Source organism: Prionailurus viverrinus, chromosome A1, assembly GCF_022837055.1.
Source record: "Prionailurus viverrinus isolate Anna chromosome A1, UM_Priviv_1.0, whole genome shotgun sequence".
Classification (NCBI taxonomy): domain Eukaryota; kingdom Metazoa; phylum Chordata; class Mammalia; order Carnivora; family Felidae; genus Prionailurus; species Prionailurus viverrinus.
Window position 1 is genome coordinate 123,514,372 of NC_062561.1, and position 144,179 is coordinate 123,658,550.

The following is a 144,179-nucleotide window of genomic DNA, read 5'->3' on the forward strand; positions in this document are numbered from 1 at the left end:
ATGCACTCCCATGTTTATAGCAGCACTATCGACAATAGCCAAAGTATGGAAAGACCCCAGATGCCCATTGACAGATGAATGGATAAAGAAGATGTGGTATATATATATATATATATATATATATATATATATATATATATATACAATGGAGTATTAGTTGGGATCCAAAAGAATGGAATCTTGCCATCTGCAACAATGTAGACAGAACTAGAGTGTATGGTGCTAAGTGAAATAAGACAGAGAAAGACAAATATATGTTTCACTCATATTTGCAATTTAAGAAACAAAACAGATGAACATAGGGGGAGGAATGTAAATATAAAATAAACACAGAGATGGAAGCAAACCATAAGAGAACCTTAAATAGAACAAACAGGGTTGCTGGAGGGGAGGTGGGTGAGGGATGAGCCAAATGGCTGATGGGCATTAAGGAGGGCACTTGTTGGGATGAGCCCTGGGTGTTATGTATAAATGATGAAATCACTGGGTTCTGCTCCTGAAATCATTATTGTACTATATGCTAACTAACTTGGATGCAAATTAAAAAAAGAAAGATAGGAGGAAAGAAAGAAAGAAGGAAAGGAAGGAAGGAAGGAAGGAAGGAAGGAAGGAAGGAAGGAAGGAACCAGCAGAACAACTAAGCTGGTTCATGAAAAGTTTGAAGAATGGGAAAAGATAGGCTGAATTGAAGACAGTAGGTTGGAAACTAGGCAGGTTAATTTGTATACAGGACAAAAACCTAATTTTTGGGTTTTTCTTCTTCTATAAAGCAGAAATAAAAAATATAGGTCACACCTTATCAACTTTCTCTAGGTCTGTGACTGTACATGTGTACTCTCATCAATTGTTGCATTTCCCTGAGGTCAAATAACTTTCTTTTTTTTTTTTAGTTTATTTATTTTTGAGAGAGAGCGTGAGTGGGGGAGGGACAGAGAGCCAGGGGGACAGAGGATCTGGGTCTGCGCAAGCCCAATGCGGGGCTCTCAAACTCACAAACTGTGAGATCATGACTTGAGCTGAAGTCAGACACACAACTGACCTAGCCACTCAGGCGCCCCAAATTACCTTCTAGCTAGCATGTTTGAAACCCCTCCAAGGTGAAATTATAAAGATACACACTCATAATTTTGTCTTATTCTTATTTAAGATATTTTTCTACATACTTTCCAATAGTAGCTCTTAGAATATTTAATGTGCATTTAAAAATTTTTCAATTTATATCCTGTGCTGTATAAAAATAGATTTGAGGTGGTATAAATTACAGGCTAAATTAAAGGCAAAACAATAAAATCAATAAAGTAAAAAAAACAGAAAGAATTGATAGGATGCCATAATTAAATTTTAGATTTGTTCGTGCATTTCTAGGTAGGGTAAAATAATTTGCACAGTAAATTATCTCTTTATAAAGGAATAAAAATTCTGTTCCTGAGGTGGTTCTTATTTAGTTTTGTTTTTCCTCCTCCTCCTCAATTCTAAAAAAAAACAAAGTGTCATATGGAGCTTCAGATGGATAACATACATGTAGTGGCCCTTGTTCTCAAAATTTTACAGTAATTACAGGCACAGATTACCAGTGACTATTTGTTACTGAACCTTTTGATCAAAAGGTTCTATATTCACATAGAATGTATTTGTCAAAAACAGATTTTTATTTGAAGTATCTTCAGTGAGCAAAAAACCCTTCATAATTCAACCTCACATTCCATATGTAACTACAAAGTTCCTTAAATAAAATAAGCATGCTCCCTCAGCCATTTGGCATAGATCTTTAGCCAGGAGGTAGGCAAGCATTTGTCTAAATATCTGCACTTGTGTGACTGTAATTGCTCACCTGGAGGTAAGAGGCAGCGCTGTATCCTCAGAGGGATCCCTCTGTGTAGATGTTAACTCATCTCCCAGGCACTGTAGTAGGAAGTGTCTCCCATCCCCTGCACTATCTCCAGGAGACAGTGGAGTACTCTCTTCATGAGCTAGGAGAAGTCAGTTGAGTTGCTGACATGATGGCATAGTTGAGTTATGTATCAGAATTAAAGTTCATCAAAACAGAGCTTTTCATTTATAAAATTAGATAGAATCCATAACAATAGCGGCCAATTTCCTAGAATATTGACATGCTTGGTACCTTTCTCAAAGAGGTTCAGTCAGTTGTAAGGCTTCATCAAATAATGCAGATTGTGATGTCTTGAGGGCTGGGGCTTTGTTTTAGTTTTCTCTGTTTTCATGGTTTGACACGGCACACAGATGGTTCCTAGAAAAGAGTAACAGAAGGTTGTAATGAACTGATGAGCAATGCTTTTTGCTTAAGCACTTAAGTCAACTAAAGTTTGCTGCAGTTAAAAATAACTGGATACAACTGAAAAAAGAAACTGTCTTGGCATAGGTTTTTGAAGCCCACCCCCAAATACCATTATTAGTTTTACTGGTTCTTAACAATGACCTACAAAATTGTACCTCATATTGTGCCATCTTGGTTCTTTGTTTGATGCATACATGGGTTGTTTCCCACATTAAACTATAAGCTCTTTGAGGGTAGACCCATACATACCAGGCCATAAGGATGCTCACATAATACATACTTGTTAACTTGCTACATTTAGTGACCCTGTACAATAGGGAACAAAGGCGGCGGATAAAGGGAAAGAAATATCTGGAATAAGGATGGCAAATACCCGTTAAGATTCTCTCCCAAGTTACACTCAGAGCAGGCATGCTGAATGATCATTGTTCCCTCCTCAGAAGTGTAAATTCTGCCTTCGATTCTTCACCACAGTGCTCCTGACAGGTGCAATAAAAATTCAGAGTGAACACATGAGGAGAAAAATGTTTCCTATCCTTGATCACTGTCATTATACCGATAGCTCTGATTTGCTTGAGCCTGTTTTTCAAAATACAGTTAAGCACAAGACAAAAACAAAAACCTATGAACGATGCAAGATAAAGTTTTAAAAAATGCAGCTTGTTTTATTTTTATATAAACTAAAACACCAGAGCTCATTGATTCCTATATTAAATACATAAATTATAAAATAACCATTCATAAAACTTTACATACAATAAATTGATTCCCATCTCTACGGTAATACATACATTACATGTACATGTTCAGTGTACTTCAGAGGGATCATCCTGGTGAAACTCAGTCAATTTATATTTCTCTCGCATTAATAAACAAGCACTGAACCAATATATGGAGTCATGCTAATGAGATGGAGATAAAGAACCCCAAATGAGGCAGTTGATTGGATGAAAGCTCTGAGAAATTGGTCCCCTGGCCACATTAGTACAGTAGGCATCTGGGGAATCATGTATTCAAATACACTGGCTCTCTACTTGAGTCGCCAAAGAATTATATCTTGAAGGTTAAAACACGCATAAACCCTTGTTGGAACGAGATTTTTAGCTGAAAAAATAATGGGACTGTGGGATAATATTAATGCTGTAGATCATACTGGACTTTCTGTTGCTCTTTCTAGAAAACCAGTGGCATCACTACAAGGCTGGTTCCCGGCCTGAGTAATTGGAAAACCAATCAGTAATTCTTTGCCTCAGTCAACAACAGGGAATCGTGGTAGTGAACTGAAGGTAGGGGAGGAAGGAGAAGAGGCAGGGAAGGAGGAGAGCACAGACACCAGATGCTAACCCAAAATATGAGTTACCTAGCAGCATCAGAAAAACCCCTTCCTGAAGTCCTCAGTCCTAGGACAGAAGTACACATCTAGTAAGTGCTCACACCATCATACTATGTACAGAATATATATGCGCATATATGTACATATTTATAAAAGTGTTTGGATTTTGATCTGTCTCATTGTAATAAGTTACTATAGTTAATGGGGGAAAATAGGCACATTTTGTGAGATGTCAATCAAAGGTAAGTGATTGCTGTTACTACTGGATGCTGAGGATGTGCTTTTGGGAAATTGCATCACCCACACTTTAGCAAGTTTGTAGAATCTTGATTGTAGGCAAAGTTGGACACAAACTTCTTTAGCTACACCACCTCCATCCTACAGAACTTTGACATAACAAGGATGGAAATACAAGCACGGATGCAAAGATCTCAATGAAAAAAACACAAATATAAAATCAGGGAACTTCACCGAGTCGGTCACCTGCATCTCTGAGTATGATACATTAGGTTGAATATAGCAAATTATAATCCTTCTATTTTTGTCACATTGCTCCTTGAAGTAGATCTTTAGTAACTTGATTAAACATTGGACTTGGACCTTCAACAAGAGGTTTCTTTAGGAAGAACTGAACTACCAAATTAAAGGCAACAAAGGAATGTGAATCTGCCCGGCCCAGTACTAAAATGAAATCACAGGATCAACTCCACCCTTCTGTTATGTCTGAATCCTCTTGCCAATACACCTGAAATTCAGTCTCAAGGTAATATATTATATAGAAGTGACAAGGCGGTTGAAGAGAATGGAAGCTTTTGTCCTTTAAGACCTTGTGGCCTACTGTTTTTCCTTTTAGAAAGGAGAAGTCCACTTAGGGAAAGGCTCGGGCCCATCCTGAAAGCATGAACTCATGACATAAATAATCGTCTAAGGTTTGCTTATTACTGATCTCTCAGATGTTATATTGAGCTTTTTCAATATAGTATATAATGTGTTGTATACATACACCATACGTATACTGTATATATGTGTATATATGTACATATATAGTGCCACTCTTTGACAGATCAAAAAAATGCAATATTTAGAAAATAAAATGGCTATGCTGTCCATCTATTTCGATGTAACATAACACACATGATCCAATTATTTAAACATCAACACAAATTATAAATATTATTTTTACAGCTCCCATGAAAACCTAGGCAGTTTTTAAAAAACACTTCATTTTGAAACAATGAACTTTCGAATTACATTGAAGACATTGAACATGTGAATCACACAGTGGGTTTACAGAAAAAGGTGACAATAAATATGCAAAAAGGAACAAGTTTATCAAAGATTTAAACAAAAATTAGTTGCAAAAAATACTGTAGCAAAAATTATTTGGCAAAATTGTATCATCTATATTACCAGAGAATGAATGTCCCCTTTCTACTCCAGCGATGACTGATGAGCCCTCTACATCATTTCTATCCTCCTGAAGAACCAGGCAACCTATGTGAACGCTTATTTGTGAATGGCAGAAAGATCAAAGCAAAATTTATTCTTCCACCTCTACAACCTCCCTATTGGCAATGATTTCATTTATATGACATAGGTTAAAAGGGATCTGATACTTATTTTCAGCACATTCTAGTGTTTCCTAAAATAAAATGTGGGTGACCAAAAAAAAAAGGTTAGACAGTCAAATTAGTAATAGATGCTTGTTAGTATAGCCAAATAATTTTTGATTTTGTTTTTCCTTCCTCATGAAAATTTTCCTGCCATGAATAACTGTGCCAGAGTGGGACTTTCATTTTAGGGCAAACTATTTTTTAATATTATAAGTTATGTTTAATTTTCCAAGAGATGAATACTTTGTTAAGAAAGATTAGGCAAATGAGCCCTGAAGAACGCTGTTCTGTTACTAACTCGTTGGCCAAATGTGTCAGGATAGTCAAGATGCAGAAATTAAAGATCAAAGTGGGGATTATGAACTCTCTGTAAGAAGTTCAGCCACAGTAAGCCTCTTCATTACTAATGAGACACTCTTTACTGTTGCTAAACATTATCTGCAAGGGAAGCATTCATTTAAATATAATTCATTTCTGTGGATCCATGAGTGAAACACACATTTACAGTTTTGTTAAATTTTTTGTAATTGTTGAGTAACAGAGAGATGTACCTACCAAAATATTCAGCCTCATTCAAAGATATGTTAATTATGAGGATCAGAAGTAAGACTTGGTAAAATATCACCATTTAGCCTAAAATCTAGAGAACTTTGCTCATCTCTTGAATGTTAAAGAATCTCTCCTTTTGCATTCACCCTAAAAACATCAAAAGCTGCTTAGATGGTCATCCTACCTGTATTGTTCTTGTATGATTTTCTGTGTGTGTGATACAATCAGATTTATAACAGATAAGGTACATGATCAAGCCACACTAGTTTACAAATGTTTCTGACCATTTAAACCAAAGTCAGTGTTTAGATATAAAATTTAATATAAAGTTTCTTGGTGGAAAAATCACGATGAAGAGAAGGAAAGTAGGTATGATATAGCAGATGGAGTATGAATTTGCTCAGATGGACCCTGGAATGACCAAGAAAGAGCAACGGAAGACAGAAGTCAAAGACAGGGAAGAATACTTTATCCTCCTCCATATATTCTGAGACTTGAAAGGGCTGGGTCACAGATGTAGTGGCACCTTCTTTTACATTGTCTGCACAATGAATGTGCTGTTCATATTTAGTGTAGAAACTACCTAGGTGAATACAGAATCCAGCAGAAGGATATTTTGTATATTCCCAGTAGGATATATTACTGTACATCTCCCCAAAATTAAAGGGATAATCAGACTAATTATGTGATAACTATCGGTTTACTCCAAGCCTTAATTTCATAGTTGGCTCTCCTAAGATAAAAGTGGAGTTTGGTATCATGGCATGCATATGCAATAGAGAGAGCTAGGAGATGCTTATCAGTGAGATGATATTCTTCTATCTTGTTCAAAAGCATGAGATGATCTATTTACTATAGGTTATCAGCGATCCTGGCTCTGGATCTCTCAACCTTTATTGCTAGCAATATCCCAGGTAGTTTGATGGGAAAGCTTCAGTGCTGCAGTGCTTAGATTTAACCAGATGGAAGCACTATTTTATGACACAGGGGACTCTTTCTCAACAATATAAGAAAGTCAAATAATACAGCAGTCATAATTTTACAAAGCACTTTGTGCTACTTTAAGCACCTCTTGTTCGAGAATTGCAAAAAAAAAAAACAACTTTATGAAAAAGCATTTAACCTCATTTTGCAGATGAGGAAACTGAGGCACAGAGAGGTTAAGTGACTGGGCCAAAGATACCTGGATCAGCAGTAAATATAAGGACAAAAAGTGGGACCCCAGCATTCTAGCCTTTCTTGCCTATTCTTCAGTTATTGTTCTGGCTTTGAAAATGCCAGTGCTAAAACCAAAGAATAAGATACTGAACTCATGTCTGGAAGGATTTGTGTAGCATTTCATAGAAAGAGTTTCTGGTTCCCTACACACATTCTTTAGGCATGGGAGATCTAGCCCTGTAAATAAAACCTTGACAATTTGAAAAATTGAGGCTGTTTTGTTATCTACAGTCAATGAGGTGTAAAATTAGGTTTCAGGAACATTTATTGGCTCTCAGAGCTGAATCCAAGACTAAGTATTACATAACTTAGGAAAAGTACCAGTCTTCTAATTGCCTCTGGTAGAAAACGACCTTATCATAACATATGTTGCTTCTGTATAAAAAAAGTAGAGCTGTCTTGCTGTGGTCAGCTCTCTGGGGGAAAAAGTGTTATCAGTCTAAATGACAAGAGGTCAGAATGCTCTAGGCATATCAGGATACTTTAAAAAATAATCATCATTTTATTTAATATTCACATCTCTGTGGCAAACTCAACTGTTGGTAGAAGTTTACTTATCGCCTCTATTGTGTGTTTTTACTCAAATCGTATAACATATTTATTTGCAGGCATTTTAAGCAGCCATTTGAAAACCGGTATTTTAGAAATGGATTCAAAGATGCTCTCTGGCCCGTGTTCCCTATAGACGTTGGCATTCGAAAACCAACTACGTCAGGGAGCTTGTGATTTAGAGCATCGTCTTCTTAATTTTCGATAGCAATGAGATCAGTCTGTTCGTGGAGGAACACAGATGTGACAGAAGGCCAGGGAAGCATCAAATCTGCTTTTATTTCTTATGTTACATTTGCCGAGGTCCTTTGCCTCGCCTCGTTGCCAGTTTAGTTGGGGCTCACTGTGATCCTCTGTCATCTGTGGAATGCATTCCACAAGCTTCACCTTTTGCAGAAAGACCAACGGGAGACTGCTTTTCTTCCCATTCACACTGTAGATGTCTCTGTTCCTGAGTTTTAAACAACAATAAAGACAAAAAGCAAATCCCTGTAGTAAGAAACCAGACTTTTCAAATGAAACATTTTATTGTAAATAGCTCCTCATAGGTATTCCTCGTGCTTCATTCCCCACCCTCCCTTGTTTTTTGTTTGTTTTGATTTTTTAAAATGTTTATTTCGGGACTAGAGTTTCCATGGGGTGTAGTGTTACATTAAAATGATCCCCCTGCACAGCAGGGGTAGAATGTTTCTTTGTAACTTTGGTTCCATGCCCAAGACACATCTTTCCTTGATCTGCTGAAACTGTTTCCATTGCTGATTTTTTTTCTTTATACAATATATGTTTATACTTCTTCTCTTCTGGTTTGACATATACATGTTTCATTAAATGCAGCATATATTGTAGATTTTCAACAGGGTCATGTAGGAACTGTCAAGTAAGAAACCTTGAATAATGGCTTTAAAATACACAGTTGTAGTCCTGGCTACAGGGTAGTTCTTAGCATTTGATCTCCCTCTCACTGTTGTAAACATTTCTGCCATCTTTGAAGGTTTAGAGGCATTTGCCTTTCTGGGGTCTTATCCATGTTTTCGGTTACTCTGTAAAACAGAGGGAAAATTCTTTAATCATCATTTCTGTCCATGGCTGAAACTGGAAAAAAGCTCTTTTTTTTTCTAAAGAAAAAAAAATTCTTTACCACCTCTTTGAGCTCTACGATCTTCTTTAAGTTACATCAATGAAGTTTCTAAGCTTAATTACTTTGATTTTAAGTGAGAAAACAGAATGATCTATTTTAAGGGTTATTGCAACATAATGCACATAAAGCAATTAACAGTTCTTGTTTCATAATAAGTGGCCTGACATATTAGCAATTATGATTGTTGCCTTTTCTTTTGTGGCCTTCTAAGACAATACCTTAAGAAGCTCTAATGAATTATATCCCCAAATATAAATGTAAGATTTTAAAAAGCAGGTCTGTCTATGCCCTTCAATGACTTACTTTTATGTCACACTTCCTCCTCAACAATTGTATCCAGTACCAGATGGTCTCCACCCTAAGGTCCTGACCTGGGAACTATGCCATACAGGGTTTCTTCATTGGCTCCAGTGATCTTCCTGAAAGAGGTACGTCCCTGGACTATGCCAGTTAGGATTCCTATCCCTATTCCTCTTTAAGTCTCTATGTCTGGGTTTTTAGTTGGTTAGAAGTTAAGGACATAATAACCTCTTCCCCCAAACAGGCAAAGACAGCACAGAGGACATGCTATCATGTACTATTTAAGAACCTGGCCTGTTTCTATATAATATATGTACAAATATACTATATGTATACAAATATATATACTATACGTATATAGTATATGTATGTGTGTGTATAAAATAAATATGTAAACATAGAAAGTCTTTTACTTACAAACTTTCAATTTACACATTCTCAGAGATAAATCCTAAATTCTGTTTCAAAACACACAGGCATCATTTCTGCCTGTCACAACTGAAGTAAAGCCCATCATTTGAATAAAACCATTTGGTTTAAAAAAAAAAGGGGGGGCTTGTAGTCTCCCAGAATATTAAATTTCTGTACAGTGAGTATCTGTAAAGGAACTAGGAGCAAAGCCACATTTATTCAAACGGGCATTCCGAATACGTGAAGCACTAGCCATTGATGACCAATTTTCAGTCAGCTAAAGGTCAGTACACTATAACTCAAACTGTATAGAATATAAATTCATCTTGGTTCTGAAAGCTGATATTACAGAACCTCAAGGATTCTTTTCAGTGGGTTCCTTAATTTCAATGAGCTTTAGTTTCCTCCTCTGTAAAATAGCGACTGCAGCTATCATTTCTGAGAATTTACTACCTGCCACCAGACTCTAAGTGAATGGGCACAGTGATGTCCCTTCTGACCTGAGACTCTAGTATCCAAGTACCCACCATGCCAGTTGATTCATAGATGACATTTAGCGAATATTAGTCGGGTCCAATCGGCAGACTACTTATGTTCACCATTCTTGAGGGTTTTCTAACTGCTAGAAGGTAGTTTAGATCCTAATTTATGGGCCACATATTTAGAGGCATATTGATTAACAAACTGTAGCCACATCCTGATCTCTAGTTATCACAAGTAACTGTAAATCCTGGACAGCAGTCACGCCCTCTTCCTGCTTCCTGTGTCCCTACAAAGGTCACCACGACCCAACCAACTGTACCATCCAGACCCCTAAGGGCCTTCATGACACCTTGCATTCCATCAGTCCTCATATACAGTTTATCATATGGTAGAATATTCAATAAAAGATAGCTCTTATTATTGCCTCCATTTTACAGATGAGGAAACTGCCCCATGAGAAAGGCAGGAAATATTGAATGAAATGTAACTGAAGTCAGAAGATCAGGGGAGGCTTCCCTGAGTCCCTGATTTTACACTGGGATGGGCAGTACAAACGGATATTAAATAGTTGACCATGGTGTGGGAAACATGTGGCCCGAGTAGATGCAAGAATGTCTCACAATGCATGATCTAGGACAGAATGCTTGCTATGTCCTAGGAAGTTGGCTTTTAATGAGTCTTTCTATGTGCCAGGTACTATATTGGTTGCTTTACTTATATAACATCAGTTAATCCTTAGGAAAATAGTAGATGCTAATACTTGCTAATTTTTTATATTAAGAAATTAATGTTTAGAGAAGTATAATAGTATTTATTTTGTAGAATCACTCTATTAAATACAATAAATATGAAATGTACTCTTTCAACCACACAAGAGATAACCTCTTCTTCTTCCTTACCATAATATCATCACTACCATTAAGAAGTATTTATTGATTGGGGCACCTGGTAGCACAGTTTGTTAAGCATCCAACTCTTGACCTCGGCTCAGGTCATGACCTCATGGTTTTTGAGTTCAAGCCCTGCATCGGGCTCTGTGCTGATGGCGAGGAGCCTGCTCGGGATTCTCACTCCCTCTGTCTCTCTGCCCCTCCCCTGCTTGTGTACCCCTTCTTTCTTTCTCTCAAAATAAGTATATAAACTCAAACAAATAAAAATAAAGATAAAAATAATAAAAAAGAAGTATTTATTGATGGCCAACTATAAGCTCGGCACTATCTGGGTACTGGGGTTACAAGGACGAAGAAAACACGTATGGTCCCTGCCTTCATGAACCTATATACAATGAGGGAGAGAGGCATTATTAATTAAAAACAGCAACAACAATAACAACAACCAAAATAAGCCAAATGCACGTGAAATGTTGCTGGGAGTGAAATCAAGGAAGATTTCCCTGCAGGAATCACAAGTGAGCTGAGTTCTGAAGGATGAGTGAGTAGGTGTTTACTAGATAAAGCAGGGTTGAAAGTACCATACACACAAAGACTGTGTGGGCAAACCCCTGTGGTAGGCAGAAGGGAGCAAGACTCATCAAGGGAGATCCTAGAGCAAGAAAAATCCCAAAGAGACCATCTGCAGTGAGATGACACAGGGCTCTCTTGGCCACATGAAGGGATTGGGATTTCCCCCTAATAATGATACTTTCCCAGGAATGGGGCATGATTAGATTTGTTTCCTAAAACGGACTCAGTGGCCGTGTGGAGAGTGAGTTATAAGAGTGTCTGGAGAAGCAATGAACTGAGTTAGGAGGGTATCCCCACTAGGAAGTTGGGGTATTTGTTCATGTATCCTTTCCTTTGTTCACTTATTCTTGAGGTTATTCTCCAATGACATATAAAGAACAAATCACACACTTATCTTTGTATTACACTACTATGCTATCAAGGGCTACAATCTAACATGTCATAAATCTGCTTTCAATTTACCCAACTATTTACTCATTCATCTGTCTACCCTTTTGTCCATATGTCAACGTAAAATGTATCTAGCACCTAGTATGTATAAGACACTGTTGTAGACATTGAAGATACAAAGATAAAGCATAAGCCCTACTCTACGCTTTCTTAATAGTATATGTAAGACAGATAGGGAAACATTCTTAATATGACTAGATGAAGGCTAATAGATACATCTACATAAAGAAAGACTGATTAACTGGCATACAATGATTCATCTTATAGACCTGTCCTACCAATATAAAAGAATAAGGAGCGAAATTCTTTATTTGAAACAATAGATATAGTAGAGTTCCTGTTGCCATCTGTTTTCCACAGGCCACCTGCAGGCCTTGGTGGGAGGAGAGACTGAAAATTATAAATAAGAAATGAACATTTGCATATTTTAATGGAGAATTTGTAACTAATGACCTGTAGCTGTTCTTATACTGCAGTATATATTTTTAAAGGTTTTTTTTTTTTTTTGGATCAGTACAATAATACAGTATTATGTGACTTTTAATATGTTTTATGTTACTAGACAGGAAGTGAAAATACACAGCTATCAGGTTCAAGAGTTCGTGGCTGACACAGGAATCATTAAAAAGGAACCATGGTACGGGTGCCTGGGTGGCTCAGTTGGTTACTCTTCCGACTTTGGCTCAGGTCATGATCTCGTGGTTCGCGAGTTTAAGCCCTGCGTTGAGCTCTGTGCTGACAGCTCAGACCCTGGAACCTGCTTCAGATTCTGTGTTTCCCTCTCTCTCTGCCACTCCTCCCCTGCTTGTGCTTTGTCTCTCTCTCTCTCTCTCTCTCTCTCTCTCTCTCTCTCAAAATAAATAAACATTAAAAAAAATTAAAAAGAGAAAAAAGGAACCAGAGTACGTAGACAAAGAATCATGATCACCTGTTTTCTGTCTGGTCTTCCAAACTTCATAATGAACAGAGCTGGTTCTATTATGTTCTTTATTAAACTGTCCCTCTTCAGAAGAACAGGGTTTTCAGTGGGTTATTGTAACCTGGATATAACAACCCAGTGATAGCTATTTCTGTACTCCTCTCATTTTCTTCTTTCCTTTGTCTCCTGAAATAACTAATATGAAAGAATTTGTGGTACCCTACTTATTTCGAGTAAATATACAGAATGCATGGACAGATGATATCTCCTAAAACTACCTGGGGTTCCCCTCCTTAAGATAAAAGTCCCAATATAATCCATGGACTTGCGTTACTTAGCAGCCACTGAGAGCAATAAGGCAATAAGGGTGCCTTCTTGGGAGCCTTCAGCAGCTTCTAGATCATCACTGACAAAAATGACTTAGGTAATTGTAATTGCTAAAAGGAAAAAAGCATGAGTCGCTTCACTTTAAGGAGGATATCTTTAAATATACTTTAAGTTAGTCTTGGGTTTAAGAGAAGAATATAAACCCTTAATTTAGTAGGAAAAATATTTTTATGATTATGTGTGTAGCATGCCTTTACTCTCTGCAGACAAGCCAAGCATTTTTCTCCCTGATTTTTTTCCCTATCTCTAGCTCATCTGCTATGGAGATAAAAGTGGCATTAATCAATTTCCAGGCATGTCTTATTTAAATCTAGATTACTCCCTGAAAAGAGGAGATGAAACGGCAACTACTTGTTCTGGTTTAGGTGGTAAACTACTTGATAATGCTAGAGGTTATAATTTCAAACTTATATATTGACAAATTCAGTAAACGTGATAGCCAGCTTTTAAAAATAATACCAGCTAAGAGTTGCTGATGATTGAACTATGTTCCAAGTGATGCAATTAGTCCTTTATATGCACAATCTCATTTAGTTCTCTCAATATAATACCATGGTGTGGGTAATACAACCACTTTACAGACAAGCAAACCTAATCTCAGGTGGATTAAAGCTACCACGCCATAGCTTGTAAATGGCAGGATCCAAACTTAACAGTATATCTAACTTCGAAGTTGTAACTCTAAACTACTCAGCCATTTTCCCATACGTATTTTAGACTCCCCAGATTCCCTGTCACATTGATCTGCTATATCCTTATTACTTATAATCATGATCTTTCATTCAACAGACAATTACTAAGTGTCAGTTATGTGCTACTCTGGAGGAAAAACAAATTAAGTCTTGTACAACCCTCAAAGAGTCACACAAAATGGGAAAAGGTAGAGGGATGAGCACAATGTAATTTCAAAACCCACTAGCCCAGCAGTACCACCCACATTTCAGAAGACGCCTCTGATTGCTTATATATACAAACAGAAATGGCGCTCACAAAGTGACAGCAATGCCCTCTCCTTTGGGAGGCAGCGTGGTGCTTAAAAGTGGCTAAAAGCCTTTAGAGTGAGGGTCTGAGTAAAAATACTGATCCTGCCAATTGTAGCTCTATGGCCTTGGAAGTTCCCGTGCTACTGTTTCTCCAACTGTAAAGAAAGGAATAAAAGCAGCCCTTACTTTACAGAGGGCATTTTGAGGATTACTGTATCTATAGCTCAGAACAGCCCCTGGCGTGTAAGGGTAAGCCATTAATGATGTGACTGTTCAAACCTACCCATTTTCTGACTAGTATTGATGAGTTTTGATTTTTCTCCCCTCAATTACCACATAGTACTTGTGTCCTGTTTCTTTATTATTCTTGGTGGGGGAGGGCTATTCGTTTTCTGATGCTCTGGCCATTCCTACCTCTTCCTAGAAAATCTCACCCATTTCACCTTACATTTTCATTCAATTTAAGAGACACAGTCTTTTCCCTATGTTCTGCAGGATTACCATCCTTCTTGGCAGACAAAGGACGGCTGGCAGGCTGAACAGAAACTCTTTCGGAAGAAAGCATAAAGCCAGAAGGTTGGTTATATGAGGACATAAACTTTCTGGGCATATATGCTTAACTGCTTCCTTGTATCAGGCCATGCTAATGTACTTTTGCTTGTCGGTTCCTCACTGGTACCTCCATAGGTACCTCCTATGGTCGGTACCTCCATAGGTAACAGGGTTGATACCCATGGAGAGAAAGTGTCTCTTCTCTATTTTTCAACTTGCTATAGAAAATGTTGAATAACATGAGGCCCAGGGAAGATCCCTGTGTAATGGAACTTAAGAGGAAAATCAAAGTGGACGCAGACCATGACGTATGGATTTAGAAGAGCACCTGGCCCTTGCTCATTTTTAAATAATGCTATTACGAGGTGCAGTTTCTGTACCCGGGGAGACATCAGACTCAGCTGGTATGCCTGCTAGAAACACAGACTGGTCTTTGCTTTCCACCTCTCTCACCCCTCCATCTCACCTCCACCTCCAGTAACCTGATCCACCGAGTCGGAGGTAAGGACTTGGAACCTGTATTTTTCATAGCTTTGGGAATCAGTGTCTAAGATTATTTATACATGTATTTGTGAGACACAGACTTGATCACTGAGAAGTAATAAAACTCTCATTTTTCTATATGGGCACTGAAAGTTAGCTTACTTGAAAAGAAGATCCAATTTCACTTAATAGCCTGCTTTCCTGAATTCTGATGAAATCAGACTGGGAGAAGGGGTTAAAAATAACCAGCCATTTTTAGCTTGTTAGGTTTACAGAATCAGAATTTTCAAGCTGGATGAGATACTAAAAATATACTGATATTTCTTCATTTTGCAGAGAGGGAAGCAAATCCTTCCATATATTAAAAGACTGATGAGAATACTAAGCCCCATAAACACCATGACTTCCCAAAGCAACACGGTTAACTAGAACAATATTCTTCATTTCCATATTTGGTGGTTGCTTTATTTTTTTTAATAATCACCCAAATGGGGGGCCCCTGGTTGGCTCAGTCGGTTCAGCATCCGACTTCAGCTCAGGTCATAACCTCACAGTCTGTGAGTTCGAGCCCCGCGTGGGGCTCTGTGCTGACAGCTCAGAGCCTGGAGCCTGCTTCGGATTCTGTGTCTCCCCCTCTCTCTGCCCCTCCCCTGCTCATGCTCTGTCTCTCTCTGTCTCAAAAACAAATAAAAACATTTAAAAAATTTTTAAAAAATCACCCAAATGGACTGGATCTGTTTCTCACTTTTTTTACTTTAATTTTTTTTTTTTTTAAATTTTTTTTTTCAAAGTTTTTTATTTATTTTTTGGGACAGAGAGAGACAGAGCATGAATGGGGGAGGGGCAGAGAGAGAGGGAGACACAGAATCGGAAACAGGCTCCAGGCTCCGAGCCATCAGCCCAGAGCCTGACGCGGGGCTCGAACTCACGGAGTGCGAGATCGTGACCTGGCTGAAGTCGGACGCTTAACCGACTGCGCCACCCAGGCGCCCCTTAATTTTTTTTTTAATTGAAGCACAGTTGATACACAATGTTACGTTAGTTCCAGGTGATCTGTTTCTCCTTTTATGGCATTTAAGCTAACCAAACCAAATGTATTTGTGTGTTTTTTTTAAACCAAACAAACATGGGCATTACTAGTAACTGTACACAGCATCCTTCTGATCAAATACCTCTTAGAACCACATTTTGAGAATTAAATGAAATCTTACCTGAAGAGGCACCTTGACATCAAGGCCATAGAATAAAGGCAAGAGAGAAGAACAAGAATAGAAACAGAAACTGCAGAAGAAAAAGAAGAAGATTACATAAATCTGAATTTCTGTAGTGTCAACAAAACCTCAAGCTTTTCCACTTTACTCAAGTCTGACCATTTGTCACATATACCAAGGACCTTTTGTTTAAAAAAACAAAACAAAACATGTTTTACTTATCTATTGGCAAAATAATGTGAGGACTAATTGGTGTCAACCAACATCAACTGATACATTTTACAACTGAGGTGGTCTAATAGATCATGGATCTAAGCTCCTAATTCTTTAAGTGAGAAAAGCAAGCACTGAACGGTTCATCAACAGTCTAATTGCATGTAATTTCATGTCATAGTAAAGCCTTGAATTTAGACCTCCTGGATCCTACTTTATTATATATTATTGTCTGTTTTTTAATGTGTGACAGGGTAAATCAAAACTACAAAAATATGATCAGAGTATCCACTTCATCACTTAATGCTGTCATTGTTTGGTTAATGTGAAGAAGGCATAGCAGAGAGAACATTAATACGTAAGGTAAACCTATGATGAATTATCTGCAGTGGGCTACTCCTGAGGTAGAAATGCAGACGCTATCAGTAATTACATCAGGACAGCAGGTGTATCCTGGGTCTACCCTGGATGAGCCAGGATGTGTGGTATGAAAGGTGCTTGTACATCAGAGGACGCCTTAGATAATGAATGAATGCATGCTGCTGTTCAAACCTCCATGCTTCGCAGATATTCTCTTTCTTTGACTCATAGAACTTAAATGGAGTCTGAATTGTGTCTCTTCGCTTAGAACTTTCTCCAGAAAAGCAGATACTTGGGTGGACAGACATGCTTGCATAGCAGTGGTGCATAACCAACTGCATACTAATTGTAGAAGGTCACAGGTCAGATCAGTGGTTTTCAAAAACCAATTTCCTTGGTGAGGTACTCCTAAAGAGTCAGACTTTGACCTTGTTATCACACTTCAGGACCATTTTGTCAGACACGACTTCCTTGAATAAGGGTGGTGTATGGCATTCTAATGTTGAGCATGTTATCCTCATGTGTCTTTTAAGGCCACTGTTTACAGGGCTCTGGCTTCACCATAGCAAACTTGTAGGGACAAGTTATAAACACGGTGCTAAGAGCCATGTGTTGGTGACCGTTCTAGGAGTCTGGAAAGCAGAAACTCTGTCCTTTTTCTTTTTTTGTTTTTTTTTTTTTCCCATTCTTCGAAGATGGAGAGTGGTAAAATGATGCCCGTAGTAGAAGATGGAGGGGAAAGGAGGCTTCCTCTACTCCTCTGAGGTCAGATATCAGCGCCGCCTCTCGGGGCATGAGGAGAGGCCCATCACCTCACTGGCAATGAGATTCTTTGTCCAGGCAGTGGGGTGAGCTGAACGTAGCACCTTGAGTCAGACACCCTGGCCTCTGGGTGTCTTGATATGGACTGGTTATATGGTCCTGGGAACGTTGTTTAATCTCTCTGACCTGTTGTTTTATTACCAGCAAAAAAGGGGATCCTGAGATCCGCTATGTCTGTCTCACAGAGTAACTGCAGGAGAGTCAATGAAGCCAATGAAGCCTGCTTTGCATTCTGTGTCTCCCTCTTTCTCTGCCCCTCCCCTGCTCACGCTCTCTTTCTTTCTAACATAAATAAACATTTAAAAAAGAAAATGCCTAGGGTAGTGACATTAATAGATATTTTAAAAATCCACTCACCCCCCCCCCACCCTTTTTAGTCTGGTTTACCTTACATGAATGGGGATGGAATCAAACTGAAGTTTGTGGTTTTAATTCTGACTTCCTCTTTGTCAGCCACAGAGCTGGTTAAGACTTTGCACAGAAAATTACTAGAACCAAGAGCTAGCCATTTGAAGCTGTGGAAAATGGAAGGCATCAGGCATGTGCGTTGACAACTGGAGAAGCTGGAAACAGTTCCCACCTTCTGTGGGTCTTCTTCAGACTCAGTCCTTGGCTTACTGCACTTCACCTTTGCCTCATTCAGTCCCACAGAGCTAGGCAGCACACTTCTGAAATGAGGACCATTCAAATTTAAAATTTTGCAGAGGATGTGTACTTTATGTCTGGAAATTTTAAAAATTATACTTTTTAATCGAACACTCTCAGTGTTTCGTAATTTTCACATAAGTGGCCCTGTTTGTTCCTTGCAGAACCCATGAGAGGAGATGAGGGCAAGCTCTATCATCCCCATTTTATCGATAAGGCTTAGACACAAGTCTGGGTCACATACCCAAGGTCAAGTAAGTATGTGAAGACCCAGCCGACGTAAGAATCCAGGCTGCTGATGGTCTGGCTCCTGGCCCCGACCAGCTCCCTCTGATCTCCCATGTATGGGCAGCTACAGAAGCAATTTGGGAGGAAGAAAATCCTGACCGTTGTCTCAGAAGCAGCAGATGGTTTGCTATTTTCTTCTTGGGTGCCCACGGAAGATGCTGCAAAATAGCCATATTCTTTGGCATCACAGGAATTCAGATTGGAACTCTAGGCAAAGCCTCTTGCGATCCTTGCTGTGTTCCTCAGCACGATGCTCCCGGGCATCACGGCAGGGTCACTGTTGTTGTGTTAAGATTGTTGGCCTCACTGCAGCTTGTTCAGCACTCCTGTGTGAGCCCTCTCCCGTCCCCCCACCGTGTACATTCCCAAATGCAGTCTTTCAGGACTATTACGCTTTCCCCTGAAAGTGTTGGCTGACTCTGAGGAGGCTTTCAGGCCACTGGGGGAAGTGACATGAGGGCTTCATCATCACGTGTCAACCTAAGTTTCTGGACTTACTGTGGAGGGGACACTGCAGCACAAGGAAGAAAGGGGTTTTTATCAATAGTAACAGGAATGATTTTTTTTTTTCAAAAAGGGACGAAAAATATTTTGAAAAGAAAGAGCAAAGTAGAGGCACAAAACTCATGAGAAATTTCTGGAAAGGAAATGAAGATAAGAAAGGGGAAGTGAGGAAAGAAAACACCCATAGCAAAAAATAGGAATCAACACAAAAGGCAAACATGTCCAGGTTAGGTTGCTGAAGACAGAACCTTTTCTGGAATGCTGGTGACTGACTGGAGGTGAAGTTTATATTGACTGTAACAACACCTGCCTCAGCAAGATACACAGTAACAGAAGAAACACAATGCGGTGAATGAAACTTCTATTATTTTCTGGTCTAAAAGTTAAAGACTGAAATTCACACTGAATTTAACACATACCTTTTCTTCTAAGTCCTTTATCTGTCTTTTCTGGATGTCTGTTTTATCTTCTAAGTCACGAATTCTCTGAACAAAGGAAAAAAGAGAAAGAGTTAGTGGGTGTTAACAAGAAGACTGTTCGCCAACCAAAACACGAAACTTGCTACGAAAACATTAACATTAGTACTCACAGCTGGAAGCATCACATATACGTTTTCCCACACCCAGAAGACGGTTGGATTACCCATACTTGTCATTCAAAAGCATGGCATTGATTACGTATGTGTTTTTAAATTTGCTACCCCTGTCTATGCACCTGTCTCTACAGACCTATCTCTGAGAGGGAGGTAATGTTCTCACCCCAGCGTCCTCGGGCTTGGCTGTGAGGCCTATTTGGCCAGTGGAACGTGAGTAGGAGACGCAGGAGTACCACCTGCTCATCGAGACAGCATTATGTCCTGGAACTAGCGAGCAAGAAACTGTGTTGGAGCCATTGGGATTGGGATTTTTGGTTGTTGATTACCACTGTAAAAAATGGCTAGTGGCGATATACATACACAAATGCAAACAGTCCCCTTGTTTTTTGCTACCCTTCCTTTCCAACCATGTTTCATCTCTGCTTCAGGGTAGAATTTCCTCATAAAACAGGATTTGCCAATTCTCATAAAACAAAGTAGAGACAAGACTTGGGCAAAAATTCCAAAGAGACAACCGATTAAGTTAGGGGAAAACTAAACATAGCAAAAAGCATAAGGAATCCTAAGGACAAAATAATTCCAGAACTATCTTTGAACTCACCTGTCAACTGTGTAACAAAATTCCAGTCATTTAAAAAGTGCAGATTTGAAATCAACATTACATAATTATTTGCAAGTGAAAAATAATCTTCAAATTTCTAGGCAACTAAAGGCCTTTTATGTTCATGGCACATGGTTATACAGTGTAAGTTTGTTATTTAATGCCTCTCTTGGGAATAATCAGAAAATGAGAACAGGAGTCTGAGAAGAAAACAGTGGAAGCTAAATGTGGTAATAATATAGAAAAAGAGGTTTTTATAATGCAATATGTGAAGAAGAGGAAGCTAGAACAAATACTTGAACTTGAAAATCATATCTCCCTACTCTGAAACAGTGGTTCTCAACAGAGGATGACTCTGCCCCCCAGGGAAGCTTTGGCAATGTCTGGATATCTCTTAAAGTTATTCAATTTAATCTGAGGTGTATAATTCAGTGGTTTTAGAATATTCACAAAGTTATGCAACCATCATCACTATCTGACTATCTGGACATTTTTTAATCACATGTGGTCAATAATCACACCTAGGGTGGGGGTTGTAATTAGCATCTAATAGGCAGAGCCCAGGATGATACACAGGACAGCCCCCTACCATAGAGAATCATCTGACCAGGGTGCCTGTGTGGTTCAGTTGGTTGAACATCCCACTCTTGATTTCGGCTTAGGTCATGATGTCATGGTTTGGGAATTTGAGCCCCACATCAGGCTCTATGTTGACAGTGTGGAGCCTGCTTGGGATTCTCTCTCTGCCCCTCTCCCGCTCACACACACATGTGCATGCTCTCTCTCACCCTCTCTTTCTCAAAATATATAAACAAAAACCAAAATATATAAAAAACAGAAAAAGAATCATCTGACCAAACGTAGGGAATGAGAAGACTGAGGAATGTGTTCTAAAGGGAAGGGACTGAGGTTTGTGCAGGAGAGGATGAGGTGTTTGGGTCAGAGAGACTATCAAGGCTGACCATGAATATAGGACAATGAATGATGGGTAAGAGAACGGGCCTGGAAGCTAATGGTGTGTGTACACGGGAGTGACGTGTGTGCTTGTGTATATTTCCACAGTGCTGCTCAGGCGCCAAAGCTACACAATAAAAGAATAAATTTGCTAGACATTTCCACCTTGAGTGTACACATAATTCCTTTTTATGTCTACTGAATGTGGAGGCAAGTGTTATCTCAACACAATTATGGACATGTGGGATTACTAGAGATTACTACAGTGTCTACTTGGCCACCAAGTGCATGTTTGTTGAGCAACTTCTTACAAAGGTCAGGACTATGCTGGATATAATGGAGAATACAGACACCAGTCCATTTTTGGTCCCAAAGAACCATTGGAATAAGATGGGGAGATGGAGTTTAAAACACAGGGAGAAACAAATTAAGTAGAAAAGGTAAACGATGGCAACGCCATTGTAACTTCATCACCAATCTCTAGTAAGTAGGACAGCGTTCAGCACAAGGAAGTTGCCTATGCTTGTTAATTACATGAGTTTATGCTACAGTCGTGTGCTGCATGCTCTATTTCTTTCCTTTCCCATTCACTTGCCACCCCATCCAAGGGGGAACCTTCTCAGGTCCAAAAGAGACCCCTTTTTATCTTACCTGTCCTGCTAATCAGTACACAAGTCACTGTTGTCCGCATCAGGACTGGGGTGAGAGCTTACTGCTAGTTCTGTTTCTAATTTAGTACATCCATCTACAGCAGCTGTGTGTACTCCTGACATGTGGAATAATCAGGGCAGGCCCTGAGTTTAAGGCGGAGAGGAACAAGCATAAGAATAAGGGAGAGGCAGCCAGGCTGCACTCAGAATAGAACCCAAACTCCTTCAAGGCCCAGTGTGATTTAGCCTTTTCTTCCCGCTCCAACTTCACTTCACATCCACTTCACCTTGGCTCTACGTGCTCCATTTTTATGGCCTTCTCTCTGTTCCTTGACTATTCCAAATGTTCCCACAATAGAGACTTAGACTCTGTTGTCCCTATCTTCTGGGGCACTTTGCCAAGATCTTTGTGTGGCTGGTCCCTTGGGTTTTAGACATCTTCAAAGATGCTTGATCTGCCTAGCCAGTCTAAAGTGGAGAATCCTATTCCCAAACACACACACACATCGTATACTTTTCTTCATAGCATTTATTGACACTCTCTGAAATTGCCTTGGTCATTGCTAATTTGTGTTGTTGCTTTGACCCTTTTCATGGGTAGGACAGACAAGAGCAGTGATCTTTATGTCTCTGTCCACCATAATATTCCTGGCACAAGCAGGCTTTCAAATATGGTTTTGAAACAATGTGTAACAAGATATGAAGTACAGATTTTTTTCAGTAGTATGTAGTCCATTATTATCAGGGGAACATCCTAAAGGAGGTGGATCTTAAGCTGGGACTGGAAAAATGAGAACATTTAGATAAATGCAGCAGACACGAGGGGCATTTTATGGTGAGTGGTCATGCCTACAAAGGCTTAGAGGAGGGAGTCATGACCCAAGCGGTACCAGGAAGAGTTCTGCATGAGTAGAGAGGACAGTATACTCTGGAGATTGTCTCAGATCAGGTTTTCAGAGAAGGGGTAGCCAGCTAATGAAGGACCTGGAGAGAGCTGCATAGGCCTAGACCCAACTGCAAATTGAGATCATAGAGGCTTTGAGGAAGAATGTACCATGAGGAAAGGTGAAAGAATGTGTAGTGATATGCATGATGAACTACAGAGAGGGCAGGAAGTCCTCTCCACCACTCAATCCCCGTGGCATCCTGCATATGACTTTTTTATGCCACTTGTCGAGAGATACCAAACGTAATTTTTTTTCTTTGTGTTAACCTCCTTTGTCTCCATCAATAAGTCCTATGCTTTGTAAAAGCAGAGTCCATGTGAGTTCTCTATGTCTGAAATGGTATCCAAAGACTGGGAAATGCATTTAAATATGTGACTGAATAAATGCCTAGATGACGGAGTCAGGTTATATCAGAGGACATCTGGCAGCATCTGGGAGCTGTTGCAGGATTGAAAGGTCCTGCCTCTGCCTCAAGTTACAAGTGTGGACAAAATAGACCAGCTTCAGAAACATTTTAGGAGAAATACTAATTGGATGTAGTGCTATATTAATGATTGGAGATAAAGGACAAAGAAGACTCCAGGGTTTCCAGCCTGAGTGCTTTGGGATATGGTAATTCTACTGATGAAAACAGGCAGATGGGGAGAGAAGGGGAAAGAATAAAAATGCACACTTAGATATGTTTCATATGAGTTCACTGTGAAACATTCAAACAGAAATGTCCAATAAATAGTTACTGATAGGCTCTAGGATTTAACTGGATCACATAGCTTATACATGACAAAACCTGGCCAATACCTTCTGGAATAATTCTCTTAAATCTACTGATTATAAAGGGAGACAAAGAGTAATAAATAATTAGAAAAGGCATTTTCTAATGAACATTTGTTTGGGAGATAGAAAATTTCAATGGAAATCTCTGAGGCTTAGAAATGTAATGTACTTCTCACTGGATAGCTTAAAACAAAGCAAACAAAACATGTCTTTCAGGTTTGGCTTGGTTAGAGACTCAAAAAAATGACAAGGTTTTAATCATAAATAAATTTAGATAACTCCTTGCTCATCTTAAAAATACTTTTGGAGCACCTGGGTGGCTCAATCAGTTAAACGTCCGACTTTGGCTCAGGGCATGATCTCACAATTCACGAGTAGGAGCCCCGCATCAGGCTCTGTGCTGACAGCTCAGACAGAGCCTGGAGACTGCTTCAGATTCTGTGTCTCCCTCTCTCTCTGCCTCTCTCTCTCTCTCTCAAAAATAAATAAACATTAAAATTTTTTTTAAAAAAATAAATACTTCTGTGGTTCCATAGCACAACTGCTGATTTGTTGAAATTAACTAAATGCCATTGCAGTATAAAAAAATTACGCAGAGGGCACTTTTATTCCCGCAACTAATGCGGCCATGGGGTCTATCATTAAAGGGCTGAAAAACATTCCGGGATCAAAACCCAGAACTTTATGATGGAATCTGAAAGCGCACTGAAACAAACATGCATGTGTTCACCATCTCTGGGACAAAAGGCTTCACCGCTCTTAGCTCCCTGTTAACTCAGATAATCTGTTCGATTATAAAGATTCACACAAGTCCTGGCTACGCAGGAAGTGTGCTAAGTGTCATGTTCCCCATAAACCGTTCTTATGGGTGTCATAAAATAACCTGTTCCTTTTCCACCCACCTTCATCTCTAAAGACCACACAACTCTTACTTCTTGTATTGTCCATCTGGATTGTGTATCAGTTGCTTATCCCAGCTTCTAAGTACCAAATCCTACTGGCACTATCAACTTTGTAATTCTTTTGTAATCTGCTTTTTGACCAGGGCCTTAGTCCTCACCTGTCAAGCTAAGACATGAACTAAGAGATGGAATTAAGAATTTTGGCTATAAATGAATATTGAGTGTCTCCAGAGCCTTCCTGGTCTAGATGGGTCACATCAATCAGAGAGGACTCAAGTTGCATAGGAGAGGGTAGCACAATGGTTATACACACTGGCCTTGAGTTATGCACACCTGAGTAGATACTGGCTCTGGTGCTCGCTATCTGTGTCACCTTGGGCAAATGACTTAAGCACTCATGTCTTCAGTATCATTATCTCCTCAATGGGATAATAAGAATACTTACCTTAGTGGGCTACTGTGAAGATTAAATGCAATGATGTAAGCAGAGCCCTTAGTTTAGTTCCTGACATAGCAAATGCCAGTAAGTAAGCGGCAGCTTCCAGGCTTTGTTGCTGTTTGTTCTGGGAATAAAGAAAAAGGCCCTTGTTCTCTTTTACCCTATTCAGATGATCTGATCAGGCTAGATTATGGACTGGGATGAGTAACAGGAGGAAGCAGTATTTCTGTCCTGGGGAGAGTCTTGCTTCCCCGCATAAGGGAGCTAATCAGGCTCCAGGAGACCCAAAGGGTATTTCATGACAAAACAGCTCCCCGAATAGTAGCAGTAGGCAATGCTTCTGGAATGCCAATTTTCTCAAGACTGAATCATTACCAAACTGTCATCCTGTCTCTGAGTCTAGGCGGCCAACAAGAGTTCTGCATCTTACTCTCCGAAGATGGCGTACAGCTCCTGGGCTTCTCTCACCCACACTCCATACCACGCACTTAGTACTAAGTCCCATTTGCTTAGTACCAACCCTACAGAGATGCAGTGGCTCCGTCCTCACCTGATGGGCTTGCTGTAAGAGCTCCATTCGCTCCTGAAGAATCTGACAGTCATACTCTCTGCTCTTCCTCAGCATCTGCCGCCGTAACTTTTCTACCGCGGTTCTCAGCTCTTCTTGCTGTTTTTCACTTAATAATTCACCAAACTTGATAACGGTTTCTTGCTGCAGAGCATTGTACAAAGTAGCTTCTAGTTCCTGGATTCTCTGGCAAACAGAATTAGAAAAGTCTAACTTTGGAACTTAGCATTTCTGGTGGAATGTGAATGGAGACACTTGCGTGTGGGGGAGAGGGGAGTTATGTATTACTGGAATCTTACGGGATCATAGCACTAAAATCAATCTCAAAGCTTATCCAGCCACACTACCGTTTTGATAATCCCCTTTGTAAGACTCCGTGAGTCATCGAGCTAACAATACCTGAACTTCTCTGATGATGGGGCATCTGTTCTTTTTCTTGGGATCCTGTCCATTTCACACACCTTTCATTTTTAGTAAGTCCTTACTTTGTTATAAAAATTGTATATTCTTCTATTCTCAAATGTAGCTGAGAACAGATTTGTGCTCTCTTCCATCTGACAGCCCTTCAGATATGTAGACATCTATCATGGTGGCTGTACGTTTAGAAATAAGCACTGAAAAGTGGTCTAAGTTGGAATACTAAGTTGGGGCTCTATTTCACACACAAAATGCCACCTCTCTTCCACATGACACACATACGAACTTGAAGATGGCTTTACAGTCTCCCTATCTTAAAATACAAATTAGGAGACATGATCTGAAAATGGCCTGGAGTCTTTGGAATTGGTTTGTTTTTTAATATTCTGACATTTAAAGCTGCTTTAGCTATAAAATGCCTCCTTGAGTCTTCTCTGTTTTGGATGAAGAATCCTTATATCCTTATATTCCAGTTTTGTTTTGTTTTGTTTTTTAAACATACTTCAGTTATAGTCACCAAAATCTACAATCTTACCTCCTGTGACTTTGACAGAGGTGAATGGTCATGCCTTGGTACAGAGTATTTTCCTAGCTCTTGTTTCCAAGTTCCTAGCTCTTGTACTCGACTGAACAGATCTCATCTTTTTAACATGACATGTGTCTGAATGAGTACTTGCTCATGGGACACATAAGCACCTGAACCTGACCATGTGTAGGTAAAGAAGGCAAGGATAAAAGGGTAGGAAGGGAGGGGAGAAAGTGCTTCCTTCTTTATTCTCTGGTGACCAACTCTCATTTTTCTCCTTTCCCCATCGAGCAGTGCTCAGAATTTCTTACTCATTTTGGAGAAGAATACTAATTCATCTCTGTTACAAGCAGGGGCTAAGTGCTTCATTCTTATCCCCAAAGTGACTCAGGCTGCTTCCAGGAAAGCATTATAAAAACCTCTACCAGCAACTCCTTGAAATGTTCCCCTTTTAAGTTTGGTCTTTTTCTCTTGAGTCATTACTGTGAATTAATGGTTGGGGGGGGGCAGTATATGGAGAGAAGAAATGCAAGCTGTTGTCCCGTATTAGGAATTATGTGTTATGAATCTGTCATGGGGAATGAATCAAATGGGGTCCTCAGTCCACACAGCCTTCTGTGGGGGAGAAAAGGCACAACCCATCTCCCGAACAGCCTCACTTACTGTGGCTGGATTACGGTAGAGAAGGCCACAGGGTCTGGAGTCAGAACTGAGCACTACGTGCTTGCTCTCTCGGGCAGAGTTCTTTCACTCTCCAAGCCTTCATTTCCTCATATGTAATACAGGAATGATCATATTACCTGCACCCCAGAGGGTTGTTGTGAGAAATATGTGAAGGAAAAATATACACAGCAGACATTAAATGCTCTACTCTTTTCTCACTACGTGAGGCTCCCAAACAGTTAGATTTAATAAAATTTCTCTTTCATCTACAGTACCATCCAACCTGTCTCTCATTAAAGTATTCTGTAACAGACACTTAATTTTTTTATATGAAGCATAATTAAGTATTCATTACATATTATAAGAGTAATCTAATGGGAAATAGGTAGGGATGTATTTATTCTACAACCAGAACTGGAAACCACTGAATAAATGAGCTTCCATGTTGTGGTCTATTCAAGTACATGGCGGGACAAGTGAACCATGATGCTTCACTCCACAGCACAGGACTGTGAACTCTGGGTGTCCTGAGTGCTTGCTGTACCTACCATATATGCTTGGTCGAGAGCTTGTTTTCTGTAATCTAGTTCTTCCTCCAAATAGCCTTTTATTTTGCAGAATTGTTCCTATAAAAAGGATAAAGAGAAAAGACAAAGCGATATGAGCTTACATAATAAAAGATGAAGAGAATGATAAAGAGAAAAGAACTTAGTTTACTAGAAAGCAGTATATAAATGGTATTGATGAATGTTTCCTCTAACTCCCCAATAAGACCAGTCACGAGCATTTATAGGGTCATAGATCCTGTTAGGAAAATAGTTCAACTTTCATAGTCTCACACAGAGAATGTGAAAATCAATGGAAAGAAGTATACAAGATATCATGAACAATCCACCACATGGAATGCTTTCAAGGATTTTTATGCCAGTCCAAGAGCGCGTGGTTAAGGACAGGGTTACTAATAACTATATCTGTGCAAATATACTGTGAGAGTCTATTTTTGTAAGAATGTTTTGAAATGTAATATGCACAGTTGCATAATAAAAAATGATTCAAAATTATCTCGCACAATTAGCAAACACAAAGATGGATAATGATGTGGGTGGATGGCAGCTATTCCACCCACAATGTCACTTCATGAATGGGCTTCTGCTTCTGCTACAAAACTAGTACGAGCTGGGACCGAAATCTGAAGTTCCCTTGCTTGTCCCCAGTGTCTGCATGCCTGGTCTCACATCGCAAGCATCTTTCCAACAGCATTTAAAAATATAACTTTGTGGGGCACTTGGGTGGCTCAGTCGGTTCAGGGTCCAACTTCGGGATCAAGGTTCATGAGCTCAAGCCCTGCGTCAGGCTCTGTGCTGATAGCCTGGAGCCTGTTTTGGCTTCTGTGTCTCCCTTTCTCTCTCTGGCCCTCCCCTACCTGCGCTCTATACTCTCTCAAAAATAAATAAACATTAAAAGTATATATATATCTCATGGGGCACCTGGGTGGCTCAGTCGGTTGAGCATCCAACTTCTGCTCAGATCAAGACCTCGTTTGTGAGTTCGACCCCCGCATCAGGCTCACTGCTGTCAGCCTGTCAGCATGGAGCCCGTTTTGGATCCTGTCTCCTCTCTCTGCCCCCCTTCCCACTTATGCTGTCTCTCTATTTTTTCTGTATTTGACTCCTCCTTTGGTTTCATAGCTAAAACTTTTAACTGTACTGTCCATTTTATATCTCTTAAGGCTACCAATACTGTAGTACAATATTAATGAAAAATAAGAAAAACATTTAATATTGGTGTTTTGTCACAGAATTCATTTTGCTCCATATTTCAATGAAATCATAAAATCATCTGACAGAGCAAACTTCATCACTCTGAAAGCTCTGCACACTTTTTACCTCCGTTGAATGTCATAGCAGCTCCATACAATACTCCAGGCTGATATTTTACCCCCACTTTACAAGTAGTGACAGTGAGGCTTTTTTTTTTAAGTTTATTTATTTTGAGAGAGACAGAGACAGTATGAGTGGGGGGAAGGACGGAGAAAGGGGGAGAATCCCAAGTAGGTTCAGCTGACCGTCTGGTCAGCACAGAGCCCAATGCGGGGCTCAAATTCACAAAATCGTGAGATCATGACTCAAGCCGAAATCAAGAGTCAGACGCTTAACCAACCGAGCCACACAGGCACCCTGCAAGTTATTCTTGTTATAGGATTCCCTAACCTGATAGGAATCACTACCTGTTTTTCAGTAGTAATAATAATAATGACAGTACAGTTATAAAATCCTATGTATTCCTGTAAGTTATAATGAACAATTCCTGTGCTTAGGGATTTAAAGAAATATTTAATTACGGTAAAACACACAAAATTACTCTTAACAATTTTTAATTGTACAATTCAGTAGGGTTAAGTATATTTACACAGTTAAGCAGCCAATCTCCAGAATGCTTTTCATTTTGCAAAACTGAAACCGTATCCATTAAATGACAACTCATTTTCTCTTCGTCTTCACTCCTAACGGCCATTGTTCCTACTTTCTATTAGTCTGACTACTCTAGATACTTACGTAAGTGGAATCATACATTATTTGTCTTTTTGCGATTGGCTTATTTCACTTTGCATAATATCCTCAAGGTTCATCCACGTTATATCATATATTAGAATTTCCTTCCTTTCTAAAAGTTTTTTTTATGTTTATTTTTGAGAGAGAGAGAGGAGAGAGAGAGAGGGAGTGAGTGAGTGAGAGACAGAGCAAGCAGGGGAGGGGCAGAGAGAGAGACACACAGAAGCTGAAGCAGCTCCAGGCTCTGAACTGTCAGCACAGACTCTGACGCGGGGCTCAAACCCTCAGACCGCGAGATCATGACCTGAGCCGAAGTCGGATGCTCAACCGACTGAGCCACCCAGGCGCCCCAAATTTCCTTCCTTTCTAAAGCTTTAATAATATTCATTGTATGTACAGACCACATTTTGCTATCCATTCATCCAGTGATAGACTCTTGAGTTGCTTCCACATTTAAGCTACGGTGAATAATGCTGCTGTGAGCATGGGTGTACAAACATTTCTTTGAAAACCTACCTTCAATTATCTTGGGCATATTCCCAAAAGTGGTATTGCTGGATTATATGATAATTCTATTTTGAATATTTTGAGCAACCACACCATACTATTTTCATTAGCAGCTACACATCATTTTATGTTCCTAACAACAACGCAAAGGTTCCAATTTCTCCATGTTCCCACCAACACTTGTTATTTTCTGTTTTGTTTTGTTTTGTTTTGTTTTGTTTTGTTTTGTTTTTGATAGTGGTCATCTTAATGGGCACAAACTGGCTTGGAGATTTTTAAAATCATAGTTATACTCATCATTTCTGTAATTTTTACTCTGACTATACATGGTGGAAAAATTATTTAGCTTAAGAAAGAAATCACCTAGTTGAATTTTATTCAGCATTAGTTTTAGAAATATTGTAAAAATACAACATATCTTTGAAGAATATAACTTGAAATTGTGGGATACTTTCAGGAATTTCATTCCCCAGTCTGTACACCAAATAATGCGAAGCTGCAAACTTTCATTGGTGCCAATGAAACTGGTAGGAAAGAGTTGTTTTCCATTTGCCTTGACTATTTTTCTTCATTTAAAAAAATTTTTTTTTTTGAGAGAGAGGGTGCAAGTGATTGAGGGTCAGAGAGAGAGAGAATCCCATGAGGGGCCGAGAGAGAAAGAACTGGGGCTCACCTGAGGTGGGGCTCAAGCTCACGTGAAGCAGGACATGAGCTCACCCTAAATGGGGCTCGTGCTCACCTGATTCAGGGTTCCAACTTACAAAGCGTGAGATCATGACCTGAACTAAAGTCCGGTGCTTAAGCACTGAGCCACCCAGGTGCCCTATTTTTTGTCATTTTTGTGATGCCTCATCTTTGGACTCACCATGTCACTTTCCAATTCCATCATTTTCTGGTGCAGGGCAGCCTCCGCTCCTTCGATTTGCTGGATCCACTAAGGAGTAAACAAGGAGTAAACAAAAATGTCTGACATCACTGCTTGACATGGTGTATATGGTGCAGTCTACTAAGTTGCTTTGTCTCTTCCTCTTTTTTCTCAGAGAACTGAAGTGGAAACTCGGTGCGTTTTATCTCTTAGTTCAGGAAATAGAGTTATTCATTCATTCGCTCATTCATTCACTCACTCAACAAACGCATTCACTGATGTCGACCATGTGTCAGGCACTGCACTAGGTACAAGGGCTTCTATGGTGAGTAAGACCAACATGTTTTTTGCGCTCATTAGAAAACACCATAGGAGGCTTTCTTGGAAAAGACAACTGCGCTAGAGTCTGACGATTTTGAGTCAAAGATGATTAGGCAAAAATGACGGGCAAGTTCCAAGCAGAAGAGATATCCAATTCTTCGTGGTTGGGGGAAACATAATGAAAGTAAGAAGGCCAGGTGAGACTGGAGAAATGGCCATTTTTCAGTGTATGAAACGGACTACAGCTAAGTGTTGAAGAATCATTTTTGTTAAGTGGAGGCATTTTAAATCACATTAAAAAACTTACCTTTCCTAACACTTAGAATATATCATCCTGTTATATGGCACTGACGTTAACATTGATCAACACCCTGAGTAAAATCAGATTTTGAATAAGATTTTGAATAATAAGATTGAATAATAAGATTTTGAGTAATAAGCTTACCACATATACTGCTTAATAGAACATATTATAACATGTCTCTCCCAAGTTAAACATCAGCTTATCTTGTAGGGAGGCAACTGGGCGTAATAATTGTGGGGGATCTACAGGCAGACTACCCTGGGTCTAATCCCAATCTAGGATTTTCATGGCTGTGTGGCCTTGAAAGGTTATCTGATTTCTCTAAGCTTTAACTTTCTTTTCTGTGAAATAGGGTTAATAATTTGAAGAATTACAGGATGTAATTAATGGAAGACACTATGCACAATGTACTGCATGTACTGGGTACACAATAATTCTAGTTCTTGGTTAACATTCATCCATTCATTTTAGAGAGAGAGATGAAAGCATGTGAGCAGGGGAGAAGGGCAGAAGGAGAAAGAGAATCTTTTTTTTTAATATAAATTTTTTTTTAACATTTATTCATTTTTGAGAGATAGAGACCGAGCATTGAGCAGGGGATGGGCAGAGAGAGAGAGGGAGACACAGAATCCACAGCAGGCTCCAGGCTCCGAGCTTTCAGCACAGAGCCTGACATGGGGCTTGAACTTGTGAACGGTGAGATCGTGACCTGAGCCGAAGTCGGATGCTCAACTGACTGAGCCACCCAGATGCCCCAAGGAGAAAGAGAATCTTAAGCAGTCTGTACCCTCAGCGCAGAGCCCGATTCGTGGCTTGATCCACCACCTTGGGATCATGACCTGAGCTGATATCGAGTCATATGCTCAAATGACTGAGCCACCCAGGCACCCCAACATTTATTTTTATACATCTACACTGTTAGGAATTTGCCTCCATACTAGTGATTTCATTTCAGTTTATCTGTGATAAATTATGTGGTGCACTGAGCATTTTTTAAAAATATTTATTTTTGAGAAAGAGAAACAGCATGAGCAGGGGAGGGACAGAGAGAGAGGGAGACACAGAATCCAAAGCAGGCTCCAGGAAAGAGCCTGATGCATGGCTTGAACTCACAAACCACGAGATCATGACCTGAGCCAAAGTCAGATGCTTAACCGACTGAGCCATCCAGGCGCCCCGTGCATTTTTTCTACGTACTAAAGCCTGACATTCACAAGGCGATACCATGTCCAACAGCCTCTTAGCTATAAGAAATGGGGGGAAAGAATAAATGCACAGGGAGACTGAGGACCTACTCTCTCAGTTCTTGTACATACACGTGGCCTCCCCTTGAAACAGATTTCCATCCGAAATCATGGGTAGTCTCTGCAAGTGCAGACTATCAAGCTTTATTAAAATGCTGCCTTTTACTTACTGCCCATTTATCATTGAGAAACTGTATTTTTAAGTATAGTAAATTAAAGCAGTTCAGTCATGGGCTTCAGATACAGACTCGTGTGTTGACTTGTAGCCCTTCTGACTTGTGAAGCTTGACACAAGTTACTGAATAGCCCACACCTCAGTTTCCTCATGTGTAGAATGAAAACAGTGGATAAATTTAGGATGGTTGGGAGAACAATGACATTTGTGCAGTACCTGGCCCATAACATGTTCTCACTTAAGATTACTGCTCTTACTCTTATTAACACAAAGTCACAATAGGATTTCCTTGTTGGAAATTTGTCTATGTTCAATCTCTGGTTATCAATTATACTCCTAGACAGCAGAATGCTATCCAAGGTTGTGGTATTCAAAAGTTCAAGGCTGACATTTAGAATTACTTGGAGATAGACATGTTCATCTGTAAATCCCAAAGGTAGGAGGCAACACTAACTTGTGAACTGCACAGACTATGAGCACTCTAAGGACAGGTTTGCATCTTGTGCATTTGGTTCTTCACTTATCCCTTCAGTGCTAAGCACACTGTCATCACTCTAAATGCTCAACTGAACCCCTCATACCGGTCTTGCAAAGGAGGTAAGTGGAGGCGTGAACTAATTTGCTGAAGGGCTAATAGATCAGCTCCTACAGGCTCTGTAAAGGGTGCTTCCTGCTTTCAATAGAATGCTTGAGGGGAATTGTGGTGCAGTGGAGAAGAAGATCATGGACTCCGGGAACAGACTGCTTGAGTGTGAATCCTGAGCCCATCGTTTTCTAGCTGTGTGACTAGGGCAGTTACCTGCTTTCTCTGTGCTTCAGATTCCTCATCTATAACAGCAGTATCAAGAGAAGTGCCAGGTACAAACAAAGCACTATGCAAGTGTTAATTATGGTTAAGTTCAAGTTGCATCGCATGCACACAGGGCAGGGAATGGAAGAAAATTTCCATCAATCTAAGTAAATGTGAGGCACATAGACCCATTTTTCTTTTACTTTTTCCTATTCCTACTTTCTTTTTTTTAACGTTTATTTATTTTTGAGAGAGAAAGAGTGCGCACGCGCATGAGTGGGGGAGGGGCAGAGAGAGGGAGACAGAATCCGAAGCAGGCTCCAGGGTCTGAGCTGTCAGCACAGAGCCCGACGTGGAGCTCAAACTTATGGACCTCGAAATCCTGACCTGAGCCGAAGTTGGATGCTTAACCAACTGAGCCACCCAGGCGCACCAGCCTATTCGTATTTTCTTTTCCATTTCCCTAATCTTTCCTTCACATCCTAGTCCTCGCCTTTTACAGAAATTGGCCCAAGTTTTCTTGATATCCCTAAATTAAGGTGACTTTTCTTTGAATAAAGAATTGTAGCCCTTCATGAGTCCAATAGAATGTGACACTGGCTATTGCTGCCAAATAAATGTAGCAGATATGGGAGTACAAACTGTATTTTCTTCATCAGCGTGGCATTGGAACACTGTCCTGTGGACATTCACAAAGTCACTTATTCACTCCCTCAGTAAATACTTGCTGATCACCTGTTGGATGTGCTGGACTGTTGTGAAGAACTAGGGAAACAAAGTGGAATAAACAGATACCATAGTTGCCCTCATGGAGTTTAACGTCTAGTGGTAGGTAGTTGTGGGGCATATAACAACAACAAAAAACAAGCAGCCACATTACAGTTGTTAAAAGCCATAGTAGCAGATGCACAGGTCACTGTAGAAATACAGAGAAAAAAATACCTAACAGGGCCTGGGCGAAGAAGAAGGGTACCCATGTATGGGGATGTCTAATGGTTAAGATTGAGCCACACAAAGGGAGAAAAGGAAGAAGAAAGTAACTTCTAGGCAAAGAGAACAGCCTAAGGACCAAGGGATGGAAATACTGATAGAGATGGAGAAAGAGAGAGAGAAAGAGAGACACAGAAGACTGGGACACCAAAAGGATTTGTATATGGCTGGCCCTCAGCTAGGGACCAAAGAAACAAGTGGGATCCTGGAGAAGCAGGCAAGAGCCAGACCTAGGGACCCTCTTGGCAAGTTCTAGATTCTGGACCTTATGTTTGGGACAATGCAAGGTTATTAATGTGTTGTGGATAGGGAAAGTGATGGGTCTGTAATTAAATTGCAAGGGAACTAAGTTTTTTAAAAAGCAAATACCAGGTACTATTTCACATGTATATAATTCCTTTTGTTATCTGATACCTGGTCCATACTAAAATCTCCCCAGGTGTCAGCAAAATGTTTCCCCCCCGCCTTGGTTTCCCTGAATCAGTATCCAAAAAAGGGATTATTTTAATAATTTTTAAGTAATCTTTTATTTTATAGCAGCCCTTCCCTCTTCAAGTATGTGCTGATTCTCAAGGCACCCTGAACACAGCCACTTCTCAGGCTTCTCCGATTGGCTCTTTCCTCCTCTCTTCCTGCCATTTACCAGGTTAAGACACAAGGGGGCCAGAGCACACACTCAGTGTTGCTCAGCTGACAGTCCCCAGGTTGGACTTTCTGAATTGTATAGCCATGAACCACCGCCAGGTTACAGAATCATCTGGGAACAACTGCTATATGCACACCCAGGGAAAAGCCCATAAAAAGAGCCAGGCTCTCTAGTTTACCATCTCTCAACAAAAACCTCTATTGGTTTCCCAGCTTGGGAGGGACTGTGTGGATAATATAATCCAGAAAGTTTTCCATTCTGTAAGAAATACATTTTTTTAAGAGACTACAAAGCAAGAATTATCCACCCACCCCAAATCACACTTTTCTTTAGTGTGTTCCCATTCTATTGGGGTTGCATCACCCTGAAAAAAAGACATTTATTAGGTATTCAATAACACAAAGTCATGTGCAAAGAGAATGTCCTTCAACCCTACCCTAGTCTTTAGGGGTTAAGCCAGACACTGAGATGATCTGAATGTTAGTATGATGTATTACCTTTTCTGCCAGGGACAGCACAGTGCTGGCCTGAATTATGGCCACTTGTTCTTCATTTCTTAAGTTCTGTCAAAAAGAAAAAGAGAAAGAGAGAGAGAGAGACAGAGAGAAAAGAGAAAATAAGCTGAAGACACAATATTTACACTATCAGAAAATACTGCCTAACTGCCTGTTATAGATACTCTTGCCTATGCATGCATGAAGGTTAACAACTGTTCTATTTCACTTGGTAACAATTCTTAACAAAATGTTCATTCAAAACGTGTAAAAAGTACATTAAATGTGATTTTTTATATCTCTAAAACGGACTTGATTTTGTTTCACAGTCGTTTGATGTGATTTAATTGATTCTGTTCTCTCCTTTGATAATTTTTCAAGGCAAAAAAAAAAAAAATGGTGTGACTCTTTCAACCTGCATATGCATCATTCACCTAGTATCTCAATGAACGGTCCTCCCACTGAATTAATATGCCTTGACCCTGCCTGGAAGGTGTTTTTTAGAAAGAAAAGAGATTATAGTTTCCTGGTCCATTTTTATGGGGCTGCCACCAACCCTAGTATTTAGCAACATTTGCAACTGCATGACTGATTAATTTCACGCCGGATGGCTCTAAGCAACAGTGAGAAGGTAATTAGCTTTAATCACTGCAGATGTGGTCGGCATTCAAACCTGAAACCAGCCCTCGAAGAAAAGGACTTTACCAGTTTCCATTTCTGCCACTACCTTCCAGAGATCCTTAGAACCCCTCAACTAACTTATTTGATAAACCATGACTGGTTCTCTCCCATGAGCCACATCCTTAAGAGAACATGGTATCTCACTTGCTATTATTTTACATGACTGGCAAATATTTCTTGCTTCTCATTGGGCAAATTCGTATCTTTACTGCCCTTAATCAATTCATTACTTACCCCATTATCACCCAAGATATCAAGCTGCTTTATGAGATCAGGGATGTTCACATCCTGCAATATCAAGGAGATACATTCAAGTTAAAGACACAAATGCGGTTTAACATTCTATCAGTGCCCGACCCTTAAGTCTGAGTAGACATTTTAAGACCTGTACTTCCTTGGGTTGTTTTCAATCAGGTACATGTGGCTTTATGTTTCCACTCTGCTTCTTGCAAGTTGCATGAACCTGGGAAAACTACTTAATGGCTCATTCTCAAATTCACCAGCTGCAAAATATCTCCTGATTTTGAGGATAAGAGATTCTATATCAAAGAGTCTAGTTTATAATAAGGACTTGGAATTCTTTCATTAATTTTTTTTCCTGATAATTGCCATTTTCTTTTCAATTGCAATAAATTTTAGGTATAAAGAAAACTAACAGGTAATAAATATAATCAACCAATTTCATTTAATTAATGGAATTCTAACCTGGTTGAGATTTTGACTGCCACATAGAAAAAAATACAGCACATTCCATCTTTTAGCATTAATTTCATGCTGTGAAAAACAGCTCATTTTGACTATATTTCTTGAGACAGTTTGAAGTAGCTGAACTCCATTTGAAAAAATTTCCCTGAATATAAATTACATCCACTGGATTAGCTTGTTTGTGATTTATCTAAGAAAAAGCATCTAAGGAAAAGACAAAGTAAAGTACTTTTCATTTAATTAGAGCTGAATAAAAAACAAAACAAAACAAAACAAAACAAAAACATGGCTCTGGTTTACAAATTTTTGTGCAGCCCAGGAAGGCCAGAAATTTAAACACCATGAAAGAGGTTCAGGATGAAAAACAAGGAAACACAATTTTACTGCCTAATTTTCCTCCCACTTTTTACTGTGTTAGTACCACTTTCTCCTCTTACTCACATTCAGATAGCGGTATATCCTTTCTTTCCACCAGGAAGGGGGAGGTCTAGCTCAATCTCATAGGTAGAGAGAAAGCAATGAAAGCAGGTATTATCTGGCAGCTTGGGGTGGGAGCAGGAAGGGCCATGCACAAGGTCAAGGAGAGACCAGGAATAGCGGGAGGCATCCCAGCTTTCCCTTTGGGATAGATATTCACCATGTGATTTCATTACATTGAAGGGATAATATATTTTCCAGGAGATGGAGCCACCTCCATTCAACCTGAATGTCTAAAATGTATTCTGATATCCCTAAAGATAAAATTACATTTTATCTAAATGAACAATGTTACAAATCATAAATCCTTCCAAAAGACAAATCTTCCCTAGATGAAACATATCAAAAGAGAGGGTGGACCAGATGATTTCAAGGTCCCTTCCAGCACCAAATTCCAAGATTATGAATCCCACAGCACTTAGGACAGCACAACAAAGGGACTCGACAAACACTTTTTTATCTGGTATCCTTGAAATGTGTTTCTTGAAGTATGGAATTTATTTAGTATCTCCCCTAGATAATGAAGGTTAATTATCTTAATATCTGAATTTGCATCATTCCTTATGCTATTGTGTTCTAAATAATCATGGTTTATTGTGTTCTCTATTAACCATTCATACATCTGTCACACATCTTTTTAATAAATAAAAAAAATTATTTTAAGTAAGCTGCACATGCAATGTGGGGCTCAGACTCATGACCCCGAAGATCAAGGGTAGCACACTCTACTGACTGAGTCAGCCAGGCACCCCTAGGTGCAGCTATTTTCAATATCTACATAGTTTGTATCAAAATGACATCCAGTGACTGAAAAACAAGTCATGAACAACCTCCCCTTTTCCAGTTCCCAGTTTTTCCACTTTCTACAAACATAAAAAATTGAGTGTCTGCCTACCTTGACACCTTCTTTCATACAGTAGATCTGTAGAGCACTCACACCATCTGAGAATGGGTGAATTTGTAGATTAAATGGAGGGGATCGTCTCTCTCTTTCCTTGAAATACAGTGAAAAGTATATGGGAATTAAAAAACAAAAAGCAACAACTGATCAAATGCTAAACCAGTTGTCTGTGTTCTCTCTTTATACTGTTTCAGTTTATCAATGTCATTGTGCAAAAAAAAAATTGAACTCAAGATGTTCATGCTTAAATTTAATGGAAAAGAAGAGATAAATCAACTAAGAAGTATGGTAGAAGAATTTATAGTGTCATTCAGTCTTGCAAGTTTTTTGATCAGAGAAATGTAGGAAGTGAAGTTCCAATTTAAACTACATGAATATTTAGAGCTTTCAGGTGTCACAGAGAATGGTCTTTTGACCATGAAGTTTTATGGCAGCTAACAGCCTTTTGCATATTCAATCTACTCAAGCTTTATGATTAAGATATGTGGGCTACCAAAGATGACTTAACACTTCTTCACGGAGGAGCACCAATCACTAACTCTATCCAAATCTAATTTGAAAAAATCTCAAAAAGAAGCTGCTGGCAAAATAACAGAGCTATCAAATGGGAAATTTCTTACCTTTTACATATCAACATACATTCAACCAGACCCTATGCCAGATTCTTTTTTTAAAAAAATATATATTTAAGTAATCTCTATCCCCAGTGTGGGGCTAGAGCTCATGACCTTGAGATCAAGAGTCACACGTTCTTCTGATGGAGCCACCCAGACACCCAAAAGAAGTCAGGTTTTGTGTGTGTGTGTGTGTGTGTGTGTGTGTGTTTGTTTCAGATTATTTTTATAAGTAATGTCTATACCCAACATGGGGCTTGAACTCATGCCCTGACATCAAGAGTCATGTGGTCTACTGACTGAACCAGACAGGCACCCCACTAGGCCAGATACTGTGTGATAAAATAAAAATCTGATTTTATTGATATGTTTTACTTAAAAAAAAATAAAAAAGACAGAAATTTGGCCAGGTTAGCCAAGGTATTTCCTTAAACAAGTTACCTTGCTTTTTGGCCTTTTTCATAAGTACGTTATAGATTTAAAAGTTTACTCACAAATTCAAGTGTCTAAAACAAAATATTTTTGTATATACCAGTCTGAAATACTGTTCTTGAGGTAACATTTTTATGAGTCAGAATTCAATGAAGGATGGAAATGATTATTGAGAAGCAATGAAATATTGATGAAGTTTGATATCTATTATTTAAATTATTTAAAAATTATTCATTAGTCTTGTTCTTAAAGGCAATAGTGTTGAAAAGTACAGTCTCTGAGCAGACAATTCTGACTTGCGTCAGTGTTTCACCACTTATAGTCACAGGTCTTGGGCAAGTTGTTTAACCTGGGTTGCCTCATCTATAAAATCCTGATTATGGTCGTTGAGGTCCAAGGAGAGTACGCATCAGAAATGCTTAATTCAGCACCTCCCACACAGAATGTGTTCAGTGCATGTTAACTGTTATGAGTATTTCTATTATCATTATTATCATCATTGCCTTACTTCTAGCTCTAGGTTTCGAAACTCCAGCAGCTCATTCTGGTCTCGGGCATCCTGTAGTTCTTGTTGCAACCGGTGATTTTCTGCCTCCTGTTTTTCTATCTAATAAAGTAAATCCTCAAGTTAGGTGAACATTGCAAACACCGTCTACAGCTTAGCAAAGCAAGCATGGAGAGCACTCGTTTATGTGGTGAATAAATCATCTAGACCATGAAAAAAAAAATCCCAATGAGATGTGAACAAAAGAAGTCTTAGGCTTTCCTCCTAGTTATCCTTTGGTTGAGTTTTTTGTGTCATGGAGGAAAATGAGACAAGATGACACACATTCACCGACAACGTCTGGGGACCCTGTGAGTAGTGAATCTGCGAGTACTCATTAGGCTCTTGCTGTGGGTCAGGGAGAGTGTCCTGAGACTAAATTTACTGGGGTAAATCATGGACACTGACATCTCTTGTTTCTGGAGTTACAAATGGTTGGAGAAATTTTACCTAAATAGCTCTGATCATATACAAAACTTTGAGGGGTTCCAGTTATCCATAAAATAAAGCCAAACTTATCAATGTGGAATACAAACACCTAGCTTTCCAGGCTTAAATATTCTGTCATCCCTACACACACACACACACACACACACACACACACACACACACACACACACACACTCTCTCTCTCTCTCTCTCTCTCTCTCTCTCTCTCTCTCTCTCACGTGTGATCACACATAAGAATCTAGAAATTCCTATCTACCCTATGGACTGATTATGCCAGGAGCTATATCTTTGCTCATCTCTCTGCCTAAAAGAGGCTCCCCCCATTTCCTTTCCTATGTGAGGAAATCCTATTCTTCCTTGAACACAGAACTCTAATATCCCCTACCAGAAGAGGCTTCTTTTGTTTACCCATTTAGAAGTTACACCTTTTCCCTCTGTTTTCCTATACGACGTCTATAACCTGATGAAGCATAGAATTAAGTTAGTTGTGTAAAATACGCCTCACCCTGTAAGGCCCATATCTACAAGGGCTCAGAAAATTTTCATGATCTGTAATAGGCTCGGGGCTGCCTTTGATTTTTAAGCTGTGTGGGTGGACCCTTAGGCACAGTAACTATTTAAAATCTTGAACTTAGAAACAAAAATCCAGGGGCTTTTTATCATAGGATGAATCTTACTTCCCCAAGTATACACACTTGAAATAGGATGTTTAGCTTTATTATCATTTTTGGTTTTCTTTTACTCTTAGAAGCTTGAGCCCGTCAAATTCTCCTTGTAGCCCAAGAAATCAAGACCGAATGGAATCAGACAGAAGACATAATGAGAATTATTTTTTAGGTGATAAAGAAGTGTAATAACACTTACTACCGGGCATCTCTGAGACTACTAGAAGTTGACTTAGATCACAAAAAGAGATTCTACAACCTAGAATCTTGAATTTGGATCAGAGATGGGTTATTTGAGGAGATGTTTGATTCTGGTGGATAGCACTAGCAATTAGGTCAGTGGATCTTGGGTTGCAATTCAGAGACCAGGGCCGATGTGTGATGAAGCTTCTTTACAGGGACCCCTCACCTCTCTGAGAGTACCAGTTCTCGATCCTGGAATACCCACCCGCCTTCTATCCATCTGCTCTGTTTCTCCTCATTCAGAAAGTGAGGTAGGGTAAGGACTGCTAGATCAGAGGGGAGGGAGGACAAGCATCTTCTTTCCCTTTGCATGCTTACAAGAGTGTTGTGGTTAATTTTCAACTTGCCACGGCTAGTGAATATTGGCAGAAAAAATCCTAAAGTAATTTCTACATAACCTTTGGATGAACCAACAGAATTATTTCCCTTATTTAAATGGGCTTTCAAATTCTGGTTTTTTTTTTTTTCAAGAATAATTTAAAGTTACTTTGTAATCTTTTCACTGGATTTATGGAAGGTGAATACTGATGGAAAGAACCACCTTTGAAGTTAAAATGATCTCTGTTGTATTTCACTGCCCCAATCAAAAGCCTGTGTTCAGATAATCGAATTAATTATATGTACTAGGCCTAAACCATGCTTTTGCATCTTGATTTGTTGAACAACTTCCTGGACATGCTGTTTTGTACCTTGGATGCATCTTTTAAAAAGTTCTTTATTTAAAAAAAGTATATATATATGCATATATATATATATATGCATATATATATGCATATATATATGTATATAAATAGCCAAGATTAGCAAAATGATTAAGAGTGAGAACACAGTCTATGCTAGGGTGCAGCATGTTCTTGGAGTTATATTCTGTCACTGCCTTGCACAAAATAACAGGTCCTAATCACAGTGTGTTTTTTGTAGATGGACAACCACATAGGATGTGTGCACGTGTGGGTGTGTGCATATATATACATATAGATGTACAGTACCTACACAGTATGTGTGTGTGTGTGTGTGTGTGTATATATATATATGTATATATATATATATATATATATACATATATATATATACACATATATATATACATATAGTTAAATCAATAGGCTTCAGGGATCACATCCTCTCAAGTTGGCACAACGCCAGCACAGAGCCATGCACACGTGCCACTAAGTGATGGCGATGGTGGTGACAGGGATGCAGTTGAGCACGCAGCGGAGGAGAGTGCAGCGCCGGGAAAGCCTCCCCTCCCCCGAGCCCCTGTGCCACTCCTGAGAGGACCCCCTGCTGCTCCTGGATCTCTCATCATTTTCTCCTCTGCCCCACTAGGGTGTTGCGCCCAACATACCTTTTCTAAAAGCTCCTGGTTTCTCTTAATGAAAAGTTGTTTATCTTCTACCCAGTGTGAATCCTGTTTGACAAAGAATACCGTGTAGTCAGCATTTCAGAGTGGCACGAAAGAGCCTGTGTCAAACCACTTTGCCAGAGCTGTCTTCTCTCACCCAGTTTGTTGGCCTGCTGATGGCTGGTAAATGACACCCACCCCCGTCAGCTCCTCATTCAAGAACATTGGGGCCAAAGTTGCCAGGAAAATTGAACCCCCTCTTCATTGTCACTCACTATCTCTAACTTATTCAGTCTGAATAATCCAGGACCAGCCTTCCGGGGACTCAGAAGTGACCACATAGGCAAAAAGTGAAAAGGGTCAGAATGCACACAGGCTAGATACATATGGATGGAAAACATTAAAATGCAGAACCATAAATGTAGCAGAGAGGCAAAGAATGCAGCTTGAGGGGCGGGTCTTTGTCTTAGCAGCTTATGACCACTCTAGGCTATTTGTACAGCGCTCCGCTTCCTCTGGCATTCCCTCTCTTGCCCAGCCTCATTTGTTGTTGTAGCTGGGCTCACACTCTGGCCAGAAAAACACCAGGGACAGAAACACAGAGCTGAACATTCTGACACAGTGTGAGAAAGGTCACTGTGGAGAGCCAAGCTGTGTCCTGGGTGCAGCCCATGCAAAGGGTGGTCTAGAGGAAGGTCAGATTGGATTGTCTGCATCTGCAGGCAGGAGTGCTAGCCATCAAATGCCTACCTGCCCTTTTTGAGCCAGAGTCGCTTCCAGATCTTCAATTTTGGCTTTATACCTTAGCACCTCTGCTTGAAGCTGTTCCTGAGCCTAGTGAAATCAAAATTCCAGAACTCAGTAAGTAAAATGGTTCAGTACTTTTCCTCCCCTGTTCCTTGATTAGCACTCAATAAGAAAGAAAAACAACTTTTTTCTATGACCAAAGATCCTTTTAAAACTATTTTTTTATGTTTTTTTTTGAGAGAGAGAGAGAGAGAAAGAGAGAGAGAAAGCACGAGAGGGACAGAGACACAGAATCTGAAGACAGGCTTCAGGCTCTGAGCTGTCAGCACAGAGCCTGATGAGGGGCTTGAACCCACGAACTGCAAGATCATGACCTGAGCTGAAGTTAGACACTTAACCGACTGAGCCACTCAGGTGCCCCTCCTTTTAAAACTATTTTTATGGTCGGGGCTCCTGGGCGGCTCAGTTGGTTAAACATCTGACTCTTGATTTCAGCTCAGATCATGATCTCGCAGTTCATGAGATGGGAACATCGCCTGGGGCTCTGTGCTGACAGCGCAGAGCCTGCTTGGGAGTCTTTCTCTCTACATCTCCCTCTGCCACTCCCCCACTCACCTTCTCTCCCTCTCTCTCTACATAAATAAATGAACTTTAAAAAACCCTATTTTTATGGTCTAAATTTTTGCTTAAAACTTTCAATGTTCTCTTTATTATCAGGTTAAAATTCAAACTTGTTAGCTGAGATTTGAGAACTCCCATTATATTTGCAGTCTTTTCCCCCTACTCATCAACAAAGTTCACCCCTGATTTACTGGTGATCTCCTTATATCCTAAATACGCCTTATAACCCTCCACTTCTCTGTTTATTTGAACAAATTCCCCTTCTGGGGAGCCTTCTCTCATGTTGCCTCTCCCAAAACTTACCATTCTTTCAGAACCAACTTTGTGCTTTAAATCTAAATCCAGATGTATGCATGCATGTATGTATTGTGTGTGTGTGTGTGTGTGTGTGTGCATGTGTGCGTGTGCGTGCGTGTGTGTGTGTGTGTGTGTGCATGTGTGTGTGTGTGTGTGTGTGCGCATCAGCAGTTTTGGATACTGATCAGCACAGAGCCCGATGCAGGGCTCGAACCCATGAATGGCAAGATCATGACCCGAGCTGTAGTTGCATGTTTAACTGACTGAGCCACCCAGGCACCCCTGGACACTGACCTTCTATGGAGCAATCGGACTTCATTTGTTTTCAGATTCCCTTGTATTCTTCCTACACAGGACCTTATTCTCCGTGAAAAATTAGTGGGTTTTTTGTTTGCTTTTTGCCCATACACATATTTTTATCTTGTCTTATCTGGATAGGTTTCTTATTACAATGTAGAATAAAGTCATCAATGGCAGGTATCCTTTCCTTTTTTCTTTCTTCCATTCTTCCTCCTTCCTTCCTTAAAAGTAATCTTTATGCCCAACATTGGGCCCAAACTCACAACCTTAAGATCAAGAGCTGCATTCCCTATTGACTGAGCCAGTCAGGAATCCCTCCTTTTCTTATTCTTCATGATGAGGAAGATGTATCTTTGGACAATGAAGATTGTATTTACCTTTATCAGGTTAAAAAAAATTCTAAGCTTAATTTTGCCAAGAATCATTTTAACTTCAAATGAGTGTTGAGTACAATTTTCTTTCGTGTATCAAAATGATTACATCTTTTGTTTCACTGATGCTCATTCATCTATATTTTTTATTTTTGCATTTCTACTTTGAACTTACTCTATTGCTTTATTTCTAACATTGATTTGTTTTACACTATTTTGCTGAGAATGATTAAGTTGTTTTGTTTTTGGCCAGAGATAATGCTAAACCTTTATTTGGAGAAGAGGGTGAGATGAGAGAAAGTTTCTACATCATTACCTCTTCAAAAACAAGACGTATGGTCTTATTTTAAATGACCAATCCTATGTTGGTGAGAATGCTTAGAACATACTGAAAATGAAAACCACAACTGATAGTAGAGCATAAACACAAAGGAACACACATACCTCCCTTTCTAATGATTGCCTGCCTGTCTATTCCAAATCACAGGTTTCTTTTTTAAAACATTTATTCAGTTACGTATAAACATGTGCATGTACATATATTTCCACTTAAAAATACATAATTATAATATCTATCCTGTCCCACTAAACAACTAACAGTAGTTCTTACAACATTCCTCAGCACACTACAGATCCTCTAAATTGAAAGTGAGACAAAATAACTGGGTGGTCATATTCCTTCTTGCCCCATGTAAATTAATCTATGAGGCAGTTATGGCATGGTGGTTATGACTGAACTCAGAAACACAAGGTTCATATCCTAGTTATCATCTAACTAAGCTACATATCCTGGTTTCAACCTAGCTAATCTACATTTAACTCCTACTAAGCTATTATCTCCTCTCCTATAAAAAGCACATAGTTAATAATAGCCTATAACTCATAGGGTTGTTTTAGGATTACGTGAGATAATGTACGTAAAGTGCTTAGAACAATGCCTGGAACACAGCAAGCACTCAATAAATTGTAAGCATTAGTACTGTATGCATATATGTATGTGTGTGGGGGGGGTGGGTGTCTTAAAATAACGGTTTTTAAAAAACCGTGAGGCAGTTGTAGTGTAATGAAAAGAACGTGTGACCCAGTTAGATTTTACCTGGAATCCAAGTTTTCTATTTATTAGCTGTGTGATCTTGGGCAGGTCAATTAACCTCTCAGAGCCTTAAACTCCTCTTTTATAAAATACCTGCCTTAGGGTGCTGTTATAAAAATCAAATGAGATACTGGCACTGAAAATTCTTTGTGAGCTTTCAGTTTCATGCTGTGCACTTATTAACTAAGAAAAGAAAATGATTAACCACTGAAGTATTTTTTTTCCCAAGAAAGAAGCTAAATAAAGTGGATTATCAAAATTCAATATTGTCTAGCTTTGAAAATATAAGTTTTCAAATAGCAAGCATAAAAACTACTATCTTTACAGGAACAAAAGCATCGATCTAAGTTGGTTCTAATGTCTCTAGATCCAAGGTTTGTTGACATAAAAGATGAAACAGTTCAAAAGCCACAGTGGAGAGAAGGATCCAGGGAAAGCTATCCTATTGATATTTTTACGTCCATAGTACTCTCATGTTGTGACTGCTGCAAGCCAATTCAGAGCATGCTCCCTGGATGGATACTGACCTTGGCTTCTCTTTCAGCATCGATGATGCCTCCAGTCTGCTCCTGTAGGAGGGCATATGCTCTCTGAAGGGCCTGGTATTCTTTTGTTAATTGTCGAAAGCGTAGCTCCGATTCTTCAGCCGCTAAACTCTTAAGGTGACAAAAAAAAAAGCCAAAAAATAATTATGTTATGTTCCGGTCCTGTGTTCAATATGAAATATTAACATTTTCCCACTTTATAAGGAGAAGTAAATGTTTGATACTGGATTTGGTGTGATTTTATTCTTAATTTTAAAATGCATACATAGACATGAATTATGTACTTTCAAGATGGACATTGCAGAAATACTCAATATTTGCTAATAAGAGGCATTTGTTTATTTACACATTTCTGATGATTGCTCATTTGGGCTTGCATTGCAGTCAATTTTGGACCCAAATGAGAACTTATATCTAGTCTGGATACGAATGTGAATCAATAATACTTAGAGTTTTAGTCTCAATTCTTTTCAATACATTCAAATCCAACAACTTCTTCCAGAGATAAATTATAAAAACATAGTTTTATAGTTTTACGTCTCAAACTTCAGAACATAATACAATCATCAGGGAGTTTTGGGAAAAATGCAGAGTTGAGGGTTCTACCCACAGGATCCTAAGTCAGGAGTTGTGCAGTAGAATCCAGGAATTTTCAATGTGATCAAATCCCCCTAGATGATTTTGATAAAGGTAGTCTACAGGGCACATTCTGCTAAACCCTGTCTTTAACTGTATCGAGAAGCTTGTTCTTCTAAGCTTGTTTCTTGGTTTACACCTTCCCTAGATGAAGAATTTTGGAAACTTTCTTTTTTTAAGTAGGGGCTTGAACTTATGACCCTGAGATCAAAAGTTGCATGCTCTACTGACTGAGCTATCCAGGCAGTCCAGAAAAGGGACTTTTATTTTGAAAAAAAAAAAAAAAAAAAAGTCTTCAAGTTACAGAAGTTTACACAAGTTGTTAAAAAGGCTACGTGACACAGGTGAAGCTATTTTCCAAGAGGTAAAAAAGTCAAAAGGGTTCACTATTATGTGATCATGTTGTGCAGCTCATACAGGATATTAGAAGTGCAAGGCTTCTTTCCCACCGTAAAGGAAAGATTTGGTGACAATATCACAAAAGACTAGAGAAGCGGAAAAGCTTACTTCATCCAAGTCGTCATCAGGAGTAGCTGGTGTTCGGTCTGTTCTAAATGATGCCATAGATGACGTCTCTGAATCCATGGAGTCCTCATCGTAGCCAATAAATGGGTCCAAAACAGGCCTCTAGGGTAGGGAAAGTACATATTTACTGACACGACTAGAAGTGGAGAAAGTCAACATATTATGAAGGCACCATCGGCTGGCATATGTGTAAATGGACACAGAAGACAGGGGTCCTTTAGTGCTTCTCAGATGAAAGAAAAGCTTTGGGCATGAACACTATAATTCCAATAGAAGTTTGTCCCACATTATTTCACACTTCTGAAGTTTTGGGGGGAATATTCATTAACATTTGGCTCCATTCATTGAATAGTCTTTTCAGTATTTAAAATATGATCAAGAAACCTAAATAGAAACCTAAATCTATGTCAGATTCTCAAATCTTAAGTCTTATCATCCAATCCCATATCCAAATCAAATGATGTACTTGATAAACACAAAATCAAGTAGACAAATTAAATAAAAAAAATTCTGTGGATTGTAAGAGGCTATATAAATATTGGTGGATTGGGAGTACCATTATTTTTTAATGATAATTTTTCTAAGTTTATTTGAGAGAGAAGAGAGAGAGTGCAAGCATGAGCAGAGGAGGGGCACAGAGAAAGAGTGAGAGAGAGAATCTCAAGCAGGCTCCACACTCAGCACAGAGCCCAATGCGAGGCTCAATCTCACAACCACGAGATCATGATCTGAGCCAAAATCAAGAGTTGGACACTTAACCGAATGAGCTACCCAGGCACCCCTGAGAGTACCATTATTAATAATCATTATCAATAATATTATCCAAGTGAATAATGGAATAATAAAAATCAAACCCTTATCAGTAATATTGTCCAACTGAATAACAAAAATATACTAACGAATTATAGGGTGGGTATGAGACACTAATAATATTTTTCACTGGGAGGCATTAAATCATATGTATCTCTTGCATGTTCTTGGAGTTTGACTCTCCAGCTTGTCAGATACTGCTTTCTACATCAAACCCAGTGCTTTCTTTCACTCAGATAGTCTCATATTAAAGCAAACTTTAAAGGTTAAAATCCATAACACAATCATTTGGGGACTTCTAAGAACTGTCAGGAGAAGAGATTTTCTTCTAGCAAATAAAGCCCAAGGTTTGCTTCAGTATAGGAACATCTGATTTATCACATCTTTGCAGGAAGATTCCTTGGCAAGCCTCACTTCCCTGGCAGTGTTTGTGGCAAAAGCCTGATAACCTAGTTTTCCCATTACCTTAATTGGCTTGGAACTTCTTCTATGTTTTCTCCTACGGATGAGCTTTTCTCGGTCCTGGAAAACAGATGAAGCTTTTCAGGTGTTGAGTTGGTACATATTTTCCTATAGGTGTTTTTTTTTTAATTTTTTAATGTTTATTTATTTTAGAAAGAGAGACAGAGTGTGTGAGTGGGGGAGGGGCAGAGAGAGAGGGAGACACAGAATCCAAAGCAGGCTCCAAGCTCTGAGCTGTCAGCACAGAGCCCGACGTGGGGCTCAAACTCACAGACTGCGAGATCATGAGCCGAGCCAAAGTTGGATGCTTCACTGACTGAGCCACACAGGTGCCCTAGGTTGTTTTTTTTTTTTTTTTTAATGACAGAGTTTGTTTTTGCCTGAGTCATTACATATTTCTATTTAAAGTAAAATTGTGTTTTGTAATTTTGGCAACTTTTAGGTTTGATACTTATATATTTTTTTAAAGTTTTTATTTATTTAAGTAATCTCTACATTCAAGGTGGGGCTCAAACGCAGGATCCTCAGCTCAAGAGTCACAAGCTCCTCTGGTGGAGCCAGCCAGGTATCCCATATATACTTACATATTTTTATAGTAAAAATACTCTACAACTTTTCTTGATCATCTATGTGGATCTGAGAGCCTCCCAATCAGGAAGGGCACAGTCTTCTTCATCAGAATCCTTTGTTATACCTAAAGATTAAGTAGCTCTGAAAAGAGTCACTCCTATTTTCCCAAAGCACAATTTTTCAGTTTCTTTCAGTAATTTTTCAAATTACTTTATATTTAGGTACTGAAAAAAACTACTGTACAAAAACTTTATTCTTTGCATTTAATCAGTTGAAGGCACAGAAAACTGCCCTTTGACTATTCTTAGACCCTTGTTCTCACTTGCAGCCTCTGAAGATGGAAACAGGAGTATCTACTGAATTGGAATCATCTGGTGTGTGAAGGGACAGTGGTTCTTGTTGGAATGTTCTGGGAAACTCAAAGAATATCTAGAAATAATGATTGATTTCCTGATTCATTCTTGTTATGGATGGAGATATCCTGGGAATTGGGCATTCATCTATGAAGTACTCTATGTATTTACTGTACAAATTCAAAGGTAGATTAAATAAGTGACAGTTTCCCTGAAAGTCTGGATGACATGCCTCCACATGTCAAAATCCTATAAGAAACTTAGCTTTAACCTTAGATACTCAAAGCTGAGCAAATTCTTGGCTGAGTGAATCCGCGATTTAAGAGTTATTAAGGATATGGATGTGAAATAAGAGGCACAGTGCTTCACATGTTTTATAAATAGTCTGGTTAAAGTCAGTGATGTTAACTTTTTGGATTTCCTGCCTTGTAAAAGTATTTTGATCATACAACCTCAACATATCTGAAACTTGGGAAGTTTACACTTAGATTATCCTCCTAATACACTATATGTCTTATAACATAGACTGAACTTAGACCATTTACAAAGGGTAAACCACAAATAGTTACAAACAGAAGTTATAATCTTCTCTTCCTTCAATGGCAGGAAATTATCTTGTTCACCCATCCCTGGAGACACCTGCCTAACCACCCCCACCCCACTGCTGGTTCCTCAATTCTCCAGGCCTCAGCTGGGTCCTAAAGTGACAGCGACCAGAGATGTCAATCACAGAATAAAGACCAAGAGGCAAAGAGGAAACCCAAAGGCATCTAAAGGTCTTAGTCCACTACTGATGGTAAAACAGGCCTTGACCGGATGCAAATGGGAATAGTAATTGTTCTACACACTTCAGTAGGTACTAAATTCACAGTCAGAACACGGGGAATGAAACTTCCACTGTCATGTAATTACGAGGTCACTATTCATTCAACAAATATTTATTTATTTAAAGTTTATCAATTCATTTTGTGAGAGAGAGAGCGCGCATGCATGCACACCTGAGTGGGGGAGGGGCAGAGGGAGTGGGGGGGAGAGGGAGGGAGAGAGAGAGAGAGAGAGAGAGAGAGACAGACAGACAGACAGACAGAATCCCAAGCAGGCTTGGCAGTGTGAGGGACTTGAACTCATGAGCTATGAGATCATGACCCGAGCCGAAGTCGGATGCTTAACCAACTGAGCCACCTGGGCAGCTCTCAACAAATAGTTAGTAAACTGCACATAAGTACTGGACACTGAATTAAATGTTGGGAAATAAAGGGCATGTGGTCCTGCTATTGTTGGCAAAATATTTCATCTCTTACCCTCAGAATCTTGATACAGGAAGGCAATTAGAAGGCATACCCACACTACCTCTCTACTTGCATAAGGATGCATTTGAAAGTCCTTATAAGGTACTTTGCAGCTACTATTTATGTTGTCAAATTAGTTAACTAAGGATTATAATTGAAAATGTATAAAACAGCTTAGTAATATAAAGTAATTTTGGAATACAGTCTATTCAAACTATTTATATATTGAATATATAAACTTGGGCCTTTGGGGCTAATCTGAAGAAATTATCAAGTGCTTCCAGCATATGTTGATTTCTTGGCTACTTGTCCTTGGGAACAACTTAGAGTTTATAGACTGATCAAGACCCACCCTTGTGAGCTCATCAATGATGTTCTGCTGCTCAATGACTTGAAGTTTTAAAAACTCTGTCTCTTGTTCTTCATTAGCTTGATCGAGGTCATTCAGTGATTTTAATTTCTTCAAGGGTGGATGGGATGTTATTTTTTCTCTCTGGAGTGGAAAAGAAGAAAGTACAGGTTAAAGACATTAAAAAAAAAAAAACCCAAACTTTAGTAGTTAACATAAAATATCTGCAGAAACTTTATGAGGCTCCAGCTAAATGTGAAAATTGCTCAGGTTCATCTGCACACCAACCAAAACCCTCAAGTACATTTTATTTGCTACAAGTCAAAATCACTGGGAATGTCTGAAGATCCCTATAGCTACATTGTAAGTCTGTTAAGGAGTGGATGTGCTCATCACCTGTCCATACAGAATACAAACAATGGCGGAGCACCTGGGTGGCTCAGTCGGTTAAGTATCCGACTTCGGCTCAGGTCATGATCTTAGAGGTTCGTGAGTTTGAGCCCCATGTCGGGCTCTGTGCTGACGGCTCAGAGCCTGGAGCCTGCTTTGGATTTTGTGCCTCCCTCTCTCTCTGCCCCTCCCCTGCTCACGGTCTGTCTCTCTGTGTCTCTCAATAATAAATAAATGTTAAAAAGTTAAAAAAAAAATAATACAAATGATGGCAACTATTTCTCAACTATTACGCAAGGTCTTAGAAGACGAGAGGTACCCATTGTACAGTTCTATAAAGAGCACATTAGTGAAATTCTTGCAACTTTCTGTGGCTGAGGGCTATGTTAAAAGTTTGCTTCTGTATTTGGGAGATTCTGGAAAGTGCAGATTCCAACCATTCTGCAAACTTAGAAGCCCCTTAAAATTCAGCCCCACGTTGCTTTCTTCCTTAAAGGTTCCTTGCTTACATAGGGAAAACCCAAACTTTCATGACCGGCATCATATTTGAAAAACAAACTGAGAAAGAACAAATAAGACAGGTTGCTGGAGTAACGTAAGGACAGAAGCTGAAGCTTTTCAGAGTCTCTGATACATACCATTTCTGAATTTTCCTTTGTCACAGCTTTTAGCTTCTCTTCCATGCGCTGCAAAGACACCATCAGTTCATCGTTTCTCTTGGCGAGGCACTTGTTCCTTTCCAGAAGAGGTTTACATTGCTTTTCGGTTTCTCGCACACGTTTTAACTGGGAAGACATAAGTTACAATTTGTCTCTTGTGCAAGAGTGGATTTGGGAGCAGAAGGAGTCAAAGCCCATCTGGGGCCACCTTTTCTCTGCTTCACCACGTATCTTGGGATTGACCACTTCCATCATTCATTTAACAGCCTGACTGCTTTGTTCTCAGTTTCCTCTAATGGTTTTTCTATTTTTTTTAATGTAATTTCTTTTTGAGAGAGAGAGACAAACAGACAGACAGAGAGACAGGGCATGAGCAGGGAAGGGGCAGAGAGAGAAAAAGCCACAGAATCTGAAGCAGGCTCCAGGCTCTGAGCTGTCTGCACAGAGCCCAAAGCAGGGCTCTAACTCACGAACCGTGAGATCATGACCTGAGCTGAAGTTGGACGCTTAACTGACTGCGCCACCCAGGTGCTCCTGATGGTTTTTCATCATAGTCTTCTGAACTCTGTATCAATGTGTTACCTTAAAAGCTGCCAAAGTTCTGCTTTTGGAAATGCTCAGGAAGAACAACTTCATACCTTGCACGTCCTTGATTCCTGTAGTCCAGTTACCATGCTGTGCTCAGCCCCAATCTCACGCTGCTCACACCTCTCCCTGGGCCTGTAATGACCCCTCACTGGCTCAGAAAGATAAAGCAGCTCATATGAATCACACATTACTAAGTAGTACAACCGGGACCCAAACCCAAGCCTAGTTATTGCCAAAGTCTGTTCTTCCCATGAGAGATCTTGCTAAGACTCCTGAACCATGCTGAAGCTCTTTATTTTTATTTACATGTTTAAAGTTTATTTATCTTTTTGTAATCTCGACACCCAACATGGGGCTTGAACTCATGACCCCGAGATCCAGGTGCCCCAAAGATGCTTATTTTTAAGAAAATGTTACTAAGGGGGGGGGGGAGGACTTACTCTCAAAGTTCTGTTGATATTTATGTTTAAGAACATTTAATTCTCACCAAGCCTAGGCTAAGTATGATTGTATTCATACCCCCCAGTAATTAAGAGTGACCATATTCTGGTTCACCTGTTAGTCTAAGGCAGGATTTCTCAACCTCTGCACTGTAGACACTGTGGGCTAGATAGGTTTTGCCATGAGGAGATGTCCTGTACATTGTACCATGTTTACCAGCATCCTTGGCTTCTGCTCACTAGATTCCAGTAACATCCTCCCAGTTGTAACAATCAAAAATGTCTCCAGGTACTGACAAAATTGCCTAGAGCTGAGAACCACGGGTCTAACTTTATGGATGCTGTCTTGGGGTAATTGTTAATAGTCCCCATCCCTTTTACTCTCCAAACTCTCCCACTTGGATGGCATATTTTATGTTCATTCTATACCTAATGGATTTCCATATTAAAGTTCCTATGGTTAGTTCATTCACTTTATACTAATGATTCTGAATGATATGTATTGGGGGAGGGGTACTGAAGCAAGAAAAGTGGTGGGGTGTGTCAGAACCATCTGACAAGACTGCTCCTGTTTCTGAGACTCCAACGTTTTCGGAAGTGCTGGGATAGGAGACTTAGCTACCTATAAATATTTGAAAAAGCTGCTCGTGTGATTCTGAAACAGTATTCCCCAACTGTCATTTGAAAACTCATTTTATATTGAAGGCCAAAATTTTTCATAACCCCATTTAATCCTGAGTTTTGAGCTTCAAGTATCTGAAGCAAACATATTAAATATTGAGCACATACAAGGACAAATAAATTATTCCACTAGGTTTGCTATTTTAAACTTTGTCTCTTTGCCGAAGGTCAATGACAAGGATTTTAAATAGTTGTTTTTAAGCAGGCTCCACACCGGGTGTGGAGCCCAATTCGGGGCCTTATCTCACAACCCTGAGGTCAAGACCTGAGCTGAGATCAAGAGTCAGATGCTTAACCAACTGAGCCACCCAGGTGCCCCCCGGGGTTTTAAATAGTTAAATTTACTTAGTAGATGCTATTTATGGAAGATGTAGATAAACAGAAATAAAAGGAGATGTCAGTAATTCTACCAGATCATACATCAGTAACCATAGATCCAAAGTACCCCCCAAAATGTTCCTTTTAAAAGAGGTAGCTTAGGGATGCCTGGGTGGCTCAGTCAGTTGAGTGTCCGACTTCAGTTCAGGTCATGAACTCACGGTTCGTGAGTTTGAGCCCTGCATCAGGCTCTGTGCTGACAGCTCAGAGCCTGCTTCCGATCCTCTGTCCTGCTCTCTCTCTCTCTCTCTCTCTCTGCCCCTCCCTCAAAAATAAACATTAAAAAAAGAGATAGAGTTTAAATGCTATAAAGTTTGAAAGTCAATATAGTTATTCATGAAACCACTAAGAGAAAAAATTCTGATGTAGTTCAGCTAACACCAGATCAAGACTTTAAGAAGTATTACGGAAGATAAAAAACAATTCATGATTCAAGTATTTAACAAATCTTAATTTATATATACCTAGTACCCTGACTTCAAATACATATATAGCAGAATCGACAGAACTAAGAATAGAAATGGACAAATCTGTTGGGAGAATAAGCACACAAAAACGTTGTAAAGATATAGGAGATTAATGAACTTGATTCAAAATTCATGCAATGATCACAGGGTATACCTTCTTTTCATGGGAACATGGAATATTTCTAAAGGTGAGAAGAGGCTAGCATCATAAAGTGAATCTCAACGAATTTTAAAGAATGAAATGATACAAAGAACACCTGACTAATGTAACATTGTGTGTCAACTATACTTCAACTTAAAAAAGAAAAAGAAATAATACAAAGTATGTTCTCTGATTGTAGTGGACTTAAGGTAGAAATCAGTAAGACAAAGGTAACTCAAAAATCTCCAGATGTTTGAAGTTAAGCCTTGAGGGCTAAGTAACCCATGGGTCAAAGGAGAAATCCTACATTAGAAAAGATTTTGAACTAAATAGTAATATATTATGACATTAAAAAAAAAAAAAACAAATGGGATGAAGCTAGTCATGCTTAGAGATATTTATAACATAAAATGCATATATTTGAAAAAAAGGAAAGGCTGGAAATAACTTCTTTGTACCAAGAGCCACCATCAAGAATCTAAAATGTAAGGCACAGAGCAAGATATTTTAAATACAAGTATCCAAAAATTATTTAAGAATTCCTATTCTTAATAAGAAAATAAAGACACTACAAAAGAAAATTTTACAAAAGACAAAGGGCAACTTGCACAAGGATACCCAGAAGGCCAAAAGATATGTAAAAAATTATTCGACCTCAGTATTAAGGAAAGTAAAAATTAAAATCCTACAATACAAATTATCGCTCACACTCACCAAAGTGACTAATATGATCAATTATCAGTTCATGTTGGAAAAGATGTGGAGAAGCCGTAACTCTCATACATTGTTGGTGGGAATGTAATTGCTATAACACGTTTGCAAAACTGGCAATTCCTACTGAATCTGGTCACATGCATAACTCTATGATCCAGTAATTCTGTTCCTTGGGAAGTTCTCACCAGAAATGAACATGTTTTCTCACCAAAGACATGCACCATTAACATTAAAACTGTCAAGAAACGATATAAATGTCCATTAACAATAGAAGAGTAAATATACTGTGGTGTATTATTGGAAAAATAGAATAAGAAAACGAATGAATTATACATGCAATGCAATGAATGACTTTCACAAATGTAATGCTGGGCAGAAAAGCCAGACACAGAAGAGTAATTATTGTATGGTGCCATTTATAAAACATTTTAAAACCAGTGGTGGACCTTCATAGCGATAGAATTCAGTAGAGCGATCGATTATCTCTAGAAGGATGGTGACTGGAAGCAGTCACAAGAAAGGGACGATCTGAGCTGCTGGTAATCCATGTCCTCATCTGGGTGGTAGTTATATGAGTGTGTCACTTTGGGTGCATTTATTAAGCTGTGCCTTTATCATTTGTGCATTTTTCTTTATTATGTTATACTTCTACAACATCATATATACTTTTTTAAACAAAATGCTTAACTAATTAACCAACTAACTAATTCTGATCAGAACTCACCAGTTCATTTCGTTCATCTCCAAGCAAGGTATTCCTGTCTTCTAATTTTCTTATGGTGGCATTCAATTCAGCTATTCTCTTTTGATTTCTTCTCAAATCCTACACATGAAAATTGAAATGGGCATTTCTTCAGTAACATTTTTCTTTTCTCTCTTTTTTTTTTCAATAACACTTTTCACAAGGTTTTAGAGTTCCACTCATAAATAATTAAGAGGCTTGATATCTTTCATCTGGCTTATGAGGTGAGACTAAAATGTTCTCTATTCAGAGAAGAGTAAATATTTACCCTCTTCTAACCCTCAACATCCACTGCATGGACTGAAGACCAAGACTGGTTGAAACTGCAAGTGAATTCCATGTGGCAGATACTCTCTGGAGCTCTGACTCCTGGCAGGGGGAGTAGTAGATGGTTAGATGAACTTATCAGATCTGTGGGCTATGAGGCCAGGGTCATGTCATAATTACATGAGGTTCAAGAAGCATCTCTTAAGTCATGGCTGCACATTGCTTCCCACAGCTAAGACAGATGTCCTATTACACTTAGCCAAAGAGTAGAAGGTAGGGCTGGGCTTTAAAAATTCCTATGTATTCCTGGTGAAAAAGTCCAGTGTGAGAAGGCTGGTATATTGCCTTCACATATAAAAGGCAGTAGATTATAAGACAGCCTTTGCTAGTACATTTTGCCCAGAACACCTGGCTTCCCCACTGGCATCATTGCTGTGGATCACTTTACACATGGCATCATGGATTAAGTCTATGCTCCAGAGTCCACAGCACCATTAGAGACTTGCAATTCCATTATCATCTTATATTTTGAGAGTGCTGTACTGTTGATAAAGCAGTTTCCCACACATTATATCTCCAGATTCATAGAATGCTAGAGGATTCAGCAGATCAGGGAAGATTCAGAGAGGTCATACTCATCCAAGGGCTTGTGGCTACTACCAGTAGATCCATAATTAATATGCATTAAATGCTGACTATGAGCCAGACACTATGCTCAACATTTTACCTACCATTTCTTCTAGACTCTGAGCAGCCTTACGGAGTAGCACTATGGCCTCTCTTTTACGGATGAGGAAATTCTGAGCAGTAAAATAATTTGCCTAAGGTCATCTGGTATGTGGTAGATCCAGAATTTGAACTAAAGAATCTGACTCTAGACCCCATTCTCTGGGCAGTTTTGCTGCACTGCAGGTAAATGTCAGTGATAGAACTAAAACTTACGTCTGCTAAATCCTGGTTCCGCCACCTACTGGGATATATATATCCTGAATACCAATTCATAAATTATTCATTACTTGGTTCTAAGTACTACTTTGGAACCTCTCTCTGTCCCTAAATAATCCATTTTCATCTTTTTAGCAGCTAAATAATTTGAAAGGTATAACTTATGAAAGTCAACTATATACAAGCTGATTTCTATGGCTGCAGTTCTGAAAATAATTTCTCATATAAAATGATGAAAATCCAGGGTTATAAGCGGCAAGTTCAATCAGAATAGAAGCTTTCAGATGATGATTTAAGTGGTTTAGTCTTTTATACAGTTATACATTTTGACCCCTGCAGATGACAACCATCTTTGCCAATTTCCAACCCAATGGTTCACACAAGGGAAAATTACCAGTCTTGGCAAGAGGCAAAGTAGTTTCATCTAATTTATGGCACTTACAATAGGCTGAAGTTTGGACAGGTATCCCGTGGCTAAAAAAATTCTATGAAAGATTTAAAAAGACCGGTAATTCTCTCCTGATCCGCTAATGTGGTGCTGACCACTTTGTTGTCTATGAGTTTAGAAAACCCTGTTCCCAAGATACTAGCTGGTTTTATAGTAGAAGGGAGAATTGATTGCCTTGCAGTAAACAGGAAAAGAGCTTAAGTGGAAAGTAAAACTTGGGAGCTAAATAAAAGATGACTCCTGAGTTCTTCACTTCAGCTCGGAAAGACTTACAGGACTGCCGCAGTGCTCAGAGCCGTCTCCTGCTCTTCCCGGAATCTCTCGTTTCGGACTGTTCATGTTGCACTCGGCCTCCTTGACCAGAAAGAGCTGTTCATCCAAAGCCTCCTTCTGCAGCTGCAGTTTCTGTACATAGCCGGTTTGGGTCTCCAGTTCCTTTTCCAGGGAAAAGATGATCCTGTCCTTGGCTTTAATCTCATCCATCTGAATTAAACGACACCCAGGACATTTTATTTAACAATGCTGTAAAAAAAATGCATTTTTACAATGGTATGAGTTTAACTTCTTTCTGCTGATTGATACGGAAAAAAATCACAACTGTGACAAGTACATTGAATTTATGAATACGACAAGGCAGTACCGTACAATGAAAGGCTCTCTTAGGCTAATTAGGTGCCAAGGAGAACAACCTTTTCTCTCTGGTATATCCTGTATAGATGCTTTAATTCAATATATTGTTTGAAATGGTCCAGGTTGGTTGGAGTTAGAAAAGGAAGGTTGACCTTAAAATGAGTCATTTGTTTTACTAAATACAGATACTCAATAATCCACTACAGTATTTCCCAGGACAATCGTTGATATCCCCTCCTGTTTAGAGGAATAGCCTTTGAGTTCACCTTAAACAGCAGCAGCCGCTATGAATTGGTCATTTTTTACTGAAGAAGCTTCAGCTTTTGCAGGAGCCTAGTCATTTCCTAAGGTCAATAGGTTTGCATTCAGGTGGTGAATTTGCAGCGAATTCAGGAGAGGATATGGAACATGGTTCGTGTTATGTGGCTCTTTCCATTCTTTTCCACATGTCAGAGCAAATAGCTCTTAGCAAGCATTTTACCATTACTGTCAAAACCATGGTTGGGACCGCAGGAATGGAAAACACCTGGTAATATGAGCTACTGTTGCCCCTCCTACACCTGTGGGATATAATTATTGATCCCAACACTCACTTCTGTTAAGCCTGGGCTTGATCTCAGAATTACGTGCCAACTGAAGGCCATAAACATTCAATACCAATTGATCAGAGTTTCATTGGACTGAAAAATTTTTGCCACTCCTGGTGAGGACTAGTGAAGTTAATGTCTGTAAACAATTTTTGAGGGGAGCACAGCCATTGGGTGAAACCTTTCTTCTCATTTCATTATATTTCATGAGAATATTCAAAATGGGGATAGGATAGAGACATTTAATAAAATTGTATTATACTGTCTCATTTATAATAGATGACTTTGTACAAATCTTTCTTTACTGTGAGAAATTGTTAAATAGTCCCATTTTTCCATATATAAGTATCTGTGAGCTGTTGCCTCCCAGTCACACGATTACATTTTAGATCAATTTTGGAAGGACGCTGGGCTAAACTCTGCATGGCCCTATGATATCATCTGATAACTTTGTGAGTATTCAAACACTGTCCTGCTAATTTGGGAATGAAAGCACTGCCTTTATTTTTCTATCTCCTTGTAGAAATTTGAATCCTGTGGTATTCTTAACTGAATGGTACATTCATTTGTTAGACCTGTCATCGATGATGTCATTTACAATTTACCATAGTTCCACACCTGCATGCTCCTAGCTGGTTCGGGTGTACCCTACCTAAATGAACGTACTGGAAATTATTCCATTACTGCCAATATAATCATCTTCATCATCACCATCATCATAACTAAAATTTACTAATTTTTACTACATTCAAGGCACTATACTCAAAGCTTTATATACCTTATCACCTTTTATGACAATTCTATTATGTAAGTTCTGTTATCACCACTTTACAGATGACAACTGAGCACCCAAAGGGTTAAAAACTTTGCCATAGGCCTATGGCTCCTAAGTGGTGAAGCCCAATTTTAAATTCAGTCTTCTGACTCCAGAGCCCATTCTAATAGGCACTATGCAATATTGACTCCAACATCATACTTCCAGCATTTTCCAAAGTAGTTTTCCAGTAGTAACTGGATATTCAAAGTAGAATGTCCAGTAATTAGTGCCGATGAGTCTCTACTGCATAGTGGTTGTAAGCATGGGCTTTGGTTTCAGAATACTGAAACCACAGTTTCAGTAGTTCTAGTTCTTCCTTCCGCAGTTCTAGTTCTTAGATGGGGAGGGGTACATACCAGAATTCCCTGGGGAAATTTTCTAAACAGAACAGCTCCCATTTCCCTCCTTTCCAGTTCCAAAAATGGAGCTGGGTGTAGGGGTAGTGACAAGACAAGAAAAAGAAAAAACTGAAGACAAGTGCATCTGTGCTACTGAAAAAGTTTCCCATGATTCTCTGTTTGCACCCAGTTTTTTAACCACTCCTCAGGTAGCTTAGATTTTACACTCTTACTAAGAGAGACTGTGTGTCTACTTCAGTAGTATGCTGGTAAAAGCAAGTCGCAGAAAGAAACTACAGACCAACAGGTGGATATACTCAGAGAGTTTATATCCAAAACCATCAACAAACACAAATATTTGATGTACAACACCCTTTTCATCTACCCACCTGCTAACTCCAGAGTTCACAGTGCTGGTTCTTTCTTCATCAGCCGTTGTCATTTCAAAAACCAAAGGCAGGGCAGAGACCAATATTTCTGCACTGTGTTTGGTCTTTATTGTCAACCAGGGCAATAGAATGAATTGCAGATAAAGAATTTGGAAAGTGTGGAAAAGGCAACAATTTACAGTCACACAGTATTGCAGTACAAAGAAAATTACACATTTATCTTTTCAAAATGTTCTATGATAACCACTTTTACCTAAAATTGAAATCCTAGAGATATAATCCAAGGAATATAATTGGGTTCTTAAAATAATTGCTTAGAACCAGCAGACACAGAAAGTGTAGATTTCCTAAGAAAATATTATTGTTATTATTTTTAAAGATCTTATTTTTGCATAATCTCTACCCCCAACATGGGGTATAAGTCACAACACTGAGATCAAGAGTCGCATGCTCTACCGACTGAGCCTGCCAGGTTCCCAGAAAATACTACTTTTAGAGAAGCATCAAGTACATTCTAATAGGTGAGGGTTAATTTGATAAGATATAACTAAGGCTAAACATTCTGAGTATAAATGCATGTAAATGTGTCTTCTAAAACAATTGAATGTGGTCAACCTAGGCTTTCACATAATACTTTGTTGTTATTTTATGTATAGTGAGAGACCAATGTGGCTTTTGGTGATACATATTAAAAAGAAAGATCTGAGGCACCTGGGGGGCTCAGCTGGTTAAGTGTCCGACTTCAGCTCAGGTCATGATCTCACGGTTCATGGATATGAGCCCCTCACTGGGCTCTCGGCTGTCAGCACACAGCCTGCTTCAGATCCTCTGTCCCTCTCTCTCTGCCCCTCCCCTGCTCACTCTCTCTCTCAAAAATAAATAAACATTTAAAAAAAGAGAAAAAAGATCTAACTCTGTAGGCTTTGAAATAAGTCTTAGAAATTGGCAATAGCAAATAAACTACTTAGGAATGACATCCAGTTTAAAAATTATAAGGGCTCCTGGTTAGAATGCCCCTTATTTATTTTGGGAAAGAAGATCTATTTTAAAAATGACTAGGGATCTTATAGCTCTATTTCTTGCTTTCAGACACAGTCCCTGGAAAGAACACAGGTGAATCATTCAGGAAGCTCTCAGTGGCTGCCATTTTCAGATGGCACAGAAACTTAAAAAGCCATAGAAACTTTCCCTACCTCTTTAAAAACCCAGTAACATTTTGTAAATGGAACGCCCACAAAACATGTCGATTTTAGAAGAGTTCATAAGTTAGAATATTTTTATAGACATTCGAGAAAACAGGAATCATTGAACAGACACTCTCCATACATGTGTGGCTGGAAGAATCCAGTTTTTAGGAGAAAGGTGATTCCAGTGTCTTTTACATTTTACAGTTCCAATTTTGGCCTGGGCCTATCTGTTTATCTACCTACCTGCCTACCTATCGACCCATCTTGTGTTTTGGGTAGAGCACTCGACAAGGGGTGGGCACTCATGAGAGACACCTGGACAAGCGCGCCCGCGGCGCTCTGACACCTGCCAAGACAATGTGCCCCCGACGCACTGCACTGGGTTACTAACCAGCCTCCGAATATCTCGCTCTGACTCCCACTTGATCTTCGAGATGGCTTCCTGGTGGGACTGATGCTCGCTCCTTAGGTCCCCAGCTTTTATTTTATCCGCTTGGATCATATTGCTGAGAGCCTCGTCCACCTGCTTCTTGGCAGTTTTCAGGTCCGCAATTTCCTGCAGGAGCTTAAGGCGCTCCGCGTCAAACAGTTTCCGGGCCTCCTCCCGGGCCTCGATGGTGAGCGCTGTCCGTACTTTGTCGCTGCTGCCGTCCCGGAGAGCACACAGGGCCGACTTGAGCCTCTGGATCTCCCCATCCCGCAGCTTCACTGTCCTTGACATTTCTTGCTCGTGCTGCTTGATGAGATTCTCCCGCACGGCCTGCAGCTCCTTCATCTTCTCCTCGTGGAGCTTGGCTTTGAGTTCCGTCACCAGGACCGTGTGCTTGCGCTGCTCCAGCTCACGGATCCTCTTTGCTTCTTGAGTCTTCTCTCTCTCAAGCTTAGACACCTGAAGGCAGAGAGGTCAAAGGATGAAACGGGAGGAGCCTTCAAGGAAAGCATCTCTAGCTCGGGCCCTCTGGGCTCCTAACCCCTCATCGCTTCCTCCCAGCCGCGGTGTCCTCTGAGGGAAGGGAACCGAAGGGCCCAAAGGGGGAAATACAGCGCAGGTTGAGGAGGAAATACCTGGGGATGCTGTATTACTTTGTGCGGCAGTATCTGATGTTCCTCGGCCTTACTGTCCCATGTGTGGTCTGCAGACAGCCAGCACAGGCATCGCCCAGAAGCTTGTCAGAGATGCGCGATCTGGGGCTCCTCCTTCCCAGACCTCTAATCAGGACGTGCATTTTAACAAGTCCCCAGGTGACCGCATGCACATTAAAATTAGGACACGGAGCTATAATGGTTTTCACCTTGGTGGGGAGGAGTTCAAAACAGACCACCTGCACACCTTTTCAGGCTACACATTCCCGGCCAGGTGCAAGCTGATTAAATGTGGGCATCTTAGGACTGTTCAATATTACGATCAGATTTGTAAAATGGTGCCCAAAGTGATATTACAAAACATTTCCCCCCTTTTCCCCCTTCCTTTTTGTCTGAGGCACTGGGGGAGGTAAAAAATAAAGACAGTTGATACATTCTGAACATCATGTTTCCTTCTGTGACAACTTATACATACATTATACATACACACACACACCAGCCAAAAACAGTGCAGATCACTGGGCTGTCTCTGCCAAAGGGGTCTGGTGTCCGGAACTTTCTGCATGGTCCACAGATGTCCCATTGTGCCCTTCTCTACCTCCACTCTTCTCCCTCTCCTGCTCCCCCAACAACCAACCTGCCAAGCAGTTTAATAACTATTCCTTCCAGCTTTTAGACCTTTCAGGTACTTTGGTTGAACAAAATCTTCTGTGTTTTGTTACATTTGTAACGATAACATAGGTTTTCTTGTAGATTAGCCATGGCACTACCTTAATCTGGTGTGTGAGTCTGGCTCTGATTCAGTAGATCAGGGTGGGGATCTGGCATTTGCAGCTTGAAAAAGCCTCTTAGCAAATGTTCCTTATTTTTGTCCTCCCCCTGAACCCCACATCTCTGCTGCCTATCTTTGTCTCTCTGCCTCTGCCGTGTACCCAAAGAATCTCTCTCCTCTCTCTCTCTCTCTCTCTCTCTCTCTCTCTCTCTCTCTCTCTCACACACACACACACACACACACACACACACTAAACTAGAAAAAGGGAAGAATTAGGCAACCCCTGGAGTAATATCTGGTTGAGTGGAATTGGGTCTCTGCCATTTGTAAAATTGGAAGTTTTCGTGAAATAATTGTGAAGAGTCTCTCCAGCTGAAAAATGTTAAGATTCAAACTCCTCATTCAGACTACTGTAATTATAATACAAGCATGTGAGATTTTACTTACCTTAACAGTTTACCTACCTTTGGCTAGAGCAGGATTTTCTAAGTCCACCTGGCAATTTATGAATATTTTATTTTAAAGGCACAGCAGTTATTCCCACGTTGGTTATTCTAAAAGAACTCAGGGCACAAGGAGACTTGGCAAAATAAACAGCCAGGCATCCTTAAATGGCTGTCTTTTGATCTTGCTTCCAACTCAGGCCAAGGTCCCTTCCTGGATGCGTTTTTATTAAATATGCGCTAGAGCTGTGCTATCCAGTCTGGGGACTACTAGCCACACCAAGCGCTTGAAATGTCCCAGGTCAGAATTGAGACTTGCTCTAAGTGAAAATACACACCAAATTTTGAAGTCTTAGTGTAAGACAAAGAATGTAGAAGTCTTAGTAATCGTTTTTATATAGATTAGATGTTGAAATAGTATTTTGGATAAATTGGGTTACATAAAGTATCTTATTAAAACGAGGGGCGCCTGGGTGGCTCAGTCGGTTAAGTGACCGACTTGTGATTTTGGCTCAGGTCATGATCTCGAGGTTCGTGAGATGGAGCCCAATGTCTGGCTCTGCACTGGCAGCACAAAACCTGCTTGGGATTCTCTCTCCCTCTCTCTCTGCCCCTCCCATGCATGTGTGCACGCGTGCTCTATGTCTCTGTCTCAAAATAAATATTAAAAAAAAAACAATTATTCCTTTTATGTTTTATAATTGTGGTTACAAGAAATTTAAAAATTATATACATGGCTTGCATTTGTGGATCCCATTATATTTCTCCTGGACAGCTTTGGTCTAGGGTTCTTGGTGTGTTGAATGAATGAACCTGGCTTTCCCCACGCTGCTGGTGACACTTCTCTTAGTAAAGCCCAAGTCTGACGTGATCTATGTACTTGCTCAAAAATCACCCAGGGCTCCTTTATGTTGTAGAATGGAACCCCTACACCTCAGCTTTGCCTTTCAGGCTCTCAGAATATTTGGCTGGGGTGCCTGGGTGGCTCAGTCAGTTGAGCAGCTGACTTCTGCTCAGGTCATGATCTCATGGTTCGTGAGTTCCAGCCCCACATTGGGCTTTTTGCTGACAGCTCAGTGTCTGGAGCCTGCTCGGATTCTGTCTCCCTCTCTCTGCCCCTCCCCCACTCGCCCTCCAACTCTCTCTCTCAAAAGATGAATAAACATTAGAAAAAAGTGAAAAAAAAGATTTGGCTGGACTTCCAGCTCCCATTTCTGCTCCTGCTGTACCTCTCCTCACCTGTCCCATACTGCAGGCACGATTAAGGAGGATTATGCTCTTTCCTGCACATGCCCTGAATCTCTGTACCCATGTGCCTATGGTTTTCTCTTCCTGACCTGCCCTTCCCTCAGCTCTCTTGGGGATCCTATCATCACTCGTGGCCAGCTAGATGTCACCTTCTCCAGTCATACCACCCCGACTGCCCAGGACAAACCTCATTTCTCCTGCTAATGTCTTTTCAATGCACTTGGCTAATACCCCCTTACTGCTCCTTTCTGCATTTTTCTTTATACTATGGGTATCGTTTTTTGCATACTTATCTGTCTTCACCACCTCTTCTCCTGCTCCTACTCCAGACTGCAAACTGCTCAAAAGCTGCCAACAAGCCTTGTTCATCTTTGTCTACCCAGTGGTTGCCAGCACAACACATAATAAAGAGCCTGAGAGTGTGTGTGCAATTAAAGAATGTATGCCAGTATGTTTCCCTGGCTAGCCCTCTAACCAGAGGCAAGAATAATACATCCTGTCATATGGTTTAGAGAACACAGACTCGTAGGGTTTCTTGGAGCAACCGCTCATCCATCACTTCCCTGAATAAAACAATCAAAGAAACAAATAAACAAAAGACCATCACATAGAAGAATGCCTGTCTTCTGCTTGATAATTCTCTCAGTGCTTCAATAAGGACAACCTAAACCTTACTCCCCATTTTTCTATAATAAACTCAAGTGACTAGACTATGGGTTGATAAACCACAGCCCATGAGACAAATAATTTCTTGCCTCTATTTTTGTGAATAAAGTTTTACTGGAACACAGTCATGCTCTTGCCACAATGGAGTTCAGCGGTCTCAGAGAGATTGGCCTGCAAAGCCGAAAAATCTGTACTATTTTGCCCTCTACAGAAAAAGCTTCCTGATTTCTCTTCTAATAATGCAGTTTTTGTGAAAAAAGAGGGCTTATTTTTCATTGATTTAGAAGCTCTGATAATTTACCCTGCACTTGAAGTTAACTTTACTTCAAGTGATAAGAAATTAGTTACCTTCAATTTCAGCAGGTTGTACTTACGTTAGGCCTTTGGAACATCTTGACTATAAAGGCTGGCAGGTAGCAACTTACTTAACAGAAATTTTAGCAGTTCTTTTGAGAACAATAAATAACTAGTAAAAAGGGACAAAGGATAAGTAATTCTGGGTTTGCATTTTTATTTAACAATCTGCTATATCTAAGGAAGTTGCTTTATCCCTCTGAGGATCTTTGGTTATGCTTACAACTTACCCATAACAGGATTATTTTGTGGGTTAAATTAGATAATGCTTGGGAAAGTACCTTGAACTGTAAAGTACTATGAAAAGGAGGGTAATATTACTGACTATAAGAGGACATATCCAGGACCTAAAATTATTTATGTCAAACTCTCTGCAGGGGTCTTAGATTATTTCACATTGTGATTCTGTCATTTCCCTCAAATTATAAACACTGATCCTTTGTGTGTAGATTGGAGATGAATAAAAAAGAAAAAAAATGAAAATATAGGTATACAGAAAATATATTCCAACCTGAAGAAAAAAACAAATACAAACACTGGCCTTCTTGTCCATCACTTACAGGAATCCATAGAACTCAAAGAAAATTCAAAGGCATTGATTGATTACATTTGACATTTTTCATGTCTGCTTATTTGGTTGCCATAGAAACTGGCATTTTTGCAGAATTTCTAGGTATGACTTGTTTTTCTAAGCTTGGGAGAAGTGTTTGACTATGAAGGAGACACAAAGGATGTGATTGACATTTGGGAGGGGAAAAAAAGCCAATTAAAATTTTTGTAGTAAAATAATTTTCTGAAAATTATTTGCAGCTCAGATTGTACTGGTAAGAAAATGGACTTTACCATCTTAATGTAAATGGTACCCAAAAAGAGAAAAGACTACTCCTGAGTAACAATGAAAAATATAAAGATAATACTTGAAGTAGAAAAAAAAAATACTTGGAAGAAGAAAGAATCCATTTTGATAAGTGGAAATATTTCAGACAAAAATTTCCACTGTATCACATGATAGCATTTATTGGAGGTTTACTGTGAGTTTGGCACCTTCCCAAAGGCTTTACACACACCACCATGTTTACCCTCAGCAGCTCTGTGATGTAGGTAACGTCTGTGTCACCTGAACGTCAGATGAGAAGCGTGAGGACTGGTCTCTGTACAAACAGAGTGTGAAGAAGACTGTGGAGAGACCAGTGTGGGCCAGGAGACGGGTCTGGGTCAGGTCCTGGACCTGCCTGCTCACTTTGAAACCTCCAGCAAGCTCTTTACCAACCCCAGCCTCAGTTTTCTCATAAGTAAACTGGGATTGGGGGCCTCATTCTCATATGGTTGTGAGGGCTGACTTAGATAATGTTTCAAAAGTCCTGTGCAAAAGCTGGAACACCTGGGAGATTAATAATTATCAATAGTTAAATAGCACAGTGTTAATTTTGACAGATATTGTACATATTAATACTATTATATCATGCAATGCTATATTAATACCATAATATCATGCAATGCTATATTAATACCAACAACATAAATATAAAAACCCATATTATCAGGCTAAGACTAACATTACTATTATATTAAGACTGTAATAACTATTTTCCTAACAGATACAGATGTTCAAAGGTAAAACTGGGCCTCCTAGGTATGTCTTGAGTTCCCTAGTATTAGCAGCATCTACTCTTAACTTGGAAGAAACTCAGATTATGTGTGTGCAGGAGTGGGGGGTGGGGTGAGACAGGACAAGGGGCTGAGCAGTGAGCAGGTATCTGAAAGATACAGAGGTTTTATGGAAGAGAACAAATCCCTAGGAAAATGTAATCTTACTGAGAAGAGCTGACACTGTGACAGAAGCAAGAACATTTATGACTATCCCACAATGGTCTCGCATTGTATCTTCCGTTCTAGTCTGGCCTTTGAAAAATGCCAGTGTAAATTCTGCCAAGATAAAGATGGTGATGTTTGAGCTTTGACGTGACCTTAGAAATCTAGGTTTAAAAATTGGATGGCCTTGTCCAAGATAAGGAAGTTGAGAGGTTATCAAGGCAAGACAAGCTAATGTTAAGCTTTGGTGTGGATTATCTGCCCTGGATGTTCCAGGAGATCGAAACTCACAGTAAGCAGGCAGGGGGTCTCCCAGGCACTAAGTACCACTCAGTCAGGAGATGAGAAGGAGGGAAAAGCTCCCACTATCACAAGGTTGCTTATAAGGGCAATTTTCTACGACTGGGAAGGTACAAAGGCTTCTATTGTTGCATTTCTTACTTTTAGACATTTAACACTTCCTGAAAACAAAACAAAAAGTGCATAAGGCAAGAAATATTGCCTCCCAAATTGGGGCCTTGAATGTGGAGGCTCCCTAGCAGTCACCTGAGGACAAGAGTTGGCTGATTTTCTGGGAGTCCTGGAGGCAACAAGATATTCAGTATTACCCAGGTCATCCGGGAATTCCCATTTTGGCTCCTTCCTCCACTTGCTGTGTCATTGGGAGCACATCAGTTAAATGAGTTAAGAACTCATTTTCTTTTTCAGAGAAATTGGAATAGTAATTACACCTTGCCCTCCTCCCAGGCTCGCTGGGAGGTCTGAAAGTGTTCTGCAGTCTGAGGGCTGTTCCAGTTGTGCAAACTCCTGTCTGGAGCTGACTCCTCCAGACCCTGCAACCCAGGCCTGCTGCTTTGCTGCCTCCAGCGTAGAGCCCTGTTCTCTGCTACCTGGGCCTCCAAGCCCTCTGTCACTGTGCCCTCGGGGTTCACTGGAGCTGTAGGCTGCCTCTGAGGAAAAGTAGGAAGCCCTAGGGAATTGGTGAGTGGATTTCACATCTCACAGCAATCCTCTGTGAGCTCACACCCTGGGCAGTGGATCATGGCCTCACGCTGTCCACAAGAGAGATAAACAGGAAAACACCGAAGCCTAATGGCTCAGAGGGCTGGTCCAAAAAAGAGACAGACCTGGATGGAAATCCTTTCTCTGCTCAAGCCTGGGGCTTTCTACCTAAATAAATAAATTTATGCCAGGGAGTTGTTGGGAAAGTTTCTAAAAGGCAACATGAGAATGTTCTCAACAAGTAGCAGTGAGCACCTCCTTCATGCCAGGCAGTACTCAAATCACTGAAGGCATCTTCCCTAGGGGGGGACCTTAAGCACACATGGTCTCTTACCCATGAGAAGGTTACATTATACTGAGAGTGAGGGAGTCAGCAGGCGATACATAAGCAGAACATGATACCTTCAGACAGTACAGAGTTCTATGACACAGGTACAGCAGGGTGATGTGACAGAGTAAATGGATGTAGGGGAAGAGGCATCACCTAGACCAGGGGGCCAGGGGACGTCTGACCCCTGAGGATCCTGAGAGCTATCTCCATGCAGGAAGAGCTGGAGCACACAGTTGCCTTCCCTGACGTAACCCTACCATTCTGGAAGGACTGTAGCGACCCTATGCTGTCCACAATCCGCTCATTTTATAGACATGAATGTGCAGGCTCAGAAATGACAAGGACATACAGCACAGAGGCCTCACTCTCTGTTCCCTCCTACCCACCACAGGGGCCTCCCCAGTTCCAACTTCTCAGTCATTATGCTTGGAGTTCAGTCAAAACGACCGACTTACCTGAATTGTTATTCCTATCAGTGCTTGGCAACTCTTGTAGACAAATTTCTACTAACTATATGTTGATTGTGTCTAGTATTTTTGTTTCATTTCCCCCGCAGTGGAAACGCAGACATCTATGGGGGAAGGGTTCATCTACTCCCACCCCCAACACTTTGTTTCTTCACTTGTAATTTGCATAATAGTGTAGAACAAACTTCTGCCATTCTTTCTTTCTTTGCTGAAGGTTTCCATTTTTTTCCGGATCTTTAAATTTTTTTAAGCTTATTTATTTATTTGGAGAGAGGGGCAGACAGAATCTCCACACTGTCATCGCAGAGCCCAATGCAGGACTCGAAATCATGAACCATGAGATCGTGACTTGAGCAAAAACCAAGAGTCAGACACTTAACCAACTGAGCCACCCAGGTGCCCCAGATCTTCCCTTTTTTTATATATTAAATATAATTTATTGTCAAATGGGTTTCCATACAACACCTAGTGCTCATCCCAACAGGTGCGTTCCTCATTGCCTGTCACCCACTTTCTCCTCTCCCCCAACCCCCATCAACCCTTCAGTTTGTTCTCAGTATTTAAGACCATGGGGGAGGGGAAGGGAGAAAAAAGTTACCTTCTTATTTTTTAAGAGCATAGGTTCTGTAAGACATGGAAATAACCTAAGTCCATCAATGGATGAATGGATAAAGAAAGTGTGTGTATATATACATTATATAAAGTACATATACACAATAAAATATCATTAAGCCACTAAAAAGAAGGCAATCTTGCCATTAGCAAGAACACAGTTGGACCCTGAGAGTATTATGCTAAGTGAAATAAGTCAGAGACAGAAAAACAAACACTATGTGATCTCACTTGGATGAGGAATCTAAAAACCTTGAACCCATAGATACAGAGAACAGATTGGTGGGTGTCAGAGGCCGGGGGTTACAGGTGGGAGAAATGGGTAAAGGCGGTTAAAAGGGAAAAACTCCTAATTATAAGATGAATAAGATGTGGGAATATAACGTACAGCATGGTGGGTATAATTAACAAGACTGTACTGCATATTTGAAACTTTTGAAGACAGAATGGCACCTGGGTGACTCAGTTGGTTAAATGTCCAACTCTTGATTTCAGCTTAAGTCATGATCTCACGGTTTGTGGGATGGAGCCCCACGTCAGGATCTTAGCTGACAGCGTGGAGCCTGCTTGGGATTCTCTCTCCCCCCCCCCCCTCCTCTTTTGTGCCTGCAGACTCTCTTTCTCTCTCTCTCTCAAAATAAATAAATAAACTTTTAAAAAAGATATAGAACATTTAAAAACAAGAAAGTTGTGAAGAGAGGAGATCTTAAAAGTTCTCATCACAAGAAAAAATATTTTGTAACTATGTGAGGTGATGGATGTTGAGTAAACTTCTTGTTGTAATCATTCTTTAATATATACATATGTCAAATCATTATGTTGTACACCTAAAATGAATACAATGTGATATATCAGTTATAGCTCAATAAAGCTGGGGAAAATGTATCAGAAAAGAAAATAAGAGAATAGACTTTGGAGGAGATGCAAAGGGAGTGGAAGAACCAGTTCTGCCACCTACTAACATGTGACTCCAGGTAAATTATGTTACTTCACTGAGCCTCAGTTTCCTCATCTGTAATATGGGGATAACAACAATGGCCACCTACACTTGAATCATAATACTGAACATGCTTGACACAAACTCACTATTCAAGACCAACATACCCACACACATCCGTATGAAGTAGACACTGCTATTCTCCCATTTGACAGAGGAGGAAAAGGAAACAGACGGATTTTAAAACCTCCTCAGGGTCACCCAGGTGCTAAGTGAGAGAGGTGTAGTGATGTCAGGATGAAATGTGCTTATTACAGTGTGTGACAGATAGTACACGTTCACATTCAATAACGTGTAGCTATTTATATAATCAGTTTAAAACATTCATGACTCTGTCTGCAGTGTGTTCTGTAAATGTCAGTGGGAAGATGTGTCTTTCTGGAAAAATGAGTAATGCTCCATCGTTCCAAAGGTTTCCCCTCTTTACATTGCCCATTTCTCAGTAGCTGAATTGTGATTTTATCATGATAGCCTAGGAGCCAAACTGAGAGGATGAGTTCCATCTTGGCATTGTCTATATTCTCTCTCTTAAAGCCTGGGCCTTTGGAAACACAATCATATTTATTTTAATAAAACTGCTTTATGACTTGCTTGCCCTCTAAATTCCCTTTGCTCTTTGGGGAAGGCTGCTGACAGGCGGTGGGGCTTTGTTTTAGTCCCTGTGCTGGGACTGTAATTAACTGCCACAGAGAGGGAGACTGGGGGCAGCCAGCAGAGAGAAGGATAAGGGCAGTGCTTTTCTACATGAGCTGACTTCCAGGCTCTTGTCAGAGGAAGGGGAGGTTACATTTGATCTGCTGGCTTAGATACCAGTGCCAGGCCCTGAATAAACAGGTAGCCCTGTCCACGCTCAAGACTTCCCCCTTTTAAAAGACTTGAATGTGTGCAAAATTGGCAGTGGTAGGGTCTGCAGGACCTCTGCCTTTTGAAACCTCAGGAGTCTGCTCTCCGTAAATCAGCATCAGTTTATGGCTACCGTTCTCCAGATGGACAGGCTTCTCCCATGAATGGAGTTTGTCATCCTGTCATTACTACAATTAAAGGAGTCGGCCTCCCTTGAAACATTATGCTGCCCCGGGGAAAGTTAAAACTGGTGAAATGTTCATAGACTGTCAGACCTGGAAGGAATCTTAGAGTGGTATGTTTGCCAACAAGAAGGCAGAGAGCCACCTTCATGGGGACTGCCTGGACAGTCTGCTAGAGGTACAAGTCCTGGCCCTCACCACGCCTGCTTTATCAGAATCTTTGCGCTGTGGGCCCAGAGATCTCAATTTTTAATGAGTTCCCCCAGGTTATTCTAATGCACAGTGATGCTTGAGAGACAAAGATATGCAGAGACACATTCAGTCACCTGAATTACGGGTCAAGGTATTGAGACACTTAAATTTGTCCCCGAGGAGAGATAAACACAAGGCCCTGGTCTACTGACTCTCAAATGAATGTTTCTGTTTTGTTTTATTCTCTTTGTTTTTATGATATCACGTCCCTTTTGCTTCATGGAAAAAAGCTTCCTTCACAAATTTTACAATGGGGTCTGGTTATCCAAGGTTAAGCCTTAGCAGAGACAGGAGGCAAGGGGCTTTGGCAGATCCAAGCTTTATTATTGCTGAAACCAGGAGAATAGATATTTGGGAAAATAAATAATTTTAAAAATTGTTTAAGTTTATTTATTTTGAGAGAGAGAGCAAGAGCAGGAGAGGAACAGACAGGGAGGGAGACAGAATCCCAAGCAGGCTCCACACTGTGGACACAGAGCCCGATGTAAGGCTCGAACCCATGACCTGGTGGAAGTCAAGAGTTGGATGCTTAACTGACTGAGCCACCCAGGTGGCCCAATAATTAATTTTTTTAATGTTTATTCATTATTTTTGAGACAGGGACAGAGTGTGAGCAGGGGAGGGGCAAGAGAGAGGGAGACACAGAATCCGAAGCAGGCTCTAGGCTCCGAGCTGTCAACACAGAGCCAACCACAGGGCTTGAACTCACAAACCGTGAGATCATGACCTGAGCTGAAGGTAGGCGCTCAACCAACTGAGCCACCCAGGCGCCCCAATAATTAAAATTTAATAGTAATGTCAAGGAAGAAGATATAGATAAAAAAGAATAAGGATATTGATTTTTGATCTATAGCTAGATCAGGAACTTCTATTTGTGTTACAATAGAAAGAGTTATCTACATAGGGCAACTTTATGCTGGCAGTTGCCTGGTTTGGAGGGAGCAAAATGTCTCCTGTATGTCAGATATTTGAAAATACTTTCCTGTCTGTGACCCTATTTGATATCTGCACCACTCTGGAGAGATAGGTGTTAGCATATCCAGCTAAGAGATGAGATTCAGAGGAGTGAAGAGACTTTCCTAAATTGAGTTAGCAACTGACTCAGGTACAGAGGTATTAGAAAGAATATTACTATGAATAATTTTTTAGGAGTATACCAGGTGCCTGGCATCTCTCTGAGCATGTGATACGAATTTTCTCATCCAATCATCATAAGTGCTTTACATACTTGCCTAACTGGAACCTCATCAGAGCTCTTGAGATAGTAGGATGTTGCTGATGAAGCTAAGGTATAAGGAATGAATCACCCTTCATTCATTCCTCTGCTCAGTCGACAAACCCAGGCTAACCTTTTCAGTTCTAGACATTTATTTAGGTTCTGGGGATAGAGGTCAGGTAGGACTCTGCTTTCTTGGAGATTACACTGGACAGCAGAAATAAGCACTAAACAAGTAAATAGATAAATACAGAAATCACTATTAAAAATAGTGCTATGGAAGTAACTGGGCATGAGAAGTGTACTATCTTAGAGACTGCGACAGATGGTAGGTACCAGAGCTGACATAGGAAAGAGGTACACAGCTGCCTGGGGGCAAAGGGGCAAAGGCCCTAAATGTGATCAGTGGATATTTTGATCCAGCAAAGAGGATATAACAGAGTCATCCGGGGTAAAGTACTGTGAGATTGCTCATTGAGGGGCGGAAGAGATATCCTGTAGTGGTAGGGAAAACCCTTTGGCTTTGAGAAAGGCAAGAAGCCGCTGAAGGGTTTGAGAAGAGGAGTGACCTGATACGATCTATTTTAGAAAGGCTGTCCTGTGCCATACAGGGAAGAACCCATAGAGGGCAGGGCGGAGCTCGCCCAGGACAGGACAACTAAGAAGTGGTGGGAGGGCGTGAGGGTGGAGGTCGTCTCAATGATTATACCTGGTTTCCTGAACCAGGCTTCCTGAGGAGGCAGAGATCAGTCTCATGAGCATGTTATTTTCACCTTCTGTGAATCCTGTGCTCGAGTCCTGCCACACACACACACAAGAGAATCTCCATAAATACAGGGGTCGTTGCTCTTCTCAGAAAATGGCAGAGAGGAGCCACTGGGGTGGGCCAGCAGGCAGAGCTGGGCCAGAGCCGCTCTCCAGGCTGTGGCCCCAAGGGGCCTCACTCACCTTGGACTTCTCCTGATGCAGCTCTATCTGGATGTCAGTGAGCTTGGTTCTGAGGTCTTCATTGGCAGCTTGAAGGGCGACGATGAGCGCTTCGGGCTTCTCGCCCTTATTTCGCCCTTTCTTGGACATTGTTCCTTTCTAAAGGGAGTCTGCTGCTTTTTAATTCCTTTCAAACAGGTGCTGCCATGTTACTGCTTCTTCTCCTGGGGGCGATGTTTCAGCATCTACTGCGTGGTGCTCCTTGGTAAGGTCTCCTCAGCCGCTGCCCTGGAAGCCCTGATTGGAGGCAGAGACAGCGGTTACTGCTGTGGCAGAGACCTGGGAGAAGTGCCAGGCGGTGTCTCTCAGCCTGAGCAACATGTAGGAGCCTCCTCCTGAGGGATCCTGTCCCCAGATCCTCCCATCCACCTTGAACATAAATTTAGAGCGATCTTTCCAAAGATCTGGTCTGGTCATGTCGATGCCCTGCTCAAAATCCTCTAAAGACCTATGAGTATTTGAGTGTATCTTTCCTATCTTGGAGTGCTCTTTATGTCTTTCAGCTCAGGTTCTCTTTCCCTCTCTCTCTGCCTCTACCCTGCTAGCACTCACTCATGCCACACACACACTCCCTCTCCCTCAAATAAAATGTAAAAAAATTAAAAAAAAATAAATTAGCACTAGTTCTTTCAGAAGTATAGACAAGGACTTCTCCCTCCAGTGGGGTGAGTAAGGAGTTTCCTTGAAGAAGGTGGCACTGGCCTGGAATTTGAGGAGTAGGATGTTAATGGATTTGGAAACAGGTGAAGCATCCTGAGCGAAAGAAATGGCAGGTGCTGATATACAACAAAAACAAACAAACAACCACAGTAACTATTTTGTGGGGAAAAAATGGGGGCCTGATCCATTAGGCAGAGTATGGTTGATGGGCACTAATACTGGACAGGGTGCCTGGAAATGACAGATTGTGGGAGATCTGGAACATCAACCTTAAAATTTTGGAATCTTACATTTTTAGTAAGCAATGGAAGCCATTGAAGTTCGTGGCAGGTGGATACCCTAACAGGGAAATGCTTTGGTGTAGTCATTCTGATGGCAAAGTGGGGAGAAAATGCAGGTAGGGAGACTAGATAGAAGGCTACCAAACTTTCCAAGGTGAAGGATGATGAAGTCGTAAACAGACCAGTAGCAAGAAGAGAGTGAAAAAGAGGGATGTGTCTTGATCTACAAATTCTTAAATGCTTCCCAGGAACGGGATCAGAAAAATATGGGCATGAAACTGTTAAAGTCGGTGGGAAAAACATGGCAAGATACTAGAGAAAGTTTGTCACAAAACCTTTTTGAAAATTGGGTATTGTGTACACGGAGGTGCTTCAGTCCACAACTATGGGGAATTCCTACTGGTCACCCATATGTTCTGGCAGCTGCTGCTCTCTCAAGGCCCATGGTATACAGCCTGGAGGACCATGCTGGGATCCTGGGCTTCCTGCCATTGCTACGTGAGCACTGGGGCCCTGCCCTTTGGAGTGTGACCCTAGGGAAAGGGCTAGGGAGAGGTTAGGAGGCAGGGAGGACCAGTCTGTCTTCAGAAGTCATGGAACTTTCCACCATTTTCCACCCTAATCTGGATGCTGGCGTCGTTCTTCATGCTTATTTTGCAAATGTTGCCGAAGTATTTAATTGTACAGGTGGGAGATGTCTAAGAGGCCACCATTCTTTGCTTTTAGAGTTGAAATGAATTTAACAAGCTTTTATTGGATTTTTATGACAAACACTGCTAGGCACAAAGCTAAATGAGACAGTATTTAACTTCAAGAAGGTGCTAGGCGAGTAAACTCACACATGTATGTTAACAGGTTTCTCTTCCTCTAGCTGATCTCTAAATATTGCTGGTCCCCAGGGTTCCCCAAAGTTATCTCCTCTGGTCCCACCTATAGAGTAATGACTCCCCATTTTATATCCATAGCCCTGACCGTTCCCCAAATCCTGAATCACATATTCAACATCTTACTTACCAATTCTACAGGGATATTTGACTGGCCTATCAAACCTAACCTAAAACATGGATGTCTTTATTACTAGTCCCTCACAGCCTTATTCCCTTCAGGCTTCCCATATCAATAAATGCACCACGACAGGCCCAGTTGTTCAGATCTAAGCTTAGAAGCCATCCTTTTTTCTTGTATCCATCATTTCTCTTCTCTAGTCCACCGAGGGTCCTGTTTGTGTTTCCTATAAAATATGACTCCCTTTGGTCAACTTCTCTCAAACCCCTATGGTGCTGCCAGAACACAAAAAAAGGAGGAATTTGAGGAAAGCTTCATAGTCACTTCATAGCTTCATGGTCTTCCTGGATGAAATAAGGCTTTCCTTTTCTTCTTTTTAATATTTATTTATTTTTGAGAGAGAGAGAGAGAGAGAGAGAGAGAGAGAGAGAGAGAGAAAGCGTGCATGTATACGAGTGGGGGAGGGGCGGGGGGGTGGAGAGAGGATCTGAAGCGGGCTCTGTACTCCCAAACTGCGCTCAAACTCATAAACTGCAAGATCATGACCCGAGCTGAAGTTGGATGGTTAACCGACATCGGAGATACAGAAATGGCAGAGAAAGAGCTTGAGAAGTACTTGGAGTCACAAATTTGCCAGATGTATTTAGAGAAGGTTGTGACCTGGGAGAAGACAAACGGGGATTAGATCACACAGGTTCCTGCATGATCAGTGGTTAGATATCATTGCCAATGATTAGATTTCGTTATGTAGAAATGAAACAGTTGAATAGAAGTGTAATAATAAAAGCTTATACTGACTGACTGCTATGAGCTCGACATTGGACTAAGCACTTAACATACTGCTTTCATTTCATCCTCACTAAAATTAGGGGGAAATGATTCACAGAAAGATTAAGTAACTTGCCTAAAATGCCTGAGTTCATAGCTGATGGGGCCTTCATGCAAGACTGGGACCCAGGCTTTGATGTCCTGGGCTGCACTGCCTCATTTTAGAGGCATTTTAGAGAGGTAGCTCATTTTGCATTTTAGAGAGGTAGCTCGGGCAGTGTGAGGGAAGGTGAGTTCCTAGGAAGAGAGAGACTAGAGGCAGGAAATTAAGTTGCTTCACTGCTTCACTGGTCGGGGCAGACGTAATACAGCCCTGAACCTACCCATGGCCACGGGGATGAAAAATGATGTGGCAACTCTGACACATGGAGACTTTGATGGATTCACGTCTTGCTTTTAAACTTTATTAGTGGTTTGAACATTCTTCTCTGCCATTGTAAATAACGAGTACCAGCTTTGTGGTATTGCTCGCAACAATAATGTGCAATGCCACAGTCACAGTTTACATTTTAATTTATAATCCTTTCCCCCAAATATAATATTATGTGCTTGACTTCATGATTTTTTTGTCTGACAATTATTTTGAGTTTAGTCCCATAAAGGCTAGGGAAAAGAAAAGGGTTACAAAATTTGAAACATGTTCAGGACAGAAAAAAGCATCACAGAAAGTTAGCAATAGAATCAACTTATGGATACCATAAGGTGAGCATTTATTCATAAGGATGGTCCCGTACATCCACCTAGTGAAGGGGAACTTTCTGGAGTCTTTTCCAGTTGTGACGAGGATCTGGCAATCTCATGATTCTCGAGTATAATTTTACTACAATGCTTCTGTCACTTTGTGCTGCATTTCCCCCCTTTTGGACAGCTTTACTGAGATACAATTCACATAAACAATGTACACTTTTAAAGTGTATTACTTCAGTGGTTTTAGCATATTTGCAATATTGTGCAATCTTCACCGCAATGAATTTCAGAATTTTTTATCACCCCCAAAAGAAACCCTATACCCGTAAGCAGTCATCGCTTATTCCTCACCAAACTCTCCCAGCCCTAGGCGATCACTAATCTATTTTTTTCTCTTTATGGATTTACCTATTCTGAACATTTTGGAAATTATTTCTTTTATCTTTTTTATGTAGACTTCACACACAGCACAGAACCCAATGTGAGGCGTGAACTCACAAACCCTGAGATCAAGACCTGAGCTGAGATCAAGAGTTGTACACTTAACCAACTGAGCCACCCAGACGCCCCTATTCTGAACATTGTGTATTAAATAGAATTATATATGTGTCTAGCTTCTTCCACTATAGCATAATATTTTCAAGGTTCACTCATATTGTAACATGTGCAGATATTTCATTTCTTTTCATTGCTGAGTAATATTCCCTCATATGGCTAAAACTGCATTTCATTTACCCAGTCATCAGTTGATGGACACTTGTACTGCCTTTGCTTAAGTGGCCTGAGGACAGCCCTCCAGAGAAGCTGTCAGCCTTGTAAAGGGATGCCATCCCTGAAAGGAGTGTGCTGGAGAGCATAAAGGAATGCTTTAAGGTGTCACTGCAAGCAGATGGAATGTTTCTGGACCACCCTAGGAGTCTTTGTCAATGACAATGTCCAACACAGCAGATGACCTGGAGGAGGAATGGAAGCCTTATTCAATTAAGCCCCAATCCTCTTAAAGATATCAGATAATTAAGAGATAACCTCTCAGGAATCCTTGTATTTTAAAACAAGGACTGTTGTTTAAGAATAATCAAACGTTGTTTGAGAGGGGAATATAAAGTACTATGGCATTGGAGTGTTGGACGATTATACAGAAAAATGTAAGTGATAGTCTCACATAGTTCATGACACATGAGAGTTGCCACTTAGTGCTTTCTATTTCTACTATTGGCTAAGGTTGTATAAACAAAATAGTTTGTTAAGCGCTGTCCTCAAGAAGCTTAAATTGAGTAAGAATGATGGAAGACGTGGAAAAAATAGTAATTCAAATGTGACACTTACGGAAAGACTCTAATACGAAAAAAAGCTGTTCTTACTCTTGGTTCTAAACAATCTCATTTAGGCACTGGCACAAAACCCAAGAGAGAGAAAGCAAGGAGAGAGGGGAGTGACATGAACATGAGCAGAGGAGGCCTTTTTGCTTCCTCACCCTGGTTTCTCCTTGCACACCCCTTCTGGAGACTGTAAATAGGATGCTGCTTTTGGAATTATCTTGAGATCATCTACTTTCAGGTGTAGCCCTTTTATGTTTTTTACTGTTTAAGGAACATCAAGCAGTTATTTTTAGAACAAAATGTCCAGGTTTAAAAATTCTCATTCAGCATTATTCTCTTTTAAAGACATCCACACTTTAAGATTTTAAAAAATCAAGAAATTTAAAAAGGAACCCCCATGCACTATTTGTGGGAATGCAAACTGGTGCAGCCACTGTGGAAAACAGTATGGAGGTTCCTCAAAAAGTCAAAAATAGAATTACCCTATGATCCAGTAATTCCACTGGGCATTTACCCGAAGAATATGAAAACACTAATTTGAAAAGATAACATGCACCCTTATGTTTATTGCAGCATTATTTAGAATAGCCAAATTACGGAAGTAGCCCAAGTATCCATCAATGGATGAATGGACAAAGACGATGTGGAATAAAAGGATATTGGAATAAAATATCCCTTGAATATTTATCCAATGGAATAAAAGAATAAAACCTTGTTATTTGTGACAACATGGATGGTCTAAAGGGTATGACTCATATGTGAAATTTCACTCATATGTGAAATTTAAGAAAGAAAACAGAGACAAACCAAAAAAACCCAACTCTTAACTATAGAGAACAAACTGATGGTTACCAGAGGGGAGATGGGTGAGGGAATGGGTAAAATAGGTGATGCAGATTAAGAATACACTTATCAAGGAGCGCCTGGGTGGCTTAGTCGGTTGGGCATCCAACTTTGGGTCATGTCACGATCTCGCTGTTCGTGAGTTTGAGCCCTGCTTTGGACTCTGCTGACAGCTCAGAGCCTGCAGCCGGATTCTGTGTCTCCCTCTCTCTCTCTGACCCTTCCCCACTAGCGCGCTCTCTCTCTCTCCTTCTCTCTCTCAAAAAATGAATAAACATTAAAAAGTTTTTAATTAAAAAAAGGAATACACTTATCAAAAATAAAAAAAGAAAGGGGTGCCTGGGTGGCTCATTCACTTAAGCGTCCAATTTCAGCTCAGGTCATGATCTCATGGTCTGTGAGTTTGAGCCCCGTATCAGGCTCTGTGCTGACGGCTCAGAGCCTGGAGCCTGCTTCAGAGTCTGTGTCTCCTTCTCTCTCTCTCTGCCCCTCCCCTGCTTATGCTCTATCTCTCTCTCTCTCAAAAATAAATAACTATTAAAAGAAATTTAAAAAAGAGTACACTTATCATGAAGACCTCTGAGTAATATATAAAATGGTTGAAATCACTACATTACACACCTAAAACTAATACAACACTGTATGTCAACTATATGGGAATGTTTTTAAAAAACAAGAAATTAGAAATGTTTTTTAATTTTTTTATAAATATTTAAGTATGATGAATCTATGCTATTGATCATAGAATATAATTCTGGTTGCATAGTCTGTCCAAGGAAGTAAAAATATCCTAGATATTCTGATATATATATATATATTTTTTAATTTTTTTTCAACGTTTTTTATTTTATTTTTGGGACAGAGAGAGACAGAGCATGAACGGGGGAGGGGCAGAGAGAGAGGGAGACACAGAATCGGAAACAGGCCCCAGGCTCCGAGCCATCAGCCCAGAGCCCGACGCGGGGCTCGAACTCACGGACCGCGAGATCGTGACCTGGCTGAAGTCGGACGCTTAACCGACTGCGCCACCCAGGCGCCCCTGATATATTTTTTTTAACATTTATTTATTTTTGAGGCAGAGAGAGGCAGAGCATGAACGGGGGAGGGGCCGAGAGAGAGGGAGACACAGAATCGGAAGCAGGCTCCAGGCTCTGAGCCATCAGACCAGAGCCTGACGCGGGGCTCAAACTCAAGACCGCGAGATCGTGACCTGAGCTGAAGTCGGACGCTTAACCGACTGAGCCACCCAGGCGCCCCGATATTCTGATATTTTAATGTCCAACTACACTGTCTACTTGCTCTCACATCCTAGGATACCACATGATTCTTTGTCAGGAGCATGGCCCCATATTTGGTCAAGAAAATGTGGCCACTATTTATGGAGCACTGTTCTTGTCTAGTCATAGATGTTAAAAAATCTAAGCATCAGTTCTATCCTCCAATGGCTTCCAACCTATAAAAGGAGACAAACGTCTGTAAAGAGAAAACAAATTCTAGAAAGCAGTGAATGCTATAGTTGGTACATGTTGTGGGAGTAGCTTAGTTTGGACTGAGGAAGATGGTGTCATGTGAGCTGAGTCTAAATGATGTCGTGTAGCTTATTGGGTTCTTACTCTGTGCTGGGCACTGTGCTATGGTACACTAACATTAGGTACATTAACTCACTGAACTATTCCAATCCACCCTTTCAGATATTTACTCTTACTATTTCTTAGGCAGGAACTGAGGATCAGAGAGGTTAATTAACTTGAGAAAAATTACACAGCTAAGAAATGGCAGAGCTGCAACTCAAATATGCCATCTGTCCATCTCCAAAGCTTCTAAAGACTTTCATTACCACTGTCCTGAAAGTCAGGCAGGATTCAGCTCTGACTGTGCATAGGCTAAAGAGGTGGGCAGAAGTGTGCCATTGTCAACTGGGGGCTTACAAAAAAGAATGGTAGGATGTAGTGGTTAAGAGATTAGAATCTGAAATCAGAAAAAGTGGCTTTGAATCAACCTTCCTAGCTGGATCTTCTTGAGAAGCTATTTAAACTCTCCAAGCTTTTGTTTGTTTGTTTATTATTACCATCATTACCATGGTTATTCTCTTTCTAGGAGCTAACTATCCACTAAAAGCCAGTTTAGATTTTAAGAGAAGAAGAAACATATTTGTCACCTATTTACGTTAAAAAGACAGGCCAGGAAAAGCACAGAGATCCCTGGGAAGACTAATGGAATTCATGTTTATGCTTTTGGGGAAATGGGACCTGCATTGGCAGGATCAGTATTCCCAGGAGTCTTGGCTTTGCAGTTGGTTTTGCCCTAAGCTATAGGCTGGATAAAGTCATTATTAATCTTGGAGGTTCCAATAAGGTTGTTGCCTCTGAGTCATAATTTGCAAAGCAACTGTAATATAAAAGGGCTGACATTCCTAAATGTGAAGCTAAAGGCTCCAACACTTCTCTGGGATTAATATTTGAGTATGTCCACTCTACAAAGCCGTGGTAGTTTGTTTCAGCCATTCCCACCTTTTTCCTAAAGACGATGTTCTGAGTCCAATGTTATTAGTATTTAAAACGAACAAATTAAACTGCTTACTTGATGCCTGGTGATCTGCAGAGACATATTAGCACTTCTTAAACCTTTCTGTATGCAGAAAACAAGTCTCACTGTGCATCCATGAACTTGACACAGCGATTTAATATAAAGGACAAGGGGGTGCTGTTTAAATCAGTCCGACCCTAGAGTCCTAGTTTCCCTATATAAAAGGGATGTGGTGGTGTGGCCATGGCATCAAAAGACTTTTTACGCATTACACATCTGTTAGAAGAAAATGAATCTGAAAGGCTGACATTCAGCATAGTAGCGATTATGCATCTTCAAGATTGTAGGGGTACCGGGCATGTATGTCTTTTTATGTTTGTTTTTTCTCTCTCTCCTAGTCTTCCACTGAAATGCCCTCTTTATCACCTAATAATATTAGCAATCATTATTATCATAAAGTATTTAAAGTTAACGTGTTAAGTTTTCATATTAATGAAATGCTTTTTTCCTATTAATGAATGCTAAATAAAACCCAAAACTTATTAGTCCTGAAAGATGTGTTTTTTAGATCTCAGGCTCAAAAATTTACATCAGAAATATACTTCATAAAATGTAGAATAAGAGAGAGATTTTAGCAAACATATAAGAGATATCTAACCTCTTTAAGGGGGCTTGTCAGGAAGGTTTGGTAGAAGTGATGTCAAATTTGGGATCCAAACCAGGTAGGATTCATCCAGAAATGCTCTATTCTGCAAACCCTTGGCTTTGCTCATGCATGCCTTTCCCTTTCTCAAAATCCTGGTGATCTCCCTTGCATCTTTTAGGGCCCAGGTCTGATGTCATCATGTATTACTTTCCTTTGCATGTTTTCACCACACCCTGACAGAATAAGTTATTCCCTCATCTGGATTTCCATTTTCACTTTGAAGACACTTATTACAGTATTCATCACTCATTCCTTAATCTATTTATTCATCAATTCACATGTATTGATGAAGCACCTTGAGGAGACAGGTGTCTGTGCTAAACATGAGAGACAGGGTCCTTGTCCTTCCCAGAGGAAGAGTCAGCAATTTTGCACAGTGTGGTAGTTGTACATATGATAGGAGATAGGAATCATAGGAGCCTTGGTGGGTCAGGAGGGACGGCTTAGGAAAAGTTATACATAACAAAGATGTGTAAGATGAGAAGGAATCGGCCATAAAGGGTTTGAGGGGGAAAAAAGAATGTTCCAGGTGGACAAAGCACAGAGTATGAAGGTCTACAGGTAAAAGAGAATATGAATGATGCTGTGGGAAAAAATATAGGCAGGAGCTCAGAGGAGGAAAGGTTAAGAGATGAGTTTACAGAGAGGTAGGCAGAGAGGGGCTGGCAGTCTCAGCAACACCAGAGGATATGGACTCCATGCCCATAGCAATGTGGAGTCACCAAAGGGTTCATACAGGGGAGGGACTTAATCACATTTTGGTTTTAGTAATAATCCTCTGGCAACAGAGGATGGAATGGACTAAAGAGGTAAACAGAGATGCAGAAAGAAAATTTAGGAGACTGTTGCCATAATTCATTTACACTGTAGTTATTTTTTAGGCGACTGAGTCCCTTAACTTAAGGGCAAAACTGTGTTTTATTCATCTTTGTACTCATAGTACCTGTCACAGTGACGACCACGAAATGCAACTGAATTAATATTGATTCAAACCCAGGGAGAACAACTGAGATTGAGGGATATAGTTCACAGTTTTTATAAAGATCATTTGTAATAAGGTTTATGATGGGAAATTTCTTTTACTTTGCAGGAGCCCTTGAATGACTGTTTTGATTTCAGGCAAAAGTTAAAGCTTGGTGTAACAATTAAATAAACAATAAAACTTAATAAGTTTTTATTTAAGCCATGTGTTGAAATTTCATAGTCCTTGCTGCTATCCATCATGCTCCCAAGCTTAATTTCACTCCTCGGCACTGAGTAACTCATCTTGCACCGTAATCTTTTGTCTGGATTTAGAAGGCTTTCAGAAGGACTAGTGTGGCAAAATAACTCTCTCAGTGCTTTATCAACTTCTTTGCATTGTCCTTTCTTTCCGTATTCGAAGTATTTTGCAGCTGTTATAGAATGAAAAGTACCAACTTCACTGGATATGGAGGAGAAATCCCAAACACAGCAGGAAACAATTATGTGTTCAAGGTCAGATGGCAAGAAACATGTCTCAGAGCCCCTTCCTCAGGCAGGCATTCGGTGTCTGTACGCTCTTATTAAAAACAAACTGGCATATTAAGTTAAAGCAAAATACCCAAATCAATGAAGGAAGTGGTCCTCAGATAAGTATATTTATAAGTGACAGCAAGCTTTCCTATTTTAGGTATAAGTAAAACATGTATAACCTCTTCTGCTGTTTCCTTGTTTTCAAAGACCTTGAATTAAAAAAAACAAAAAACAAAAAATAAAAACACCTATCATAGAAACGCACCTTTGCAAAGTGTCAAAACATGAGCAGAAATTTCTATATATAGGAGGTGAATAACATGTACCTGTTATTAAAAAAAAATGGCAGAACAATATCTGTATTCAGATTTTCACTGATTAATATGACTTAAGTAAAAGCACATAAACTTCTGCATATACTATATGGTTCTATTAGAACTGCAGTTAATTTTCCATATTCTACTGAAGAGAAACTGGCTGTCACCATTTTCCCTATGATAAAATATAGCATAAAGTAGTATAATAAATTATAGACCATTATAGATTATTCCCATTTTAACATTTAGGATTTTGTTTTGAGTTCTGTCCCAGAGGCCAATGTTTAACTACATTTTTTTTTCAATTGATGGGATCTCGGAAGCAAGCCTGTGAGGTGGACTAATGGAAGGTAGTCAACCTAACCCCAACGTTAAGTCATGTGCTATAGGAAAATAATTTTAAGAAACAGATCAACTATTCTCTCTTGAACCACAGTTCAAGATCAACTATTCTCTCTTGAACCACAGTTATCTGCAAAGTACTGTGTTACAGTGAAGTCGATGTATTATGTATGTACCAAACAAAGCTGCATATACCATGTGTCAAAGGAATGGGGAAAACACACACACACATGTGTACACACACACGTGTGTGCACACACACACAAACAAGAGGAAGAGCAGCATGAAGGCAAGGACTCTCCATCCCTGGCTCCTTGTGAATCTCAGGGCCTAACACAGTGCCAGGCACAAAGTAGATTCTGAATAAAAACTTCTGAATAATGGAATGACTTCACCAAAAAAGAAGTCCTTATGGTTAAGGTTGGGACCTGAATGATGAAGAGGAATCAAGGAAAGACAGGAAGGTAGGACAAGGGGAAGATAAGTGTGAGGAATACATTATAGATCACAATGTCTGGTGTGCAAGGTTCACTGTGAGGAACCAATGAAAGGACAAGTAGAGAAAGAAAGAGTAGATTATGCACAAGTAGATTATGCATGAGTTGACCTAGATACCGAATTTACATCTTGTTATAATAAATACTGAGAATCTGATAAACATATTTAAGAGGAGATGTATGATCCAATTTTTTTAAAGGAAGATTAATCTTGAAGTTGTGTGCAGAGCAGAATGGAACAGAAAGGAAATGGAGGTTAGAAGTCCACAGAGGAATCTAGGGCCAATGTTCAATAGAGAGAGAGGACATTTGTATTAGGATGGAGAGTAGAAAAGCTTTTTCTTACCAAAACTAAAAGAACTTGTATTCATCTCACCATCACCATTCTCTTGATCATCACTCTACACCTTTTTGCTTTATTGAGTACGTCATATGTGCCAAGCACTGCACAAAATGTGCTTGTGCACGTTCTCCCATTTCAGACTTAAAACAAGGCAATGAGACACATGCAGTTACTATTCTCCACTGATCAATGAAAGAACTGAGTTGACAGGAGACCCATTCTGTTAATCAGAGACAGAGCTAGGGAAATGGCACAGTCAAGGTGTGTGTGACTCAGAAGCTTCTTACGGACTTGATTCATTATGCTTCTCTCCATCTGGTGGGTGGTGTTTGAAGAGTCCACATAATGTGCTGACTTGGGGAAGTAATGACAGAAAGAAGGGAAGGTCAAAGATGACAACCCACTCTTGCACATGGGACATTAGAAGAATGTGGGTACTGTCCACAGACTCGTGAGATGAGTCATACAAGTGCTTAGAAATAACAACACCTGCGGTGCCCGGGTGGCTCAGCTGGTTAAGCCTTCGACTTCCACTCAGGTCATGATCTCATGGTTTGTGAGTTCGAGCCCCACGTCAGGCTCTGTGCTGACAGCTCAGAGCCTGGAGTCTGCTTTGGATTCTGTGTTTCCCTCTCCCCCCACCCCTCCCTTGCTGTGTGTGTCTCTCTCAAAGATAAACATTAAAAAAATTAAAAGAAATCACAAGACCTAATATTTCAGGGTGTTTAACATAAGCCAGGCATCACACTAAATAACATGTATTCATTTTCTCATTTAATCTACAACATTATAAATATTACAGATAAGGGGGAAAAAGCCCCCCAAATAAATATGGGTTGTGTAAAATTACATTGGTGATAAACAGCAAAGTCAGGACATAACACGGACAGTCTCGTGCCAGAGACTGTTTACCCAACAGCTATGCTAGACCAGAAATACTCTAGTTTTTTTTTTTTTAGAGAAATCACGTTTGAGGGCATGCAGTAGCATCATTTAATTATAAAATTAAATTTATAATTTTTTGAAGATTTTATTTATTTTTAAGTAATCTCTACACCCAACATGGTGCTTGAATTCATGACCCTGAGATCAAGAGTCCTGTGCTTTACTGAGCGAGTCAAGCACCCGCAATGATTTGTTGATTTATATACCTACTTAAAAAATTTTTCTCCACAACTTATTCGAAAACAATGTCCAAACCCTCAATCAAATAAATGCACTTCAACATACTAAGATTAAAGGCATGTAACATGAAGTATATAGGACGTGTGTATACATAGATATAGGGGTTTAAATGGTAATAGTTTTCTTTGAGTGGTAGATGTTGAGAGATCTTAATTTAAAATTCTTTTTTTTTAATTTTTTAACATTTATTTATTATTATTGAGAAACAGACAGACCATGAGCATAGGAGGGGCAGAGAGAGGGGAAGACAAAGAATCTGAAGCAGGCTCTGGGCTCTGAGTTGTCAGCACAGAGCCCGACGTGGGGCTTGAACTCACAAACCGCCAGATCATGACCTGAGCCAAAGTCAGACGCTTAACTGACTGAGCCACTCAGGCGCCCCTGAATTTAAACTTCTTAAGGCTTTTCTTCCCCCACCCCCACCCCCAGATTTCTATAATAATTGTTATGTAACTTCTATAATCTGAATGAAATAATGTTTGCGGGGGGGGGGGCAATGAAGAACTCAGAAAGGAAAGAGGAGCAAACAGAAAGAAAGTAAGGTAGAAAACTAGCTAGAGCTGGGAATGAGCCTGGAACACACAGGCATGCTTTCAATATCACATTATGAAAAGCTGGAATTAATGCAAACAGAAATTTTGTCCCTAAATCTGAAATGGTTTGGACTCTAAAATGCCCCTTCTCTCCGCTGAAGAGAGAACCAGCCATTAGACACAGCAAGTCACAGCACAATTGTTCACTCAGTAAAACCGGACAGCTGAAATCAACAAGATCAGAACAAACTCCTGAATGGATGCCAGGCCCCTTCTCAGGAAGGGACTATGCAGTCAATTAGATTGGACCTTGAATAAATCGTTTTTTGGAAATCACAGGGAACACTGTTTTTTATCAAACCTTTCTCTTTTTTCACTGCCTGCCAGCCTCTCCCATGTATATCTTACAGACTTAAGAGTACACATCACTCAGGGAATTAAATTGTATTACCTATGAAATTAATTTTCCTTCCTTCAATATCTCTATCCCTTTTTGCTTCATAGAGGCAGAGATTTTCCTGGGCCTGTTCACCACTTTATACAGAGTGCTTAGCATAGAGCCTGATGGTAGGTACTCAGATATAAAAATGTTTGTTGAAGTAAGGGAATGGAGCCAAAATGCAATTTTCTTTTCTTTCTTTCTTTTCCTTTTTTTTTTTTAGAGAGAGAGGATGCAAATGAGTGAGGGCAGATAGGGAGAGGGAGAAGGAGAGAGTCAGAGTGGAGCCCCATGTGGGCTCGAGCTCACTTGTTGCAGGGCTCGAACTCACAAACTGTGAGATCGTGACCTGAGCTGCACTCAGATGCTTAACCAATTGAGCCGCCCAGGCGCCCCCAAAATGGAATTTTCAGTGGCGAGAATAAAGAACTCCTTTAAAGCCACAAAATATTAATGTTGTTTTCCCAAAGAAGGACTATTACCAAAGGAGGTGTAATTCAAGATTGACTTAAGCATATTGCTATCTTACCCTATGTTAAAGTCTGGGGTATATTAATAATATCTAAGTACTCAGAAATTTAAGTAATATACTTTCAAATGTAAGCAATTTACACCTAAGAAATACATTTTCCTCCAGTACTTTTCCTTGACTTATTACTTCCTGACAGAGAAAGTAGGAATTATAGTTTCTCACTTGAAACTCAATACTTTCAAACTATTTCTATAGACAGTCTTATAAGGAAAAGCAGTCTCAAAGCTCACCAGTTTTTCTCCACATGGAACCTACAGGAAGATTCTGAGAGCCAAACTTCCTCTTTGGATTGTAAGCAATCTTTGATATTTCCAAAGCCCTGGGGCCTTGGCCTATAACATTCTACATCACAATAGCATTTGTATAGATAATTATTAAACTTCATCTGCTTACTCACCTCATACTGTGACAGATGAAAGCTACTGGTACTGCTAATCATCGTCATCATTATTATTGGCCATTTACTCCTGCTGGCCACAGTGCTAAGCTATTTACAAGCATTATCTTTTCAGTGCTCTGAAGGGTGTTAAAAGTCATCTAGTCCAGCTCTGAATGCATGATTTATGAATCCTCTCGACACCTCCCCAGTCGGAGACACCAACATCCAAATAATGAACCGCAGGCCTGAAGATGTGATGAGTGTTGCAACAGAGGAGGAAAGCAGACACTCCTGGAGCACAGAGGAGATCCAATTCCCTGGGGAGGACTCAGGCTGCGCCTAACAGAAGGCACAGCTGAGCTGAGTCTTGAAGGATGACAGAGTACTTGTCATATGGTTGAAAGGATAGGGAAGAATTGAATAAATATAAGATTGGGTAAGAATCATGGATGTACCAAGACTATTGATGAACCGGAGTTGTGAGGACAGAGGAGTAGGGAAAGGAATTTGGAAAGGGCTCATTTTTATATCTAATACTAAGCTGATCTGAATTTTCATTTGGGGTGAAGGGTTCCATATTTTTAACTGGACAGTGAAAAGTTGTTTAATAACTGTATTAAAATCTTTCTATATGTCAAGCACAGTACTTACCATTGCGCATATATTATTTCCTCAAAACAAATTCATGAGATAGATAACATTTTCTCGTTACACAAAAGAAATTAAAATTTTAAATTTGCCCAGCATGACACAGCTTGTATGTCTACAAGCCACTCATTCATTCGACTTTTCCTTCAGAGCCTGTGGTGTGTCTGTTAAAATTTACAATCATGTCAGCCTGATTCAAAAACATTTGTTTTAACCACTACACAGTAATTGTCTCTCATTTAGTATAAAAGACGGAATCTCTATTTTTTCTTTTTCATATCCATTATTATCTTTAAAACTCTCAGATGACTCAAAGACAAGTCCTATTCTACAGAAAGCAAAGAGTGAGGCTACTAAACACATTTCTGGTCCAGAGCATTACAGAGATTTACTACAAAGCTGTGTATCATTGCTCTGAGAGCTGACTGAGTTAATCGCTTAGGGCATTTCACTGATAAATCCCATTTTTCAGGGCACTTATAATCTAGCAGTTAACATTTTTCCTGTGTGAAATAGGGTAAGACAAGGGAGTACTTTACTCTGGCACAATAGTACGCACAAAATAGCTATTAAATCTTAAATGATCACATGAGAGAGATAACTAAATAAGATGGGATTTGAAGCCTAAATCTAGGGCTGTGGTGGACAAACTTCGTACAGTGTTCACCTGGTTGCTTCGTACAGAGACTGACAAAATACAACCAATAGCGGTAAATAGTAATCATTACTATTCTCCTTGTATTCATTCAGATGGGGTAACAGAGACTTAGAGAAGACACACGATTGGCTCTCAGCCCAGAGCTGGTAAGTTATCGAGTGAGGCTTTAATCCAAGCTGTTTGACTGTACAGGCAATTGTCTTTGCTCTTTCACTATAGCACCTCCCTCATAGGGAGGAGGCGAAAATTACATGGAATAATGCAGGTAAAAAGTTTAGCAGAGTATGTGTCAAATAAGCACTCTCTTTAAAATCGGTTCAACAAATATGTATGAACACTTAATTTTGCTAAGCACTGTTGTTGGCACTGAATAAATAAAATAAAACGTAAGACATACATGTCTGGCTCCTGGAGCTAACGTGTTAATTGGGAGAGACACACAGTAAGCATGATAACTAAATAAATAAGTACTATGCTCGATTATGAGAAAGTGCTATGGGGAAAAAATTACAAAGCACAGAGGCAATAGGAAGTGTCCAGGTGGGCCTGTAATTTTCGATTAGGAAAGTCTAGGAGGAGTTAGGATGGTGGAGAAATAGAGGGACTGGGATTTTCCTCATCCCTCAAGCACAGCTGTACTGAGGTCAGATCACTCGGAACACCCAGGAAATCGATCTGTGGAGTGGCAAAAGGATCTGCACAGGTGGAGGGAGGCAGCTTGGCAGGATCGAGGGTCACTTCAGTGAACAAATCAAAGCACACCTGGCTGAAGACTTAAACACTCCACCACTGCAAGCAAGGAGGAGCTCTCCAGAGGACTGACCAGTGGGATAGAGCAGCCAAATATGCAATGATGGCATGCATGCAACATACATCAGAAATGCTTCCTGTGCCAGGCCCTGGATGGTGTACGACCCCTTGTAATATAGTAGTGCTCGCAGGTACAGGACACATAACAAGCTATTAAAACACGCAAAAGACAGAAACTTAGCCAAAATGACAAAAGAGAAGAATCCTCCTCAAGAGAAAATTCAGGAAATCACATCCAGAGAATTGCTTGAAACAGACATAAGCAACACACCTGAACAAGAATTTAGAATAACAGGCATAAGACTAATAGCCGGGTTTGAGAAAAAGCATAGAAGACAGAAGAGAATCTGTTGCAGAGATCAAAGACCTAAGAACTAGTTGCGATGAATTAAGTAAGAAATGCTATGAGTGAAATGGAAAATAAACTAGATGCAGTGACAGCGAGGATGAAAGAAGCAGAGGAGAGAATAGGTGAAATAGAAGATACAATTATGGAAAATGATGAAGCTGAAAAAAAGAGGGAAAGGAAATTGCTAGATCATGAGGGGACAATTAGAGAGTTAAGTGATTCCATGAAACGAAACAATATCTATGTCATAGGAGTTCCAGAAGAAGAGTGAGAGAAAGGGGTGGAAGGTTTCATGTGATAAGGAACACTCTAAGCAAATAGGTGCTGTCTGGAAGAGAGTGAGCCATGCAGATGCCTGGGTGGGGTGGGGGAAGGGAAGCATTCCAGGCGAGTGTGGGGCAATTACAAGAGCTCCACAGCGGGCACAGACATCCAAGTTCCAGGAACTGCAGGCAGCCAGCGAGGCTGGAAGGAATGAGTAAACTGGGACAGCAGCCAAGTTGAGGGCAGACATTAATGGGAGGGCAGCGTGTGCAGACCATGCTGTGCTTTTTAGGCTATTTTACATCAGCTTGGGCTTTTCCTTGGAGTGAGGGCCCCACTGGAGGGTTTGATGGAAGGGTGCCCTGATCTGACTCAGGTTTTAGCATTTTACTGACAGCAGTAGTAAGAGCGGAAGAATTTGCATGAGTGGTGGTACCAAGACAGGTTTGGAGGCCCTTGCAAAAATCCAGTTTAGAGATGGTGGTAGCTTGGGCAGGAGTAGGAGCTGTGGAGGCAGTAAGGGGAATCAGATATAAGCTGCTGTTAATCCTTCTTAAATTGATATCTGGCCAAAAATTACGACCACTTAATTGCTGAGCTGAGATGCAAAGACACAGAGGCCTCACTGAAGTTTTAAACAGTGTTCTATACCCTTTGCTTCTGAAATGTATTAAGCTCCCAGTTTAAGAAAGGTATTATGCCAGGCACTGCAGACTAAAGAGATGATGGTGACTATCCCTGTCCCTTTAAAAGCTTAATTCTGCTAAAAGGACAATACACCTTAACTATATGTGGAGGTATAATGTAGCCATATGCATTCCTCCAATAAATATATTGGATGCAGTTTTAAGTGCTGGAAATAGATGGGCAGAAGAGACAAAAATCCCTGCTCTCATCGTGTTTATATTCTAATAGAGACAAAAAATCATCAAGAAATATATATAAATTATATAGCATATTAAAAGGTAATAATGAGGGACTTCAAAAAGATCAAGTTCATACTGCACAACACCCTTAAGAGTGAAAAATTGGGAACCATGTAATGTCCATGTAAAGGTAACTGGCTTAATAAAGTGGCATGTCCCAGTCTACAAATTAGTATGCAATAGTTTCAAAATATATAAGTAGATCTAATGAATCAATGAGACTAATTTTACTTCAAGACATATAACAAAGAACAAGATAACGAGTGAAGGAAAAAGCCTAATGTTATACACACACACACACACACACACACACACCTCTATGTACACATATATATCTATAATGCCACAATATACTCTGGAATGACATATGATAGGATGGATTTATGAATCAAAAAGGCTTCCTAGATGGTTTACCTCACTGGCTTCAACCCATGTGAGGAATGTAGTTCCAACCCCTCCCTTCTCAACCATGGGTCAGTCCCCAGGCAACCCTCTACGGCGGCATGGCTTTGTGGTCACTGCACAATACACTGTGTGGTCCTCTGCCCCACTTTGACGACAGCTCTGACAATTACAGACTTTGATCCACCCTGGAAAAGCTGAAACCCTTAGAGAGGACAGGGTTGGTCCTGGGTGCGAACAGGATTTCTTCACTTTCTCTCCTTTCAAGGCCTTCTTGGGAGTTTGGGGGTGACTAGAGTCCCTTCTGGCCTCCTTTCTCCTCCTCTGCCACCATCTTCTCAAGCCCTGTCTCGCTCCATTCAGTCTCCCCATGATCAGTAACCATGATAAACCACTTCTGCCTGTGTGCCAGTAGATAATGTTTGTGTTCACAAACTCTCCCATCTCCCCTGATATGTGAATTTTATTTTAAAAAGGCACTTAGGAGGGCCGCCTAGGTGGCTCATTCAGCTAAGTGTCTGACTCTTGGTTTGGGCTCAGGTCATGATCTACCTATTCATGAGTTTGAGCCCTGCACTGTGTAAAGCCTGCTTGGGATTCTCTCTCTCTCCCTCTCTCTGCCCCTCCCCCACTTGCACTCTCCCTCCCTCTCTCTCTCTCAAAATAAATAAACTTTAAAAAAAGGGATTTAGGAAACACAAGCATTGCATTAGATTGTGTATGAGGAAACAAGCTGTAACCCATAAACCACTGTATATAAATTCAGTTATTAAAATGACTATTAACTCGCCCATCTTCTCCACTGCACACAGATTAAATGTTACGATTATTATTACCCTTCTCACCTCCTCCATGGTATACACATTAGGAAATGCTATAACTAAACTCCCTCCCCCAGCCCTGCTCCTTCTGTTGCTGGGAAGGCATTCACAGAAACTGCAGGAAGCTGAAAGGCCAAGGATTCCAGTCTTCCCTCTTCCTAGTGCTGCTTAGTAGCCTGTCTCCTTATTTATAAGTTTACAAGGTGTCCGAACATGCTTTATCTCATCGATATTCACAATGAGACTGAGGCGGATTCTAGTGTCCCCACGTTATAGATGAGAAAACTGAGGCTCAGAGTGTGCGATTACTTACCCACATTGTTACAAGGCTGGTGTTTAAGCTAAGCTGTCTTCTTCCAAATGCCATGGTCACATATCACAACCCGGGCTCTGGCCCTGAAGGGCATTTTACCACATAGACGTTCTCTCCTATAGCCCTGCCCAGAACACGGGAGTGTTTTCTCTCTTTCTACTCAAGAACATGTGAGGGTGCTGGTTGATTAGGGGGATGCAGAAGGAGGAGTTCAGAACCAGAGTTAAGCATACATGGTTTGTGACTGTCCACACCTTGTGTGAGGAAGCCTGTGTGGGAGCCCATGGGCTGCACCTGTGCATGCACGCACTTGGGTCATTTGCCTCCTGTGTTTCCCTGTGTCTGTTTCTGGATCCTCTTCAAGTCATCTAATAGAATGTTCCTTCTTGCCTCAGGGCCTTCACACATCCCATTACCTTTGCAGGGTCCTCTCTTCCTTAGATCCTAATGATCTCAGTTCAAATGTAATTGACTCAAGGAAACTGTTGTAGGTTGAGTTGTGTTCCCTAAAAAATGATGGTCGGGGCGCCTGGGTGGCTCAGTCGGTTGGGCGGCCGACTTCGGCTCAGGTCATGATCTCGAGGTCCATGAGTTCGAGCCCCGAGTCGGGCTCTGTGCTGACAGCTCAGAGCCTGGAGCCTGTTTCAGATTCTGTGTCTCCCTCTCTCTGACCCTCCCCTGTTCATGCTCTGTCTCTCTCTGTCTCAAAAATAAAATAAACATTAAAAAAATTAAAAAAAAAAAAGAAAAAAAAAGAAAAAAAAAATGATGGTCAAGCCCAAGGTTCCAGTACCTTTGAACGTGACCTTATTTGAAGATAGGGTTTTTGCAGTTGTAATCAATTAAGAGCAGGTCTTACTGGATTAGGGTGGGTCTTAATCCAGTGAATAGTGTGCTTTTAAGAAAAGGAAAATTTGCACACAGACACTCACAGCGAAGAATGCCTGGATGAAGGAGGCAAAGATTGGAGTCACACATCGACAAACCAAGGAACACCAGGGATTAGCAGCAACCAGCAGAAGCCTGGAGAAAGTCACAGAGGAGATCTCAGAGCCTCCAGAATAAACCATGTCTGCAGACAGCTGAGTTTCAGATTTCTGGCCCCCAAAGCCAGAATACATCTCTGTTGGTTTTGCCACCCACTTTGTGGTAATTTGTTAAGGCAGCCCTGGGAAGCTAATACAGAAGACTTCCAGTTTCTCCAGATCTGGCCAGTTTCTTCTACTGTATGTTTTCACAGCACCAGCTATTTTTTTGTAAAGAGCATTGCATCACAGCATGTGGGTTATATATTTATTTGATTTTTTAATCAATATTCATCCCCCCACTGAAATGGAAGCCCTGTGAAAACAGATGATGTTGGGTTTTGCTCACTAGACCGACTAGCATAAAAACAGTACAGTTTGCAATAAATATTTCTTAAGTAAAAGAAAGAGTGAATGAATGAAAAGAGTGATGAATGGCAAGAGAACAGCAGAGCACTTGCAATTTTGGCCCAGGGGTGTGGGAAAAGTGTCCTCCAGCGAGCAAAACAAAGATCTCTCTATCTCTCTCTGTCTCAAAACTCTGCCCCTCTTCTCTCTCTCAATAGCCATCTCCCTCTCTCTTGCTTTTGCCAAATTAGATTCAGAACATTTGTCTTTTTAAAAATTTGTGGGGAATGATAAGATTGACAAGACAGTTAATAACATCAGGGAAAACTGTCAACACCAACACTGATGATACACTGTGAAAACTGTGAAAAATGAAAACAAAGGATTTCTTTCTTTAAGTTAGAGAAAGTGGATATGCTTCGTCATTTTCTCTTATCAGCGCAATCTTAATTATTTGTACATCAACTTTGTATATAATCTAAAATGGCAGACAATTTTTATTTGACGAAGATAGTAAAAATCATACATTGTTTTCTATCTTTAGGTTAGCTATTTATAAATATAACTGCATTCTCATGTATCTTAAAAATTACATAAAAATGATGTATGATGATTGAGGTCAATAGCTCTGGAGTCAGACCCCATGCTTAAAGACCAGCTTTAACCATCTACAATGGTTACAATGGACCTTGGACACATAACCTCTCTCTGCTCAGCTTTTAATTTCTGTCTCATAGGATTGTGATTTGGGTGAAATAAGCTAATACATGCAAATACATACAAGAATAATTGGCATGCAGTAAAACTCAATACCTTTTAGCATTATTATTACTATTAGACATCTGACGTTTGATGAGACCGTGGTGAGTAGTCACCGAGATAATCTCATCTATTCATGTCATAACTATAAATTGCAAATCATTTTCTTTTTTCATCTTTCAGAATTAAAAAGTCATCGACAAAATAGACTGGTGAGTGATGTGTGGGGTTAGGAATGGCAAAGAGATTCTGCAAACACCTTTCTTTGTATTAAAAAATGCTGAAGGCTTAATTAATCTTTTTTTGAGGGGGAGGGATAGGGAGTAGGGGGCATAAAATAAAATGTCCCCCAAACATGGAATTATAACATCTTATTTTCACTCTATTAGAAGCATTAACTTATTTTTATAGTAATTTTTAAAGTGCAATTATTTACCCTTTAGTCTCAGTCTTGCCAAGTCAGAATTTCAAAGGATTGTTAAACACTCAGGTTTAATGGCTTACATGGTTTAAAGACTCAGAATTACAATTAATTTTGAGTTTGAACTTCTGATTAGACATGTAAGATTTCAGTATAAAATCAAATCTGTTAAGCACATCGGTGGTGTTTACTCCTTCTCAAAGAAATACTTTCTTCTAGCGACATTTTCAATAACTCGTTTGTAAAAGAATTTTATGGACAATTATTTAATGTATTTAAACTTAGCTCTTCTCTGGGCGTCAAATAGGATCGCTCTCATTCAATCTCAGATTTAAGGTTGACCCATCAGCTGGCAGGTGCTACAACCTACACTGGAAAACTACTGAGGTCTAAAAATTCCTCTAAGTTTCTATTTTAGGCTAGAGAAGATAAAATTCATCTTCCAGAGGGGATGCTAGCAGCTCGTTACCTTTTTGGGTGTTTCCTATCTGGTCTTTTTGGTTATTTGGGGAGCATGATCATACCACAAATAGAAACAGGACGCCTCAGTGGGCTGTTACACCACAAGCAGTCATTACCCCATTCCAGAACTTCCTGATAGATGGAGAGGCCGTGAAGGAAAATGAGCCACACCAACAAGATTCCTACAGGTCCTATAATTGTCTAGTGAAATTGATAGGCTATGCTTGTCAAAGCTGCTGTTTGTCATTCTCCTCAACTCCCTCCCTCTCTGTTGCTGGCAATTTCCATCTGCAGCTTTTACAGCCTGATGTGTAATTTGGCCTCTCATGCCTCCTTGAATTTTTGCCTCTGTGTTACTTCTCTTTTTGAGACTGCATATTTTTCAAACTTTTCTTATCTCTTAGTATCGTTCAGATTCACTCTTTGCCGAAGAATCCAAGTTCATGTTTGCAAAAAATAAAGATGCACTGTCAAATGAAGAAAATAAAACAGAAAACTAAGTTGTTTTTAAAGCCATAGAAATCAAATTTTATGTCTCTTGCCCTTTTGACCCAAGTAATGAGTACATGTGGCACAAAGCTTATAAAATTGTGACAAACTTTGTGTTTAAAGTTCTAAATTGGAGGCTGAGTAACCAGAAGGCGCAGAATAATAGAAGAACACATGCGAGCAAACCAGTTTGTTTTGTATGTGACCATTTTTGGACACAGGACCAGAAGGATTTTCTCCCCTTATTCTCAAATTCAGACTCTAGATTGAGTATTCATGGTCAAGTTAAAATCAAACTAAATTAAAGACATGACAAGTATTAACACTCAGGACTCTTATGAAGTGATTTGTGCACTAAATTTGGCAGTTTATAGATAGTTACCAGTCTAGCTAAATTAAGTGCTCTTTAACACAAACTTAAATAAAGAAAAGCCTATTTATTAGTTAACAAGATCAAAAGGAAAAGCAGGGGCGCCTGGGTACCTCGGTCGGTTAAGCATCCAACTTCGGCTCAGGTCATGATCTTTCAGTTTATGGGTTCGTAGCCCCGTGTCCGGCTCAACGCTGACAACTTGGAGCCTGGAACCTGCTTCGGATTCTGTGTCTCCTCTCTCTATGCCCCTGGCCTGCTTGTGCTGCATCTCTCAAAAATAAATAAACATTAAAAAAAAAAAAAAAAAAAAGGAAAAGAAAAGTGGCACCAATTGTCGGGTTTCCTTCCACACCCACTTTAAAAGGTAGATCTCAAGGATCCAGGCTTTCATTCCTTAAGACTCAACATAGGTAAAATTTATGATGGTTTCTCTTAGTCTACAGCTTGGCTACCCCAGTTCCTGTATTTCCTGTCTAGGGAGAGCCAGATGAGTAGGATTTCTTCTTACTGCATTATCTAACAGGGATAGCAGCACTCCAGCTGAAGCAGGCCTCGCCTGTGCCCTCGGCCTAGATATTTCTGTTCTTCCTTAGCTTCTGACCAGCAAAGCAAGGATTGCTTTTCTCTTTTCTTTCTCTATTGTTATGGAAGCGAAGGTATATCTGTGTGTGTGTGTGTGTGTGTGTGTGTGTGTGTGTCTGACAATGAGAGAGAGAGAGAGAGAGAGAGAGAGAGAGAGAAGTGTCAGAGAGCTAGGTTGCTTGGGATTTTTTCCCTCATTTGTTATATAATGATTTATACGAGTTGAGAACTAATGTTTGGCATACCTGCTTGACTTAGACATAGTTAAATAAATCAAAAAAGTTTTTTCTAGTAAGGTGATGCTGAATAATACATATTTCTTTTATACATTTTAAAGTCACAGCATATCCAGTATCTAAAATATCAATATAATATCATTATATTGCTTCCATTCTAAAGGAGAGACGAATACAAAATAAAAATCTATGTAGATCTTCCCAATATTACAGATCATTACCTGTCGTAACTTTCCTCACTCCAACAAGGTTAGGTAACTACAAAAATAATGTTAAGACATATTCCAGTGTAGACTGGACAAAACGTGGTAAGCAGATACCAGATGCCAGCAATGCTTAAGATTTTGTTTTCTATGCTATGAGGTCTACTGAAGTTAGCCCACTGCACAATTTTGGGAGATGTCATTCATGTATGCTCCCTAGAATTGTGCAAGGTGGTGATACAAAAATAAATGCAATATGGTCTTTCATCTGTGCCCTCTGGCCCACAGAATGACAACAACCTGTCTGGCATGGAGAGCTTTTTACAATCTGGGTCAAACATTATTTATCACAATCTATGTAGTCTAAGATGATCTATAAAGAATCTCTTTGCTACCCATCTTTTTCTGTAATTGGTCTATACACATTCATCCCTTCTTGCCTGTGCTCATGCTGTGATCCCAGTCTAATAAAGCAGAGAGTATACTATATAGTATAGTATACTGCTACTATATAGCAGATTGTATGCTATATATACAATAAATACAATAGTATGTATACATATATATATATTACTAATACTATTACTATTGCCATATGTATGGCAATAGTATATATAATATATATAGTATATATTAGTATACTAATATATTAGTATATAGTATATATTAGTATATATAATACTAATACTATTACTATTGTCATATATATGGCATACAATCTATGGTAAGAAAACACTAAGGCACATCAACTGTGTGCTGTAGGTAAAGGAAATGGAGACAATAGAGTTGGAAAGGTAATTTAGGCCAGCAAAAGTCTTATTCAGTAGGCCAAATGGATTGCTGATGGTGTGAACAGGTGTGTGAGATGAGCAAAGTTGTGCATTAGTAAGTCAAAATGAGTTATAGTAAGAAAATTACTGCAATCGTTAAATAAGATAGAATTAGGCTTTAACCTGGGTGGATATAGAGAAGACAGATGTAGAAAGATTTCCAGGGTAAGAGAAGGTAATTGACACACAGATTCTGAAAAGCCTCTACATTGGTAAGGAAACAATTAGAGGAGTCTTTTATAAGAGTAAGACCAAGAAGAATAGGGGTAAGAAGACAGGCAAGTGAGGGGGAGATAGAGCTGAGTGGCTTAGGGAACTGACCTGAATTAGAAAGAATTTCTTGGGGCGCCTGGGTGGCGCAGTCGGTTAAGCGTCCAACTTCAGCCAGGTCACGATCTCGCGGTCCGTGAGTTCGAGCCCCGCGTCGGGCTCTGGGCTGATGGCTCAGAGCCTGGAGCCTGTTTTCGATTCTGTGTCTCCCTCTCTCTCTGCCCCTCCCCCGTTCATGCTCTGTCTCTCTCTGTCCCAAAAATAAATAAACGTTGAAAAAAAAAATTAAAAAAAAAAAAAAGAATTTCTTTTGGGGGTGCCTGGGTGGCTCAGTTGGTTAAGCATTAGACACTGGCTCAGGTCATGATCTCACAGTTCTTAAGTTCAAGCCCTGCATGGGGCTCTCTGCTGTCAGCACAGAGCCTGCTTCATATCCTCTGTCTCCCGCTCTCCCTGTCCCTACCCATGTGCTCTCTCTCTCACAAAAATGAATAAACATTTAAAATAAAGAGAGAGAGAGAGAGAGAGAGAGAGAGAGAGAGAGAGAGAATTTCTTTTCCAGACATAACACTGATCTAGTTTTCTTGAACATTTTGCCCACTTAAACACCTAAAATTTATGGATTATCAACAATAGCAACAACCAATAATGGATCAAAAATAGAATTCCAGAAATATAAACAACCACAGATGATTCAATCCTAGAGGCATCAGCCAAAAGGTGATGATTCTTGGGCACTAGGGACAGGAAATAAACCTTAATGTCTATCAAGAATATGCTCAGACATTTTATTAAGGAGCCTGCAAACAACTGGGCTCCCGAAGAGAACTAAATATCAGCCTACTCTACAGAAGAATACCAAGGGAAATTGCCACAGTCATCCACCCTTTATGATGGTATGTGACCTGAAAGTATACTACCATGTTATATCCACATGTTGGATGAAAGCCAGTGATCTAAGTGAAATGAAAGAGGCAGACTCAAAACCTCTTTGGAGAAACATACCTTTAAAAGAGACTTCAAAAACTTCTCCCAGATAAAGTTCCAAAGTAGAAAATTTTACTGGGAGAGGAGCAGACAATAAAATCTGACTTACAAAGATTCAAATATGGAAATTATCAGGCATAGAATATAAGTTATAGAGGCTAAAAATATTTTAAAATATGAGATTTTAAATATAAGCACTGATTTAAAATACAAATTTTTATTAAAATGATGGAAATAATCACACTAACAGAATTTATAAGATAACCAAAATTGAACTCATAAAAATATAAAAATCATTGGACGTTTAGGAAGGAAAAAATTATTATAATTGAAAATTCAAGGGGCGCCTGGGTGGCACAGTCGGTTAAGCGTCCGACTTCAGCCAGGTCATGATCTCGCAGTCCGTGAGTTCGAGCCCCGCGTCGGGCTCTGGGCTGATGGCTCAGAGCCTGGAGCCTGTTTCTGATTCTGTGTCTCCCTCTCTCTCTGTCCCTCCCCCGTTCATGCTCTGTCTCTCTCTGTCCCAAAAATAAATAAACGTTGAAAAAAAAAATTTAAAAAAAAAAAAAAAAAAGAAAATTCAATATATGGTGAATATTAAATTAGATACAGATGACAAAACATTTAATAGACTGGAAGACAGAGCTAAAGAAATTATTCAATATTATGAACAAAAAGAGATTGAAGAAAATGTGTAAGAAGTTAAGACAAATGTAAATCAGAGTAATAAAGTCTGATATATATCTCGTGTATCTCCAGGAGGAGAAAATAGGCAAACCTGGGGGGAAGTAATAGTCAAATAGATAATGACAGTTTTAGAATTTAGCATCATATGAGGGAAATTCAGCTGAGTGTTTGTATTTCCTTCACCGTGTCACTACTAAATACTCTGCTTTAGAACCAAGCCCAGATTCTCAGCCTGCAGCCAGAGCCAAGAATCAGCAAATCTCCAAGGAAAAAAAAGCAACTGCAGATCTTCAGATCACCTCTCAATGTTTCTCTCCTTTCTGAAATTTTAGTCCCTCTGGTCTTTGCTTCAGTGGCTCCCAAAATGCCTTTAAAATACAACCTGTGTAACACATTACAGCTTTTCTAGTTATTTGCAGTGGAAACATGGACCTGTCGTGAACAACTCAATTCTAGCAGGAAGAAATTTAGGGATGCTTCTTTGATATTTGAGCATATTGAACTGGTTGGAGCATTTATAAAGAGAGGAAAGTGACAGAGGGAAATAGTGGTAGCTAGGAGTGAAAATATGTAGAACCTTGTATGCTATAGTAAGGATTTCATTTTCCCAGAATTGTAGCATCAAAATTGGTAAGAACCAATGCCATGAATGAAAAAGTCTCTAAGAAGAGACACAAGATAAAGAAAAATATGATTCTGAGTAGAGGGGAGTGGGTATCATGGAGGAAGGAGTCTTGGATCCAAAGACACTAGAATAAACGAATCATGATGCCATTAGATAACTGGTTTGTAGTTGAGGAGTGGTAGAGGCAGGATATTCTAAAGATGGTGAGAATTGGCTTCCTTCTCACCCTCACAGATAGTACAAGTAAGATGAAAACCAGAGAGAAAAGTAGGGAGAGAATCTTGTTGGCAAAAGTTAGGCTTCAATAATACTGGAAACTATTGCCCACCCATTTTATATTTCCATCACCTCTACATTCTTCTGATAGCAGAACTTCCTTCAGGGAATCATCCCTCCTCCATTCTCACTCCATATAATTTCAGTAGAGCTAAGTTCTTCCCCCAGTACATCTCTTCTCCTTGCCTGGCAAAAGGCTGGTATGCTCCCAAACTGGGAGCCTAGCAACTGGTTCTAGGATGGGCACAATTTTGTCTAGTGAAACTCAATTCCAAGACTTCATAGAACTATTTTGCTCAAGTTGATGGAATGTTGGTCTACATCTGGTAGTGACTACTTTTCCTCCATTAGAGAAGAGCTAATACAGAGGACAATAGAACCCAAAAGAAAGACAGATTGAGAGTCAGCAAGACAGAACACTCATGATCCAAACATGCTTGAGTACCACTCTATCTCTAGACGTTCCATTTACATGGTATAAATTTACCTTTCCTGTTTACATCAGTTTGATGTCACTTGCAAAACAACTCCTGATGAACAGACTTGAAAAAATTTGAAATGGATATTATTTGTTTGCAATATAATGGGAGTTTCACAAGGCATAAAAAAAGCCAACCTTAGAATTTCAAAGCAGTAAGGAACCTCAGAGATAAAGAGTATGTTTTGACTTGCTTCAAGTATCACAGCCTGTTAATGGTAGATTTAGTGATAAAGTCCAGATCTCTCCGGGCACCTGGCTGGTTCAGTTGGAAGAGCATGACTCTTGATCTCTGGGTTGTGAGTTTAAGCCCCATGTTGGGTGTAGCGATTACTTAAAATCTTAAAAAAAAATCCAGATCTCTCATATTTTCTTATTTCAAGAAGCGATGGTGTTGTGCTCTCCCTTTTTCTCCTTGTGTCCCCTTAGTGGGGTCTTTAGGGCTAAAGAGGACCATAGGAGAGGTCTCCAACATCAGAGGTGGAGCTAGGTAAGAGGAAAGACAACCAAGGAGGGATGCATACTCCTGTGGGACTAAATTATCTATTAATAATCAGCTTTTCCATGGGAATCAAATGGATCCTCTTTGATAGTCACTCAGTACAATCACTACTTACCAGTGACGTCTGACAGAGGTTTTGCTTCCTTAACTTTTACAGATCTTTGGCTGTCAGTAATTTTTTGTAGTTGATAAGGCTGATCATTCTGACTTTGAAAAAAGGCTCTGAGGGGCGCCTGGGTGGCGCAGTCGGTTGGGCGTCCGACTTCAGCCAGGTCGCGATCTCGCGCTCCGTGAGTTCGAGCCCCGCGTCGGGCTCTGGGCTGATGGCTCAGAGCCTGGAGCCTGTTTCCGATTCTGTGTCTCCCTCTCTCTCTGCCCCTCCCCCGTTCATGCTCTGTCTCTCTCTGTCCCAAAAATAAATAAACGTTGAAAAAAAAAAATTAAAAAAAAAAAAAAAGAAAAAAGGCTCTGAGGTGGAGTTAGGAAGCACCTCAGAAAAAGCACTGCAGTGTGGCTGTGGGTAAAGGTAGTCAGAGGCCCAGTGGAGCTGTGTCTGTTCATTTTTCTGATGGATGCAGCATTTATTGGATGAACCCAGAAAGAATAGCCCTCACAACATAGCAGAGTGTGAATAACAAGGTACAGGCAAACATCTGCACGCAAATCAGTGGGGATAATTTTATCTCATCATCTGCTACAGCCAGCATGCATGAGCGAAATCTCTTTAGAATCTGCTCATTGGTGCTGCAAGAGAGAATACTCCTTGCTCTTAAGGATAATTATCCTCTGATTACTTGGTTCCTTAGAATGCCTTTTGAATCAGATAAGCCCAAATGTGAATGTGGAAAAACTTGTCTTGCTCAAGTTGGGTTTGAACCCCAGAGTTCTAATACAGTCATTTATCTTTTCTGTACCTTAAGCAGATTATTGGAGTCAGAAGGGATTCAAAGAGTACTTAACTAAGGAACAGTGAATAGTTACTTAACTAAGTAAAGAATATATTTGAGGTGCTATGTGACTCTTGGCAAAACTCTCTCAACTTTGGGCTTCGACTTCCAGACCTGCAAAGTGAGAGAGTTGGGCTAAGTGAAATCTGAGGTCAATTCCAGGGCAGAAATGCTCTGATCATCTATCCTCTGGATAAAGGGTGTGGCTGGAAGGTTGGTCATTCATTTTAAACCAAGCATTGAAAGAGAACAGTTCAATCTTACACATAGCTAAGGACTTGCAATTTAAAGCTGTAATTCTGTTCTTTATATATCAGAAAAAAAATTTTTTTAATGTGCCATTTTGGCATGGATGTGGGGAAACACTCCTGTACTGTAGTGCAAGGAGAAACTAGCACAACCTTCCTGCAGAGCAATGTGGTAACATATTTAGCAACTGAAAATGCACATGCCTTTAAGTTAGACATTCTACTTCTAGAAATTTGTGCTATAGGTATAATTGCACATGTGTGAAATGACTTTTGTGTAAGGCTAGTCAGTATAGCATTGTTCATAGCAGCAAGAGACTGGAGAACTATTTAAATATCAGTATCTATAATGGAATAGTTCTACAGGGGAGGATCATGCTGTTGTGACAAAGAGAACTGATAGAGAAGTCTTAAAATGTGTTAATAAGGAAAGTCTTGCACAAATGAAATCACTTTAGGTACCTGATTAAAGAAAGGCTTAAAAGGGATGCTGACTCTTTTCATGTTCCCCAAGGCTTAAGAATCAGGAATGGCTGCAAGGTCAGTAACCACATTTTAACAAAGAATTGACCAGAACCTCTTTCCAGTCAGCACTGGCAAGGATGGGCATAGGGACTCTTGGCTAAGGTATTCTATTCATGATCTCTTCCTCTGCCTTGTCCCTCTTCCTACAATTCCCCCTTCCCAATAACGCCTGCATGTTAATACCTTCTGTCATAAATACGATTCTTTTTCTTAACACTTTGAATGGTTACCTGATATGATGGACATCTCTTTAAAAAATAACAATTATACTGTTGAGTACCATACACCATGCAGCATGACCAGAAATTTATGTAGATTCTGCCATTTATCTTAATAACTATGACTTACCTAAATATTACCTCCATTTGTCAGATGGGGAAACACAGACTCTTGAGAAGTTTAATAATCTATGCAGAGAATGACAGTTACTAAAGGGTTCTTTCTGCTGTCAAAGCTTTCTTAGAGGATATGTGAAATATTTTTTTTAATGTTTATTTATTTTTGAGATAGAGAGAGACAGCATGAGCAGGCGAGGGGCAGAGAGAGAGGGAGACACAGAATCCAAAGCAGGCTACAGTCTCTGAGCTGTCAGCACAGAGCCCAACACAGAGCCAACCACAAGATCATGACCTGAGCAGAAGTTAGACACTTAACCAACTGAGCCACCCAGGAGCCCCATGAGTGTTTTTTTTTTTTTTTTTTTTTATACAGAAAGTTGAACAGTTTAAACAGACATTGTGATTTAATACATAGTAATTAATACATACCAGGCATTGTGCTGAGTCCTTGGCAAGTACAGCTGAGCTGTAGAGTCCCAGAAAGGACAGAAATGAACATGAGCTCTCATGGATGCTGGATGCCCATGATGTCTGTGCAGCCAATATTAATACACTATTTCCCAAATTTCAGACATTTCCACACCACCCTCATAATTTTCACTATAGTTACATGTTAGCTATAATATTAATTAATTTTCTTTAAATCAACTCATTTTTCCCTTAAAGTCTACTTTTTTTTTTTTTTAATTTTTTTTTCAAAGTTTATTTATTTTTGGGACAGAGAGAGACAGAGCATGAACGGGGGAGGGGCAGAGAGAGAGGGAGACACAGAATCGGAAACAGGCTCCAGGCTCTGAGCCATCAGCCCAGAGCCTGACGCGGGGCTCGAACTCGCAGACCGCGAGATTGTGACCTGGCTGAAGTCGGACGCTTAACCGACTGTGCCACCCAGGCGCCCCAAAGTCTACTTTTTTATTTTTTATTTTTACCTTGATCTAAACAGGTATATTTGTAAAACCAAAATTCTGGTGTCTTAGTAATATTTTTCTGGTATATGCTACAATAAAAATATAATTATGGGGAAAATCTATCCATGTCCCACTTAACATCACACTTTAGGAAATACTGGATTACTGCCAAATTGTGGGAGAGTGATAGCGCCCCCTCCGATGACCCATGAGATTCTCTCATTCAACTTTTATGATGCTAGTGCTCATAGAAATGTGATGCATAACCACCAGTTTTTGCTAGCACTGGTACATACTTCCTGGTGACATGTCCCATTCCAAATTTGACAGACATACACATTTTCCATCACATATTCTCCTTCCAAATGTTCAACCAAGACTGTTGATGCGATATGTAAGAACGGGTTTGTGATTCTGAATTTAGTGAGTCAATGTTTGATATATAAATCAGGCCCAAAAGAGTAAGTAAAGAGTCTTCCTAGCAAAAAGGAATTGAAACAAGAAGTTGGAAAGGAGCTGAACTGATGTTTCTAGAGGACAGAACCTGGGCTGTTTTGATGTAGGCTAAACACTGACTGGTCTAAGGAAAGTCAGTTACAAAAAAGCTTTAGTTGTGGCTGATTTCTGAGCAATTTCTCCTAAGAGTACAAGTCAGAGAGAAGGGAGATTTAAATTTATATTATATACTATCAACGAATATTAAGTTAGTTTCTAAACGATTTTCTTAGGAGACATTCTTGGAAGTGTTACTGAGCATGAAAATATTTTACACATTTAGATATACATGATGAAATTCCAGCAAACTAGGGTTCAAGTGACAATCGAAGGTTAATATCAATTTCAAACAAAAAAACCCTCACAAAAATCAAAGTAAAATTTCAAATAAGGAAAATGAATCAAAGAAAGATCCACATTTCCTCAGCACTGGGTTTCAGACACTGATTCTCAAATTTTGAACAGATTTAGTATCACCTGAAGAGTTAGTTAAAATGTCAAAGTTGGGGTGCCTGGGTGGCTCAGCTGGTTGAGCTTCTGACTCTTGATTTCAGTTCATGTCATGATCCTAGGTTCGTGGGATCGAGCCCTGCATCGGGCTCTTCACTGAACATGGAGCCTGCTTAAGATTCTTCCTCTCTCTCTCTTTCTCTGCCCCTTCCTCACTCTCTCTTTCTCTCTCTCTCTCTCTAAAACAGAATTTTTAAAAATCAAATGTTAAGCTCTACCTGTACACATTCTGAATTAGCTCTGAGGGGAGGGCCCAGAATCTCCATTTTTAGCAAGCTCCCAGGTGATTTAAAAAAAAAAATTTTTTTAGGGGCGCCTGGGTGGCTCAGTAGGTTAAGCATCTGACTTCGGCTCAGGTCATGATCTCACGGTCCGTGAGTTCAAGCCCCGCATTGGGCCCTGCGCTGACAGCTCAGAGCCTGGAGCCTGTTTCAGATTCTGTGTCTTCCTCTCTCTCTGACCCTCCCCCATTCATGCTCTGTCTCTCTCTGTCTCAAAAATAAATAAACGTTAAAAAACGTTAATGTTTTTTAATGAGATCATGACCTGAGCCAAAGTTGGACGCTTAATCGACTGAGCCACCCAGGCACCCCTATTCCCAGGTGATTCTGAAGCATAACACATTTCAAGATTTAACTGACAGCTAGTCAGGTAGGAGGAGGAACAAGTTGGAATTACAATTACCAACACTTTAATTATGATTAGTTTAGTAATCAATCTACAAAGTAAACAGCTCTTTAAACTTAGTTATTTTTCATCCACAATTTTAACTTCCATTTCTTGTTCCTTACATTCTAATACAACCCCCCACACTTCAATATTCCTGAAACTGAGACACTGCTTACCATTTATGTATCTTTCTCCTGAAAGGAGGACACTTTGTAATATTGTAGATTCCTAAGTTTGAACGGGGGGGGGGGGGGGGGGGGGACTCTGAAATCAGTGTGTAGCTGACATTACTGCTGGTGAGTGAGCCTAGGCACCCAGCCAACATCCAAAAGCAGCCTTACTCTTTAGAAATGCAATGACTTTCCTAAAGTAATGAAGCAACCATCAACACCACCAACAGCACATTTTGTTTCCTGGTAAAAATCATTCCCCAAATAAAGCCAATGGTTGGCTCTGACATGGGTGTGGAAAGACCCAAGAGTGATCTTCTTCTCTAAAGAAGTTGAGCTGTGGCAGCAAATAAGATCTATTAAATCAATCATACAAATAGTTTAGATTTGTGGAGGTGTCCTGTTTACATGATATTTTACAACTGTGTTATGAAAACTTCATTACTAGGTAATTGAGATCTCAGATATCTGCTTAGAATGTTAAGGGTCTATATTACGAAACTATTGTATATATTTGCATGCATTTGGGTATGAAGATATACACACAAGAAAAATAAGACAGAGAGAGACAAATATTGTATGATCTCACTTATATGTGGAATCTTAAAAAAAAACAAACTCATAAAAACATAGATCAGATTTGTGGTTGGCAGAGGTAGGGATTGGAGGATGACAGAAATGGCTGAAGGAGGTCAAAAAGGACAAATTTCCAGGTATAAGATAATGAAGTTCGGGGCGCCTGTGTGGCTCAGTCGGTTGAGTGGCCGACTTCAGCTCAGGTCATGATCTCACAGTCCGTGAGTTCAAGCCCCACGTCAGGCTCTGTGCTGACAGCTCAGAGCCTGGAGCCTGCTTCAGATTCTGTGTCTCCCTCTCTCTCTGCCCCTCCCCCGCTCACATTCTCTCTCTCTCTCTCTCTCTCAAAAATAAATAAACATTAAAAAAAAAGTTAAATCAACAGGTATGCATTATATATACAGCAAAATGTCAAAGAGAAGAAACACAACATATGATCTTTTGCAACAGGCTTATTTCACTTAAAAGTCAGAAATCCTAGAATCTAGTCTGAGTTTTGCCAGCCACTAGCTTTGTGACTCTTAGGATGTCCTTGGAACCACAGTAGAGGGGACGGCCATTTTGCCAGCGCAACCCAAGGAAAAGTTGCCAGAACGAATTGGAGGTCAACCTATCACCGAGTGACAGCACGACCTGATGCGGAAAAAGGCCCACCCGGACCTAAACCCGGAACCGCTGCAGCTTAAAAATCCCACCCCACCACACCTGGGTGTGACTTCGCTGACTCCTCTCTCTCTCTCCCTGAGTCACAGAACCTCGCCCGAGACCTTAGTTCCCAAATAAAGCCTTTGACTGCTAAAATTTTTTAGCCTCTGTCTCCTATCTTTACCCTGCCTTACGTCTGACCCTAACAGTGACCTTCAGAAACAAGTCAATAGCTTTTGAGGCTCCATTTCCTGGTCTGTAAAATAAAGATTATAATACCTGCTTTATCTCCTTCTCAGAATTATTGTGAGGTCCATTAAGATAATATATGTGAAAGCAGTTTATATAGTGCTGTACAAATGAAGGTTGTAGTTCTATCCTCCAATACCAATGTTTTAAGGCTTTCGACTATATATTATTATGGCACGATGAATTCAAAATGCACCAAGGCTCTGATAAAGAGAAGCATAAAATAAAATGATAGATGTGATGGGAAACAGCTCTGAAAACTTAATTACATTATGCAAATGTAAGGTCCTACTATTATTTTACATCTGGATGTAGATTTCTGAATCAGTTATAGGGACACATTCCAAGGAGTAAAATGTCTGGGGAACAAATGCTTGTTTCTGAACAGAGAGGAATGAAAATATTTACACTATTTCTTATTTAAGCCAAAGTTTTAGGCTTTTACATCTTTCTGAAAATTATTCACTTTTTTCAAAAGATAACATGTTAAAATACACCATTTTACAACAATAGAGATATGAATGGCTCCACCCTAAAAAAAAAAAAAACTGTCCTTATTTTTATTTTCATAGTGACTTTGAAAACAGGATCTTGATGAAAAAGACAATAGGACCATGACTGCCAAGAAACAGATGCCTGTGCCTAATAGTAGGGGCAACATGCATTTTTCTATAGTCATAATGAGGTGGTTTCTGGTCCACAGGAGTGACGACAAAATAGGTTATTCTACTCGTTTACTCATTTATTAGTTTATTCAACAAATACTTATTTTGCATTGGGCACTATGCTTGGAATTGGAGACTCAGTAGTGAATAAGAGAGATGGGCTTCTTTCCTTCCCAGGCTGTTCAATCAGGCAGGGGAAACAAACGTTAAATAACATGGAAATGGGCTGGCTGGCATATTGGTGACAATGCAGACAGCTTAGAGACAGATGCTTGTGGGAACTGGGGGCAACTTAATTTTATTAAACCTCAGTTTCCTCGTGGATAAAAGTGGAATAGTACTGTCACTGACCCCGTGAGTATTTTAGAAAATTAAATGAAACAGTGGATGTAAATTATAGTGTGTAACACACAGTAAATTCTTACAAAATGGTAGACTTTAAGGCATTGATAAAGAGGTCTTTACCAGCTCTACAACTTTAAATGAGTTGCACAGACATTACACCATTTAGAACATTCTACAAGGAGCCTTGCTTTATCTGTAATTTAGATTTCAAAAAGGTATGCCATGTTTCACTTTGAACTTTGTTTTCTGATTCAAACCCTCTTTGTTCTGGCCTTTGTCTTTGTCTTAGGTCTTCACCTACACACCTACGATCAGCCCTGTGTCTGAAACTCTCCTCCTGTTCTGGGCTGCCCTTCTTGGCTCCACTCCACACTCATCTGCAGAAGTCATGCTTTCCAGCTACTCCACGAAATAACTGGAGGACCCATAGGATCAAGATACCCACTGGGTTAGTCCCAGCCCAGGGAAAGGATTTAGTCTATTTTATTTGTGATAAAGTGATTTATGTTCCCTAGGTCTTGGTTTCTGCATCTGTTAAATGACAAGATTTGATTAGATAGTGCCTTTTTATGCATCATTTTTATAAAGTCCTGTTTCTCTTTGTTTTTAATTCTGGTATGAATAAGATACTATTTTGCATACAGTTCCTTGTAAAATCATATGAATCTTTTGAAACAGTAGGAATGCGCAGGGTAGGATAGGAAACACATTTCATAAAGTCCTGCCACTAATAATACTTACACAGGGCTTTGCTCACATCTCTTTGTGTGGCTTTCTCACATCATAAAATTGCTTTGCCAATATCAGTTAGTGGAGGGGGGAGGAGACATTTCAAAACTAGGAATTGGATGTTTCACTCGGTTGCTCCCTCATCCATCTTAATTTCGACACCATAACCACACAGCACCTAGCACCCACCCCTCCCACTCTGATGGAAATAATGGCCATGTCTATGAATGTTTAAAAGCAAAAATGGAAGGGCACACATTTCAGCTTCAAACACAGACACTTTGTATTTTCTTTCTCAAGTAAAAGCTTAAGCAGTAATCCTTTTGAGAATGCTAATGGTGAAATAAATACTCTTCGTTATGCTGAGATCATAAACCCAATAATTCTAGTTAGGCAGGGCTCCTGTAAGTAATAAAGCTAACAATTCAGAAATGTGACAAGGAGGGGAGGAAAGTGAGAGTATAGGGAAATACCGAAACTGGTAATCTCCAAAAATAAACCACATCATCTGGAATATTGATAGTACTTTGTATATATTTGTGACACTTTGTATTTAAACTATTTCTAGCCTGGAATGATACAATGCAGGTTGTTCAGATTTTTTTTCACTTTAAGGACTGTATAATTAGCATATCTTTACTGTTTGATTACAAAAATGTTTAACATTTGTTTAGCTTTTTTGACAGTTCAGACTAAGCCTTTTTGCAAGTGTGAACCTTCACTAACATCAAGGTTCCATTTTTATGAGATATTTTTAACAAACAGCAATAATGCCAGGAAAAGCAATATAAACTACACTTTATTGAACATTCACTAAGTACCAGATACTATCCTGGGGGCTTTGTATTCATCAATTTGCTTGGAACAGTCTAAAGAGGCAAGTAATCCTTTTTTTTTTACTCATAAAGAAATTAATAGTAGGAAAAATGGTAAATATTTAAGTGCATTGGGGATTCTAGTTAATTAATGGCAGATCAGATAATTCTGACTAACCCTCAACCAATAAAGACAATATAAAACTCTGGGGGCGGGGGGGAGGAAACCCCAAATTTTAAAATGCTTTAAAGAAAAAACAAGACTTATAAAGAATTCCTAGACTGAGATTTGGGGAAAAATAGGAACCCAGAGCCAAGAACACAGAGCAGTCAGGGGCTTTTGGTCTGATGGTATTATCTAACCCAGGAGAGATGGCCAAGAGGCTGAAATGAGTTTTTGATAGACTAATGAGGCTAGAGTGGAAAGCGCTGGAATTCGGATAAACTGCCAGGGCTTTGGGCTAGGACCTCAAAGTGCTGCATATGGGTAAAGAAAAGATGATATAAAAGCACATGAATATTCATAAAGACTCCAGACTGGCTGTGAGTCATCTAGATGACCCAGAAAATCTCAAACTCCAAATTTAGATTAAGGTAATCCCAGATTGATATTACTCACAGGAGACTGGCAAATGCAAAAGAAAATTGACATGGTGCGCTCAAACAATTTCTAGTAACAGTTACTGAAATACCACACTCGGCACACAATCAAAGGTGACCAAATACATGAGCAGACAAGACAGCATTTGTGAAAAACCAGCAGAGCCAAGAGACAATAGAAACATAAAGTCTTCAGGTACTGCTATTATCAGAAAGGTCCTACAAAACAGATACTGTTACCTAATTCAAGGAGATACAAAATCGAGCTTGAAAATTTTGAAAGACAACCTTAAAATACAAAAAGTAACATAGGAGATTTGGGAAAGCAAACAGAAATATAATATAATTTAATTATTATGTTAAATCTAATATAATTTCTAAATTATAGTATAAATAGAAAATATAAATTATATAATTAAATATATAAATGTATATTTATATTTAAATTAAATGTAAAATACAATTTCTAAAATAGAAATTATAGAACTGAGAAGGAATAAGCAACCAAAATTAAGAAATCAATAGTTGAGCTCACAGGCAGTCTATGTGCAACAGAAGAGAAAATCAGTGAATGAAAAAAAAAAACCAACAGGTCGAAACCACGAAGACATCAAGAGATGGAAAAGGATGCAAGATGCAGAAGACAGAGAGGATTCTGCATCAAAGTCTGGCATATGTTCAGTGGAGCCACAGAAGGATCCGGGAGACAGAATGGGGCAGGGGCAGAGGCAGTGTCTGAAGAGATAATGGTTAATTTTTTCCAGAATTGGTAAAGCATACCAATCCATAGATTCGAGAAGTCCAGTAAGTACCAGCAAGAATCAAAGACAAAGAGAAACTCTTAAAATCTGTCAGAGCAGAATAGAGGTCTGGCTTACAGAAGAACAGCATTTATACTAACAGCTGACTTCCCAACAGCAACATGAGAAGCAGAAGACAGTAGAATGATATTTTCAATAAGTTAAAAGAAAGTAACTGTCAAATGAGAATCCTGTATTTACTGAAAATATTCTTTAAGAATGAAGGTAAAATAAAGACATTTTAGTTTTCTACTAAAGAAAATTGTGGAGGGGCGCCTGGGTGGCTCAGTAGGGTAGGCGTCCGACTTTGGCTCAGGTCATGATCTCACAGTCTATGAGTTTGGGCCCCATGTCAGGATCTGTGCTGACAGCTCAGAGCCTGGAGCCTGCTTCGGATTCTGTGTCTCCCTCTCTCTGTGCCCCTCCCTGCTCATGATCTGTCTCTCTCTGTCTCAAAAATAAATAAACATTAAAAAAAAAAAAAAAGAAAGAAAAAGAAAATTGTGGAGAGTATTCTTCAGGCAGAAAGAAAATGATACAGGGAAAAATAAGGAAAAGGCAAGTGATAAAAATCAGGACAAATCTAAATGAACACAGAGTATTCTAAAATTTGAATATTTTTGGGGAGATATATATAGTTATATATGTATAGTATATATAATTATAATTCACAAAAATAATACAGCATATAGTTCTAGAATTCCACAGGGGTAAATATGGACTAGGAGGAAAATAGATAGAGGGATTTGATAACTCAAGACTATGTTGTAATTACTAGGTTAGTACTAAAAGACTAGAATAAAGAGTTTGTAACTTGTAAGTTATCAGAGAAGAAACTGAATTATCCTATCAATCCAAAAGAAGTTAAGGAAGGAGAGGGAAAAAAATGAAACTAATACAGAACTCTTGCGACAAACATAAAATATATAATGAGGTAGTAGATACAAATTCAAATATCAGTAATTACATTACATTACATCAAATTTATAATTTAAATACATCGGTTATGGGATAAAATTGACACACTGGGGAAAAAAAGCAAAAAATCCAAAATTACATGCTTTTTAAAGAGCCATATCTATAGTAGTGCAAAGATATAAAATAGTTAAAACTATATAAATGGATATTTATGTTATATATAATCTAAAACAAAGTTGAAAGAAGTGTTGACTGTATTAATAACAAAAAACAAATTTCACTAGAGGAAAATAGAGTAAATTCACAACGACAAAATTCAATTCCCCAAAAAGATATAAAAATTTTAAATTTATGTGTATCTGCTAACATAGCCTCAAAGAACATAAAGCAAAATTAGCCAAACTATAAACAAAAGTGGGAAAATCCATAAACATACTGGGAGGTTTTTGTTTTTGTTTTGTAAACACTCCTCTCTGAGTTAAAGATGGCCTTTTCAAGGGGCACCTGGCTGGTTCAATGGGAGCAGCCACTCGATCTTGGGGTCATGAATTCAAACCCCACGTTGGGTGTAGACATTACTTAAAAAAATAAAATCTTAAAAAAAAAAATGACGGCCCCTTCCAGACATCTAATGACATTATTATTTTTAATCATATTTCTTTCATACTCAAGGGTAGGAGGAAGTGGGAATTACCTTATTTTCTCCCAGGGCTAGGACTGCTCAGGAAGGATTCACCTTAGAAATGGTAAGTATTTAAGATTAATTACGAAACACTATACTACCTGTCAACAGGTATGAGTCCCAGTTATCCTGGGTATTCATAAATAGTTTACACTGCAAAAGGATTTGAAAGTACAACATTTTAAAGCCAGTGAACTGAATGATTTCTAAAAGGTCTAAATTTGACTCATTGCTGTTTGCACTCTGTACCCAACTTTGCTGCAAATGACTAATCTTAGTATTTTGCTTCTGGTTGCAATTCTCACCCTTGCAGTTTTATAAATACCTGTGCACTTCTTAAAGGATGCTGTTATAACATGCTCTCACAGATTTCAGGTTTCTCTCCTTGCTCTTTTTAGTTATTCCCCCCTTCTTTTCTCTCCCCTGCCCTTCTCTTCCTTTCACTTCTTTCCCCCACCTCCACCCCTTTAATTTGTCCTTTGCTTTTAATTATGCAGTTTACACATGGCAGGTTCCTTGTGTAAGGAGTGGCTCTTTCCCAAAAATTCCTCTTCATGATTTCCCCAAATTTCTAAATCTTTGAGGATTTGCACCAGCAGGTTCCAGAATATCATAAACTGAAATTTCTTATTTCTTTTTTTCTTATAGAGTGAGCTGAAACTGTTAAAGTGCATGACCAGTCCCAGCAGAGGGTAGCTAATAAAGGAATAGCATGGAGCAATGTTATTCATGGAAGGACAATGACAATATTTGGGTTACATCAGAAGTGAAATAGAAACAACTTCTTCTTCTTCTTCTTCTTCTTCTTCTTCTTCTTCTTCTTCTCCTCCTCCTCCTCCTCCTCCTCCTCCTCCTCCTCCTCCTCCTCTTCCTCCTCATCCTCCTTCTCCTTCTCCTTCTCCTTCTTTTTTTAATTAATTTACTTAGAAAAAGAGAGAGAGATAGAGAGCAGGAGAGGGGCCGAAAGAGGGAAAGAGAATCCCAAGCAGGCTCCATACTGTCAGCACAAAGCCCAGTGCAAGGCTGGAACTCATGAACCATGAGATATGACCTGAGCCAAAACCAAGAGTCGGTCACTTAACCAAATGAGCCACCCAGGTGCCCCTGAAACTTCTTAAAAGCATAAAGTTGAACAAAATCCACAAGGCCTGCACGATGCTTCAGTGAAGCTGGATTTTTTTTTTTTAACGTTTATTTATTTTTGAGAGAGACAGAGACAGAGACAGAGCATGAGCACGGGAGGGGCAGAGACAGAGGGAGACACAGAATCCGAGGCAGGTTCTCGGGTCCGAGCTGTCAGCACAGAGCCCAACGCGAGGCTCGAACTCACAGACCTCGAGATCATGACCTGAACCGAAGTCAGATGCTCAACCGACTGAGCCACCCAGGCACCCCCAGTGAAGCTGGATTTTAAACTAAATAACCTTTCTCCTTTCTACTGCAAACCTCCTCTCCTCTCTCTTTTTTTTTTTTTTTTGTTTATTATTTTTGATATATAGAGAGAGCGCAAGCGGGGAAGGGGCAGAAAGACGGGAACGGAGGATCCAAAGCGGGCTTTCCACTGACAACAGAGAGCCCGATTCGCAAAGCCGAGCTCGCGAAGCAGAGCTCGAACTCGCTCAAATTCAGGAATCGAGATCATGACCTGAGATGAAGCCAGCTGCTTAACTGAGACACCCAGGCGCCCCTCTCCTCCCTTTTTAGCCTTTTGTTTCGGAACCAGCGCCACACTGAGGCTGACAGCACCTACACAATTCCTGTCAGAACTGGCTAGATCCTCTATTTCCCTCTCAAGCCCCCCAGTTCCTTTCCCAGGGGGGAGACGTGCAGTTTTTGAAGGCCTGAGTCTGCTGCAGCGTCCTTTGCCCCGCAAAGCAACAAAGCTATCGGTCCTCTTTATACCCAAACTCTGTCTTTAGGTTGCGTATTTAGGATCCAGAGCACAGAAGTCAGGTTTTGACAACAAATGAAGAAACTAACATCTGATGTTAAGATGTCAAGTCTGGTGTTCTGACTGATAACACAAAGCTGTAATTTACCATTCTCTTGATACCATAATAACTAATTTTCTCAAAGAATTGTCTGCTTTAAAAAAATTAAAGGTAGCCAATGGTTACATCTCATTTTCATTTCCATCCTCTTTCTTTCCCCCACAACCCATTTCATGTATTTCAGGAGAGATTACACTACTTTTACATGCTTATAGTTACACAGCCTGAGCAAAGCCTTTCTGGGAAAGGAAAAACAGTATGCGATTAATTACATTTTGAATTTTGAAAAATTTAACCACAAATTACTGTTACGGTAATGAATATAAAGGAAATAGTGGGGAATCTTTTTTATTTTATTTTTTTATTTCATTTTATTTTAATAGTGAGAATTTTAGAATATAATCCATAACTTGAGCATTTCAATAGGGGTGGTCTTTCTAAGCTACTTGGCTTTTATACCCTGTTACTCTCAATTTAATATCAGACTTAGAGGAAAACAATATCACACATCAACAAGATGATATCATACATCATCAGACACACAAAGCCAGACATATGTGTATGTTGTAAATATGTTGATTTACATAGCATTTAGTATCCTAGCGAAACATTTTATAAAGTAGCATAAAATACTATGATTTTAATACTCACCTTCTGGCTTACATAAATCTTTAGAAAACAAAATAGTTACATTTCTGCACTGTGAGAGAAGATTTCATCTTTAGAAAATAAAATTAATTAAAGTGAATAAATTCATAGCCTCCCACGTATGTTAACTAGAATATTGAGACAATGTAGAATAAAAAAATAAGAAACATTTGTGCAATTAAAAAAATTATTCAAACAGGGTAGGGGAAGAGTCTAATTACAATGACTTTGTACATTCTGGGTGGTACATTCTGTTCCAATTCCCTATTTGGGTTATTAACACCAATTTTGGGCAATGCCATGGGATGAAGTCTGGCCACTATTTTCAAAAAAAGAACTCTTCTCTCACTGCTGGGTGTTCGATTATAGACAATTTTTAAAAACAGGAAATCACTGATCCAAATATAGTAACGAGTTAATATTCCTTCTTAATATTCACAAGATGATTCTCTCTTACTCTTCTATGCCTTTTGACAGTTATTTTTAGTAATTATAGCTCTGCCTGTGTCTCATTCATTATGCAGTCTGTAGAAGCCATCATTACACATTACAGGAAAGAACAGCAGCACATGGCTTAAAAAGTACTCACTCGATCTATTAGCGATCACTACACAGTTGTGTCTTCATGGTAGCCCGGGGATAATAATCCCAAACACCATAACTCTTTAAAAAATATAATGCATGGTCTAAAACCCAAAAGAAGAAACACATATCTGGGAGATACTCCGATAAAATGATCTTATAATTTCCTACTACCTGCAGGAAGGCATTTTTACATCTCCAAAGCAGTTTTTTTTTTTTAATTAAAAAAATTTTTTTAACGTGTATTCATTTTCTGATAGAGACAGAGCGTGAGTGGGGGAGGGGCAGAGAGAGAGGGAGACACAGAATCCAAAGCAAGCTCCGGGCTCTGAACTGACAGCATAGAGCCTGATTCAGGGCTTAGACTCAAGGATCATGAGATCATGACCTGAGCCGAAGTTGGACACTTAACCAACTGAGCCACCCAGGCACCCCTCCAAAGGAGTTTTAATCAACTCCCCAATTCAATATCTAGAAAATGCTATTTGTTATAAAGAAGAACAATTCACTTCACCCTATACTTAATTGAAGTCTTATTCTGTGGCAGCACACTGTAAGATAACGCGGTTACGAGAACAAATAAGAAGTTAATTAAATAAACTATTCCTTTATTCATAATTCTACACTTTTTTTTAAACCTTACTATTACCAATCATTGAGCTATGTCCTGAGAATACACGACACCTGACCTCAGCTCCGTTTTTCATTCTAGAGTGTTTACAACGCAAGGAAGTTTTGTTTCACCATCTAATGTGGCACATACTCATAAATGAAGGCCCAGGTAAACATGCCAAACATACATTTTCTAACACCATTATTTTTGTCATCTTCCTCTCGTTCGTTATCACACCTCCATCTTGATGTAATGAGACAAGGTGTCCTACACCAGTATCTTTTTATATCTTTCTTGCTCTTCAACAAGAAAAAAAAAAGGAAAGAAAGAAAAAGAAAACATCTAATGTATTTTGCACTTATTGTGTGCCAGACATTGGGCTAAGTGCTTTATAGGGTTTGAATCTTTAAATCCATCTAAAAACTCTATCAGGTAACAACTATTATCATTTTAATGTAATGAGAAGAAATTGAGGTTCAGAGTGATTTACTAAATCCCGTGGGTTAACCAGGCTATTAAGAGGCTCAGCTCAAACTCAAACGCAGGTCTGTTATATAGGATGGTGATACAAAGGGAAGATCTTCCCATATCCACACCTTCTGTACAAAGTCTTCCCAAGTTGGGGCAGTTTGAGCTGATTTTTAAAAGAGTTGGATCAGTAATTCTTTTTTCCTTTTCAATCACTGCTCAGATGAACAGATAGATGGATAAATAAGTAGGTAGAGGTAGATGAGATAGATGGATATTAGATGATAGATGATAGATAGATAGGTAGATAGATAATGTACTTGTCCCTGAATTAAAAATTGGCCAACATCACTTTTAGTCAGAGATGTGTCCAACGTATGTAACCCCTCCATGTTGTTTTTCCCATCTATAAAGACTTAATTCCATCCTTGCCTAGTTTACATCCTCACTTTCAAGAGGATAAAATGAAGCTGTTTGAGCCAGCACTCTGGACATAGGAAGAAGACGCTCAAGCATCATCAATAAAAACGAGGGGGAGTGGGGAAAATGAAGGACAGAAAAACTGTCAAGCCTGATATCTCTGAAGTGTTATAATTTCAAAAGGCTAAGGCAGGGTTAGATGCTGTCAAATAAAAAGCTTTGTTCTGTGAAATATTTATTCCAGGAAAACCTTTCAGCAGAGTAAACACAAGATTCTGTCTTTAAAGAGGAAACGAAAAAATTGTACGAAGTGATGGAGTGTGGTGGTTAGGGAAGCAGACTTCCATGTCAGCTGTGCCTCCCTTCAAAGGGATTGGCCATTTCATTATCTACAGGACTGGGAAAGTTGTGTAAGTTCTCAAAGCCTCACTATCCTTTCTATTGCACAGAATAATAACAACTACCTGAAAATATGGTTGCAAAAACTAAACGCAAATAATGTATGCAAGGGCTTGGTCTTGTGTCAGGCACTTGTGTCTGGCACCTAGAAAATGCTCAATAAATGGTCTCAGCAATGCAATACGTTGGATGATTTCCTACCACAGTAGTCATACTGTTTGTTTGTTTTTTTTTTTTTTTCACTGTGGGCCAAACCTGAGTGATTTCAGGCCATTTAAGGTGAATCAAGAACTCAAGCAGACAGAAGGGCTAGAACAATTGCGGCAAGTTTGTCAGACTGGAACAAAGTAAATGAGCAAGGAATGAGGGAGAATGTCCCAGGCCAGATGCACAGAGGCTGTGTGATTCGGGAACAAGAATCATTCAGTTCCATTTCAAATGGACTAGGGAAGAGAGGTCATGAGGACAACGAAGATCTAGTGTGACAATAAAAGGCATTGCTTGGAATCTTCAGGAAAAGAAATCCTTAAGATGAAAGAAACCCTTTTGGGGATGTAAGACTATGTAAGCTTCTGAGTGAAGGAATGGGAATACTCCATTTTGTTCAGGACAGACTTGCTTAAACCTGCTTTCCTGGTGTAATTATTCACGGTGCTCTGAAAGGGTCCAGGTCCAGGCAGTTATACACAATCCCCTACTCATGAGACCTGACAATAAAGGGGGACTCCTTGGAGGATTCCGATGAGGTTTTCATGGGAGTGAGAGCAACAGACCCTCAAATAATGTGCTGAATGCTTCAGAGGTTTTGCACTGTCTCTTAAATTCATGGTTATGTTTACCCAAGAAAAAGCCTCATATTTAGAGTCCCAGAGAACACAACAATGCTCACCTCTTTTTTTTTAATCTAGATTATTTTCCTCCAAGATAATCGCAACAATAATTTTGAAAAATAGGTCACCTAGATTTCAAAACTATTTTGTTTCAAGCCATCTGGGGCTGAGGATGAATCTGAAATTAGCTGTTCTTGGTAGCATGGCAGAAATCCGACATAACACATTTATTTGCACATCTGCCAGCATTGCAGCATTGTTCTGGGTATTTGATATTCAGAAGATGTATCAAGAATTTGAACCTTGGAGAAACAAACTACTCAGCATTTCAATTAGGATCCGTGTGTTGTGCATACAAAGCATCACCACAGAGAATCTTGGAACATGTAATACGTGGGCTTTTAAAACTAAATGTTGCCGAGCTTTGCAAGTGAAATTATATTCTGTACGGGTGATCTCTTCCTCTGTCCCTGAGTAGTTGTTCTAAGAAAGATGGTTAATATAGACTCCTGATCTGCATCTCCAAACCCCTACCACCTTAGGTTTCCAGTCCATGCTTAGTGAATTATTCTCAACCCATAATTGACTATATATAAAGCTTTGATTAAATGGCATCTAAGAAAGCAGGTCATGTGACTCCATGTATTTCCCATAACACCCCACATAACTATAAAAAAGATTAGTAGCTTCATTTGGAATTGTTGCTGTTTGGGGGCCCTTCCCCCGCCTTGCTGGAATATTTCTTAATGTTCTCTTTCACTGTGTGCTTGTGGGGCCTCCAGTGTTGTAGTCACAGCTGCTATTATCAAAACAGAAAAAAAGAGATGGCTCCATCTCTTGTAAGAAGTGGAGTGTGCTAGAATTTAAATATGGCAATTTCTCCCCATCTGCCTTGATAGTGGATAAAACAGACAGTGGAAAAAACAGGGCTTATTGGGATCGTTCAGATGATAATAATTATAATGAGGGATACTACTACTACTGTAATAATAATAACAACAGTAACAAATGTATAAGGAACATTTTCTAGGTGCTGAAGGACTTGCCTGCATCAAATCATTAATTCTTACAAACCTGATGCAGTAAGTACTGTCATTTCTATTGTTTGAGTTAGGCAATAGGCTCACAGAGGTTTAACAGCTTGCCTGGTATCACACAAGTGCTACCTTTTCATGAGATCAAGATTTAAGCCCAGATCTGTCTGACCTTTGAATCTGCTCTTAATCTCATCCTATGATATTTCTTTTTCACAGTATGAAGTTCTGAATGCCTAACACCATCCTGCCATATGATCTTACGGTGTTATATCAGAATTTTTTTTGTCTTTGTGACACCTTTAAGGAAATATCTAAAATTAAAATCTTTATGATGCTTACAGAATTTAAAATTGCTAGAGATTACCTGTGCAAAACTGTTACTCACAATTAAATCATGGTCTGCGTGAGAATATTTTTAATTCATGAAACTTTGAGGTTCTTAAGGGGAGAGACAGTATCAATTATTTTATCCTCATTGATGACCATAAAGTTGACAGGTAATTGTCACCAAGTAATGTTTATTTGAATACATGCGAATGTAAAGGAAAAAAAACAACAACACTTATTCATGATAACATCATTCCCTTTAGTTATGAGAGCAGTTCAGACAAGAACGGAAATGGGCAGCGTCACCCAAGCTGGGCTCTGTGTTTGACAAGGGAGCAAGGAACAAAGAAGAATGTGTGTTTTTACAGTTATGCTGTTCCAGCACTACCTCATCTTTGCCTTTTCTTATTATTATCCTTTTGTACTGGTATTTTCCATCCTGCTCTCTACGCCCTTTGTTTTCCTGCTTATTCTTGATAGAACTTTCCATCCTTGCATTTGCCACTGCTGTTTCAGCATCTTTGTAGGTAAGGTTATTGACAAAACAGATTGCTTTCCAAGAAGAACAACAGAAATTGATTTGGGGGCAAGATTTACAAACTACATGCAGATTATAACAAACTGCTAATAAACTGCTTGCTGTATATGAGTGTGAACTGAGTGTGATTTATCCTCTGTGTAAAGGGAGGAGGTATAAGGGGGGCACTGAGGGCTCTTGCAGACATGTCATATGAGGAGGAAATGCTCTGCTACAAGAGTTAGCAATGCTCTGCTAACTCTCTCCTGCTAGTTTTGCAAGGTCCCATGCAGAGGGTAAGAGTGGAATCCCTTGAAAATGTATTCTTGTGGATCTTTATATGCCCGGGTCAGTACCCAAAAGATCCTTGCTATTCAGTTGTCCCTATTTCAGTGTGTTTCCCTCCTGCTCACCTTGGCCAAATTACTATAACTGTCTTAGTTCCCTTGTCTAAAAAAAGCAGGTGGTGCAAAACTCCTATCAACTTTCAGAGTATGAAAGTGATTTTCAAGCAATGAAGCCCACTTCAAATGTTGCTTGCTATAACTACAGGTATCATCTTCCGAATGTTTTCACCAACTGAATTCTCATGTTTGCTCCTGATTAGCCTTAGTTAATAAATGGCCATCTTGAAACTATTAGTCAGTCATGATACTAAATGTTTTTAGCTGTTGTACTTTCTAGCAAATATTGCTATTGGTAATTCATTAATCACTTCTATGAAATAATAAATTCAGCACAGTGGACTAGAATGAGCTTTGATTTAGAAGTCAGGAGTTGATAATTCTGCTCTCAGTTTGGAGTCGAACTTACTACCACTCTGGGCAAGTCATTGTCCTCTTGAGCCTTAGGGCAGATTAAATCAGGCAATTACTATAAATAAATGCTCTTTCCTATCACTCATTCCACAAACTGGCTTAAGAAAGGAATATAATAAACTGTTTCTCACCTACAAGTCTCAAGACACATAGATCAATGGATGAGAATACAGACCCCAGAAGTAAATCCACATTTATATTGTCAGTTGATTTGTGACAAAAGAGGAAAGAATATGCAATGGGGAAAAGACAATCTATTCAATAAAGAGGGCTAGTCAGCTACATGTAAAACTGGTCAGCTACATGTAAAAGGATGAAAATGGACCACTTTCTAATACCATATGCAAAAATAAACTCAAAACAGATAAAAGACCTAAATGTGAAACCTGAAACCATAAAAATCCTATTAGAGAGCACAGGCAGTAATGTCTCTGACATCAACCACACCAACATTTTTCAAGATATGTCTACTAAGGCAAGGGAAACAAGAACAAAAGTAAACTATTGGGCAACATCAAAATTAAAAGCTTTTGCACAGTGAAGAAAACCAAAAGACAATATACTAAATGGGAAAAGATATTTGTAAATGACATACCCAAAATATATAAAGAGCTTACACAATTCAACACCAAAACCCCAAGCAATCCAATTAAAAAATGACAAGAGAACCTGGATAGACATTTTTCCAGAGAAGACATACAGATAGCCAACAGACACATGAAAAGATGCTTAAAATCATTAATTATGAGGAAAATGCGAATCAAACCCACAATGAGTTATCACCTCACACCTGTTAGATTGGCTAAAATCAAGAAGACAAGAAACAACAAATATTGGTAAAGATGTGGAAAAAAGGAATCCTCGTGCACTAATGATGAGAATGTAAATTGGCACAGCCACTCTGGAAAACAGTATGGATGTTCCTTAAAAACTTAAAAATATAGGGGCGCCTGGGTGGCGCAGTCAGTTAAGCGTCCGACTTCAGCCAGGTCACAATCTCGCGGTCCGTGAGTTCGAGCCCCGTGTCAGGCTCTGGGCTGATGGCTCAGAGCCTGGAGCCTGTTTCCGATTCTGTGTCTCCCTCTCTCTCTGCCCCTCCCCTGTTCATGCTCTGTCTCTCTCTGTCCCAAAAATAAATAAACGTTGAAAAAAAAATTAAAAAAAAAAACTTAAAAATAGAAATATTATATGATCCAATAATTCCACTATTGGGTATATAGCCAGGGAAAATGAAAACATTAATTCAAAAAGATATATGTGCCCCCATATTTACTGCAGCGTTATCAATAGTCAAGACATGGAAGCAACCTAAATGTCCATCAATAGATGAATGGATAAGGAAAATGGGATATATATATATATATATATATATATATATATATATGGAATATTACATAGCTATAACAAGGATGAAATCGTGCCATTTGAGTCAACATGAACGGGACTAGAAGCTACTATGCTAAGTGAAATAAGTCAGACTAAAAAAGACAGATACCATATGATTCCCTTCATAAATGGGATCTAAAAAAATGAACAAACAAACAAAAAGCAGAATCAGAACCATAAATACAGAAAACAAATTGACAGTTGCCAGAAGGGAGGGAAGGAGTGGAGTTTGGGCAAAATGGGAGAAGGGGAGAGGCGATCCAGGCCTCCAATGATGCAATGAGTAAGTCATGGGAATAAAAAGCAGAACATAAGGAATAGAGTCAGTAATACTATAATAGAGATGTAATGGGACAGACAGTAAGTATACTTTTGGTGAACATAGCATAATGTAAAAATCTGTCAAATCACTAAGGTGTACATCTGAAATTAATGTAACACTGGGTGTCAACTATATTCAAGAATAATAATAATAAATCAAATAATAAAATAATCTAAGGGAAAAAAAGAATTGGGTTTTCTAGTTCATTTAACTTCCTAAATAATTAAAAGTGAATTTTTGTTTCAATCATTGCCAAGAACATTTGAGAAAGATTAATCCATTTGTTTTATAAAACATTAGCTACTAAGTAATATTTTAGAGTTCATTGTATCAAAACTCTGGATTTTGAAGATTTCTGATGTTGAGTATTTATAGATATCTTTCACACATCTTTTGTGTGAGCCCTATATTGTTTCAATGTTAAAATACTGGGAATACTCAAGTAACTGGTAGCAATTTAGGAAATTTAAGGTTAATACTTCACACATACTCCATACTGAGTATTACTGTTTCCAAACTGAGTTCCCAAGGGAAAAGAGTTTCCTAGAAGAGACACTTCATGTGATAGGGAGAGATTTGTAGTGTCCCAAGTTACTATTATTGCATGAGATAAATGATTTGTAAGACTGTCTAAGTGATCACATACCTCTTTTATGTAGGTATGTGAAAAAAAAATTTTTTTCACAGAGAAGTAGTACAGAAGTAGTTCAGAAGTAGTACAGAAGAAGTACAGATGGGCATTTGTCCTTATAGGTAAGTTATTTGCTGACTGTCTATCTGACGTCAGACCCGGTAATCTCCACTAAAGAACATAAATTTAGAGAAAAAAGCCAAAATATTTCCAGAAATATTTATTGTAAGAGAAATTTTGCAGGCTGTATTTAATTTTAATTTCTTATATTTAAGTACTGCCTGATATTTCAGAATGAAGATACTACCCACTTTAGTGTCAAAATATCTCCTTAATAAAATTAATTTAGAATTGAATCATATGGTTATCATTATGGTTTTTCTCTGTGTCCTGTCCTAGCCTTGCTGTAACTCTGCTCTTTTGGTGCTATAAATAAGGATTATAAATAAAGAAGGATGTAACTTTTTATTTTGTCATTTTTATTCTTTTAAAATTTTTTAATGTTTATTTATTTTTGAGAGAGACAGAGAAAGGGGGGGGGGAGGGGCAGAGAGAGTGGGAGACACAGAATCCGAAGCAGGATCCAGGCTCTGAGCTGTCAGCACAGAGCCTGATGCATGTCTTGAACTCACAGACCGTGAGATCATGACCTGAGGCGAAGTTGGACGCCCAACTAAGTCCCCAGGCGCCCCATTATTTTGTCATTTTTAGACCAACACATTCAAGTACTTTTTTCTAGAGACAGGGAGAAATTAAGAAGAAAGAACTCACTAACAAATCGCACTGAGACTTTAATTTCCCTTAACTGAGATGGTAATGATATAAATTTAGAACTGAAGTCCTCAAAGGTGGGAAATGTTACACCGAGCAGGATATTCCCATGATTCTCTTACTTTTGTAATCTTTAAAGTGTGTATTATGACCAAGAATGCATTTAAGCTGTGATAGACTTAGATTTAGCTATTTAAAATATTATACAGGAATTGGTTTCAATAGCTACTGACTGGTTTTAAGGTTCTGCTTGTAAAACATGTTTATTCTTCTACTGGAAAATAACATTCTCATTAAAGAGAGCCAGAATTCTTGATTAATTAATGTGAGTGACTTACATGTCTCAGTTAATACAAGTGTCTTATTGAGCACATACATATAAATACGCTTTTTCCTCCCAAAATGTAAACATAATGAGTTTAAGCAGCAATGCCTTGAAGACAAGAGAAATTTAAGTTGTGCATTTTGTAAGAAAATTCAAGGTATGGAAATTCAATTTATAGGTCAGGAAATTACTGGATGAAGTTGTTGATTAAGAACTTGGGCACTGGAGTAAAAATAATCAGGATCAAACATTGGCTTTGCCACTTCCCACATGTGTGACTTTGAGCCAGTTACTTTTCTAAGTTTAAATCTTCACATCAGAAAGAGTGTCAACTACCTTTCATGACTGTTACTAAGACTGAATGCGATCATGAGATGATCATAAGTAGAAGAGTGTTAATGCTAATCTTCTAACTAAGCTCAAATAGAGGATAAATGCTACAAACCAAAGAGAGATTCCAGACCAAAAAATAAGTGCTCATGTCTGTCCTGAGAACAGTTTTATGACCTCTGGGTCTTCATCCAAGGATCTTAAAACAAGGGGTAGGATATAAAATGTCTGAAGGTGGAAATAAGGAGGGTTTTGTTTAGTTGATTTTGGAAAACAGGCTTCAAAGGATGGTACGTCACACCTGCTCCCTAACCCTCCCCAAAAGGGAAGGGGTGAGGGAGGGGCATTCCTCTCCACCGAAGTCTAGTGAGGACATTTAATGTGACCACTGGGAGACCTTGATATGGTCTCCCAGAACTTTAGAGGCAATGGACTTAAGTCTGACTCCCCCCAAGGAAATGTGGAGGGAAGAAAAGTCTGGTGAGCTGCTTTTCTACAAGAGTGGAGACAGTTCCTGCTGTAACAGCAATCTCTCTAACAGCAGATCAAAGAATATGTGAGTTTACACTCGAGTTTAAGTCACAAGAGAGGAAAGTTGGCCAAGGGCTGTTTTTACTTATACCCAGAAGAACCACCTGGAAGGGGCAACAGAACTCCAATCGTGAGAGTCCATATGTGGGTCGTTCCAGACAACCAGCAGTGGAGTGAGGGGGTGGCCAACCAAAGGAACGACACTGCCTGGTTCATGAGAGTAACAGCTCCAGAGGCCCAAAGAAGAGCCTCTGAAGAATCCTCAAAAAATGTCTACAAGGCAAAAGAGTAAGCTTTGAACACTTTTCTCTTGTGGAAAAAAAGAAAAATGTCCATGAGAGAAGAGAACATGAAACCATTTTGAAACCATATCAGTTCAAGTAAAATCAACTTCTATATGCTCCTCCTTTGCCCTTTCATTTTCTGAAACTTCAACAACAGAGGAGCTGCTGGGTGAGAAAAAGAACACCCCTACACACACACACACACACACACACACACACACACACACACACACACGCTCTGCAAGAGGCTAGACTTCACTGTGGGTGGAAGAAAATCCAACATTAAATCAACTTCAGAGTCCTGATCATTCTCTGGGAATAGACAGCCTAATTCCTAAAATGAGACTATCTGTGATTTTAAAAAATTGGAGGACTTTCTATCTACTAAAACTGGCCAGAAAATTCACAGCCCCTGCCCATTTTCTGTCCAGGGTCATAGAAAGACTATGTCTAGTAGGTAAATTTTAAAGGAATAAAAAATAAAAATAAAGTTTTGAGTATGTTCCATGAGCTATACTTGTGCAAAGCATAATTGATTATAGGTATAAATACCTCTCTCTCTTTTTGTAATCCACTGGAAAACATTTTACTGCACACTAGACTCTTATCCATACAATTATATGGTGGTTTTTCATGAGTCACACTCATAATGGCACGATGGAAGAGGTGTGCTTATACACATAGTGCAGCACAATGTTATATAAGGGCAAATAATATGTAAAGTGGAAATGTAGGTAGTACTAAGATATATTAGCTAATTATAGATTCAGAATGCAAGAAACACATTAACCTCTCAGATACAAAGAAAAAATTAAGGAGGCACCTGGGTGGCTCAGTGGGTTTGAACGACCGACTCTTGATTTCAGCTCAGGTCATGATCTCAAAGTCATGGGATTGAGCCCCAAATCGGGCTCCACACTGACAGCACAGAGCCTGCTTGGGATTCTCTCTCTCCCTCTCTTTCTGCCCCTTCCCCTCTAGTGTGCTCTCTTTAAAATTAAATAAACACTTAAAAAAAAAAAAGTCTGCAGCCCAGAAATCCTGGTTTATTATTGAAAAAAGAAAGTAAAAGGAAAACTTAAGTACTGATCGCTATTACACACATAAAAAAATATATTTTTTATCAGTGCATCGTGAAGCCCAAATGAACATTGCTGGGGAAGGGGAGAGGCTTGGGGAGCTAACAACCATGGCAGCTCTAACAAGCAGGTCTCATTACAGACTTGTTTCTAAGGACAGAGCCACCTTCATGAAATCTCTTTTTTCTGCTAGTTGACTTTCAGCTTTTCCCATGCTGGAACCTGGTAGTTGTCCCAATGAACCTTCTCTGCAATGCCAAGTCTTTCTCCACTGATGCTCGGCATGCCTGCATTTCCAAAAATATTTGGACATCTTAGAAGTAGTATGGGATAGTCACAATAATCCTGAAATCTTTGTCTTGCAGGCCCTTCTCTCATCTTCCAGGAACCCCTGGTATAATAAACAGGCTAAAACTAAAGCTCCAATATCAGGTTCGCCAGCCCCCGCCCCCCACTATCAGAATTCGGCACGGTGAGTGCTGCTACATATGGGGTTGATAAATGACGCTGGGCAAAAAAAATGTGTCATTATCATTACTGCAACCCCCTCCCGAAGAGCAAACCTCACATACAGGACTGGTGAAGAACACTATCTCCACAATGGGCTGTGGGGCTTCTTTTATGTGGGTAACACTGTAATATCATCATAAATCACCAGAATTGGAAGGTCCAATGAGGGGCTTTGCTGCAGCTCCTCATGGTATCCTACACAACGGACTGACTCTTCACATGGGTCACCTTCTTAAGATGGTGTTGATCAGTACAGAGTCCTGTCTATTCAGGCCTGGAAGTACATTCCAGATACATCTTGCTGAAAAAAAAATTAACTAAAATACAAACATGTTAAGCTAAATTAGTTATAGGGATATCACTACATGACATTTTTTTTTACCTTACCTAAATACTAAAGTAATTTTAGTACTTTCTCCAAATGTAAATTAAAAACATTTGCACAGAGTATATTTTAAATAATTCTGATGAGAACTACATTGCAAAAAACTTAAGACATGTAATTTTCAAAAAATACACCTTTTCAAGCTATTGAATGTGAATGTCAAAATGTTATCTCTTAGAGATATCATTGTAGGTGGCATTTATTATGTATCTATTCTTTAAAATTTTATTACTTCATTTTCTAAGTTTTCTAAAATGAACCCATATAACTTAATACATAAGAAGGTAAAAATTATAAATATAAGTATACACAATTTTTTCTTCCTAGAAGCAGGGAATTTTGCTCAATTCACAAGCAAATTAAGAAATCTTTGTTTTATTTTGTAATTGTCCATAAAAGTTGGTAATATATTTGTTATTTTATGAAAGAAAATACTTTGAAAGGCAACTGATAGAGATGGGCAATATTCAGTCTAGATTTTAACTTTAAGGCAAATAATTTTTCTTTACTCAAGAAATACGCAAGAAAGCGTTTTCTTTCTAGCTTCAGGGAAAGCTTGTGAACTGTAATTAAGTACTGAATTAACGCTACTAGTTTAGAATTAATAGTACAATCAATATCTGAGCCGGAATGAAATGTGAGCATGGGCATCAGCAAAATGGCTGAAAAGAAAGAGAATTCAAGACAAATTCCATTTGCTGTTCCAGGTCACCTAACCTTAACAATCAAGGTGACAATAGTATTAATATTGACCAGATTAGAAAAGGTTCAGCTCAAGATTTCATTTGAACACACATGTGCATGCACACACACACACAGGCACACAATATTAAAAGACAACAGCTTTGCCACATTATCAAACCATACTGCCAAACGGCATATTGTTACCTTGATATTGGATCATCTGGAACCTCGTCTTTTCGTTCCCCACAAGCCATGTGGACCATATATATTTACATTAGTGTATGGTACTGTTAGTAATTTTTTTGCCAACCTTTGGTGGGATTACAGCATGTTTATTAAGATAACTAAAGCCCCCTGAGCTGTCACAAAAGCAGGGCTAGCAAATACTGACCTATTGGCACAAATGTGCATATTATACCCTGATGCTTGTTTACTCGATGCAACTAAGATACAGCTCCCTCTCAATCCTGCCTCCCAGGATCATGCCCTCTGAGATCCTGCCCTCTTCTTAAGTCAACTCATTCTTGAGCTCTTCTGTGGCAAGGAATAAGTTTATTTTCATTTATTCATTCCTTTATTTATTCAACACCTATTTATTGAAGTCCCAAAATTTGTATGGAATCATAAAAGACCCCAAATAGCCAAAGCAATCTTGAGAAAAAAGAACAAAGCTGGAGGTGTCACACTCTCTGTTTTCAAATACACCACAAAGCTATAATAATTGAAACAGTATGGTACTGGAACAAAAAGAGCATAGATCAGTGGAACAGAATGCAATCCAGAAATAAACCCATCACATTTATGGTCAATTCATCTATGACAAAGGAGGCAAGAATATACACAGGGGAAAAGACAGTTTCTTCAACAACTGCTATCAGGAAACTGGACAGCTACATGGAAAAAAAAATAAAATAAATAAAAAAAAATAAACTGGACCACTATCTTATACCACACAAAAAAATAAACTAAAAATGGAATAAAGGCTTAAATGCAAGAACAGAAACCATTAACCTCCTAGAAGAAAACAGGCAGTAAGATTTTTGACGTCAGTCTCAGAAATATATATATTTTGAATCTGCCTCCTCAGGCAAGGGCAATAAAAGCAAAAACAAACAGCTAGAACTACTAAACTGTGAACTGTAAATAAGTACGGAATTAAACTACTGAATTAAAACTACTGAATTAAAACTACTAATTAAGTACTGAATTAAAACTACTAAGAAGTTTTTGCACAGTGAAGGAAACCATCAAAAAAGTGAAAAGGCAACAGACTGAATGGGAGATAATATTTGCAAATGATATATCTGGTGAGGGGTTAATATCCAAAATACATAAAGAACTTACACAACTCAATATAAAAACAAACAAACAAACAAAAACTGATTCAATTAAAAAATAGGCAGAGGACCTGAATAGACATCTCTCCTAAGAAAATACACAGATAGCCCAAAAGACACGTGAAAAAATGCTCACCAACACTAATCATCAGGGAAATGCAAATCAAAACTACAATGAGCTATCATATCTGTCAGAATGGGTACTATCAAAAAGACAAGAAATAACAAATGTTGGCAAGGAAGTAGAGAAATGGGAACTCTCATGTACTATTGGTGGGAATAAAAATTGGTACAACCACTCTGGAAAACACTATGGAGTTTCCTCAAAAATTAAAAATAGAACAATCATACAATCCACCAATTCCACTTCTGGGTATTTATTCAAAGAAAATGAAAACTCTAATTTCAAAAGATATAATAGAGCTCTAAGTTCATGGCAGCTGTATTTACAACAACCGAGATATGGAAGCATCCCCAATGTCCATCAACAGATGAATGGATAAAGAAGACATGGTATATACATACAATGGCATATTACTCAGCATTACTCATAAAAAAGAATGAGATCTTGCCATTTGCAACCAAACAGATGGACCTACACGGTATTATGCTAAGTAAAATAAGTCAGACAGAGAAACAGAAATACCCCATGATTTCACTTATATGTGGAATCTGAAAAACAAAACAACTTAACAAAACAGAAACATACTCATAGACACAGAGAACAATCTGGTGGTTGACAGGGGCAAAAGAGGTAGGTAGATGTGTGAAATAGGTAAAAGGGATTAAAAGGTACAACCTTCCAGTTATAAAATAAGTAAACCATAGAAATATAATGTACAACATAGGGAATGCTGCTGTCAGTAATATTCTAACAGTGTATGGAGACAGATGGTAGCTAGACTTGTGCTGGTCATCACTCATAAGGCAAGGTACATAAAGTAAGGTACATAAATGTTACTCATAAAGTAAGGTACATAAATGTTATTCATAAAGTAAGGTACATAAATGTTCAATCATTACGTTGTACACCTGAAACTAACATACTATTGTGTGTCAGATATACTCCAATAAGAAAAAAAAAAAAAGAAATACTTATTGGATATTTACTATGTGCCCAGTGGAAGGGAAACAACAAATGAAGTATGGCTTCCATGGAATTTACAGTCTTGTAAAAAAAAAAAGGGCAGACACATAATAACACAACAAAAATAAGCATGCAGTATGGCGGGTGGTGATAAGTGCTAAGTAGAAATAGTGAAGCAGGATAAGGGATAGAGAAATGAGGGTTTATTTATGCAGCATGGGCAAGAACGTGTGTTGGTGGTGCTCAATAAATGCCTGTTGCATGAGTGAGTGCAACTATACACGATCTTGTATCTGTTCAGTTAGTTGGTCCTTCAAGAAGTGATGTCCTGAACTTAGCTCTGTTATCCTTTCTCCCAGGTGTTTTCATCTTAACTTTTTGAATTGTTTATCACCCTTACACTATTTTTATGTTAAGAGCAAATTAATTATTGAAATATAAATATTAATGGCTTAGAAAAATGTCTAGCACAATGCTTGGCATATAGTAGGTATACTAAAAGGCTGGTTGACTTATAACAGTGAAAACCTGAAATGGGACTGAATTTTGACTCTCCCTCTGAAATCCCACACACTATCCCAACTCTTCGTGTTTAGCTTTCTCTGTGAAAAACCTTTCAGATAATAATTGTAACTATTATTGACCGTACCAGATAAGGTCAGGTTTATCTCTGTGATAAACCTTTCAGACAATAATTGTAACCATTATTGAGTTCTTACCCTGATAAATAAATGAATTGTTGTGTTAAGTCTTTAGATTATCATCTTGAGAATCCTCATAGCAACATTATGAGGGAATCACTCAATGATCCTTTTTGTGTATGGATAAGGAAACACGCTCAGAGAGGTTAGGTGACCCACTCTGCATCACACAGCTAATATGAGGTATGAAAGGTTTAGAGCCAAGGCTATCTGATTTGAGCTGAGCCAGCGTTCATCACTCTCACATACACTGTCTAAATAAATTTTATATTATTTATTTAATTTGAAATAGCTTTTATGTAGAAGGCTGTTTAACCTGTTAAATAAACAAAAATTGCTCATGGTACTTGAATAATAGTACTTGAGCAGGTGTGTATATGGAGGAGAAATGCTTTCTTCTAGTTGGAATCTGTGTAATCCTCACAATAAAACACAAGCATTAGACTTACCTCAAAGAAAACTAATAGCCCAGATATTTTAAAAATCTCTTCTGTTCATTGATGAGATGAAGTTGAGGTTGGGCAAGACAGAAACCCAGATTAGTAGATTATTCTTACTGTCTCTCCATTATCTTAGATAATCATTCATGAAAGAGCTACTTGATTGAACAGTACAGTGCTACATCAATTTTTGAGAGTATTACACATAGCACCTAATATCCTAATCAATGCAGGGAATCTGTCTAGGGGATTTGTCTACCTTCTCTTGTTTTTGGTCTAGGATATTACATTCTAATTGGCTCTAGTTTCCTTGTAAACTCTCCAGAGCTACCAGAAGGCCCTTGAAGCCTCAACCATGTAGTAATATTCTTTTCCAAAAGGCTCAGCCTCAAAAAACAGAACAGAAATTCATGCTCCTCTGAGGAGGCTGGCATTTTTCCAAGGTTAATCAAAGCCTGAATTCAATATCCCTCCCCTGAAGCACCCAACCATTTCCCTCTCTTGGTCTCCTTCTGTCTCTTTCCCTCCTTCTTTCCTCCCTTCTTTCCTTCTTTCTTTCCTTCCCTTCCTTTCTAGCAAGTTGCCTCGTTTGTTTTTCAAAGAAAGAAGACAAAGAAATGAGCCCACAGAGAATTGGCCTGACTCCAAAGGGTAGTTGGAGATACCAAGGAGAAGACTTAGGATGGCTAAAGAAATTTTTTCCCAGACTACTCTTGGCAAAGCAAACCAAGCCTTCCCCAGCTTATCATGCCCTATTTTGTGACGACAGTGGACACTATGCTCATGATAAGGAGCCACCAGGTTCCAACTTGGCCCTTTGTGTGACACTATTAAGAACATGCTCAGATTCTTAAACATTCATTGTAGAAACAGTCGATGATATTTACAAATAAACTGCCAAAGACTCTCAAAGGCCAACTGTATTAAAAAATGAATAAAAGTCCAAAACAATTGTGTAAAATTTGTTACATATTTTAAACCTATTTAGCTCCTCAATACGATTTTCAAAGCAAAAGATGCAAAGCAAAATAACTGTGCTGCTTACAAAAATAATTACAGTATTTATTTTATGAAAGTAATCACAGTTCACTAAAGACTTAAGTCTTGCAATGGGACAAAACTTCTGGATTTTATGATGGACGTATTTCCAGCCTGTCAAGGTATCTGACTGTACACAGATCTGTACATGGACATAGCATCAAAGTTTAAATGTGAGACTGTCTTTGGAAATGAGGTCTGCCCTCAGCCCTTATTAGAAGCCTATTGAGTGCTCCCCAAACAGCAGGTCTGACAGGAAAACACAGACAAACCTTGGGGGATGAAACTTACAAACACAAGGGACCTAAGGACAGCACACTAGCAAACATGTTTGCTAGTGCAGGAAAATGAAGACTAAAATGGTCTTGAAATGATTTGGACCACTTAAGAACTCTGCTTTTAGATCCCCAAACTTTTGCATTTGTTCAATTCTGCTTGATTGACCACTCTTTGCTTTATTAAACAGACATTACCAAGAGTAACTATCTCGGCTTGTGGTCTCTGTGTCACCTCTATAATGACCAGTGGCCGATTGTCTTTGCTGTGGCCTCAGTCTACCCAGGAGGACAAGAATGTCCATCCTTCCCTCATGACTACAGACCAACATGGAAGTTTCAGCTGTCAGGCTTGATTTTTATGGCCTTTCGTACTCCTCCCTTTACAGTTATATTTCTCACACCTGCTATTGAAACTGCAAATAATAGACTCTCCTCTGGCTTGTTCTTTTGTTTTTTCCTGAGAGCTTAAAGATTAAAGAACCAACTTTGATGGCTGTGTTTAAAAACAAAAACAAAAACATGTCTTGGAGTGATGTTATTATGAATTCCAAATACAGGACATTAACTTTAATACCTGAACTTTTATGATTTTATTTTTGTTCTCTTGCCTATTCGGTAGCATTCTGAGCCTGAGATTCATCATCCATAAAACTGTGCATACAATTTTGATAAATATTAATATAGTCATGTAGTATGATAGAAATAGATGATATGCCCTTATACTAATACAGACAGGCATTTATAGTTATTAATGTTTGTGATTAATTGTTGTGTTAAAGACAGATGGGATTTCCAGAGAGCTGAAGTCTGGGGAGGTGATATTGGATTTTGAAATTCTGAGGGTATACAATCCAAGTTGAAAAAATCCACAATAAATATATAGTTAGAAAGAGGTGGATGCTTTCATTTATCAGACTCAGCCAGAGGAAATAAGTGTACGTTCTCAGGATTCCTTGGAGCATACAAGTTATCCTAGCATAACAAGGCTTCACCAAACTTCATGTCCTGATTAATGGCCTTTAGTTCAGATGAATCTGGTAGAGGTATTTTCTAATTCTCCCTAGAAAAAGGCCTGATGACCTGAGTTCTATCCAGGGATTAAAAAGTAAGAATAGAATAAACACAGAGACAGACCTTTCATCTGACAGAAGAACCATTTTATGAAGTCAACTGTGCACCTGAGATTTTAGATGGTCTTATGCTTTATAAACTATTATTTATATATAAACATATGTAAATATAATATACAGAAACAAATGTATGAATGAAAATATACAATTTATAAATATATATATTTATGCAAAGCATTGATCATGGAGCATGAAACATGTAAAGTATTCAAGAAAAATTAGCTAGTCTCATTAGTGAAGAATTATCTGCCAAAATATCAGCCAATTATACTACTCTGTATTTTCTTCCATTTTTATACATGCATTTTTATTCATTCATTCAGTAGCATAAAGATACACACGTTTTGTTTCTGTAAAAGTGATTATTACTCAGAAATTCTCATTTACTTACAGTGGAGGCATTATTGCTGTTCACATATTTGACTTTATAATGGGTAACCCAGTAGTCCATTGGTTTGCTTCAGCATAGCTTGTTTTATGATTTCTATGTCTTTAAACATTTATAAGCCAATTACTCTGCTAATAAAAAAAATGAAGTCACCAAATGGGCCAGTGCCCATAAGTTAGCGCTTTAAGGCAGAAGATTGAATTTTTCTCCTAATAGCCTAGGACCAACCCTCCATGCAGAAAAAGCTGTCTTACGTGTTCAATGCTTATTAATGATGAGGCAGCACTAGGATTTTAAGGATGTGAAAGAGACTCCATGTAAGTACAAATGCCCCCCTACATGCCCACATACCACAGAGCTGGCATTATTTTACCCAGTAGAGTCACTATGAGTTCTTTTGAAAAACAAAGTCCTTATAAACTTTGGTGATGCCATGGTGGAACCAGAAAAGGTTGTGTAATCAAGCACAGGAAAATGAACTGCTCCCCATTTCTCTGCTGGGGATAAAGGCCAAAAATCATTATGCCTATAAACATCACTGTCTGAGAAAGTGCTTCAAACGTCACTTCTACCTAGATCCTGCGAGGTTCTGTTCTGAGGGTAAACAAGTTGAAAACCAAAAATTATGACAATGAACCCAGCTGGCCTGAAAATACAAGGATGCTAACAATAAAAACTAGTCATTACCAAAGATGTAAACAAACAGCTGATGTCCTCTTCTGATGTGGTCTCATGGCCACCTGGTCTACCCTATCAGATGTCATGTGAACCAAGTGAGTGGGCTTTTCCTTGTCTCCTCTTTTCCAGCCTCTGCTTCCTGCAACCCATCTTCAAAGGGCCATGGAAGTTATTGCCTGACAGTGTCTCTTTGTACTCACAATCAGTAAGTGACTTCCCCTTATCAGACCTCTTCATTTTATTTAAACCACTCCAAAGTTCAATCCTAGACTATCTTTTCTTCAGGCTTATTGTCCCAGACTCTTCCCTCATCCTTTGTTCCATCCAAATTGCGCTCTCACTATTTTCCAAATAGGTCCTGTGTCTTCCTGCCTTTGTATTTTTGCATAAGCTGTTGACTCTGTCTAGAATGTCTACACACAACAATGCCCTCAGAGCCTGGGTTTGCTTCACTATTCACTTGCTGATGTATATTCTTCAAAGAGCATCTCATAGATGCTACCTCCTCTGAGGAGCCATTTTCCCGTACATTATCCGTAACAAAAACTGCAAACATTTAGTGAATGTTTACAGTGCACTAGGCACTCTGCTAAAGGTTTCACAGACTTGAGTAACAAATGAGAAAAGTATAGCCTAGTGTTAGAAAGTGCAGAATGCCAGGGTTCAAATCTTGGTTCTACAGATTATTTGCCGATGAACTTAGGAATGCCTGCACTTTCTATGTGTATGGTGTTGACATGTGTAAAATGGAGACAGTTATAACGGAGTTAATACCCAATAAAGTTTTTATAGGGATTATGTGAAATGATACACATAAAGCCCTTAGAACAATTCCCAGCACACTGTCATTACAATATAAATAGCTGAGGCTGCCATTATTGTGCCTCACAATATGCTACAAAGTGGAAGTTCTCATTCTTCCCATTTAAGAGACGAAGAAACTGAGGCTCGCTAATGTTGAAAAACATGTCCAAAGTTACACAGCTAACAGGTGACAGATTCAGAACATACACACAAACCTGTCAACTCTAAACCTTGATCTTCTGTTTTGCAATACGGGAAGACTAGCTGTGTTTGTTTGCAATCCAGTGCTTCCCCTGACTGAAATTTCAACAACAAACACCGTGTTTGCTGACACTGACTGGATGCTCACTATTTGGTATGTATCAGGCACACTACTCAACACTTCACGCATTACCTCATTAACTTTCACAGTGGACTTAGCTGGAGACCATCTTTGTCCTCGTTTTTTAGAGGAGGAGACTGCTTTTGAGAAACTTGTTCAGTCACACAGCTTATAAGTGACACAGCTAGGACTCACACGTCTGACTCTTACCGAAACAATACTCCACCTTGCTTTTAGCTGAAATGATTCCCTTACTCCTCTGTTCTTCCAGTTCTCGTAGCAGAAACTGTGTCTCTGTCACTGGGCACTTTGTTGCTTATGCTTCTGTCTGAGGCCACTGCCAACCTGTCAATCACCTGAAAAGCTGGACCCTGTCCCATTCACATTGCCTGCCTAACAGTGTCTTCCAAGTAGTAGAAGCCTAAGGAAATCTTGGACTGAATTGAACTTCATGTTGAAACTTGGATCATAGAGACTCAAATGTTGCACAGAAAATATTTTGCATATATGCTGACACTTTAAATTATAATAACAAAGGGCTTGAATCCAGTTCTCTAAGAATGACTAATGAATGAGAAACAACTTTCACATTAGTTAAGAGGCTCAGCCTTGAAACTGGATTGAGCTGGAATCAAGCCCCAAGCTTATTAACATTTTTGCTTGCTTTACTTATCCATTCCAAACCTCAGTTTCCTCATCTATGAACAGAAGACTAATACCTCCCTCTTAGGGTTTTTGATATGACTAAGTGAAAACATTCATGAAAGCTACTTAGCATTGAAAAGGCGGGCCTACGCCGGCCGACTCCATCTTGTTCTGTGTCCTTCGCCTTGACCACACGCCTCCCCTTGAGTAACACCCCCCTCACCTGACTAACAGGACTCGGACCCTTCCCCAGCCAATCGGCTGAGGCCATAGCCATTACCTCACCAACTGCCCCTAGGCCCCAATAAAACCTTTGTCCTTTTGAAACTCACTCTCTCTCCCTGGTATCTCACCACTGCGTCGGTGCAGGTAGGGGATTGAGCTTGAGCTAGCTCGAATAAAGGCTCTTTTGCTTTTGCATCGGACTCGGCTCCCTAGTGGTCTTTGGGGATCACGAATTCTGGGCATAACAAGCATGGTGACTCATACATGGTAACCACTCAGCAAAGTTTGCTTGATAAATAAAATTTTTTTAAGTTTTTAATTTATTTTTGAGAGCAAGAGAGAGAACACATATGCACACAGGAGAGTGCACAAGCAGGGGAGGGGCATAGAGAGAGGGAGAGAGAATCCCAAGCAGACTCTGCCCTGTTAGCGCAGAGCCCCACGTGGGACTCGATCCCATGAACCATGAGATCATGACCTGAGCCAAAATCAAGAGTTGGACACTGAACCAAGTGAGTCACCCAGATGCTCCTAAAAACTATTTTTAAAAGTCAAATAATTAAAAGAATAGCTCCTTGATCATTCAAGTGATTTCTCTTGTTGAGATCTAAAATCTTCCTGAAGGAAGATCACAAATATTATGAAATAAACTTCAGTAAAGGTGAAAGAAAAGAAAATAAATAACTCTCCAGGAAAAGGTGCCCTGAAAGGACCATGCATGTGAGAAATGGCAATAAAGCAGGCCATTTTGGGGTAAACAGCTTCATTCTTAACCCAAGGGACACAATCTCCAGAGGGTACCTTTGTGTCGTTACAATGTATCATGAAGGCCCCAGGAAGGTCCCACAGTGAGGGTTTCCCTTTGTTCTCAGGTCACACTGAAAGAGCGAATTTCACTGTAGTACTCATTTGGAAACTCCCATCTCCAATTTACTGAGTTGCAAGACTGAGATTGGGTGAAAAGTATTACAACCAATGAGAAAAAGAGTAAGCACAGGTTTCCCAAGGAAGATACCACTCATATTGCAAGCAAATAGAAATATATATATATATTTGTGTGTGTGTGTGTGTGTGTGTGTGTGTATACACATAGCAACATATATATGCATATACATATATATACATTAAGCAACAAAGAAGTCGGTATTACATGAAATTGCAGCATTTAAAGATTCCTGACTGAATTGTGATTTTGGATTGAATTGTGTTTCCCCCAAATTCCTGTATTAAAGTTTTAACCCCCAATGTGACGATATTTGGAGATAAAGTTTTTAAAGAAGTAATTAAGGTGGGGTGCCTGGGTGGCTCAGTAGGTTAAGGGACCGATTTAGGCTCAGGTCATGATCTCTTGCTTCCTGAATTTAAGCCCATGCAGTTCATGAGTTTGATTCCTGCATTGGCCTCTCTGCTGTTACCGTGGAGCCCACTTTGGATCCTCTGTTCCCTTCTCTCTGCCCCTCTCCTGGCCTCTATCTATCAAAATTAAACATTTAAAACAAAACAAACAAAAAAAGAGGTAATTAAGTTTA

At 39.5% G+C, this 144,179-nt stretch overlaps 1 protein-coding gene across 2 annotated transcripts; it reads right to left on the reverse strand.

Moving 5' to 3' along the window:
* Positions 1–8,123: 8,123 nt before the first annotated feature.
* JAKMIP2 (janus kinase and microtubule interacting protein 2) lies at positions 8,124–76,285 on the reverse strand. Of its 2 annotated transcripts, XM_047860125.1 has the most exons (21): positions 76,157–76,285; positions 63,320–63,817; positions 59,254–59,463; positions 57,303–57,401; positions 53,148–53,294; positions 52,123–52,263; positions 49,562–49,618; positions 48,269–48,388; positions 47,108–47,236; positions 43,902–43,985; positions 43,155–43,217; positions 40,413–40,511; positions 38,853–38,951; positions 37,010–37,063; positions 36,098–36,163; positions 31,131–31,199; positions 27,755–27,832; positions 25,583–25,786; positions 19,590–19,655; positions 16,339–16,408; positions 8,518–8,598 (listed from the first exon to the last, which is right to left on the reverse strand). In XM_047860125.1, exons 1-20 carry the CDS (start codon positions 76,283–76,285, stop codon positions 16,358–16,360), a joined length of 2,463 nt encoding a protein of 820 aa, XP_047716081.1. In that variant the 3' UTR covers positions 8,518–8,598; positions 16,339–16,357. The 2 variants fall into 2 exon arrangements, with proteins under 2 accessions (XP_047716089.1, XP_047716081.1); XM_047860133.1 differs by lacking the exon at positions 16,339–16,408 and having other exon boundaries at positions 8,124–8,598.
* Between the last annotated feature and the right edge of the window lie 67,894 nt (positions 76,286–144,179).

What these genes read in the sequence shown, in the direction of transcription:
- JAKMIP2 (XM_047860125.1), bottom strand. Translation starts at nt 76,285, where the DNA reads ATGTCCAAGAAAGGGCGAAATAAGGGCGAGAAGCCCGAAGCGCTCATC. An exon ending in GAAGTTCCAAGCCAATTAAG is followed by an intron (nt 48,389 to 49,561) that starts GTAATGGGAAAA and finishes TCCCTACCCTAG; the next exon opens with AGGCCTGTTTTGGACCCATT. An exon ending in TAAAGGACTTAGAAGAAAAG is followed by an intron (nt 16,409 to 19,589) that starts GTATGTGTTAAA and finishes TTTCTTCTGCAG; the next exon opens with TTTCTGTTTCTATTCTTGTT.